The sequence below is a fragment of the Sus scrofa genome, chromosome 18, assembly GCF_000003025.6.
Source record: "Sus scrofa isolate TJ Tabasco breed Duroc chromosome 18, Sscrofa11.1, whole genome shotgun sequence".
NCBI lineage: Eukaryota > Metazoa > Chordata > Mammalia > Artiodactyla > Suidae > Sus > Sus scrofa.
The window spans coordinates 10352621-10462092 of NC_010460.4; the positions used below are offsets into that span (position 1 = coordinate 10352621).

Genomic DNA, 109472 nt, shown 5'->3' on the forward strand with positions numbered 1-109472 from the left:
GTTTTGGTAAGGGGCAATGAGATGTAATTCTGAATTCCTTTTTACTGAACTGCCAAAAGACTCCTCTTTTCTTTTAGCCTAAGCCATTTTTACATTAAAGCAAAGTAAATAGTAAAAAAAAAAATGTAAGCTCTGTGTGGCCACTAGTCACCGGAAATGGCCTTCTCATACACCTGTTGCTTTTTACATCAAGCAGTGAAGCTTATATCCCATCCTACCCACTCTTGAATCTGAGTGGCTTTGTGACTAGCTTTAACCAATAAATAGAATGTTCTGGGACGTCTCTGGAACCCCAGGCCTTTACAACTGACAGCTTTAACTCTCTGCTTCTCATCTAGAAACACTGCTCTGAAAAACCCAGCACATGGTAGAGGACTGAGATAAGCCCAGCTGAGCTCTCAGCACTGAGTATCAGTCACTGAGTGAGCCATCGTGAATGTCCCAATCCAGTGGCACCCCCAAATGACTACAGCCTCAGCCAGTGTGGCATGGAGCAGACAGCTGCCCAGCTGAACCCAGTCAACCCATAGAAACATTAAAGATAATAAAATGGTGGTTGTTTGGGAATAATTCCACTAAGTTTTAGAATCACTCTGTGTCAACAGAAAACCAAACTAGTCTAAAAAAGTTCTTAGAGACGGCTTAGCCAAAATTTTTAATTGTGTAGCTTTAGAAAGTGTTTGTTTCCTCGTGCAGGGCTACACACCCAAAGCCCTACAGTAGAGACCAGGCAGGTAACACAGAGTAAATCAGGCGGATGGGTTCCTTCCTCCTCCACAGGAGCTCGACTTTTCAGCTCAATCTACTTGCAACGTGGTAATGTGGTTCCAGTGTTGCCAGAGCTTCTGATTTTCCAAGAGAAGTTATAGATCTAGAATTTTTATGAAATGACCTTTTAAATGTTAGCAATCAGCTAGAAACAATACCATTTATCAAACCAAGCACTTCTGATGACCTTCTATAACCTCAGTTTGCAAGTGCAAGTTTGCAAACTATGTTCCAGGACACTTTACAGGTAATGCTTCATTTGACCTTCACACAATCCTATCAGGTAGGACTCTGATTTTACCTACTTCAAAATGTGGGGGAGGGAGTTCCCATCATGGCCCAGCGGAAACAAGACTGACTAGGAACCATGAGGTTGCGGGTTCCATTCCTGGCCTCACTCAGCAGGTTAAGGATCCAGAGTTGCCCTGAGCTGTGGTGTAGGTGGCAGACCCAGCTCGGATCTGGTGTGGCTGTGGCTGTGGTGTAGGCCGGCAGCTGTAGCCCCGATTGGACCCCTAGCCTTGGAACCTCCATATGCCATGGATAAGGCCCTAAAAAGCAAAAAAACAAAAAGTGGGGGAAATCTCAGAGCAGTTTCTTTTTTTTTCTTTTTAGGGCCACACCCATGGCATATGGAAGTTCCCAGGCTAGGGGTCCAATGGGAGCTACAGCTGCCAGCCCAAGTCACAACCACAGCACAGCTACAGCAACACTGGATCCAAGCCACATCTGAGACTTATGCTGCAACTTGAAGCAGCCCCGGATCCTTAACCCTCTGACCGAGGGTAGAGATTGAATCTGCATCCTCATAGCTATTAGTCGGGTTCTTAACCCGCTGAGCCACAATGGGCACTCCTCAGGGCAGTGTCATGGTTTAGCCAATTTTACTAACTGGTCAGCTGGTATTTGACCCCAGGCAATCAAACTCAGAAGGCTATTTTCTAACTTTAAAAAAGATGCTGGGTTATTGTCAGAATTTCTTGGTAAGGCTAGAGACCAGGCTTGGAAGCTACACCACTAAGAACCTCACTCCAAAGCCTGCCCCAGATCTAGTCCAGTGAAAACACTAGCAGACACCATCCCCACAGCTAGTGGTGCTGACACAGTGACCAGGGACGGGGACTGGACACTGGCCTCTAGGCTGTTGCTCCAGGATACTGGCAGTAGCAGACTTGGCTTCCACTTGTGCCACAGTGGATTAAGTTGTTACCTTAAAAGTCACGTTCTGGGGTGGGTACTTCTAATTAGCATGGCCTGGGTCAGGTCATGTTGGTCAGAGAAGGCTGGGAAAACAAATATTTTCTCACTCAGTGAATGTTTATTGAGCATCTTCTATAAGTCAGACACTCCTCTATTCTACATGCTGGGGAAACAGAAGCCCAAGTAGAAGAGGTAAAACTTGCCTATACTCATGAAGCTTCCATCTATAAACGGGCAGAGAGACAATAATCAAAACAAGCAAAACAGGGGTTCCCGCTGTGGCTCAGTGGTTAATGAATCCAACTAGGAATCATGAGGTTTTGGGTTCGATCCCTGGCCTCGCTCAGTGGGCTGAGGATCCAGTGTTGCTGTGAGCTGTGATGTGGGTCACAGACGAGCCTCGGCTCCCACGTGGCTGTGGCTGTGGCTGTGGCTGTGGTGTAGGCAGGTGGCTACAGCTCCAATTCGACCCCTTAGCCTCGGACCCGCCATATGCTGCGGGTGCGGCCCTAGAAAAGACAAAAATAAATAAATAAATAAACAAACAAAAAAACCAAGCAAAACATAAAATTTGTCAAATGGGGAGAGGTGCTGTGAAGAAAAATAAAGCTGGGGCAGGGGATTGGGACCTGCTGATGTGCTCAGGGGGGTCCTTAATGATAAGCAGAGACCCAAACGACATGTGGAATCTGCAGCTTCAGCTCGTTTGAGTGCGTGCCTGCTGAGGTGGGCAACTGCCATAGAGAGACCCTGCCTCCATTCCCCATCCATTGTGAGGCCACCATTATTCTGTCCTTCAGGCTCTGCGAGGCAGAGGAGCTGTGGGACAAGTTATCTCAGCCCAGTGAAACTGCAGGACCAGACCCTGAGGGTCCAATCTTAACTCTGCAACCTTAGCAAGTGGCCGTGCACGTGGGAACCTGGGGGAAATTTTGGTGGGAAGAAGCCAGGACGGAGATCTCCTGTTGAGGCTCAGCGCTAATAAAACCAACTAGTACCCATGAGGATGCGGGTTCCATTCCTGGTCTCGCTCAGTGGGTTAAGGATCCACTGTTGCTGGGAGCTGTGGTGTAGGGCACAAACACAGCTCAGATCCAACGTTGATGTGTCTGTGGTGTAGGCTGGCAGCTGCAGCTCCGATTTGATCCTTAGCCTGGAAATTTCCTATGCCGAGGGTGTGGTCCTAAAAAGGAAAGAAAAAGAAAGAAGAAAGAAAGGAAGAGAGAAAAAGAAGGAAAGAAGAGAAAGGAAGGAATGAAGGAAGGAAGAAAAAGAAGTAGTTCCCTTTGTGGCTCAGCACTTACCACACCCGACTAGGATCCATGAAGAGGCAGGTTTGATCCCTGGGCTTGCCCAGTGGGTTAAGGACCTGGCGTTGCCGTGAGCTGTGGTGTAGGTCACAGACGAGGCTCGGATCTGGTGTTGCTGTGGCTGTGGTGTAGGCCTGCATCTGTAGCTCCAATTCGACCCCTAGCCTGGGAACTTCCATGTGCTGTGGGTGTGGAAAAGAGTCAGGACAGATGAAAGAAGATGGATCTGAGAGATGTGTAAGCAGTCACTTCCATCAGTCGTGATTCTATAGATGGTGTCTTCTAAGGCAGTGGTTTTGAAACTTTATTTTTTTTATTTTTTGTCTTTTTGCCATTTCTTGGGCCGCTCCCGTGGCATATGGAGGTTCCCAGGCTAGGGGTCGAATCGGAGCTGTAGCCGCCCACCTACGCCAGAGTCACAGCAACGCGGGATCCGAGCCACGTCTGCAACCTACACCACAGCTCACAGCAACGCCGGATCCTTAACCCACTGAGCAAGGGCAGGGACCGAACCCACAACCTCATGGTTCCTAGTCCAATTCGTTAACCACTGCGCCACGATGGGAACTCCTAAACTTTTTTGATTATGCATCCACAGTGGTAAAAATCTTGTGCCTTCCCCACGTCTTTATATTTATTTAAAAATCAAATACATGGACTCTTGATTCAAGGTAGCATATACATTTAAAACGTGCACGAAATAGAAATTAAAAGTTTGTTTTAAAAAAAGAAACAATATTTTGAAAACAGTTTTATTTGACGGTAAAAAAAAAGTCCTTATTTCTCTCAATAAAGGAAGATTTTTATTGTTTATTGAAAATGCAGTGTAATTCAGGATGTTGTATTCTCTTGAAAATCTTGGTTTAACACATTTTTTGGGACAACAAAAATCACATCGTGATAAATATTTCCAAACATCCATTTTCAGATTTCTCTCTTCATAGCATGAGTTTCTTTTAAAAAGGCAGTTAATACCTCATAGCTTTAAAAAATACTTTTAACTTAAAGGGATCTATTCAGTATGTTCATTTCTTTCAAAATAGCAGCTGGACCACTGCATCCATCAGGGCTCGGTCAGAAAAAGAGAAACCACTGCAGACTTCTCAAGCAGAAAGGAATTGAGTGCAGGGCAGATGGTTTATGGCACTATAAGAAGAGCTGAAGGAGTTCCCGTGGTGGCACAGTGGTCACAACCTGACTAGTCTCCATGAGGACATGGGTTCAATTCGTGGCCTCGCTCAGTGGGTTAAGGATCCAGTGTTGCCATGAGCTGTGGTGTAGGTTGCAGATGCGGCTCGGATTCTGCGTTGCTGTGGCTGTGGTGTAGGCCAGCGGCTCCAGCTCCGATTCCACGCCTAGTCTGGGAACCTCCATATGCTGTGGGAGGGGCCCTAGAAACAGCAAAAAGCCCCCCCCCCAAAAAAAGGAAGAAAATAAATCACACCCAGAACCGGGACGGCAAAGGAATTTGGGAGATGTTTCCATAATTCTAGTCCCTGTAACACACAGGATATGGGATTGAATGTTGGCTGCCAAAAGGCCAGACCACACAGCGGCGTCCTCCCGATGGACCCGTGTCATCACAGGAAAGGTCAGCAAATGAGAAACACTCGCCTCTTTGTAAAAGAAAACTAGGTATTTTTTAAGTGTGGCAACTCTTGGTCTAACTACCATGCAGGAAGAAAAGCACTCCATCTGTGTAGTTTGCTTGCGGGAGTTGGGAGTTTGATGGCTACTTTCCATGACATAGTAGTGTCTGCTATTTAAAGTTCCTAAAAAAATAAAAAAATAAAGGTGTTATTTTACGCAACTTAATCTTCTTGATAACATCCTGTAGCGTGGCGACTGCAGTACCTCCCAACACTCAGGAGTAACTGGGACTGTTAGCCAGCAAGCTGGGCTTGCTGGACGCAAGCGGAGAACAATTTATTCCTCCCACTGCTGCTGCTGGTGAACTGCTTCCTCTCCAGCCAGAAGCTGGGTGGTTCACGTAGCTTTTCCAGGAAATAACAGGACAAGTAGCTTTCTTTTTCTTTCGGTTTTAAATAATTCCAGTCTAACATTAAAAAGTTCCACCTTCATTCCATAAGACGTCTCCCCATTGTCGGCTGAGGCTGCCTTGGGGTGAAAAAGGGCCAGTGAGGGCTGCGGGCCCGTCTCGTTCTCTCTTCCCTGCTCTTCCAATGCAACCTGTTCCTGGAACAAGCCACACTCGTATACACAGAAGACGGCTTTCTTTTCTCCTGAGTGCCTGTACAAACTTGCTCTCACGGTCTTTTCTTGTGCCAGGATGAAACTGAGAGTTTTTCTAGTCTCTTTGAGGGGACACACAGGTTAAAGAGGTCTCATCATCATCATTTTGATTTATTTCTTTGCTTTTAGGGCCACATGTGGGGAGGTTCCCAGGCCAGAGGTCCAACAGGAGCTGTAGCCGCTGGCCTACACCGCAGCCATAGCAGTGCGGATCCCAGTCATGTGTGCAACCTACACCACAGCTCACAACAACGCTGGATCCTTAACCCACCGAGCGAGGCCAGGGATCGAACCCTCAACCTCATGGTTCCTAGCTGGATTTGTTTCCGCTGTGGCGCAATGAGACCTCCCATCGTCCTTTTTAAAAGAGTTTCCTTTTCCTAGGTGTGAACCAGTCTCATCCGGGGCCATTACCAAAACTTCAAGCGTAATCTGAAACTTCTCTCCTCCAGGCTGCAAATGTGCAGGAGAACGGGGGTCAGGGTCAGAGTCATTTCTATTTCTCAGGTAACTCCTGCCCACTTGGCAGCTGCCGGGCTGGGCCTGCAGGCCCATGTAGCAAGCAAAGGAGGAAGAGCTAAGGTCTTACTGCTTGGGGAGAGAGAGAAACTGGTGTCGGTGTCCCCTGGGAGCCGCGGATTCCAATGCTGCATCCTTTTTCTTACAGGTTCTCAATAGTTTCTCCTTTTCTGGGGGCCTCTGACCTGTCGGTCCCTTGTAGGCAACCTTCTCTGGTGACTTAGGATTCCTGTCCACACCCCTTCGTTTTGAGGCGCCTCCTCTCCCCTGAGGTCCCTTCCTCCCTCTACGTGTCCCCCTGGGCTGGGTTCCTTTTTCAAATGACCCCATCTGGCTCCCTTTCATGAGAACCACATCAGGCCTACAGAATCTCAGGAACTCTGGGAGTGTAAGCCATTCCAAAAGCAGGGTTCCCTCTTCTCAGCCACCTGCTCCGAAGGTGTCTTTCGGCTTTTAGGAGTGAGTCAGACACAGTTCCGGTGTGCCCCCAACTCTCCAGGATGTGTCAGGCTCTCCCAGTCGTCCTCCTGAAGGGCCCCCTCATTCGACCTGTGAGGAGGAAGCACCCCCACCCTCTCCTGCCTGGGGAGAAGGGAAACGTCCAGGCTACTGACAACTGCTTCCGAAGGAATCCGCTCACGTTCTCTTACAGAGCCTGGAGGTGGTGCTGGGTTATCCTTCTCAGGATTGAGCTAGGGCTTCCCAGTATCCGCGTCACAAACTCTTAGCGTGGGATGCATCGGCGGATAGTTCCTTTTCCCTTTGGAATGTGGATGGACTTGGCACCTACTGTTTTGTTCTCGGCCTTTGGGGTTTCTGGTGAAACTGACACAGAAAGATTCCCACTTTAGTAAAGGACATTACTGTTGTCAAACCTTCCTTAGGGAACTCCTGTTCTTTCTTTTTTTATGGCCACACCCATGGCATATGGAGGTTCCCAGGCAAGGGATCGAATCAGAGCTAGAGCTGCTGGTCTACCCCACAGCCACAGCGATATGGGACCCAAGCTGCATCTGCGACCTACACCACAGCTCATAGCAATGCCGGATCATTAACCCACTAAGCGAGGCCAGGTATCGAACCTGTGTCCTCATGGATACTAGTCCAGTTCGTTACCGCTGAGCCACAATGAGAACTCCAGAACTCCTGTTCTCTCATCAGGACTCCTGATGCACTATAGGCAACATGGGACAGTCTCATTTGTGAGCTGGACTATGTGAATGCGCAGTTAACATAGAATCTGATATTAATTTGATTAAATATTAATATATACTATATGTTTATACAGAGATGTAACTATTTTTAATAGAAAACTATGCATAAGACTTTAGTTTTTTACCTTATGGAATATGCAGAGAAATCTCTCTCAATATAAAACCTTAAAGTGCTAGGTGAATTTTTTTGTGTGTGTCTTTTTAGAGCCGCACCCGTGGCATATGGAGATTCCCAGGCTAGGGGTCTAATCGGAGCTGTAGCTGCCAGCCTACACCACAGCCACAGCAATGCAGGATCTGAGGCACACCTGGGACTTACACCACAGCTCATGGCAATGCCGGATCCTTAACCCACCGAGCGAGGCCAGGGATCGAACCCACAACCTCATGGTTCCTAGTCAGATTCGTTTCCACTATGCCACGATGGGAACTCCGCTAAGTGAAATTTTAATGAACACACACAAATAGTTTTTTCAAAGTGTGACTGAGCTGATAGTAAAGCAAGCCAGAATAACTAGAAGTCAGTGAAGAGGAAATAAGTGAGCAATAAAACTAGCATTTGCCCTGAAGGATATCTGCTGATCCCTGGTGGCCTAGAGTCTGGATTTTAATTTGCTTCATGCAGTCCAAAGGAAAGAAAGACTCAAACTAGAATGGCGGGAGTTCAGACCAAAAACTCTTGCAAAATGATGGAACAGCACCCCCACCACCAATTCACCTTATTGCTGGGAATGAAAAAATATCCATGACCTCACCGAGGGGAGACTTTCTGTCTCGACCTCAGCTCAGGGTGGCAGGATAGGGAGCCTTCTACAAGAATTCTTGGAGTTCCCACTGTGGTGCAGTGGGTTAAGAACCTGTCTGCAGTGGCTCAGGTCGGTGTGGAGGCGTGGGCTTCAATCTTGGGCCTGGTGCAGTGGGTTAAAGGATCTGGCTTTGCCACAGCTGTGGGGTAGGTTGCAGCTGCAGCTTGGATTCGATCCCTGGCCTGGAAATTTCCATATGCCATGGCTACAGTCATAAAATTAAAAAAAATAACAATTAAAACAAAAGAATTCTTGGGAACCATGTCTGGTCACTTATGATGGAGCATGATAATGTGAGAAAAAAGAATGTATACATGTATGTGTAACTGGGTCAGCTTGCTGTACAGTGGAAAATTGACAGAACACTGTAAACCAGCTATAATGGAAAAAAATAAAAATCATTATATTAAATTGTACACTTGAAAGAGTAAATTCAATGGTATAAAAAATAAAAAAAAAGAATTCTTAACCCACCAACAATAACCACTCACATACATCTGTGGCTGGAAGCCATCCTATCTCTGTGGCCTTGAAATACTTAAGCTGAACATGTAGTTTGAAGTGGTCCTGGGTTGATAATGTTCCTAGGAGGGTGGACGAAGCAAACCCAAATACTCTTTAGAGGAACACACTTTAAATCCAGGACTCAGTGCCCAAAGCCAAAATGCAGGGATGTATAATAAAAAAAGGACCACACCCATGCAGGAAGAAGGCAGCATGAGCAAGTTAGTAGAAAAGCATATACTGTAGGATTGGACCCATACTTTGGCTCAAGGTCAGACTCCGATGCCTGGGACCGTATGGAAATGCCCTCCGATGCTCCCAACCCACTAAGCGCATGCTAGAGCCCTGACCTTGGCCTCTGCCCTTTGTACACATCACCAGCTAGGAAAGCTGACGAAGCCAGGATCAAACAAGCTCCCATGGGAAAATAACGTGATACCTGAGGAGCATAATCCCAACGAAGAGACAATACATGGAGCAAACGGTACTAGACCAGCCAAAATGAAAGGACACAGATCAAGAACTGAAAACAAACATGGTGAAGATCCTCCGAAAGAGGATAATGAGAAACAAGCAGCTATACAGAACCGAATGGAAATACACGTGAGAGAGGTAACAGCTGCACACAGCCAACAGATGGGAGGAAAGCAATGGCTACCTAGCTGAAAAAATAAATAATCCAAAGGAATTTTCCTAGAAGGTACCGGAAAGAAGTGAAAATATGAAAGAACATTTAGGAGATGTCCAATATGAATCCTATGGATGGAACTAGAGACTCTCATACTAAGTGAAGTAAGTCAGAAAGACAAATCCCATAGGATATCACATATCTGGAATCTACTATACGGCACAAATGAACCTTTACACAGAAAAGAAACTCATAGACTTGTGGTTGCCAAGGGAGAGGAGGAGGGAGAGGGGTGGACGGGGAGTTTGGGGTTCACAGATGCAAACGATTGCATTTGGAGTGGATACGCAATGAGATCCTGCTGTACAGCACGGGGAACTCTATCTAGTCACTTGTGATGGAGCATGATGGAGGGTAATATGAGAAAAAGAATGTCTATATATGTGAGTGACTGGGTCACCTTGCTGTACAGAAGGAAATTGACAGAACACTGTAAATCAACTATAATGGAAAAAATAAAAACCGTAAAATTTAAAAAATATGACTCCTAGACAAGAGAAAATGGATTTAAGGAAGAGATATTTAAAGAAATCAGGAGGAGTTCCTGTCGTGGTGCAGTGGTTAACGAATCCGACTAGGAACCATGAGGTTGCGGGTTCGGTCCCTGCCCTTGCTCAGTGGGTTAAGGATCCGGCGTTGCCGTGAGCTGTGGTGTAGGTTGCAGACGCGGCTCGGATCCCGTGTTGCTGTGGCTCTGGCGTAGGCTGGTGGCTACAGCTCCGATTCGACCCCTAGCCTGGGAACCTCCATATGCCGCGGGAGCGGCCCAAAGAAATGGCAAAAATACAAAATAAATAAATAAATAAATAAATAAAGTAAATCATACGCAAGAACTTTCAAAAAGGACCCCAATTCAAAGGTCTTATGGAACACCAAACAGAATAAACATGGAAAAACCAAAACCTTGACACATTACAGTGAAGTGTAAGAACATTAAAGACAAGGAGTTCCCTTCCGGCACAGAGGGTTAAGGATCTGATCTGGCATTGTCACTGCAGCGACTCAGGTCACTGCCTGGGAGGCCTGGGAACTTCCACATGTCTCAGGCATGGCTGAAAAAAAAAAGACAAAAACAAAATTCTAAAAGCCTCTAAAGAAAAGAAGCAGATAGTCCACAGAAGAATGAGAGTTAAATGGACATTTATCTTCATTCCAGACACTGAAAACCAAAAAAATGAAGTTGTATGTTTTCTGTGATGAAGGAAAATGCTTGAAATAAATCAGAGAGAGAAAGACCAATAATGTATGACCCCACTTATACGTGGAATCTAAAAAATATAACTAGTGAATATAACAAAAAAGAAACCGATTTGAAGATACAGAGAATAAACTAGTGGTTACCAGTGGGAGAGAGCAGGGCAGTGGGGTAATATTATGGGTAGGGGATTAAGAGGTGCAAACTATTAGTATAAAAGAAGCTACAAGGATGTATTGTACACCATGGAGAATATAGTCTGTATTTTATATTGATAATAAATGTAGCATAGGCGTTCCCGTCATGGCTCAGTGGTTAATGAATCCAACTAGGAACCATGAGGTTGCAGGTTCGATTCCCAGCCTTGCTCAGTGGGTTAAGGATCTGGCGTTGCTGTGAGCTGTGGTAGGTCGCAGAGGCGGTTCAGATCCCGCGCTGCTGTGGCTCTGGTGTAGGCTGGTGGCTACAGCTCCGATTAGACCCCTAGTCTGGGAATCTCCATATGCCGCAAGTGGGGCCCTAGAAAATACAAAAAAAAAAAAAAAGTAGTATAACCTTTAAACATTGTGACCCACTATACTGTACACTGTAACATAATATTGTACATCACTATAGCTCTAAAAGTTTCTAAGTTCTAAAAGCATCTAAAAGCCTCTATAGTTGATGTACAGTAAAAAAGTAACTTAAAAATAAAATGCAGGAAGTCTCATTGTGGCACAGGGGAAATGAATCCGACTAGGAAGCATGAGATTGTGTGTTCAGTCTCTGGCCTCACTCAGTGGGCTGAGGATCTGGCGTTGCTGTGGTCTGTGGTGTAGGTCGCAGATGCAGCTTAGATCCCACGTTGCTGTGGCTGTGAGGTAGCTCTGATTCAAACCCTAGCCTGAGAACCTCCCTATGCTCCGGGCGTGGCCCTTGAAAGCAAGAAGATAAAATAAAATAAAAAATAAAAATAAAATGTAAAGACATTCCTGCTATTGCATAGTGGGTTAAGGATCCAGCATTGTCTCTATGGCAGCATGGATTTGATCCTCAGTGTAGATTAAGTAGGCATCTGGCACTGCTACAGCTGTGGCATAGGTCGCAGCTGTGGCTCAGATTCGATTCCTTGCCCAGGAAATTCCATATGCCATGGATATGGCAAAAAAACCCATAATTTTATATATTATATATATAAAAGAAAACCCTTCTGGAAAAAGTACTCTTACATACTTAATATATATGAAAAGATGTCCAACACCATTAGTCATCAGGAAATGTAAATCAAAAGGACAAGATACCAGAGTTCCCGTCACAGCACAGTGGAAAGGAATCCAACTAGGAACCATGAGGTTTCAGGTTTGATCCCTGGCCTCGCTCAGTGGGTTAAGGATCCAGCGTTGCCGTGAACTGTGGTGTAGGTCACACACACAGCTTGGATCTAGCGTTGCTGTGGCTGTGGTGTAGGCCTGCAGCTGTAGCTCCAATTAGACCCCTAGCCTGGGAACCTCCATATGCCACGGGTTTGGCCCTAAAAAGACAAAAAAATAAAATAAAGTAAAAAATAAAAAAGAAAGAAAGAAAAATAACAAGTGCTGGTGAAGGTGTAGAGAATTTTTTTTTAATTAATATATTTACTTTTTGTCTTTTTGCCTTTTCTAGGGCCACTCCTGAGGCATATAGAGATTCCCAGGCTAGGGGTTGAATCAGAGCTACAGCTGCCGGCCTACACCACAGCCACAGCAACGCCGGATCCTTAACCCACTGAGCGAGGCCAGGGGTCGAACCTGAAACCTCATGGTTCCTAGTCAGACTCGTTAACCACTGAGACACGACAGGAACTCCCTTTTTTTTTTTTAATTTAATTTTTTTGTCTTTTGAGAAATTAAAAAATTTTTTTTTTTTTTTGTCTTTTTGCCATTTTCTTGGGCCGCTCCCACGGGATGTGGAGGTTGCCAGGCTGGGGGTGGAATCGGAGCTGTAGCTGCTGGCCTACACCAGAGCCACACAGCAATCTGTGGGATCTGAGCTGCGTCTGCAACCTACACCACAGCTCAGAGCAACACCAGATCCCTAACCCACTGAGCAAGGCCAGGGATTGAACCCGCAACCTCATGGTTCCTAGTTGGATTCGTTAACCACTGAGCCATGACGGGAACTCGGAGAAATTTAAATTCTTGTATATTGCTGGCAGGAGTGTAAAATGGTCCAGCTACTGTGGGAAATAGTTTGGTGGGTCCTCAAATAATTAAACACAGAGTTACCAAATGACATAGGAATTCTACTCCTATCTATATACCCAAAAGAATTGAAGACATACATCCCACAAAAATTTGTATACAGATGTTCACAGCAGCATTATTCATAGTATTCAAAGAGTGGAAATGGCCCGAGGGTCTATACTAATGAATGGGTAAATTAAAAAATGTCATATATTCATACAATGGAATTTTTTTTTCCCCTTTTTAGGGCCACACCTGCAGCACATGGAAGTTCCCAGGCTAGGGTTTGAATTGGAGCTGCAGCTGCTGGCCTATACCACAGTCACAGCAATGCCAGATCTGACCTGTGTCTGTGACCTACACCACAGCTCACAACAATGCTGGATCCTTAACCCACTGGGCCTGGCCAGGGATCGAACCCACATCCTTGTGGATGCTAGTCGGGTGTGGTAAGTGCTGAGCCACAGTAGAACTCACATCCAATGGAATATTATTCAGCATATAGACAGCTGGGATATTCAATTTAATATTAGGGCAAAAACACATCATAACAAAAAATGAGAGACATTATATATTGCTAAAAAGAACAACAGATCAAAAAGATAAGACAAAAACTGACACAACATTGTAAATCAACTATAGAGAAAAAGGATAAAACCACAATGAACATATAAGCACTCAATAAAACTATGGCTCCTCGAAAAGTGAGTAAGAACAAACCTCTGCCAAGACTGAGTAAGAAAAAGAGAGAAGATGCACATAAAGAAAAGAGAGAATGATAACAGGAAAACAAATACAGATATAACAGAGATTATAAGAATAAAAAATATTATAAATACATTTCTAAGAAATTTCCTACAAGTGAGTTGATCATATATAGGTGTTACGGGAAAAGCACTTAATATAATTCAACTTGTAGTACTTATGATCAACATTCTGAGAAAATTAGGAATAGAATTTTTTTACTTTAAAAAATTTTTTAATTAAAAAAAATTATTTTTTTCTTATTTCTGGCTACCCCGTAGCATATGGAGCTCCTGGGCCAGGTATCAGATCCGAGTTGCAGTCTTGGCCTAAGCAAAGCTGCAGTCCCTGTGCAGGGCCAGAGATCAAACCCTCGTCCCAGCACTCCCAAGATGCCACCAATCTTGCTGTGCCACAGTGGGAGCTCCTAGAATCTTCCTAACTTCATAAAAACTATGTACCAAAAATATAAACACTATCCTTAATGCTGAAGATTTAGATACCTTCCCATTCAGTGAAGAAACAAAGATGCTACTTTCAGCGCTACTGTCTAACAAGTACTTATTGGTTTTTTTTGTTTGTTTGTTTTTTGCCTTTTTAGGGCCTCACCAGCAGCACATGGAAGTTCCCAGGCTAGGGGTCAAATCAGAGGTGTAGCTGCCAGCCTATGCCACAGCCACAGCAAGGCCAGATCCTTATTGAACAAGGCCAGGGATTGAACCCACATCCTCATAGATACTAGTTGGGTTCGTTACCGCTGAGCCATGACAGAAACTCCACAAGTACTTATGAAAGGAGCTAATGCTTTAAGATAAGACATAAAAAGTGAAAGAACTGGAAGAGGAAATTAAATAATAACTATTTGCAGAATATGTGATCAACTCAGTTGAAAAGCTAATAAAATAATCAGACAAGTTCAAGAGAGTTTAGCAAAGTTGCTGGATATGGACTCAACTTTTGAAAGTCAATAGCGTTCCTGACACCAGTAAAAACCACAATAGAGAATACTACACTGTTCGTAAAAGCAACAACTATAAAGTCCCGAAAAATCAATACATGTATTATAACTTTACAGAGAACATTTAAAAACTTTATTGGAAGACATGAAAGAGGATTTGAATAAATGAAGATACACCATGAAAGATGTCATTAGATTCTGTTCTTTGTTTACAAAGAAAATTACTTTGTTAATTGAAAAATTAAATTCCATCCTAGTATCTCAGCTACAGTTTTAAAACACAACTCAAAGATTTTATTCCAAAATTTATGGAGGTAGAAAAAAAAATAAAATTATGGAGGAGAGTAACAACCCATGATTAGTTGAGTGAACATGGAAGAGCAGAAAGACTCTCCCTACAGGATATTAAGGCATATTATAAGTCTACAGTAATGAAAAACAGTATGATACTGGTACGGAAATAAAAAGAACAACGGAACGGAAGAGAGCTCAGAATAGACCTCTGCACATGAGCACTTTTTTTTCTTTTTTGTCTTTTGTCTTTTTAGGGCTGCACTTGCAGCATTTGGAGGTTCCCAGGCTAGGGGTCTAATCAGAGCTGTTGCTGCTGGCCTACCCCAGAGCCACAGCAACACCAGATCCAAGCTGCATCTGCGACCTACACCACAGCTCCTGGCAACGCCGGATCCCTAACCACTGAGCGAGGCCAGGGATGGAACCCACAACCTCATGGTTCTTGGTCAGATTTGTTTCCGCTGCGCCACGAGGGGAACTCCCATTGAGTACCTGACATATGACAAAAATGGTACCAAAAATGAATGGGCGAAACACTGATTTACTAGATGGTGCTGGGGAAACTGGCTCACTAAATGAAGAAAAATAAAGCTGGACCCTCACATTATACAACTAAGGTGGACGAGAGGTGGATGTTCTACATGAAAAACTGCCCAGTAAAACGATAGTGCTAAGCAAAGAGAGGGTAGGAGGATATCTTTGCAATCCAGGGGTAGGGAAATAGAACAAACCCCTCAAAACATAAGTGAGACCAAAAATTACTATTATAAAAGGTTTTCTGTTCAATAAAGGATGGCACAGACCAAGTTAAAAAGACCTGTGAAAAGAAGCAACACATAGGGCAACACGGATAAATCTGAGGAAGGAGAGAAAAGTAGAGAACAGCAAAATTGATAGCACAGCACCATTTACGTAACTTAAAATTGCATACACAAAATAACACTACAAGTTTTCGCAGGATGCATGCATAACAAGGGACACGTACGAAAAGGTAAGGGGGGGACCTATGGGACCGAGAGAGCGGGGACTAAGGAAGAAAGGAGAAACCTAATGTATAATAAAAGGAGGGAAGAGATCTTGTAGGAAGGGACGGAGACCATGAGGCACATGAGCAATGCGTCGCTTTGCATCTGAAGTACAATAAAGCAGAAATAAACTATACACAACCCACATTCACATATACTTTGAAAGTGAAGCAGCCGTCTGGCTCTGAAGGGAGAGCCAGTAGTTGTCAGAGGGCTCCTCCCTGTGACACCTGCCACGTGCCGGAGCTGAGACAGAGGGCCGGAGCTTCGTGACACTGAATCACAGATAAAGCTTTACCCAAACTATGTTTACCTCTAGACTACTCATTTATAGGAGCCAAAACATTTCCTTAATGGTTTCTGTTGAATACTCAACTTTTAGAGCAGTTTCCCTTTACTTTTTATGCCAGGGGTTTGACAGCTGCAGTCAAAGAATTTTAACTGATATTTATCTACTTCTATAATTTTCCATATATATATATAATTTTTAAAGATTTTTAAAAACACTGGTCCCATTTCTCTATTTTGGGAAACTAGGACAGCAAGAAGAGGCATGAATTTAAGAAGAAAAAAAGGCAGAAAAGAGTCAGAATAGTAGCCACCATTTATCAGCTCTATGTGCGAGGCACTGTGCTAGGTGCTTTCAAGACCTTGTCTGTAACTCAACAGCAAACCCCACCACTGGGTATCGCCCCCACTGAAAGGAGCAAACAGGCTGGCAGGAGATCCGCATCTTGTCTAAAGTGCCACAGTTCATAAAGGGGTCCTAAGAACCCAAGACTAATGTCAGCCTGTTCTTCGCGCTGTGCCACCCTACTAGAAAAAAGAGAGTGGGGCAATAGTGAAGGGACAGACACAGGGACAAAGAAGAGGGAAATATACACAAAGACAGAAAAAACAAGCCATGCCAAGGCACATATTGATGAGAAAGAGCCATCACACTAGATTATACCTGCATCCTAGGGGATTGCCGTTGGCCTTGGAAAAGCTCATCTCATTTGCAATGAAATTCAACCCTTCCCGCACCCAGAATCAGCTCTTCTGCTTTTACTTTCAATTTTCAAAACTTTTTTTTCTTTTCTGCTTTTTAGGGCTGCACCCATGGCACATGGAGGTTCCCAGGCTTAGGGGTCCAATCAGAGCTACAGATGCCGGCCACAGCCACAGCCACAGCCACATCAGATCGGAGCCTTGTCTTCAACCTACACCATGGCAACGCCGGATCCTTAACCCACTGAACGAGGCCAGGAATTGAACCCGCAACCTTACGGTTCCTAGTTGGATTCGTAGGTTTCCACTGCACCACGACAGGAACTCCCTCAAAACTCTTTTTTTTGTTTTTGTTTTTCTATGGCTGTGCCCCATGGCGTGTGGAAGTTCCCGGGCCAGGGATTGACCTTGTGCCGCAGCAGTGACAATGCTGGATCTTTAACATGCTGTGCCATGAGAAAACTCCTCAAAACCTTTTTTTAAAAAAGATTTTCTCCAGAATTTCTGAAAGTTTTACATGGATATGAAGCAATGTCACAGATTCCAGACACTGATTTTCAAATCTGGAACGTTAGTCATTATTACCCATTACAAAAACAAACTTTTAACTGTTGGTCTGATATGCATACACAGATAGCAAACACCCAAAAGATATTACAATTTGATCTGTAATAGCTATCTAACTGATCATCAATAAAGAATGGATACAATAAATAGCAGTGATAGGACTCTGTGTCCTGGCTCAGCGGAAACAAATCTGATTAGTAACCACGAGGACACAGATTCAATCCCTGGCCTCGCTCAGTGGGTTAAGGATCTGGCGTTGTCGTGACCTGTGGTGTAGGTTGCGCATGAGGCTTGGATCCCGAGTTGCTGTGGCTGTGGTGTAGGCCAGCGGCTACAGCTCCAATCCGACCCTAGCCTGGGAACTTCCACATGCCTTCAGTGCAGCCCTAAAAAAAAAAAAGCCAAAAAAAAAAAAAAATGTGGTGATATAACTATGGAATACTATGCGCTGTGAAAAGGTATAAGACAGACCTCTATGTACTGATATGGAATAACCTCCAAGACAATTGGAAAACAAATGCTAGGTACAGTAGAGCAAATACATATGCTAAATTTAGGTTAAAAGTCAAGATACACAGCAAATGGTAGCAGTGGTTGGTCTGGGAAGGAAAAGAGGGCCATGGGCAGGAAAGATGCTTTGCATCCACTGTACAGTCACATGCGATCACGTACTTGGCACTTTTTTTCTTTTTAACCAAGTGCAAGGACACGCTTTTCCAAAATATCATTTGTTTTTTTTTTTTTTGCTGTACCTGAAGGCTAAGGGTCGAATCTGAGCCTTAGCCACCAGCCTACACCAGATGTGAGCCGCGTCTGTGATATACAGCACAGCTCATGGCAACGCTGGATCCGTTTTTTTGTTTAGTGCGTGTGTATGTGTGTGTGTGTTTCAGGGTTGCACATGTGGCATGTGGAGGCTCCCAAGCTAGGGGTCGAATTGGTGCCGCAGCTGCTGGCCTACACCAGAGCCACAGCAACGTGGGATCCAAGCCGTGTCTGCGACCTATGCCACAGCTCACAGCAACGCTGGATCCCAACCCAGTGATTGAAACTGCATCCTCATGGTTACTAGTCGGGTTCATTACTGCTGAGCCAAAGCAGGAACTCCCCCCAAAATCTTTACTTTAAATCAAGTGGTTCAGTTGTATCTTCCCTCTAAGTACCCAGCACAGTGTGATACAGACAATAGATACTCAACCACCACAGAAAGAAATGAGATGTTAACATTCAAGTTATTAGCTCAATAACACAACAGACACAAGAATAATATGTACATTCCTCTTTATTTAATACAACAAACACATAACACATACAAAAAGAAAAAACACTCATGTAAAAGGCCCTGTCACAAAGGATAGACAGGAAAACATCTACACTGAATCAAATAAGGCTCCTGCTTTAAAACAGGGGTTTGCTTAGCTACACCTGGAATATGAGCAAGGCTGTTGCAAGAAAAAAAAAAAAAAAAATCCCTGCACTGAAGGAGTATATCGATGGGGTTAATTTATTAAATTCACAGATCCACATTTAGGAATGTTTAAGCCCTCTCACGTATCCACAATTCATCACGGTTTTATGAAATGTGATTGGTTTTTGTTTTTGGTTTTGGTTAAAAAAAAAATTTGCCTGTCCTTCTTTCTTCTTAGAGAACAGTGACAAGAGCTCTCTAAAAACTCGAGAGCCACAAACCACCCAAAGTTTGGAGAGCTTTTACCATTGAAATTCAGAAGGGGTGTAGAACCGAAAATGCAAAGGCAAGGTGGCAGCGGGAGGAGGAGAATTAACGTAATTATCCACTGGTCGCCTGTGTTTAATCGATCGCTAGGAAACACAATGGAAACACCGTGGCTCAGTGCAGGGTTCAGTAGCAGCAGTTTGTCCATATTCCTGCTCTGATTAGAGCCGGAAATTAAACAAGCACCAGTTCATCTCAAGAGAGCCTTATACAAACATACACACATACATACCCACACCCACTCATGTATCATCACCACCCCCTTTTATTTAAATTTATTATTATTTTTTTACTAAAATAATACAAAAAAGGGAGACAGGTATATTTACAAAAATCCATGGCTGGTACAGTACATAATTTTTAAGACACACTAAATGCTACAATCTTTCAGGTCCTGAGATTATTACAAATACCAACGCAAAGCTGTGTTCAGGTCCAGTTTTAAAGGAGGAAAAAAAAATCCAAAATATTAAGTTACACACTTATTTAAAATACAGTATATCCCTTCAAGTTAGCAAAAACGCACCTCCCTATAAACAAATGCAGTACGGTAATCAGGGCCTTTCACCCAGAGGAGCAGCAATGACTTGGGCTCCTTCCTTCAAGACGGGGTGGAAAACACGTTGGCATCAAGTGTGGAGGTGGCCAAAGTGAGAAAACATCTGTAACCGGAGGGCAGCTCCTCACAGAGGGAACATTCACTGTATAAATAAGTCCTGTTTTTCCTTCTGTTACCCAACAAAAGTCTTTCCTTTATCAAAATGCATTCTGCAGGGGTTGGAACTATGTGCTTACTTAGATAAAAAATCTGAATCCTTATTTCCAATAGTTATAGCAAATAGGTCTGCAGTCCCACCATAATTTGTACAACCGCAAATCAACTTTCTTGCTGGTAATGGGAGAGGAAACACTCACCACTTGGTTACCTTGGCAGACTTAGGGCACAAAGTTTTCACCAGCCAGAGATTACCCTTCCTCTTCTTTCAGGCTTGACAGTGTTTAGTGAGTGACAGACAAGGACAGGCTCCAGATTTACATACTCTTCTTAAGAACAATTAGCTATTTTTGATAACTTTCTATAATATAATTTTTCAATGACAGCCAACAAAAGAACAGTATGAAGCGTGAATCCTTTCTCTGGAGGTTGGCCACAGCTCAGAGGAAATTATTTGCAGGTTGAGAACCTACCTCTACTGGTGAAAGGGCCCCTTGCTTATCTGAAGGTCTCAGCAGGTCTATGTGATTAGTTATGTAAGCATAGCCAGGATTTTCAAAGTTGGCCAAACTTGGTCAACTTTCCAACCACCTATATAAAACAGTAATACCGTTCTTTGTCAGCTGAGAAACAACTTCTCTTTTAATGCCTCTGGCCAAAATTGGGGGTAATTCTTGGTAATTTTATAGGTACGGGAAAGAAAACATAGTATGCTGGCGCAGGGTCCACTACCCTTGCAAATAGAAAAGGGAAGCAAAAAAGGAGGGAAGTTTGTGGCCTCAAGGACAGAAAATATAAGAGATAGCTAAGATCTGACAAAGTAAAAGCAGGTTATCACATAGAAAGCACGCCAGCGGGCTGGTCTTGGTTACGGCTGACCCCTAAATGTGCTCGGCCGGTAGAGGGAGCTGTTGACTTAGAAGCACAAGGATGTTCAGGTTCTCTTGGGTAATCATCATCTTGTGTGCATTTCAGTTAGGTCTTGTTAGTGCTCTGTTACAAAATATTTTAAAACTAGCTTTAAGATAAAAGAGAATTCTTGTTGGCAAAGTAGGAGCAAATAACATAGAGAGAGTTTTCTGAAGAACATAAGAAAACTGAGGATTCATATGACCTATTTGACGCAGACCTTTGCAAAGTCGGTTTATTCCAGGGCAAGTATGAAAATAAGCAAAAGTATCACGAGAAACAGGAGCCCTAACAAAGGTCTGCACCTCTTCGGAAAAATCTTGAAAAGTATCAAGAGGAAGCCATGCAATGCCCCTAGCTACTACCACATTATATATAGCAGAGAAATCTATTTTTAACACGAATGAGAAGAGAAAAAAATTCGGGTCACCAGTGACGAGTCTAAGCCCCGGACATAGAGACCCCCTTAATTATACCACTGGGATCTCTCTAAGAGTGTTTTCGACCTGTTTGGGTAACAGTTTGGAAAGGTGTCCAAAATGTAAGTACTAACCTGCTCTAAAGTGGAAATTATGTAAGAAAGATGGAGAAGGAGACGTAGGAAGAAATTACAGTACGAAGACATTCAATCAAGATCACAAGTGGCTACTTTCACACAAAAGGTACTGTGGGAGCATCTGAGAAAAACGCAATTTAATCAGCTTATTCAAGGGCAGCTTCTGATGAAAGTGCTCCCAGTCCGCCCTCTCAGGCTGCGCTGGGTGTAAAGAGCCCCTGGGACACGCCTGCGGCTTTTCCGTTTGAGGTCCTTGGGGACAGAGGCCAATGTGCCTGCGATCAGGACGGCAACGACAGAGTAACCTTTCCTCCCCAGACGCCCAGCAACCTATATTCTGGTGCAGCAACTGGCCAATGAAATGGTTAACTTAACACCAGGGCAAAGAAGAGTGAAGTCTTAAGAAAACGAAGAAAGAGTAAGAACTGGACATTAATATTCAAAGCTACTTTTTAATCAGAGTCTGACCATCTGTTCAGCTCCACAGACCTGAACACTGTGCCAAAGAATCTAAAACTTTCTCAGAATTGAACACTGGGATGGTTTCATCTTAACGACACAAAGACATTCCATGATCCTCACCAGTAGAAGAATCTGCACTTAGTTTCTGAATATTATGCTCACATTTTAGGATAGATGAACACATAAAATATGTCTATTTTTATGTTTTCATTAATTTTCCCTAGAGGAACGAACACACATTCAACAAAACCCTTATGTCTTATTTCTTTGGGCAGAAGTCTTCATTCACATCTGTTCTTTAAAGAATGGAACACGAGGGAAAATGTGGAAAACTTGTATGTTTACCTGCATAGTTGATATTTAGAGGCTACTAACTAAGGCTTTCTCTGGAAAAAGCAACAAAAAACCAAAAAGTGATTTTTAAAACTTCCTATCACTAGAGATGAAATGAGCCTCGGCCAGTTCTGGGAATTAACCCAGAGGCTCTGTCTGCTTGGGCCCGCTGCTTTCTCCTGACTCACTTACACTGGACAGTCGGTTCCTCATCCGGCTACATTCTCTCTCCTAACCCTGAATATGTGCTACCCCCGCCCCCCGCCAAACAAATGGTGCTCAGCATTCAGCTCTAGCTACAAAGATGGCATCCATTTTTTCCCGTTGTTGTCTTAAATGTGAAAAGGGAAGTTCTATGTAGTACTGCTTAGTGTACCCAGTGGGGGTGGGATAAGATGACCTTCCTTTCCTCCTTGGAGCTGGGCGAGCATGTTTCCTTCGACCCCAACCCTCCCAACCCTGCCCCAGCTCAGAAGAGAGTCCTGCCTCCCCCTCTCATTTTCCTACAACCTGAGCAGTTGATGGCTCCAACTCTTACGTGCTGAAGAAGCATAAATTACAAAGGTAGCCTGGCTAAAAGTATACCCAGCTGACTGTGATGCTTGCGTCTTCAGTGCAAAGCCGGATAAGCCTATAATCAATCACAGGAATAGTACACCATCTCTGATCTACAGGAATGAGGAGACTCTCATTCATTCTCAACAAGTTAAAAGCTTACTATCCATCACTAAACAAGTAATATAAGGAAATTAGATTGAGACGATGGCAAAGTGAGGCAGATAAAACTTTTGGGATCCTTAATCGACTCTAATAACCAATCATCCAACGTTGATCTAGCTTCAGCTCCATAACCCTGGCAAAAATCACACACGTAATAATTCCATAAATGGCTAAAAGATCTACTTATAATTAAGAAACTTAGTGTTATTTACCCACTTCCCCCTTCTTAACCTGAAACTAACCACTTTATCCCACCACAAATATAATATGTTTAAATAACAAATATGCATCTAAATTAGAATTCCAGTGATTCTTTTTTTAACTTAAAAATTGTATGGTGCTTTTTATACCCATCATAAGGGAAATATTTTTCAGCCTCTGAAGGAAGATGATAATACTTTTTTTTTAATTATATAGGACATTTTAGAAAAACTCAAAATATTTTTGAAAAAGTCTCTGATATCCCTGGGAGGTAGGTGAATATTATTATACCCAATTTTCTAATGGGTAATCTGAGGCACAAAGGTTAAATGATATTCCTCCTAAACATAATAATCCGAGAGTTAACATGACTGAGTTGAGGCCACCTGCTAACAGTTGTGCTATCAGGTAACACTACCAGGAGCCTCTGCTTTCTCCTTTTTGGCCACCAGTCTCCTCTTCACAGTTAAAATGTATTTAAGGGAGGTGGGGGGTTATTAGATAGATTTGTGCTGGGTTTTGAGCATTGGTTCAGCTTGGTCTCCCCCCCAACATGTCACATCTGTTATCAACAAGAAACAGATGAATCTTAAGCTACCAAATATTATGTTATTTTGCTCAAGGGAGAAACCTAAAGAACTGTCAAACCATATTAAGCCAAATGCAATTATCTGGCAAAAAGAAAAAACTGAAGATCTCTCAAAAAGGCTGTAGGTTACAGGAGTGTTTTCCTCAGTATCTGAAATCTTTCTAGTTAAGTTTGTTAACTTTTTGACAAATATGCAGCTATAGGAATTCTTAAAAAAATCATTTCCCAGAAGAATATATGATTCATTTTTAATGTTGACAAACTCTCTAACTTCCTTCAAAACTCAGATCCAATACCACAGTTCTAAACTCGAGCTCTCCCTTGTCTTCAGTCCTGCCTGCCACAGTGTCATTATCAACTTGACCTGGAAAGACTCTTATTATTCCAACGCTTTCTCTAACGTTACTCATGCCAAGCCTGAAGGGCACAGAGTAGTGGGTTACATCCAGGAAGAGTCAGTGAGTCCACTAAATTTATTATATTTGTAATAACTATATATATATATATATATGGAAATATGTGTGTGTGTGTGTGTGTATATATATATATATATAGTTGCTGTTGCTATTAACTGCTACAAACAGATTATTTAAAGGGGGAAAGACAGCATCTTGTGGAAAGACAATTTCCCAACCCACCCATTTGAATCAACTAAAAGCAGTGGAATAAACAAGGCAAAGTTTTGCAAACATTAAAAGGGGAGTGCTTGGAAAAGATGCAATGGTACAGCAGCTACTAGTTTTTTTTATATACATATAACATATGTATACATATATATATACACACACACATATATGTATGCATGTATGTATGTATGTATCTTACACATATTATCCATATACATATAAGGAAAAGGAAGAATATCATAGCATGATGTGGTCTTGGCAAGTTTGAGATTCTTCCTCCTGAATCCCCTGACTTATTAGCCTGTACTTTAGGATATCTGAGACCAGTTTCAAAAGGGGGAAAAAGAAAGAAAAAAAGGCACTTAACAAAGACAAAGGCCTGAATGGAGCATGTTTTAGAGGAGTAATATATGCCATTTTACCAGAGCTAAGAAATGACTTACAGGGTTAAACTTTTTCCCTTACATTGTATAAAATAAAACTGTATAACAGGTTTTTAATCATTTACCTACTACTGCATTTTTCTTCTGCTTTATTATTACAAGAACAAAAGCCCCCTAAAAGCAAAAAACAAACAAAACAAAAAAAAACAATCATACATGCATAATGGAAGGTAAAAAGTGCCCTTCTGAGAACATAAGGACAGCAGAAAATATAGTGCTAAATAAAGCACAGGGAAAGTTCTCAAGTTTGGCCTGATTACAGATTCCTCTCACTCTTCTATAGCTAATATCAAGACAAAACAAACATCAATGAACAAAAAATGCAAACAAAAGTTCAAAATCTAAATGATGACAGAAAGAATACAGGGAGGGGCCAGTGTGCTTTTATGATACACCCCTAAAATAAAGTATCCTAACTCTATTATACATGGGTCAAATTCTAAAACCTCCTAGAAAAGGAAAAAAAAAAAAAAAAACAACAACAAAAAACAAACCTGCAAATTAGATTACAGTTGACCATTACAGGCAAAGTTCATTTTACAAATGTAGCAGCAAATATGATAGATAACTGGAGTCCTAGGAGATGATGCCAAGGACACAGCGTTCTCATAATCAATGGCAGTTTGAGTAACAGTAGAATTTCCATTTCAGAAAATGTCTTGACCCACGTAGAGGTGGAAAGGGATGTGGTAGAGGGCAATGAGAGGAGAAAGACTAGAGGTGTCTGCCCTTTCCAACCCTGGGTAGTAAACAATTTAGATCTGCTTTGGGAAAAAAAAAATCCTGGGTTAAAAATCTTTTCATATAAGTTGTTTTCAAACAGGTGTCAAACCCACAGCATTCAAACATGTACGTTGCCCGGTTCTTCCTCCTGTGTTGGTGACGCAATAAAGCCTATTCAGCTTCTATATATATATATGAAAGTAATTTGGGCTAACAACATCCATCAAAGGGGTGGCAGGCATGAAAGGATGTACTAACACAATCCTCTGATTCCCTCGATATTAAGATTTTGTGTCTTCAGATTAACCTCACTTCTTTGCCCTAATTTCTTCAAGGCTGTTTTAAAATCATGATTTCTTTTACCCTATGATCTCAGAAGCATATGAGAAAGGATTATAATCGACTTAATAATGAAATTATTGCTTGCATTAATTTTGGAGGCTCTGAATGAGCTTGACACTTTGCTCTCAGTCTCCAACCCAGGCTCAGCACTGCTATCTCTGAGGACAACTCTGCTGACCATACATTATTGCTTGTGAATACTGAGGATCAACTGGTATGTACAGTAACAGCTTATACATCAGGGAAGGCAATTTAAAATACAAGACAGTTGAAAACAGACAGCTTACTTTTCCTGAATCAAGAATCCCACTGAATGGGACATAACTACGTGTGCTGATTGCTTTTACACTGGGAGGCTGTTAATGCTCTCTGTTCAGAAACACACATTGCTCCACATCCTTTCCAAGTACGCACCATTTTAAAAAATAACAAAATTTGACTTTCAAGTGCAAAAATAGAGTATGAGTCACAAGTCTCTGTGCTAAAAAATAACCAATTTGTATGTTTGTTTTTAGTAAGAAAAACTGTAAAGATAGGTGACTGTACAGTAGGGACACCATTTTCAATGTCGTGACCTAGAAAAGAAATAGGTATTTACATGTAGTAACTCTTTGATCATACTTTTTAAGAAAGAGAGGGATGTCTGTTGCATTTGTGCAACATAAAAGGGTAGTCTTGACTGAAACAGAGTAAGGTCATGAAAATGAGGTGGGGGTGAGGCAGCGGTCCTCGAGGCATCAGAGCGAAGACAATCCGAATAGAATCTCCACACGTGAGGATTTCTCAGAGCCAAGGTCCTTCAGATATTTTTACTGGTTAGTTATAAAATCATATGGGGAGCGGGGGCAACTGAAATCCTGCTCTCCTCTAAGGAAGACAAAGAGTCATCAGGGATCGCCACATGGCGTGATTCAGAGTTTACGGATTTTAGAAATTAAGGTTGTCCTTGCTCAACTTAAACTACTGATGAACTTATATAGAGATAAACCTGTGTGCACAGATGTACACACAGAGTTGAATACATGCGGTTAGCAGCAGGGAGAGAGATTAATCATGCGCTCACTCTGACTTTTCTCCTGGTATGGGAAGGGAAACAAAGGCAGCTTCCCAAAGGAAAGACTTCTTTTTTCTAAATTAGATAAAAGCAAGAGGTATGCTACACTGGAACAACTCAAGAATCGGGTAAGCTTCCCTCATTAACCACATAAACGTTAATCACTCTCAATTCAAGTCAAATTGATCTGCAACAACATCCCAATATCCTTCCAAAACATCCACCCGGGATGATACAACATTCTCATTTGCTTTACTGGTAAACTAAACTCTTGGAGGCAAGTAATTATATCAACGAATCCCTTGAAGTAATCCTTTCCTCATACCATAACAAGTTCTTGGAACTAAAGTTTGCAGTTATTAAGGTTTTTGTTTTGTTTTGTTTTGCTATGAAGCAAGCCAATGTGACTTTGAAGTCAAAATATAGGCCTACAGATCTAGAGAGATCTGGGGTAATTTATTCACAGTCCTAAAGGCTACTTGGGACTTTCACTTATGTAAATGAAAAAGGGCCTGGTTAATACCCTTATCTGAATAAACTTAATTGCATAAGATGATTTGTAATGAAAACACATGCAAGAAATCTTGCTACTACCAATGCGATGCTGCTTTTTAGGTTAGTCTGTCATTATTAATGGACCAAGCTTATACCATTCTTGGGTACAGTTTGAAAACATTCAGAAACCTAAACAGGAAGAAAAAAGAGAGACTATAACAATGATGAGGTTAAAAAAAAAAAAAAAAAATCACACAAAATGTATCTAAACATAACCGTAAATTTCTCCCTTAACATCCTTTGTTGAATATGCTATTTGCACGAGGAAGCTCTAATAACAAAGGATTCTTATTAGCTGCAGGTTTAGTCCCATATTAATACTTTGAGTAAATATTAGTAAAGATTTTAAGATACCAAATGCTCCAAATCAATTTCACTGTAGTGGATTGAGGGAGTAAAAATACACCGTGACTGTTATAAAAATAATCCCCTGTACACATAATGATCCTAATTTAATTCCTCCCTTTAAAATACCTTCTTCAAAATTCCAAAAAAATATATATATATGCTATTTGAATGACCAATGAAGACGCACTGTAATACACACTTATACCTATTTATATCAATAGTTAATAATCATCTGAAATAGCAATAGCGAAAAGAACAGAAGGAGAAGTTGTGAGTTGAGGTGCTGTTGAGGGAAATTTACAGTTCCTACTGGCAGGCCTGCAAAGGCTAAGTGGACCAAAGCCGCAGCCCTACATCAAAGATCCCCATTTCTCGAGAGGAAAATGTGAGCCCAGTCACATTTTAACATCAGGAATGGAAATAAGAATTAACCAGTCAATACCAGATGCACAAATCACCTGAAGAAGAGAGTTAAGTATCTGCTTCTGAATGGAAGATGTAATTGACCCTTTTACAAAAAGGGGACATCTAAGTTTCGTCTGTTAAGAGCAACAGGCTCAATTTTTTGACTTTTAAAAATGTAATAATATATATCACTGTGCTAAAATAACTTTCCTGAAGCATATTTAGTCCACTAATTTATATGGGAGTTGCTACACTCTGGAGAAGATTCAAGTTTGTTCAGGATTTTTGAGGGTACATGATTTACACTCAGCTACTGTCTATATCAGACATAGGGTCATTAACTTTTTTTGTGGCGAATTTGCTGCATAGTCCATTCAAACAGACATGGTCATTATTCCTGACAAACTGGCCTAATTTGAGATATAGTGCCTTTTATTATGCAATTCTGTCTACACGTGTTCAAATCCAACCCCCAGGATGGATGGAGTTTACCCAAATCCTCAATTTTCCTTCCTTTTCCCCCCCGGGAAAAATCAAATTTGTACTTCTGTGGGTTTGACAACTGAGTCTCTTTCAAGTCAGTTAACATGGTAACGCTGTCTTTCCTTAGAAGAGACCGAAGGTCACTAACTTTGCACGAGAGCATTTCTTCCTCCCGCACCTGGCTTTACTCAAGTAATGTTTTCTCTTCTTTTTCCTCCTCACCACAGTGCTTGGGACGAGAGAATGTAAACATCGACAGAACAGCAGCCCTATGACCACGTGAGTACTTTCCCATCAGGTAGATTCCATCAGCCAGCCGAGTGTGTGTCATCTCCTTTGCTCGCTGGGAAGTCACTGAGATTTCCGTGGTAACTTAGTGTCCCCTTTGCTTTGGCCTCCATCTGAGAAAAGAGATGTTTAATTGGTATGGATCGGCACACAACCAAGCAAAAAGAACAATTAACTTTTAATATTCATGTGGTCAAGACACTGCTATTAATAGCTTACATGTTGTAACATTACAGAGGTTGGAGATAAAATTCAACCAGAAGGACCCTCTTATCTCAAAGGACTACATGGTTCAATTGGTTATCAGTGTCTTACAAATACTATTTCAACAAGCATTATCCACCTCAAAGTCATGTGAGCCCTATGTGAAGAATACAAAGAAACATAAAAGACATAATCTCCCTCCTTCAAGGGACCTTATCACATCTTCTGATTCCTTCAAGGATGCAAGGTCAGTTTCATTTTCTCGCAAGTGAAATTAAATTTCTTGCCATGCCATGGCATTTGATACCTCTCCACTATTTCTATAAATGAATGGCCACACTGGTAGGAGAAACCGCAGCTGAGTCCTCCCCCTGCAACCCCCAGCTCAGTCTTTTAAGCGGTAGGAAAAGTCTGCTACGGGAAACAATGTTTCTGGTTTTACGTGTGCCTAGTCAACTCTTCCGGGGAAAATGTCCATCACTCTACTTACACTGGACAAGAGCAGGGCCCAGTGACCTTAAGAGCCGACAAAATACAGAGAAAGCCTCTGATAGTTCATTTATGGCCTTCGCGAGGAAGACGAGAGAGAGAGAGTAAAAGACAGGGGAAGGCAAGCATGGTAGAAACGTACAGGTGACAAGGGACAAATGAGTGCACCACGACAACGATCTTAAGGCTCGAGGAGCCTACAGAAGTCCCAGTGTTGGTCATTCACGTGGACATCTCACTCGCTGTGCTAAAACATAAGCAAAACAAAACAACTGCCTCTACTGAAGAAATGATGTATCAATGAAACAAGACCTCAATTATTTCAAAACCTGGATGAACAGAGTATTATTAAAATGAACACTGGTGACAACATCTAAGGAGCTGGCCTTTCCATTTATAATGAGATATGTACTGGCATTTGTACAGAGAAATGGTGTGACTTGAGGTACAATTAAATTCCTAAAATGGCAGGGTGAGCTTCTGCTCAAAGCAGCTTTGGTTAATTAGTAAAACTCACATTAACCGGACTGCAAGGCTCGTTAGACCGGGGTTTGGCAACTACGGGCCCTGGGCTAAACATGGTCTGCCACCTCTTTTTATAATAGAGTTCTGCTGGAACCCAGCCACGCTCATGTTGCTTATGTCTGTTTTCATACTGCAGTGAGTAGGTGTGTGAGACTGTCGCCCGCAAAGCCTAAAACTTTTACTAATTGCACTTTCACAGACAAAGCTCACTGGCTCCAGTCTTTCGATTAGACAGGTCAGAGAATTAACATTTTAACTGAGCCCTTACCATGTACCAGGAACCAAACTAGAAGCTTTACATAAATTATGTTTATTAAAGTCTCATAAGAAGCCTATTAAAAACATTGTGTTGTTGCCAGTTTATCACCAGGAGAAATGATGGTCAAACAAGTTACACTTGCTCAGAGTAGCAGGCCTAGAATTCGAAACTCCCAGCGTGATTCTCAAATTTAGTGTCTCGTACTTTAAAATGTTTTTAAAATAAAACATTTTAAACTTTTAAATTTCAATTACTTGGAAAATATGGACAGTCATATTTCCTTTCTCCTTCTGGAAAAGCGCTGTAGGCCCGAATACAAGATGATGCACTTAAAGCTGGAATACTGACTGGGGTCATGTTGAACCACAAGAATCTTGTTTGTCTAATTCCTTGCAGGTTCCTACCATCTGCCCACCCCGAACATACAGCTCTAGGCTGGACTCATCATACCGAGCAGTTGAAAGCACCCAAGGTGGAACAGCTTTAGTCACAGGGCAATTTTCCTTATGTGTTTAAACAGAAACCAAAAAGCCCAGGACGATCAGGATTGTTGACATCTGTGCCTACTTTGTGTTCCCGCATCTGTACAACTGTGGGTTTTTTATATTCATTGTCTCAGGGGGTGAGTCTGAGGCTGCTTACCAGTCAGGTGTTTTAGAGGATTAATTATAATCTACTGCCTCGAGATTGCTCACAGCTCCCATTTCTGCATTATGGTCAACTGTAAATTTGTTCAAAGGTAATTTAATTTTTTCCCTTTTCGCGGCCACACCTGCAATATGTAGAAGTTCCCAGGCTAAGGGTGGAATTGGAGCTGCAGCTTCAGGCCTATGCCCCAGTCACAGCAACGTCACAACTGCGACCTATACCTCAGCCTGCAGCAATTCTGGATTCTTAACCTGCTGAGCAATGCCAGGGATTGACCCTGCATCCTCAGGGAGACTAGCTGGGTTCTTAACCTACTGAGCCACAATGGGAACTCCTGTTATATCCAATTTCAGATTTCAGAGTGATCTAGTTGGGCTGCCAGTATATAACGTGTAAAGTTTGAATCATATTAATTTAATCACAGCCAAAGGTAGAAAAGTTTAATAGTTAAGAATACAGGCCATGGGGAGATCCACTGTGACACACTGGGTTAAGGATCTGGCACTGTCACTGCTGCAGCTTGGGTCACTACTGTGACGAGGGTTCACCCCCTGCCCTGGGAACTTCCATATGCTGTGGTTGCAGCCAAAAAAAAAAAAAAAAGAGAGAGAGAGAGAGAGAGATTACAGGCCACGGAGTCAGACTTCCTGGCTTTGTACCTCAGATCAAACACTGACTATGTTAGCATCTTGAGCAAGTTGCTTACCTCTGATTCAGTTTCCTGATTTGTAAAATGAGGACTGTTCTCTCATTCACAGGTTTGTTGTAAGATTAAAGTAGCTAAGACATGTAAGTAGCCCACAAGATTACCTGGCACCTAGTAGGCCTTCAATAAAGGTGAATGACGATAAATTACCGGCCATGATTTTTTTTTCCCTTTTAGGGCCACACTTGCAGCATATGCAAGCTTCCAGGCTAGGGGTCAAATTGGAGCTGCAGCTGACAGCCACAGCCACAGCCACGCAAGATCCGAGCCACATCTGTGACCTACCCCCAGCCTGCAGCAACGCTGGATCCTTAACCCACTGAGTGAGGCCAGAGATCGAACCCACATCCTCACAGATACTAGTTGGGTTCTTAACCCGCTGAGCCACAACAGGAACTTCCTGGCCATGACTTGTGCACACTGTCTCATGAATCCTCTTCTTTGTTATCCTTTCCATAAACTGACACCTTCAAAAGGCTCTCTGCACGTCTAACAAAACATCTCCTTCACTCACCTCCTCTCTTGAAAAGCGTTTGTTGCGAATGGGGATTCAGTCATATGAGAATTGGTTTTCCCAACCTTTGTCATTTCATTCACACTGTTTCCAGGAAAGACATATAATATGCGTACATCTCTAATGAATGATAAGGTGGCTTTCTTACCATTGAATGTTTGCTGTGAATGAGCAGGCAGAGCTGAGTGGGAAAGTGCTGCTGCGCGCTGAGCTCCTGGCTGTAAACCCTTTAGTAAATCTGAGAGGAAAACAGATTCGTTAGTGATCTTCTGAAAACTAAGATTTGAGCCCTCTTAGATAAAAATGAAAATGGCTGAATTTATCTAATGCAAATTGCGGACCTTGACGTCAAAGTCTTTCTTAAACTAAAGCACATACGTTGAAAAATACGTACATGTAGAAACATATATGTATATGCAAATAACACAGCAAATCTGACTTCCTCTTATAAATTTCATTAAGATAGAAATGTGGAATAAATGGTTTACTTAGCAACTACAAAAAAACTTCAGAGTCCAGTAATCTGATGTATTAAATACATGGACAAAATAAACTGCATTTATTCCAACTGCACTAATTCCAACTGGACTGCTCTCCATCAGTATAAATTCATGTCAAACTAGGTAGCCAAGCAAATAAAAGAGCTCCACCTACTCTGAGTTAGGCTATGGTGGAAAGCGGCTGAGGTAGATCCCGAGGTGGTTGTCACTCCAGCTGTGTCCGTTCCAAAGCCAAGTAGCTCCAAGGGAAACTGGAAGGGCATGGTCACTGGAACAAGGCCACCCAGCATCCCAAAAGGAGTCACATTTTGATTTGTTACAGACAAAGGTGATGTCATGAGAGTCAGAGGTGAGGCATTAGCCAATAATGATGCTCCTGCTGTGGACTGCAGAAACCAGGGGTCAAAATATATAAGAAATCAAGTCTTTCACTTGAATTATTTTACTTACTATCCTCATGGACGCATGATTGTCCCATATCTGCTCTAACAGAACCTTTGGGAGACAGACATGAAGACTGAAGTGTAAAATACATTTCTAAGAGTGCCCCACACTGGCTTTGGAGATACTTCTACACTTAGCTCTTCATCACCCGTTTAGATGCCTTCTGAACGGTTCCTGCAATGCCTATATTAACTCTTGTTCAGCCTCGTAATCCATTCATTCATTTCTTTTTTTTTTTTGGTCTTTTTAGGGCCGCACCCACGGCATATGGAGGTTCCCAGGCTAGGGGTCTAGTTGGAGCTGTAGCTGCTGGCCTACACCACAGCCACAGCCACATCAGATCCTTAACCCACCGAGTGCGGCCAGGGATTGAACCTGCAACCTCATGGTTCCTAGTCGGATTCCTTTCTGCTGTGCCACGACGGGAACTCCTGTATTCCTTTTATTATTATCAAACTTACTGAATGACAGCCTCTCTTTTCCACGTTATCTAGTCTCTCCTTAATCCCTGAAAGCAGTTTCCAATTCTAACTTTTTGAACTTAGGCTCCTAAGGCAAAAGGTAAATTAGAAAGTGTTTTGACACTTCCCCCACCTATCATGTTTATGAAGAAAAAATCACTCACAAATGTCCTAGCACTGATGAGCTTTTACTGAGAAATTACTTAAATATACTTCCATTAAGCTATATCAATTTCCTATAAAACAACAATTAAATCATTTTCCCATGTTGACTTTTTTCTAAGTGTACTTATGAAAAAGATAATAAAAATTTCTCAGTATCAGATATTATCTACTATAGTTTCTGCAAATGTGAGTTTTCTTTTGTAGCCTTATTTTATTAACTCTAAATTTCTGTGGTCAAAAATTTTAGCAGTAGGGAGTCCCTTGCAGCACAAGTTAAGGATGCAGCATCGTTACTGCAGCAGGTCGGATTGCTGCTGTGATGTAGGTGTGATCCCTGGCCTGGGAATTTCCACATGCTGAGAATGTAGCTAAAAATGTAGATACAGATATAGACACACATACACTTTTTGTTCTAAATTTGGTCAAGAACCGTGAATTCTTTGAATATTTGTTAATCAGTTTAATCAGTAATAAGCATCAGCTATTTTGCATATTCTTTCTACCAGTAAACATTAAGAACTGACCATTTTATTTCTGAGTTAATGTATTGGAAAACTGGAGGTGATTTATTTTCTCATGCAAAAATGCCGCATTACATTGTATATTTATGTTCTCAATGGCCCACACCACTGCTAAACAAAAAAATGAGGAACATCCTCAAAAAAATTTTTTTTCTTTTGCCTTTTTTGGCATATGGAGTTCCCAGGCCAGGGATCAGATTCGAGTTGGAGTTGTGACCTAAGTCGCAGCTGCAGTAGTGCTGGATCCTTACACCAATGTGTATCCAAGTGTCCCTAAGATGCTGCTGATCCTGTTTCAGCACAGCGGCAGCTCCTCAAAAAATTTTCTATTCTGTTTTTTCCACTAGCCCTCCAATATCCTCCCCTTATCTCCTTTATTTATCTCTCAAATTTATACCCATAGTTCTGACTTCTCATTTCAGTTTCAATCCTGTTCAGCTATCAGTTTAGTGAAAAATTCCACTTGGTTATCAAATACTCCCCAACCTGGCATGTCCAAAATTGAGCTTATCATCTGTTACAATCATTTCCCTCCCATATATATTAGCTGATAACATCAAAAGTCTCACTCTTTCCCACCACTCAGGCTTGAAACCTTAGTTTCATCATAAACTGAAGGACAAGAGAAGCCTATAGTCAACATTTCCATCCATGCTCTTTTTTTTTAAATCACAGCTCCCTCCCACACTTAAGTACAAATCTTCATTACTTCATGCTTGGACTTGACGACTTTTCTTATTCGTCAGTCTCTTCCCTCTACAGTGCCAACTGTGACATACAAATGGGAGATTTAGGAAAAAATTACAAGTTAGAAACAACAATGCTTTGAAACAACGATCAATTTAAAAATTAACAAAGGTTCTCTTTTCCATCATAATTCTATTATAGTCTCAAGATAGTTTGGGGTCCAAAGCCATGCACCCCAAGGGAAGCCCCCCTCATAAGGAACATTAAAAACTGTGAATAAGGAGCACTCATCTATGCTTTTCTGGAGAGGATAATGGAAGCATTAAAACTGATGAAAACAAACAAAAAAAAAGTAACTTAGACAACTTCCAAAATTAAGTAACTGAGTATTAGCAATAAAAAATGGTTCAGTGTCATAATTGTCAAACATTTTCGACTTTCAAAAAGCTTCCCTAACTGCTTTTGTTTATAAAACTAAAATGAAACATCAGACTATCTAAACGTTATATCTATAAATTTCTCTCTCCTAGAAGATGGAGACCTTTCAAAAGTGGGGTATCCCACTGTGATATCATTCAGAAGCATACAGGAGAAGCTGTGAACATGAAGTAGGCAAATACCTCGGGATAACACCCCAAAACAAAAATATTTATCATGACCTTCACGTTTCATTGCAGGGAAAATATGAAGAAATACCTTGCTCTTCCTGTGATGCGCATCACATTTTTTTTTTTAAACCACCTGTTTCATTTTGGCAAGTATATCTGCTCCCCCCCTTCTCTACAACACCCAGAATGACCTTTTGAAACATAAATCAGACCATATCGCTCCTCCAACAAACAGCTTCCCATGGAATATGACGCAAAAACCCAGGTCCTTGTGGTGGCCCCCAAGGTCCTCCAGTACAAGGAGCGATCTCTGCCCTCCTCGCCTCCCTACCCTGCCCCACATCCAGCCGAGCAGCCCTTTCCTATTGCAACGCCTTCATGCCTCCGTCCCTTGGCCTGGACCGTCCACCCTGCTCATTCGAGGCTCAGCTCAAACGCTGCCTCCTCGAAAAGGCCTTCTCTGAATCCCTTACCTACATTAGTACAATCACACTTTATCATATGATTTTTCATAGCACTTAAAGTATGTGTTTTGCTTATCTTCCTACCTAGAATATATGCCCTATGAGATGAGGGATCTTGTTTCACCTTATCTCCCCAGCACCTAGAAGAGTGCCTGGCACATAATAAACAATAAACATTTGCTTAGTGAACTGATTAATTCTGAGAATTATAGAGTGGCAAAGATGGGATTCATAGAAAATAAACTGAAGGCAAGAAAGAAGAGGAAAGCCTTGAGTAGAAAGATGTTAAATAAAAAGCCCATAGAGGTAAGAATCTGAACCCAGAAAGACGTTAGCTTTTGTTAAACTCAGGCCCTGTCGTGTTCACTCTGCAAATGAGTAAGACAGTTGAAGATGTCTCTCAGACAGAAGAGGAATATTACAGGCGTAGATAGGAAATCTGTTTTTAGTGCTGGCAAGGTAGAGACACAGGCTCTAGAAGCCACAAGGCAGCTGATAAGATGCTATGTTAAAAAAACAAAAAAGCAAAACATTAGGTTGGCTAAAAGTTAGAAAGAGTCTTATTCAATGACTGATTTTTTCTTCAGTCAAACCAATGAGAACAAAAAGGATCAGATAAGAAGGCATTTAGAAGAGCAAGAAAACCAGAAGGAAGTAGTTATCATTTAGGAATATACATTTTGCCACGGAGGCTCATTGCTACCAAAGCAACTGGTAAACAACTCGTATAACAAGTTGTTCTTTGGAACAAATGATCAAATACAAAGGTTCCCAGGAAAAAAAAGAAGTGCTAAGATTCTGGAGATGACAAAAAATGGAGAAAGAACTAAATTTAAATTCAAAGAAAACAAAGCAAGTGGGGAAAATATAGCAATTTTTAACTCCAGATAAAAGCCAAAAAGAAATTGAAACCATAGTTTTTGATATTTGAAAGCTCAACAGGAGAAAATTTTACACAGTCACAGGTTTAACCAAAAGTTGTAATTTCAGAAAGTTCCTGCTGTGGCAAAGTAGGTTAAGAATTTAACTGCAGCTGCTCAGGTCACTGTGGAGGCACGGGTTTGATCCCCAGCAGGGCAAGTGGGTTAAAAGGATCTGGCCTTGCCACAGCTGCACTGGAACTTCCACATGCCTCAACTGCGGCCATGGGGAAAAAAAGTTGTAATTTTATTCTTTCAGGAAAATGGGAAAGATTTAAGAGAGTTAAAAGCCTTATTTATTATAAAGAGAAGAAGAAAGATAATACTAAAATAGTCTTCCATTCATTGTTATTTTTTAAAAACACAGAGAAAAAGCTGAGTGTTAAAAGTCATTGACACTAGAGGGAGTTCCTGCTGTGGCTCAGTGGGTTAAGATCTGGACTAGCATAAATGAGGTTGTGGGTCTGATTCCTGGCCTCGCTCAAGGGGTTAAAGGATCCAGTATTGCTGTGAGCTGTGATGGAGGTAGCAGACGAGGCTCAGATCTGCTGTTGCCGTTGCTGTGGTGCAGGCTGGCAGCTGCAGTTCTGATTTGACCCTTAGCCTGAGAACTACCAAAGGCCAAGGATGTGGCCCTAAAAAGACAAAAAAAAAAAAAGTAGCTGGCACTAGGAGGGAGAATATGGGGCATGGACTTGCCACTTCTGTTATAATCCTCTCACATATTCCTGTGATCAAATTAATTTCAAAAACAGTCAACATTTTAATAAATACAAAGTGAATGTGAACTCACTCCCAGTTATAACTTCAATTTTAACATATAATCTTTAATCAGTTTTTTGTTATTTTCTTATTTCTGATAAAAAATAAGATTACACAGATAAAACATCTATTAATCCTAGCTTTCCATTAATGAAGTATCAGCTGAGTTTTGTTCTATATTAGAATTGTAGAATTCATTCATTCATAAGCCTACAGTAAAGGCACAGTGATGATTTGGGTTTTTAAGTGTATATTGAATACCAACGCTTAGCTTGCACTAAATAGCAGAGAACCTCTACAAATACCAAGGGAAAATTATCTCATTAGATGTTACTACTCCGATAAGAGGCAATATAGTTAGGGCACTTTCTTAAAAAGCAGAATTTCGTAAGTCAGCAAAAGTCAAAGAATAATTGAGAACCTAAAAAATAACATATCATCAAATGCTATATTTTTTAAAAGGTTCCTATGAAACAGAATATTATGTAAAACCCACTTTCCTGAGTTTAAAAAAGGATGAGGAAAACATAAACAGTAGTGGGATGATGGGTGACTTCCATTTTCATTTTTCTGAATTTTGTTTACTATGAACATGGACTATGTTTCAGGGGAGGAAAAAAGTCTCAGAATACAAAGGAGTGGCAGATAGATGAAAACAGTAACAGAGAAGATGATAACGAAAGGTAGAGAGATGAGATATATGAGTAATAAAGAATACTAAAAAAGATCTAGGTAAATGGATCAGAAATAATAATCAGACTCATAATAGAATAAGATATTCTTGAGCTGAAAAAATAGGCAGCTGAGATTGAAAGATCTTAGCATTTTCTAGGTAAAAAAATTAACAAAAACTAGATAAACCTAGCCATTATTTGGGAACCCTTGATTTTCGAGAAAAAAGAGAAAACGTGATTGACAATCAGGCAGAGAAAACACATCACTTATATGAAACAAAAAAATCTGCGTGGCCTCAGACGTCTCTATACCCTTAAATACCAGGTAAGGTCAGTGACAGTGTTTACAAAACTGGGAGACACTGACCCAAGAAGTCTACATCGCCTCAACTGTGACAGCACAGAAATTATCACACAGGAGTTCCCGTCGTGGCTCAGTGGTTAATGAACCCGACTAGTATGCATGAGGACGTGGGTCCAATTCCTGGCTTCTCTCAGTGGGTTAAGGACCCAGCAGTGCCGTGAGCTGTGATGTAGGCCAACAGCTATAGCTCTGATTTGACCCCTAGCCTGGGAATCTCCCTGTGCCTCGGGTGTGGCCCTAAAAAGACAAAAGATTTAAAAAAAAAAAAAAAAAAAAAGCAAGAAATTATCAAACATGCAAGAACTAAAGTAAAACAGCTTTCACGTTCACCTTCTCAAAAAGATTCCTTGAGATTCCTACTGAGATAAAATTAAAAACTCATGAATGGCAAGACCATGTAGAATAAAGGCATTACTGACACTAAATTGACAGAGTTATACATGCAAGATAAAAATTTTACTGGAAAAAACAAATGGTTAAAGGAAAAAAGTATGAATGTATAAATTTGATGAAATAAAAACATAAGAAACTTAGCAAGAGAAAAGGGACTAGAAAGCAGAGAGGAAGAAACAGGTGAAGGTATATTAAAATCTTAAGTTACTGTTTTGTTCTGGACTTTGATAAGATACAGTTTTTTGTTTTTTGAGTTTTTTGGTTTTTTCTTTTTGGCTCCACCCATGGCATGTGGAAGTTCCCAGGCTAGGGATCAAACCCATACCACAGCAGTAACCTGGGCCACTGCAGTGACAACACCAGATCCTTAATCCACTGCACCACCAGGCAACTCCAAAATAGTTTTAAATATGCATTTTAGTCGTGTTTTCCAAAAATTCTGAAAATAGGCATGCTACTTCACTGAAAAAAGAAAAAAAACCCACATCCCAATAAAAACTCTATTCCCAAGTGTCTTGACATCAGGAACACTGTGTGGCCATAAGCTTTAAGTGATTATCGACAGTCTACGTATTACAATAAGGTGATCAAGCCGACTCACCAGAACAATTCCACAATCTTACACTTTATCACATGACTGTATCCACCATACATACCTGCACACTGGCTGTTACCACTGAAGACCCTGAGGCAGAGGATGGTCTGTGTGGAGTAGACAACGGTTTAGTAGCACCCTGTGTTCCACTTCCTGTTCCCCCAGACAGACTAGTCCTATGAGCGCCGCTTGAGTTAAGGTTGCTGCCTCTGCCGGCAGGTACATTCACTGCAATTCCACTCAAGCTGTTCTTCCCAACAGTTCCAGGGGATGAGGAGTTCGTTAGCTTTGAAGGGGTCTGAAGATTTTTTGTAGACGGAAGGCCGGAAGTGCGATTAGAGGGCAGTAAATTCAAGGTGGGAGACTGTCTGCTGATGTTTATTCCACTGGGCTGTTTGTGGACTGGGTTATTACCGCTGGAGTGGCTACTCTGGGCCACTAGTGCATTTGGACTGGAAGAACTTGGGGGTACAGTAGGCTTGGGAGTTGGGTTGGACTTAGAAATAAGTTTAGTTGATACTGAAGGCTTAGCTGACAGAGAGGGCTTGGGTGAGGCAGAAGGCTTAGGTGAGGGCAAGGGTTTAGGAGATGTGGCAGGTTTTGGAGATGCGGCAAGTTTGGGGGATGCAGCCATGGAGAAGGGAGATTTGAAACCCTGCGTGGAGATTTGTGACACCATAGCCTTGGCTAAATAGTTACTGGAGGTAGTGGTGCTAGGTACTGTCCTAGAAACCAGCGAGTGGGACCCTTGAGAACCATTTCCAGGTGAGGGAGTAGATAAGGGAAGGCGGTACATAAGCGGCTTATCTGAAGTCTTGATAAGTGGGGAAGAACAGGACAGCTGGGGATTATTACTTAACTTAACCACCGGATTGGTCTGTGATTTACTAATAGTTGCTTGCAGTGGAGACACATAGTTCTGTTGGACAGCTGAATGCTGGGGCACCTTTGTCACCTGTGTTAATGAAGAAGCATCTTGGGCCTCTGATGTCCCCAGAGCATGAGAGGAGGCAGCAACCTGGGCTGGGGAAGAGGAGGAGACATGGGTCTGCGAAGAGGGAGAAGCATGAATCTGGCTTGACCTCTGTAGTCCTTGCTGAAGAAGCCTGGCTGGCAAAGGTTCTAAGGAAACTTTAGGGTTCTGAATCGAAGAACCAGCAATAAGGCCTGAAGAGATGCCAGTATGAGCTAAATCCTGGGGTTTCTTTGGTACTGGCCCTGTGTGACCAGCAATAAGACTTGATGAATGTGCGGTCTGAGTAGAATCTAGCTTTTTGGGAGTAGCCAGTGGCAGTTTACTCATGATACTTGCTAATTTTTCTTCTCTCAGTCCTGGACGAGGCTTTGCAGTTGACATGCTTATCCTTGAGCCAGCTGGAGGGCCCTTGTTCCCGTTATTGATAACAGCTAAAGCTTCAGAAACAAGATCCAGTGCAGGTGGATGAAAAGAAAGTTCTTCATCTAGGGAGTCATCAAGGCAGATTGTCTCTTGGGCTGGTGTCGAGCCAGAACTGGTGGAGGCCACAGCAGATGTGCTAGAGCTTGTCGAAGGACCACCCGCTGAAGCCACCAAGGATGCAGGAGTCTTCTGGTCCTTCTTTGGACTACACTCCTAGCATAAACAGCATTATATTGGAGGAAAAATAAAACGATTAATAAAAATTTACACGTATGAGCTCTTCTAAGAAAACTAAGAAGTTTTCATAATTAAAATTCTGCTAGAAACCTTTAGACTGTAAAAGCCAAAATAATTTTTCAGAGGGTAGAGCTCCTAACTGAACTGTCCTCCAAAGCCAAAGTTATCTGACATATTGCACACAGTTGCCACATCTTAGTAAGCCGTTCTTTTTTTTTTTTTTTTTTTTTGTCTTTTTTAGGAATGCACCCGAGGCATATAGAGGTTCCCAGGGTTGGGGTCCAACTGAAGCCGACGGCCTATACCACAGCCACTGGAACTCGAGGTCTGAGCTGCGTCTGTGACCTACACCACAGCTCACGGCAAGGCCGGATCCTTAACCCACTGAGTGAGGCCAGGAATCGAACCCACGTCCTCATGGATGCTAGCCACGTTCGTTAACTGCTGAGCCATGATGGGAATGCCTTAGTAAGCCATTCTAAGCTGGCTTACACCTAAGCCACAGGAATATTCGTATAGTAGGTACGTATTATAGATGAGCTCTCCTCTCCCCTCACCCACCTATATCAGATCTTCAGATACTATTCCAAATCCACCTGTTCAGAGACTATCCTCTCTTATCCTCCTTACACCTGGGAGAAATTCTGCCTTCAACACACCTTCCCGCTTGTACAGCATGGTTTGTTAGGACACTGACCCTAACTCTCTGCTTCCTCACACTTCCGCTTTTGCATGCCCTGTCCTACAGCTACCAAGAGCCACTACAGAGAGAAACTTGTACATCAAACTGGCAGATGATACAATTCAAGCACTTAAATTATGCTTTCTATTCATTACAGTAGAAGTCATTTGTAATTTACTCAACATACATTCACTATGAGCCAGGCACTATGCTAAGAAAACATTAAGAGTATTAGGAATTAAAACTCTGAATATCTAAGAAAGTATCTTCTGTTCTATCCAAAACAAAAAACAAAAAAAAAACTTTCTTAAAATTCAAGGAAGAGATTAGAGAATTAGAGAACAGTTTAAAATACTCAAAGAGCAAAAGAATTAAAAAGTATCTTTCTCTTAAGAAAAACAAGTACTTGACTCAAACCCAAACCCCAAAGTCTTATTACTTATTTATTTTTGCTTTTTTTTTTTTAAGGGCCATACCTGCGACATATGCAAGTTCCCAGGCTAGGGGTTGAACTGGAGTTGCAGCTGCTGGCCTATACCACAGCCATGCAGGATCCAAGTCGGGTCTGCGACCTACACCACAGCTCACGGCAACACCAGATCCTTAACCCACTAAGCAAGGCCAGGGATTGAACCCGCAACCTCATGGTTCCTAGTTGGATTTGTTAACCACTGCGCCACAACGGGCACTCTGGCATTTTCTACAATAAGCATTTCCTTGTATTTCCTTTAGAACTGAAATAGGTATTTAAGGGGCAGCAGAGCAGAAAAAAAAATGCAGTTTTTCCATTTTGGAAAAGGAATAGGTAATTTAATCATAAAGAAATGAACAAAACAGGTAATTCCCCTGTATCATTCTAACACATCCATTATTAGAATTCTGGTAAATTATAATCATGTTGAATAGATGTATCAACCCTTTATGAGTTTTACGAGTTTAACAAGAGTATTTAATCTGTATTCAAAGAGCCCTAGGACCACAGGGTAGCAAACATGACCTTCTCGTCATAACCTCATAAGCAAAGAAACTATTCAAAGAGATGAAGTCTATGGGAAAAGTTTAAAATCTAAAAGGTGTGGGCTTTCATTACAATTTTATTTTATTTTATTTATTTTTGCTTTTCAGGGCTGTACCTGCAGTATATGGAAGTTCCTGGGCTAGGGGTTGAATCAGAGCTGCAGCTGATGACCTACACCACAGCCACAGCAATGTGGGATCCAAGCCATATCTTGACCTGCACCACAGCTTACAGCAATGCTGGATCCTTAACCCACTGAGCGAGGCCAGGGATTGAACCTGTGTCCTCATGGATACTAGTCAGTTTCGTTTCTACTGAGCCACAACAGTGACTCCTCATTACGATTTTAACCTCAAATGATTATAGTTTTCACTTATAGAGGTTATACTTTGTTTAACTTTGCTTTGTCTATTTTGATAGGATATTTTTTGTCCCCCTTTGTACTTCTTTAAATAATAAAAACTTTTAAGTTAAATTACTTTATGTTCTAAATCCAATAAATCCATCACTTGCCCTTCTTAGGGATCTAATTCTGTTGGTTGTTTCTGCTGACTCTCACTCACGGTAACTTATCTCCTCGTGTACTCTGTACTTGCAGATTGTAAACTCCTGTTCGACACAGGATATCTGCAGTGAGCCTTTGGGGCCTGGGATGGAGGTGCATTACTCCAGAGAGAATTGATTTCCCAGTGCTCTGGGTTAATGCTAATCTAACTACTTTATTTTCTTGGCTTGAGGTTTTCCCAAATCATTCAAGTAATGTAAATTAAACTCCTAAATCAGGGACTGTTTTCATGGAGGACTTCCTTCCCCTAATCCAGAACACAGGCCAAGACACACACATTTCTTAATCTTTCAGCTGGTGGGTAAATTTCTTTTCTAGGATTTTTACAATGTTTGAAAACACCCATCTTAAAAGTATGGTATCTATCAATCTGCTAAATACGACAGATTGCAAATCTATGTTAATCTTTTCACCCTAAAATACATTTTTTTGGAGGTGGCACCACCATGCAGAGGTTCCTGGGCCAAGGACTGAACCCAAGCCACAGCAGAGACCTGAGCCACTGCAGTAACAACGCACGATCCTTGACCAACTGAGCTACCACGGAACTTCTTAAGAATGTATTTAACAGTCACCAATTATGACTAATTAAAGATTTGGTTCAATACTTACCTTCACTTTGGGTTTCGGTGCAGGAATCACCTTTTTCTTTGCCCTAAGACAAAAGATTGAAAAGGAGGTCATTTCAGTAGTAGTTAAGTCACTCATTAGGAAATTATAACACATAATCTTGTAACTATATGGGTAAATAATTTCTTCTGCTATTTGGGAAGCTCTCTGAAGGAAGGAAGTATATATGTTATATAAGTGCTTAGTTGATATGTGAATTTACAGAAAAATTATCTAGAATGAAGGCTAAATCATTAGTAAAATGTGAAATGTAGATGATAAAGTTTGTTAAAAAATTAAATGTAAATATTCAAAATAAAATAATTCAAAACAGGCAACAAAGCTGCCTAAGGAGACTAATTTCAAAGAAATGGTAAGAATTTGTAATTATTTCAGAAAAAAGGAACTGCAAGCTTGAATTAAACCATGCTAAAAAGTACAGGGGGCATTGTTTAAAAAAAACCTTAAGTTTTTAAAGAAAATTATTTTAAATATAATAATTCAAATTGAAAATGTGAAAATGACAGAACAAAGGCAATAAAAAAAAAATACCATGGAACCTTGGAACTTTTGGGAACCAGTGTGAAAAACTTATTCCATAGCCAAGAGAAAGTACTCAACTGTTTGCTGAATAATTAAAGGGCTGAAAAACTAAAATACTTCACATTGTCTGAATATTTCTACTTCACTAAGTTAAAACGCCATCAATTAGGAGTTTCCATCGTAGCACATTGGAAATGAATATGACTAGGAACCATGAGATTTTGCGTTCGACCCTGGCTTCACTTGGTGGGTTAAGGATCTGGCATTGCCATGAGCTGTGGTGTAGGTCGCAGCTCGAATCTGATGTTACTGTGGCTGTGGCTTAGGCCGGCAGCTACAGCTCCGATTTGACTCCTAGCCTGGGAACCTCCATATGCCGCGGGTGTGGCCCTAAAAAGACAAAAAGACAAAAAAAGAGCCATCATTTAAATTAACAAATATGGTGGAGTTTTCCTGTGGCACAGTGGGTTAAGGCTCTGGCATTGTCACTGCAGTGGTTTGGGTTGCTGCTATGGCATGGGATTGATCCCTGGACCAGAAATTTCCACATACCATGAATGTGCCCCCCCCCCCAAAAAAAGTATCTTGATTAACATTTTATTGCCAATCTACAACTTCATTAAGGCAACAGTTAATATTCACGACTTCCAGGCCCATATTACCACACAGATTCCTACCTTTTTTTTTTTTGGGCCTCACCGTGGCCTGTGGAAGTTCCCAGGCTAGGGGTTGAATCAGAGCTGCAGGTGCTGGCCTACACCACAGCCACAGCAACACAGGATCCAAGCCTGTCTGCAACCTACAAGACAGCTCACAGCAATGACAGATCCTTAACCCACTGAGTGGGATCAGGGATTGAACCTGCATCCTCATGGATGCAAACTGGGTTCGTTACTGCTGAGCCACAAAGGGAACTCCATAGTCTTACTTTTTTTTTTTTTTTTTTTTGGTCTTTTTGCCATTTCTTGGGCCGCTCCCGTGGCATATGGAGGTTCCCAGGCTAGGGGTCCAATCGGAGCTGTAGCCACCGGCCTACGCCAGAGCCACAGCAATGTGGGATCCGAGCTGCGTCTGCAACCTACACCACAGCTCACAGCAACGCCGGATCGTTAACCCACTGAGCAAGGGCGAGGATCGAACCCGCAACCTCATGGTTCCTAGTCGGATTTGTTAACCACTGCGCCACGATGGGAACTCCAGTCTTACTTTTTTTTTTTTTTTTTTTTTTGTCTTTTTGCTATTTCTTTGGGCCGCTCCCGCGGCATATGGAGGTTCCCAGACTAGGGGTCAAATTGCAGCTGTAGCCACCGGTCTACGCCAGAGCCACAGCTACGTGGGATCCGAGCCACGTCTGCAACCTACACCACAGCTCACGGCAACGCCGGATCCTTAACCCACTGAGCAAGGGCAGGGACCGAACCCACAACCTCATGGTTCCTAGTCGGATCCGTTAACCACTGCGCCACGATGGGAACTCCTGGGTCTTACTTTTTGATACAAAACAAAATACACAGTTAGCCATAATAATGAAGATACTGAAAAAAAAGAGAACTGAGAGGATCTATGTAAACACTTGCTTTAGAATTAAAGGAATAAATTATTCATACTTGAATTGTAACATATGTGTTTTTAGAACTATAGGGAAAATTAAAGGCCAGAAATATTACTGACATACATATAAACTCATTATATATATATAGATATAATGCACATACACATACATGCATCCAATACCTCTACCCTGGGACATCCAAACCACCTGCAACAAACTCATCCTCTAAAATGTATAAAACCAAACTACTCCAAAAATTTTCTTTAATTAAAAAAAATGACTGATTTTTAAAAAAATTTTTTGTTAAAGTATAATGGATGATAGTGGATGTTCTATCAATTTCTGGTGTAAAACTACCCCAAATTTATACTTCCAAAACAAAAATAGATCTAAAAACTACTACCAATTCAATACATCTCTGATGATATACTCAAAACGTGTTCTTCCTGGAGTTCCCATTGTGGCTCAGTGGAAACAAATCTGATTAGCATCCATGAGGGCAAAGGTTTGATCCCTGGCCTTGGTCAGTAGGTTAAAGATCTGGCATTGCTGTGAGCTGTGGTGTAGGCCAGCGGCTACAGCTCCAATTCAACCCCTAGCCTGGGAATCTCCATATGCTGTGGGTGCGGCCCTAAAAAAAAAAAGTGTCCTTACTAAAAGCTGTAAAAAAAATTCCATCTACCATAATGGTAAACAAGGAGAAGGGGAATTTTGCAATGTAACCGGAAGATGTTAACCAGACCTCTTAGCAAGAGTACTGAACTAGACTGCTCAGTAAATGCTCAGTGACTTACTAATTTCATAGTTTATTAACCCTTAATACTACATTCTAGGCTACATATAATTAGCTTTAAGTTGTGGTAAAAATAAAATCCTTGTCAAGTTAACCAGTATTCATCCAAAAATTTAACTATGGAAAAACAATGCCTTTTGTACTACTATCTGTCAGGATAAGAGACTTTTCTTTAGCAATTACAACCCTAATGAAATATCCAGTTTTGAACAAAAGGAAGGACATGAAGGACTGCAGAATACTTTGCAAGGCAAGGCTGGGTAGGTATATATATATATGTGTGTGTGTGTGTGTATAGAACTGTAGGACTGTAGGGTGTGGGTGGGTGTGTGGGTGGGTGGTGTGTGTGTCTGTGTGTCTGTGTGCACAGAACTGCCTTGGAAAGCATGGGGCTAACAGATTACCTATGTACATGGTCATTAAGAGGGAACGAAAAAAGGACCCATGAAAAAGGACCCATAAGAACTTGAGGGCAGAAGGGCCCAGGAACAAAGAAAACTACCAGAGCCTTCCTGTTGACATGGCTTCTCGCTACCAGATCTCAAGCCAGTATGTGTTACATTATGGATCCAGGTTTTAGAGATTGGCCTGACAAATATTTACAGATAATGTGTCCTGAGGTCTACAAAATCAATAGTCAAAATGATGGGTTTTTTGGCCCACATCCACAGCACACGGAAGTTCCCAGGCCAGAGACTAAACCCACGCCACTCAGTGACAATGTCGGATCCTTAACCCATGGAACCATTGGACAACTCAGATTTTTTTTCAAAGGTGGTGATAAGAGAGAGATTGTCTAAATGTATGTTTAAGTCCGATTTTACCTAGCATTTAATAATAAAGTTTTTGTTTACTAAAGCACATACTGTGAATAAAAATAAAGGAAGAAATCTGGAGGTTGCATTTACTCACGGAGCAGAAGTAAGATGATTATGTACACTCCGACTTTCCTTAAAAAGCATTCTGGAAAAAGCAAGAGGACACCATTACCTTTCCACAGCAGACAGTAACATGATAATCACTGTGTCATTTTCACCATTTGAATATCAATAGGCTACTACTTGCTTATTTACCAGGTAGACTTATTATGATACAATCCATTCAATCATCTATTTTAAGGGCAGTCTGATATTACCTCTTCATTTAAATCTTTTAACAGATCAACAGGTGTTTTCGGTTGATTTGAGACGAACACTTTAGGATCACAGGCTGAGACGGCCAAGTCAACTGTCTTTAAACTGAGCCACTCTTGGTGCTGGAGACACCACTCTACACTGACTACTCTGAGTACAACGGAGACTGGGCCTCTTTTTCTATGCTTGAAATCTCACACTCAGTTACTCATCCTCATAATACCCAGATGAAGCGCCCCCTCTCAAGGTGCATAACCTTCTCCCCCACCCCCTTTTCTCTATTAGCAAATACAGGTGCAAAACAGAAAAAGTGGTCAGTTAAAAAAAAAAAAATCACCTTTATCTATCTCTATATCTCTATGACCGTGTGACTAACGGTTTTCTCTCTTAAGTGAGCAAAGATGTCAAAGCAGAGATCATCTGAGGTGACTGTACAGAATTTTAAACACACTAGGTTCTTAGGAAAATGAACGTCATACATGTGTGTATATGTGTGTCTTTAATAACAGCAAAAAGAAAGCAAAATAAAATCTAGGATGGCGTATTTCTTACCTTGCCTGCATCCAGCCCTTAGGCCACAATGGTTTCACCTCTGTCTCCATAAAGGATTTAAGATAATCCTCAGCAGACTGGCTTTTATTTGGCTCTAACTCATAGCATCCCAATTTGATCTCAACAAGGTTACATAACAAAGTTCTAAACAGATTAAAAATATATATTTATATATACATCTGACTGCAAAGTTGTAGAAAATTAAGCTTGAAACAGACTTTTTAAAAGCACACAAATCTGACAGCAATAATAAAGAATATTATCTGAAGAACTCAGACGACAACATGAAGATCATTCCTAACACACACCATTCAGTGCACTACAGCCAAACGCCCAGCATGAAATGACTTCCTTAGACACCTTTAATCTAGGCACCAAAGGGGTAGGCCTACAATTAAACTCTCTACTTGGAGGACAGAAGTGCTGGTAAGAAAGATGACTGATTACACAAACAGACGGACTACTTCACCTCTGCAACCAGTATGACTTACTCAGGAAGAAGATTAGCTTATAAAAAGTACTATATGAAAATAAAATTGCTACAACTCTAATAATATTAGAACCAAACTAATCTTCTCTTGAATAAATCTTTCCTACACACTAACTTTTGGTTGTTTCCAATCTAGGTTTCTATTTACTATAGATTCTTTTTAGGAAAAACCTTACTTTTGCATTATCTATTTGGTTAAAAGTGAGTTTTGGTTAAATCTTACCTGATGGTGTCATCCCAGTGGAATTTCTTCCTTGGTCCTATGACACGTTTCCCTGGTTTCTCATCATCATCTTCCTCGGATCCATTTTTTTCTCGTTCTTCATCTGTTTGAAACCTAAAAATAAAAAACATTTTAGGGGAGTTCCCATCGTGGCTCAGTGGTAATGAACCCAACTAGTGTCCACGAGAACGCAGGTTCAATTCTTGGCCCCACTCAGTGGGTTAAGGATCCAGCGTTGCTGTGACCTGTGGTGTAGGTTGCAGACTTGGCTCGGATCCCGAGTTGCAAAGAAAAACATTTTATGAAGCCAAATTTTAATCCAACATTGCCTATATGCTCCACAGATAGCTGCTGAATTGCTCAACTGAATGTTAACTCAAAAGACAGGGTAAGTAATACTTTAAATTCAAAGGGCATTATAAAGTGCTCTGGTAAATGAAGTCTTCAAATCTAAAATAAAGGCATGAACACTTATATTTAGTTCAGAAAATATTTGTATCCAACTTCAAGCAGTCAAGTAGGTCAACGTGAAATGTCTGAGCAGTGTCAGCTCTGGCTGTGATCACACCCATTCAATGAATCAACAGACTTTTTGACTTTCACACCAAAGAGACTGAGTGGGAAGTGACTTGTCACTTAGAAAATATTCAATTATACCACTTCAGTGGCATATGTGGATTTCTACTTGGCAATGACGTCCACTTAAGACCAATTCCTAAGTGCCACAAGTATTTCTCAAATGCAAAATCCAGTACAAATCGAAGAGGTACATACTTGGCACACTTAGCTTGATTACGAGCCTGGCAGTCCTCCTGGTATTTAAATAGCTGTTCAGGCATGACATTGCTAACAGCCAGTTTCAGTTTTTGCAGAGGTTCTCTTAAACGATCATCCTGAGGGAGAGAAAAATAATGAAAGTTTTTTCAAACAAATTTACAAACCTTATTTGCAAGAAGATCCTCAAAAGATGAAATCTGGGTTTTAGACACTGATCACAGTTGAAACGGTAGCATATTTAAATACGGACATTTCTCCCACAACACTGACTTCTCATAATGCACACTGGATATAAAGTTAGGATAACCACACATCCCAGGCAGCCAAGAGGAATCCTAGTTTTTACCTGCTGCCTCAGCATAATTATTAATAATGCTAAATTACATTCTTAAAAATGCTCCATATTTGGCCAGTAAATTATATGGACATTTTAACATAATAAAATGCTTAAATAGAGAACAAAATCTACATTGTGCAAAGTACTACTAGTTAATCCTGTTATAATGGGGAACTAGTACCACAAAAAGAGATTCTGCTTTGGAAGACTGCAATGCACGATGTGGCTTGCCAACTACCCACAGGATGCCAGTATTCTGCTTTCTTGTTTATTGTTAGTAATTGTGACTTATGTTGCAAGCAGAAATTCAAGGTCAAGGCGAAAGTGAAAGAGGAAACTGGGACTCTTACTCATGTGGGTTCAGGGCAAAAAGAAAAGCAAGCAGAAGTTTGCATCTGACAGCTTTAAGCAATCAATTTATTATTTTCATCTTGCAAGTAACAAAATATATATGTAACTATCAAGAACATACTTTTTATTACTGGTATAGGTACAGAAATATTATAAGACTTCACTTTTCTTCACTGACATAACTGTTTAAAATGTGATTTTTGGTAAGGAAAGGATTTTTAGGAATGCAATTATGTTATGGTAGGTGTTTTACAAATTAAATCATCTTATTTTATTATTAACATCAATTTATTAATAAAAACACAATATAAATATTACTAATAAGCATTTTACCTATTTCATGCATACCAATTAATAAAGACTGTACATGTGACAGTGTCTGCAGTAAAATCCCATTTAAAGAAAAGCAAAACATCCAGTATCATGGTTTCTGGGTGATCTCATTTTAAGAATGACCGAGCTGAGACTATCTGTCTGAAAACAACCCGAATAGCCAACAGTGAAATGAATAAATTAACTGAGAAATAGTCATACAATGAAACACTGTACACAGAGCAGTAAAAATGGAGTTCCGCCACATATAAAGACAGATAAATCTGAGATACATAATGTTGAGTGTAAAAAAGCAAGCTGCAAAAGAAAACAGACAGTATTACTCCATTTATATGAAGCTCAAAGATGCATTAAAAAAAAAACCCAATATAATGTTTGGGGATACAAATACACACGATTATACAATATAAAGAAGAGCAAGGGTTAGATAAATGTCTTTCTTCCAAGAGAAAGAGACACCGAGAGACAAGAGAGACAAGAGACACTGTCCAGGCAGAAGTGCAAAATCTGAGACCTCAAATAAATTTCACTTGTTCATTAAACTGCTTTACTGAGAAAGAACTATAGTTTCTCAATAAAAACAGAATTGTTTATTAACAAAAGTATTATAGTACCTATAATAAAGAATTCTATGCCTGTCAGATGACACCCACCACTGAGGTCCAGGGCATGACACTTAGGCCCCTATGTGTACCATGGTGGGCCTTAAAGAGGCAGCTGGGAAGTGTGACTCTCATCCCCTGACCAGAAAAGTTCAGACTGACTGAAAATAATAATCAGATTTTTCACCCCCAAAATATGGATTCACATAAGACAGCTTAGTTAATTGCAGGTGGTTCTTCTCTAATACAAAACCTTGGAAATAGTAATCTTATCTGCAGAGGCACATAAAAGGGTAAAAGCGAGACAAGAGGAGGTAGAGAGAAACATAATTAACCCAGATTATCACTTCCTATCCCTTCCTGGCTGCATTCTTGCCGTTAGGTCCACAAAATACCTTTATTCATAGAAAAAAAAAAGTCCTTTTTTGGTCTTAGACTGCATTCGTGGTGTTTTCTATAACTTGCAAGTTGTAAATACTTTAAAACTATACAGTCATACAGTCAAACAAATAATGAAAGGAAGGGTAATCAGGGTAGTGAAGGTACTGAAACCCATTCTATATAAAATAAAGAAAGGGACATAATAAATGCTTTCAAAAATATGAAAGCCACAGGAGTTCCCTGGGGCTCAGTGGGTTAAGGATCTGGCACTGTAACTGCTGTGGTTCTGGTTACTGGTTCGTGGCATGGGTTTGACCACTGACCTGGGAATCTCCCCATGCTGCTGGTGCAATTAAAAAGGTAGATAAATAATGAGACCTGTGAATAAACTCTAAAGCAGAATTAGGACCAATGAGATGGAAAGCAATTGGATTTGGCTCAATGGATGAAAGAACTTCATCATATTGTATTGAAATAAGTTTCTGATCACCGAAAGCATCCAAAGCTGGACAATCAGAGAGGCTGTGGTAGAGAAGAATCTAGCAAAACATGGATGATTACAGTAAATAATCTTTGCATTTACATGCAACCCCACTGGTCTTTATAATGTCAGTGTGAGCAGATATGTATAAGTCCATTTTAAGAAAAAAAAAATGGATTTCATACATATATCATAAAATATATATGTTGAGGGCAAAGTTGTGTCAGTTGTGCAACTGAGGTTAATTTACCTCATCCAAGAAACATTAGAAAATATTATTTCTTATATAAACCCATTAATTGATGACAAGTAATTGTTTTCCAGGGGATCCAACATGCCTTTAAGAACATTCTATGGTTACTGGAGTTCCCGTCGTGGCTCAGTGGTTGATGAAGTGGACTGTGAACCATGGGGTTGCAGGTTCGATTCCTGGCCTTGCTCAGTGGGTTAAGGATCCAGCGTTGCCGTGAGCTGTGGTGTAGGTTGCAGACGCGGCTTGGATCCCTCGTTGCTGTGGCTCTGGCATAGGCCGGCGACTACAGCTCTGATTTGGACCCCTAGCCTGGGAACCTCCATATGCCGCAGGAGCAGCCCAAGAAATGGCAAAAAAGACAAAAAACACACACACAAAAAAGAACATTCTATGGTTATTAAATACATACAATGTGACTATAAGGCAATTAATACACAAAAGCAACAAAGAGAAATCAGTCTCTTTACAGGCTATAAAACCCCAGATGCAGTTATTATTGCTCCTCCTCTTACCTGAACGTTGAGATGTAACTTCTTTAGACGTTTTACCAGTGTTTCTTTATTACATGGCACGAAAGCTTCAAGGTGGGAGTAGACACCGCTACGAATGACAGGGCCTAGTTCCTGGAGCTGTAACTCAATGCTAACCAAAAACAACAAGTAAGTACAGAATTTCTTTTACAGAGTAACACACACATAAGCAAGGAGGCAGAGGCAGTGATGCTTTTCTCCTTTTATCTTTCTGTGATTTCCTAGACAGTATTTTTCAAGGAAAAAAAAAACTTCACCAATAAATAGTAATGCTACAAAAAATTAAAATGAGTCTAGTTTAACAGCAGAACTTATAACCCCAAACAAACTGGCAGATAATTTTTTTCTTTTCTTTGGCTGTGCCTGCGTCATGTGGAAGTTCCTGGGTCAGGGACTGCACTGGAGCCACAGCAGTGACAACATCAAATCCTTTACCACTAGGCCACCAGGAAACTCCTTTTTTATTTTAAACCGAAGTACTGGTGATTTACAATATTGTGTTAGTTTCAGGTGTAAAGGAAAGTGATTCGGTTTTATATATATGTCTTCTTTCCAGATTCTTTTCTAGCACAGATTGAATATAGTTCCCTGTGCTATACAGTAGGTCCTTGCTATTTATCTATTTTATATTGAGTACTATGTGTCTGTTAATCCTAAATTCCTAATTTATACACCCCCACACATCTTCAGGCAAATAATTTTTTGTTGCCGGGGCAAAGTCAACATTTTTGGGTAGAGCACAGAAACTCCGTTATTTACCAAAAGCTCATTTCCTCAAAGAGCTATCACATTTCCCCTCACCACACTGCAACTGCTATGCTAGAGAGCCACGGTTTCAGTGAGTTCTTAGACTATTTTCCCCTTAAAGGTGTTTGAACAAATTATAGATTCAGAAGAGGCAATGCCCTTCGCGCTATACATAAGGAATCTTTTATCCATCTTTGTTTCCCTAATTATGCCTCCACTGCACACTAACTATTTAACAGTCAATTTACTTCAATTCTCTAGTATCTGTGAAAAGGGTATGTGGGGAGTTCCCATCGTGACTCAGTGGTTAACGAATCCAACTAGGAACCATGGGGTTGCAGGTTCAATCCCTGCCCTTGCTCAGTGGGTTGAGGATCTGGCATTGCCACGAGCTGTGGTGTAGGTCGCAGACGCAGCTGGGATCCCGCATTGCTGTGGCTCTGGCATAGGCTGGTGGCTACAGCTCCGATTCGACCCCTAGCCTGGGAACCTTCATATGCCACAGGAGCAGCCCAAGAAAACGGCAAAAAGACAAAAAAAAAAATTGAAAATTAAAAAAAAAAAAGGGTATATGGCCTAGTAGTTATTTTAAAAAATTAAAGAAAAAAAAAAGGAGGAAGAGTTTATAACAGCCACCAACTCTCAGCAAGACAAGCCTAATAAACAACTGAGGTTTCTAAAAGAATTAGTTAACAGTTTTTAGGGGGAAAAAAGAAACCCTGCCAGCTCAAATGTACCCAACACTTGTAAGATGTACTGCAATTTCAGAAACAATGAAATGCAGAAAACTATGCTCTTTAGAATTGACAGTGGAAAATTCTTGGTATTAGAGAAGCCAAACATAATAAAATAAATAAATAAAAACAAATTTTTTTTTTTTTGGAGCCAGAGGGTCAAATGCACAGGCTCATATGGAGGACAATCACTATGGTCACAAGCTCTGTGTAGAAATATTTGGTTATATGACATGGTTAAATCTTTATTAAAAGTTTAGACTCTGGGTAGCAATCTAGGTTTGCCCCATTATTAAAGGTTAGTTAAAGCTGAAAATAAATTATAAACTCCAAGCAGTAAGAGATTCCAAGAACGCTGACTGACTCAATGACCTACATATAAAAACCAGTGGTCTATGGCAAACAGTATGGAGGTTCCTCAGAAAACTAAGGATAGAGTTACCATAGGATCCAGCAATCCCATTCCTGGGCATATATCCAGACAAAACTATAATTCAAACAGATACATGCACCCCTATATAAATACAGCAGCACCATTCACAATCGCCAAGACATGGAAACAACCTAAGTGTCCACTGACAGATGAATGGATACAGAAGATGTGGTACATATATACAATAGACTACTACTCAGCCATAAAAAAGAACAAAATAATACCATTTGCAGCAACATGGATGGAATGAGAGATTATCACACCGAGTGAACTAAGTCAGAAAGAGGAAGACAAATACCATATCATACCATTTATAAGTGGAATCTAAAATATGGCACAAATGAACTTATCTACAAAATAGACTCACAGAGAACAAACTTGTGGTAGCCAAGAGGGACGGACTTGGGAGAAGGATGGAGTGGGAGGCTGTAGCAGATGTGAGCTATCTCACAGGTGGGATAAAAAACAACAAGGTCCTACTATACAGCCCAGCAGTTGAACTATATTCGACGTCCTGAGATAGTGCGTAATGGAAAACAATATATTCTCAGAACTGAATACAACTGTCCTATTCTGAATATAACTGAATCACGTTGCTGTATAGCAGAAATTAACACAACATTGTAAATCAACTATACTTCAATTAAAAAAAAAACAACAAGGGGTTCCTGTCGTGGTGCAGCAGAAACAAATCCAACTAGGAACCATGAGGTTCAATGCCTGGCTCACTCAGTGGGTTAAGGGTCCGGCGTTGCCGTGAGTTGTGGTGTAGGTCACAGATGCGGCTTGGATCTGGCATTGCTGTGGCTGTGGTGCAGGCCGACAACTGTAGCTCCGATTAGACCCCTAGCCTGGGGACCTCCATATGCCATGGGTACAGCCCTAAAAAGACAAGACAAAAACAAAATAAAACAAACAAAAAAACAGTGGTTTCAAAAGAGGGGGTAACTCAGAAACAGGAAGTGCTGACTTCCCTACTTCTAAGGCAATAATATTAGGTAAAAATTAGAGAAATGTATTTACCCTGTATTGCTCTATTCCAAATACATACAAATTCCTATCTGAGAGCTGTATATTTTAAAAACACATCCCTCACACATGCACTTTCAATTTTTTCCCCTAGGAGTTCCTATCTATTAGTATATGGGGATGACTAAAATACACCTGAATAAATTCATGGTAACGACCACTCCATATGATCAAGTACCATGTGCACTTTGAAGAGCAACTCAGTCTAGAGAAATAAAGGATGTCTGTTCAGGAGAGGGGAAGAAAAGACGGCGGGGGGCTTAAGAAAGTGACTAAAAGGGAAAAATTTCGGAGTTCCCGTTGTGGCTCAGTGGTTGATGAATCCAACTAGGAACCATGAGGTTGCAGGTTCGATTCCTGGCCTTGCTCAGTGGGTTAAGGATCCGGCGTTGCCGTGAGCTGTGGTGTAGGTCGCAGACAGTGCTCGGATCCTGTGTTGCTGTGGCTGTGGCATAAATTGCAGCTGTACCTTCGATTAGACCCTTAGCCTGGGAACCACCATATGCTGCGGGAGCGGCCCTAGAAATGGCAAAAACACACACACACACAAAATAAATAAAAAAATAAAAGGGAAAAATTTCAACTATGAACACTAGGGCTTATACAATTAGAGGCACATTCTCTGTGAAATAAAAAGTAGATGGGCTCCAAAAAACTAGAGGATTTGTTTTAGGACAGACATGGGCGGGATTAACAGAGACGCCTACTATATTTGAGATATTATGTCCCAAGGATGATTTTTTTTTTTGCCTTTTCTAGGGCCGCTCCCGAGGCACATGGAGGTTCCGAGGCTAGGGGTCCAATCGGAGCTGCAGCCGCCGGGCTACGCCAGAGCCACAGCAATGCAGGATCTGAGCTGCGTCTGCAACCTACACCACAGCTCATGGCAAAGCCGGATCCTTAACCCACTGAGCAAGGCCAGGGACTGAACCCGCACCCTCATGGTTCCCAGTCGGATTCGTTAACCACTGAGCCACAACGGGAACTCCCCAAGGATGATCTTTTGATTCTCTCTCAAGTGATAACAAGTTGTCTCCTTACAGAAGAGTAAAATAAAAAAGGACTGTCTCTGTCACAGGAAAAAGACCTGATCTGCTAAACTTAGGGCTCTTAAGTAAAAAGAAAATGAAGAGCTAGTCAGATGCTTGATTTTGGTATCTGGGACAGCTCTGATGAGTTAACAGCTACACAGTCAAATTCGGAGTACACAAGGGAGCCGGGTAAAAGGAGGTGGCACAGACTGCAAGCACTCCATGCATTTCCAGACTGATTGACAGAACCAATCTGAAAACTCCCAGCTAAAATAAAGAATAGGAACAAGAAACTCCTCTGTCTCCATACCAGCAGCATACTAGGTTATACGTTTCATGAGTCCACAGGAACGAAAAAGATTTTTTTTAACTGCTCCAGGAGAATGAGAGATTGTGTTAATTAAAATAGTTATCAAAACCAATAAGCCAATCCATCCTTTATACCTCGTGAGAAACTATCTCCACTATATATTTTAAAAACCGGCATCATAGTACTGGAAACATTTCCATGTCTCTTTGTTGGTGATGCTACTGAACCACCAAAAGTAGGCAGACGTTATTTTCATCAGAGAGGAATCTGCTGCTTTCCTGAGACCACTTCTTTTTTGCCCAGTTCTGCCTGCAGTCAATTACATACTCAATTTCTAGAACAAGGTCAAAATTTATAAGCTAACAGGTTTATAAGTACAGCTTATTTGACCACAATCTTAGAACCTACAACTTCATTAATAACCAACTCTGGCTAAGGGTAAAAATTATCACTAATTTAAATATGATTTATATCTTACATCAGCCTTCACCCTCTCCTTTCTAATCTAACATCCATCTTCTCCACTCTGCCTCCCTCCTACCCTGCAATGATGATTCTTCATTAAACCATTCTTTCCATTTGGCTATGAATGTTTATAATGTGACAAAAAAGAAATGCATTTTTTGGGGGGCTGTGTCCAAAACATGTGGAAGTTCCCAGCCGGAGATGGAACTCGTGTCACGGCAGCAACCCAAGTCACTGCAGTGACAACACTGGATCCTTAACGCACTGTGCCACAAGGGAACTTCCAAAAATGCAGTGAAGTCTAGGATAATATTCAAACTATACAGTGGTCATGTGCTCTGACAGTTTTAATACTGGAAGCTTTGATTATCGTAAGGGGTCTGGAGAACCAACGTATGCAGAGCATAATTTTGCTAAGAAACAAATGTTAAGAACACATGCTGCGAGGCCAGAAGGGAAGAGCTAATGCGTGAGACTAGCCAACCAGTTGGCCTCTGTATCTCAAAAGCCTACTATATTTTTTAATTTCTAAGGTTTACATAATTTTTAAGGTTTTTTTAATCAAAGAAGAAAATTACTTACTCCAGAAGAATATTATTCATATCCTGTGTAAAGAATTTTTTCCTTCCTTCTTCATCAAAAAGTTTGGCAGCCTAGAGAAACACAAGATTGTCAATATGACTCTCAGTACACACATTATTTGCATCCATATCTACTTATTACAGAATAAGCTCCTTGCGGGTGGGGCTATGGTTTACTTCACTTTGTATCCTAGCTTAGTACCTGGCACGAGTAAGCAATTAAAGAATGATAAAACAAAATTTAGCATACAAAACATTCCTTCCTGTTAGGTCTGTATTGAACCTTGTTGAATCTTCCTAAATTAAAAAAATTACACATATAAGAATTTTTAGTGCTACAGATGTCTTGTGTATTTTTGAGAATCTGTAAAGTTTGTTTAGTAATTTTTTTTTTTTTTTTTTTTTTTTTGCTTTTTAGGGGCGCACCCGCAGCACATCAAAGTTCCTGGGTTAGAGGTCGAATTGGAGCTGCAGCTGCCAGCCTAAGCCACAGCCATGCCAGGTCCTTAACCAATGAGGGGGTCCAGGAATCATAGCCACATCTTCACGGATACTAATCAAGTTCATAACTCACTGAGTCACAACAGGAACTCCTGTTTATTAATTCTTGCTGTGATCTCCAAGGTAATAGAAAGCGGATGTCTCACTTTCTATAAGATAGTATTGTCTAACCGTGAGTCTCACAGTCTATCTATTACATTTATTATCATGTTTAATCCTCATGCCAGCCAAAGATATTGGCATTATAGCTCCCATTTTACTAACAAATAAATCCTATAGCAGTTACATGATATGGCACCAAATTGCACAGCTAGAAAGTGGTGGATGCCGCCTGACCTCAGAGCAGAAGCTTTATAACTTCAACTGTGCCACCCTGTACAAAGATACTTGGCTTGCTGCAGCCAGCCTTGGTTCAGCCATACACTGACTCTCTCAATAGGTAGACTGACAATTTTACACTGTTTCACAACTTCCCATGACGTAAAAAGAAGAGGAAAATTTCCCATGACGTAAAAAGAAGATGTGACTCAGTGCTTTTTAGAAAGGATGAAGAGTGGTTATGTGGAGGAAGCAGAAACAGAGGAAGAAAGACAGAAAAACTAAACTTCACAAAAGAGAATCAAAAGAAGTCAAGAGGTTAAATAATGGAAGAAATTACAAAGTGAAAGAAGAGCAACAAGAAGAAAGTCCTGGAGTTCCCGTCGTGGCGCAGTGGTTAACAAATCCGACTAGGAACCATGAGGTTGCGGGTTCGATCCCTGCTCTTGCTCAGTGGGTTAAGGATCTGACGTTGCCGTGAGCTGTGGTGTAGGTTGCAGACTCAGCTCGGATCCCGTGTTGCTGTGGCTGTGGTGTAGGCCGGCAGCTACAGCTCTGATTAGACCCCTAGCCTGGGAACCTCCATATGCCGTGGGAGTGGCCCAAGAAATGGCAAAAAAAAAAAAAGAAAGTCCTTATCAGACAAACATGAGCATTTTAAGCCAAGGATGAATCCTCATTTCTTGATTTAAAAAAATACCATCTCACAGAATTCACAGATACATTAGCAAATGAAATGAATATTCTAATTGATAATTTCCTACTAAGAGGTTAGGAAATAGTTGGTTTAATCCTGGCACAGCTACTACAGAAAGAGATGAGTTTTTAGTATAAGAGCTATCACAGTGCCTTATAAGACTAAAACACTCACTACTAATCAATTTTGGTCATTAAGTGAGAATGAATGGCATATAACACAGTGGACAGAGTACAAGCTATAGAGCTTGATGGTCCTGCCTTTAAATCTTGACTTTGCATCAAAGCTCAGCCACTTAAAAATTATGTGGCCTTGGGCACTTCCCTTAACCTTTTGAATCTTAGTGTCCTCATCTATTAAATGGAAGAATACCACCTCACATGACTGTCGGAGGATTAGATTTCACAGTTAACACATCATTAGGGCACTATCTCCTGAATGCTAAGCGGTGTCTCGTGACGTTGCAGGTCCCAGTAGCACTGCACTCAATAAACAGTATAGGTTTTTGCTAAATAAATAACTATGAATTACATCCTGAAAAACCTGGATTTTATTCCTAACACTCTTTAATGTAAAACATAAAAGAATCTAAAGACTTTAGGGATGGGGCAACACGAGACAGCAAAAAGCATGTCCTTTGAAATCAGGGGAACCTCTAAGGTTAAATTTGGGCTCCCCCACTTAGTAGTTGTGTGGACAGACCAAGCTATTTAACCTACCTCAACTTAAGTTTCGTTTCTTTTCTTTTTTTTGTCTTTTTAAGGCCATACCTGCGGCATATGGAAGTTCCCAGGCTAGGGGTCTAATCTGAGCTGTAGCCACTAGCCTACACCACGGCCACAGCGATGCCAGATCTGAGCCGCGTCTGTGACCTGCACCACAGCTCGTGGCAATGCCAGATCCTTAACCCACTGAGTGAGGCCAGGGACCGAATCTTCATCCTCATGGTTACTAGCCAGATTCATTTCTGCTGAGCCATGAAGGGAATTCCAGTTTCTTAACCATAAAAGGAAATAAAACCTACACTTCATATATAGAGTGGTTAGGAAGATTAAATTAAAAACTATTTAATAAATAAGATGATTGTACACTTTTCAAAAAATAGCAAAGGAATGAAAAACAAAGGAGGAGGAGGGAGCAATAAAAGAGAATAAAAGAAAATGACAGAATAAAGATGAATTATATCATTACAACAACGGCAGGTAACCGAAAATCATTTGTTAAAAGAAAAAAGATGCAGATGAGGTCAATAAACGAATTTATACTTATATGTTGTCTATAAGAGAAAGAGCTAAAATAAAGGAACTCAGAAAGATTTAAGGTAAATGACGGGAAAAGCTATTCCATGCAAAAACAAAGAGAAAGGAGTCTACAGTTGAATTTGAGATGAAAAGTATTAACAGCACAGAAAGGGTCACTTTCAGATGATAAACATCACAACAGAAACTGAGCCATCAGGAATCTCATACGGGGCCAACAAACAACACAGCAGAGAAATAAACAAAGTGAAAACTAGGGTAAATACAAGTTATAACCTAAGAAACACTGGCAGTGAGATACTTGAACACAATTTTCTAAGTCCTGAACTAACAAAGCACCTTAAAATAAGTAAAAATATAAGAGAATTAATAAGCCACAACCCCAGAAGAAATGCTAAAGAACAAGAAATAGAAAAAAGAATAAAACTGATAAATAGAATCCATGAGTCAATTGTTGGAAAAATAAGATAAAGTTCTTACTCAGATATCTAAAATTTAGAAAGAGTTGAGAAAATACAACACTGGATGATTAATAAATTTAAAATGTGATTTAAATAGATTACTATATCCCTAGGAGAAAGACACAAGTTATAAAATAGTCCATACATTATACTTCTATTAATAATTATTTTTAATAATATATTTGCAAATGCATGGATTAAAACCCAGAAAAATAAGTAATTTAAGAGTGATTATTTCTCCTGGGGGTGGGGAATGTCTGATTATGTGAGATCTTTTGCTAAGAATAAAATACATTTTGTACTGAGTGTACAACTTCTGTAATCTGGACAAAAAAGAGGACTAAAATAAGACATGGATTCAGATAAATATGCCGAAATAATTTTTTTAAAGGGCCTTTTAGGGGTTCCCGCTGTGGTACAAGGGGATCAGTGGTGGCTTGAGAGTGCTGGGACGCAGGTTAGATCCCCAGTCGGGCAGAGTGGGTTAAGGATCCAGTGTTGCCACAGCTGCGTCTTAGGTCATGCCTTTGGCTTGGATCTGATCCCTGGCCCAGGAACTCCATATGCCTCGGAAAGGCCCCCCACCCCCAAAAAAAGGCATTTTAGGCTAGGTTTAGAACATTTTAAGTCAAAATAATATCTCCCTGAGATTAAAAGGAGAAATGTAATGACATACCCGGATCTGCAGCTAGTTAAACGAACTGCAGATTAGGAATCCAAGTCAATTGGGAGAGGAATCCACTGTGACATGCTAAAACTCAACTCTTAAAAGCTTGTCCCTGGAGCTCCCTTTGTGGCTCAGTGGTTAATGAATCTGACTAGGATCCACGAGGATATAGGTTCGATCCCTGGCTTCACTCAGTGGGTTAAGGATCTGGCTTTGCGGTGAGCTTGTGGTGTAGGTTGGCAGCTGTAGCTCCAACTGGACCCCTAGCCTGGGAACCTCCATATGCTATGGCTGTGGCCCTAAAAAGAAAAAAAGAAAAAAAAAAAGCTTGTCCTAGTGAGAACACAATGCATGCTTACTGCTGATTAACTGGAAAGGACTAGCTGGTAAAATCAACTGTAGAAAAACTAATTGTCAGCTGTGAACTTGGATCAAGTTCAAGTACACTTCTGCAATGTCACTATTTGCTCCTTCCCTCCATATGCCTTCCCTCCATATGCCTTTACATTACTATGTAAGCCAATAAAAAGTGTACTTACGAAATGCATGCAGAAAAAATATTTACAAGATGAAGTGAGATAATGAAGCAATCAACATAGCCATATTATAACTACAGTTACATAATATGTACATATTCTATACAAAAGACAAAGCCTATGCATATAGTCAATACTTAAAAGGAAATACAGAAGGTAATTTATAAGGGAGTTAGGATTATCAGTTATTTTGTTTAAAATGAGCATTTATTGCTACGTTTGTGCAGCAAATAAAAAAGCAAGAGAATTATCCAACTTACTACACGGAGGTCTTCAATACGTTTTTCAAGAAGGACAGGTAGACCCTCTGGGAGTGTAGGTACCACCTTGGGCATAACCTGAGAGGCATAGGTTGGCTGGGTGGTATTTCCATTCTCTCCCCCTGATTCAGAGAGGGGGCTACCGTTAGAAGCAGCATCCAGTAATCTGTCAAAGTCGAAATCATCTAGCATCTCGAGGGCATTCTGAGCTTCCTGAAATAGTTCATGTTCATTTGTGCTAACAAAAATGGGGAGGTCTGGACCAGCACTATTCAGACTGAGTTCCGAGACATCATTTCCCAGTGCTGCAGCAGCAGAGGGAGCTTTATTCAGAGAGGAAGTCGATAACGTCACTGGGACTTTAGGGTTAGACTCCTTCTTTAACGCATCCTTCTCCTTTTGAAATTTTCGTATCATGGCAGCTAGAGAAAGAGAATCTTTATAACGTTTCTTCTTTTTTTCTGATTTGTGTGAATTTAGAGCCACAACTCTGTGAAGAAAAGAGCGAGCAGTTAGGCTACGTATGATTTTAAAGATTAAAAACCCCACATAAATAGATGGGGCGCAGAATTAATCCTTTGACAGGTGAGAAAACAAATTTGTTACTAACTTACACTTGTACAATGCATCTTCATTGTCACTTATAACAGGTCAATAGAGTGAAGAAAATGAAAGGAATAAAGTCAAGAGAAATAAATAAAACTGAATAGAGCTCTGGTTTATTAAAGCATATGAAGTTAAAACTTACTACTCTTTTTGGAATGTTCATTCTTTAGCATATCTATAAAGCAGTCACCTGAAGAACTAACAAAGGGAAGAAATGCACTTTTGCTGAAAACAGAGTTGATATACAACCAGAGAGGCCTAAATAGTACACCTTCCTACTGGTACCCCAGGTAGCTCATGCTAACTGCCAAAGAAATGCAAAATCCTCTGTGTCGATCTAGAAGCCTTCATTCATCACCATGCCATCTAGCCAGACCCCATTCTTTTTTTTTTGGGGGGGGGGTCCTTTTTTAGGGCCGCACCCATGGCACATGGAGGTTCCCAGGCTAGGGGCTGAATTGGAGCTGTAGCTGCCAGCCTATGCCACAGCCACAGCAACGTGGGATCTGAGCCACCTCTGCGACCTACACCACTTACGGCAATGCTGGATCCTTAACCCACTGAGCAAGGCCAGGGATTGAACCCGCATCCTCATGGATACCAGTCAGATGCATTAACCACTAAGCCACGATGGGACCTCCTAGCCAGACTCTACTCCATCTCCTACCTTCTCATCATTTTTGACTTTCATTCTAGGAATAGCCTACTGAGGCTATCTGATAGATTCGTATAATTTTCAAAGACAACTTTCTGTCTATGGGGACTATGAGGAAAGGGTTGTCTCAGTTTAGCCATTGCTTTCTCTAAAAGTCTTTTCTAAATTCTACAGTTTATACGCTTCTATGTGTACTACAGAACCTACAAGATTTTTAGTGTCTTGAAGGTAGGCCTGTGTTTCATTTACTGTTATACATCCAAAATGCAGACAGTGTCTGATATACAGTAAGCACTCAGTAAGTATCCACTGAATGAATGTTATAAATTCGAGAAAATGATAAATTCTATAAAAGGCATTAATTACTTACAGTCTTTGTTTTTGAAGTGTACTGACAAAGAATGAACATTTTTAAAGCACCCATTAGGAGGAGTTCCCATTGTGGCTGAGCGGTAACAAACCCAACTAGTAGTATCCAGGAGGACACAAGTTTGATTACTGGCCTCGCTCACTGGGTTAAGGATCCGGTTTTGCCATGAGCTGTGGTACAGGTTGCAGACGTGGCTCAGAGCTGGCATTGCTGTGGCTGTAGCTCTGATTCAACCCCTAGCCTGGGAACTTCCACATGCCATAGGTGTGGTCCCCCCCAAAACAAAAACAAAAACAAAAACAAAAAACAAACAAAAACAAAACAAAACAAAACAAAACAAAACCATTAGTAGTATTTTCTTTTCTTTTTTTTTATGGCTGTGCCTCAGCATGTGAAAATTCCCGGGCCAGGGATCAAACCCATGCCATAGCAGTGACCCAAGCCACACCAGTGACAATACCAGATCTTTAAATCACTAGGGAACTCCATTCATATCTTTTTATCTTTGTAATTTCTGAATGACTCTTAAGTCATTAAGGGGTCACTATAATCTCATGTTTTTAGCACAAAATTCAGATGCACCTCTGCTGCTACGGAGGGGAGGAAAATACACACTTTTACAAGCTTCTGTCCCTTGGTTCTACCAAAAAAAGCCATAGAGAAATAGGGGAAATTGGTAGTTTTATAACTACAAAGAACAAACTCCTTATTCTTATGACTTTTGAGAAATTCTATTTGACATTTATTTATTCATTTATTTATTCTCTTTATGGCCACACCTGCAACATGCTGAAGTTCCCCGGCTGGGGGCTGAATCAGAGCTGCAGCAGCTGGCCTATGCTGCAGCTTGCAGATACGCCAGATCTTTAAACTGCTGGGCAAGGCCAAAGATCGACCCAACATCCTCATGGAGACAATACTGGATTCTTAACCCACTGAACCACAATGGGAACTCCTTCTACTTGACTTTTAGAGGCAGTGTTATTACCTAAATAAATAAGCATTAAGAATAGCTAAGGAGTTCCCATTGTGGCGCAGTGATTAATGAATCCGACTAGGAAACATGAGGTTGCGGGCTTGATCCCTGGCCTTGCTCAGTGGGTTAAGGATCCGGCGTTGCCGTGAGCTGTGGTGCAGGTTGCAGATGTAGCTCGGATCTGGCGTTGCTGTGGCTGTGGTGTAGGCCAGTGGCATAGGCCCGTGGCTACAGCTCCGATTGGACCCCTAGCCTGGGAACCTCCATATGCCACAGGAAGCGGTCCTGTAAAAGGCAAAAAGCCAAAAAAAAAAAAAAAAAAAAAAAAAAAAGAATAGCTAAATAGGCATTGCCACTGTGGTGCAGTGGGTAAAGAATCCTACTGCAGCCGCATAGGCAGCTGCAGAGGTGTAGGTCCGATCCCTGGCCCAGAGCAGTAGGTTAAAGGATTGGCATTGCATAGCTGTGGTGAAGGTCAGATGAATCTGTGCTCTGGGAACTTTCATATGCCACAGATGCAGCCATTAAAAAAAAAAAAAAGCTAAATAAAATCAATGATTTCCTTAAAAATACTGAAACAACCATAAATTGTTTATACAGAGACTACTACCAACTCTCTTCCCTAGGCATCTAAGCTTAGTTTTAGCACAAAATGATTAAGACAACTTGTTCAATGTTTATATGATCTTTCCAAATTGGCTGTTAGTAAAACATTGTAATGAGCAAAATACTTAACAAAGCAAATTTGTAAATCTGATGTAAAACACCTGGGGTCTCTAAGATGACTTCTACTTATTAATAAATACAATATTATTAAAATAAAAGTTAACAGGTCACTAAGGTTTAGAAATACTATATTAAATTAGACCCAGCTAAGCTAAATTAATTGATGCTAAATATAACTTTCTAAAAGGAGAGCCTGTCATGCTCTGACGCTAATTCCCTTATGATGTCTAATTTTACATACATACCCCAGTTGTTTGGGTACTTTTTTCCTTGGCTTCTTCTCCTTTTCCCCTTCCTCTTTCCGCTTGCGCTTCTTCATCTCAATATCATCTTCTTTTATTTTGGGAATCTACAAAGTGATAAAATGCAGCACTTACCTAAGTATTATTGCTTTACCCTCTGATGTTATCAATCCAGTATTCAGCACAAGTGTTTTTTCTCAAATTTCAGGGTGCGTTAGGATTGCTTCTTAAGAATGCAGATCCTTTGGGTCCATGAGAACTCCCACCCCTAGTTTTGTTTAGTTATCTGAGGTAAAGTCTTTCAATCTACTTTTTTCTTAATGGCTGAAGCCATGGTATATGGAGGGTCCCAGGCCAAGGACTAAATCTGAGCAGCAGAGGCCGGGTCTTTTAACCCACTGCACTAAGCCGGGGATTTAACCTGTGCCTCTGCAGCGACCTGAGCCACTGCAGTTAGATTCTTAACCCACTGTGGCATAGCAGGTACTCCTAATCCACTTTTTAAATAAACATTTTGGTGATTCTGGTACAAGTATGTCTTTGGCTCACACTTCGAGAAACAATTATCTGAAGACATTCTACTCAGTTCCGAAATACAGTACATAGATTCTATAAAATTTCTTTACATTTCAGTAAAAGTAATGGCTATCAACAGTCACTATATAACAGAAATTATAATTCTATTGCGATGTAAATATAAATTTCCCCATACCTACAAAATTTTATTTTAAAGCAGGAGATTAACTAGAAATCCATTAAACATGGTTAGCATCCTTACAGTCACAGCTGTAAAGCACAAGTAAAATTCACAATATATCCATTTAAATGAATCTTCTCATTGCCGCTGTGATGTCGGATAAACTCACTTTGGGTGGCTTGTGCTTCTGGCTGTCTGTGAGATCTTCTTCTTCAGTGTCTGAAGCTTGGCGAAACTGGAGAGTGCCGGTGTTGATGTAAAAGCCTCCGTATTTTGTTGTTAGAGACGCAGGAACTAATTCGTCATACTAGATTGAAAAAAAAAAAAAGCGTTTCAGGCATTTCCTCCTATCATTAAGTATGTAAATATGACAAAGGAATTTACCCATCATGTCAGCATTTGCCTTAAATCTTAACTATTTTAACTGCAATGAGAATCTTTGTGAAGAAATTTAGAAAAAGTTAATACCTGGAACAGAAATGACCTCTTATCATTCAGTATTCAGAAAGGAATATGGAAGCAAATTCTAAATATATCATCTGCTGAGAAAAATTTAAGGACCACTGCTATTCTTAATGACAAACGATTTTGATGAGAAACTGAAACATATTAAAACAAATAAGTGAATGTCCAGACAATGAATAAACTTCATTTCTTACCCTACTGGTATACAATTTTATTCATAAAGAGATTGTAAAAAATAAAGGTATTTCTTCTGCTCTAAGCTTTTATCTAATTTTTTTTTTTTTTTGTCTTTTTTTAGGGCCGCACCTGTGGCACATGGAAGTTCCCAGGCCTGTGGTACAATTGGAGCTGTAGCCACTGGCCTACACCACCACCACAGCAATGAGGGATCTGAAGAGCTGTGTCCACAACCTACACCACAGCTCACAGCAACGCTGGATCCTTAACCCACTGAGCAAGGACAGGGATCAAACCCACGTCCTCATGGATGCTAGTTGGGTGCATGAACTGTTGAGCCATGGCAGGAACAACTATGTAATTTTTTTTTTTTAATTTCTTAATGAGATCTTACTATGTAGGCTGTTTGGTAAATTGTTCAATAACATTAACAATGTATTTGGAAATTTTTCTATTACAGAATATACATCTACATCATTCATTTTAGTGGCTATATTGTATTCTATGGTATGGATGTTTCATTATGCATTAATCATTAACCTTATGTTGGCTATTTAGGTTACCACGTTTTTGCTATGATAAACAATACTGAAATGACCACCTTATAACCTTATCGATGTGCACAAGTGTGTTCAGTATTTTAAAAAAAATCCTAAAATTTGAACTTCTGGGTTTAAAAGGTTAAAGCTTTAAAATTTAAACTTCTGATTTTATTTTATTTTATTAATTAATTAATTTTTTAAAATTTTGTATTACTCAAATGAATTTATCACATCTGTAGTTGCATAATGATCATAACAATCTGATTTCACAGGATTTCCATCCCACAGCTCAGGCACATCCCCCCACCCCCAAACTGTCTCCTCCAGAGATCATAAGTTTTTCAATGTTTGTGAGTCAGCACCTGTTCTGCAAAGAAGTTCAGTCTGTCCTTTTTTCAGATTCCACATGTCAGTGAGAGCATTGGATGCTGGTGTCTCATTGTATGGCTGACTTCACTTAGCATGATAACTATGTAATATTTTTTAAACATATAAAAGAAAAATTGCACACGTATGTTTTAAAAGGAAGTAGAAAAAGAACTGCCTGGCTCAGTAAGCATACACTGAGGGAGGAACCTTAACGACCAGATACTTTGCCTGCACAAGAGACTCAAGCTGTCTAGATCAGACTGAAGATCTGGCCTAAAATAACACTGTAGGCTGATGTCCTCTAAGCCTTGATTTTAAGGTTTATCATTATCTCACCTAATGAAGATAAGCAAAAACAACCATCCAATGGAAGGCCAATCTTAACCAAATGAAGGTGTTCAGAGTGGGCGAGACAAAAGGAACCACTTATTTAATAGAAGCAAGCAAGACACCTGCTACCTGGAGTTCCCCAGAAGTGTACTTAAGGGTTCTCTATATATTCTATACTTAGTCTATAAGAAAGTCAGATTTGCAAGGAAAATTCTTTGCCACGAGCAAGGAATATACAGAACACACTAGTTACTCTAAGAATATTAAGGCTAAAGTACAAAAGTTGTGATTTTATTTACTTATTCACTTTATTTTATGGCTGCGCCTGTGGCATATGGAAGTTCCTGAACCAGGGATTGAATCCAAGCTACAGCTGCAATCTATGCCAGAGCTGCGGCAACACCAGATCCTTTAACCCACTGTGCCAGGCCAGGGATTGAATGAACATCTCTGCAGCGACCTGAGCTGCTGCAGTCAGATTGTGAAGCCACTGTGCCACAGTGGGAACTCCCGAAAGCTGTGATTTTTAACTTGTATGTTTTTAAATTACATGGAAAATGGAAAAGGAAAGAATGAACATTTTAATCACATTGAATCAAAAAGGAATGAAGTGAGAAAAAGAAAAAAGGAATGAACTCCTTTCTTGTTGCTCCACTTGATGGGCTACTACGGAGGCCTGGAGGTAGTAAGACCTTAAGAAAGGATCCAGTACTATCTGTAAGTAAAGGAGTGATGTGAATCAATGATTAAAAGTGAAAAGATTGGAGTAATTATCTTGAAAATATGTAACTGCACTAAGATAAACTTGTACTTTTTGCTTACATGGATGTGCACACTGCATTATAATTTGTAATGCTTCTTCATATAAATTGTTTCATTTGGTCCAGGAGGGCAATGTTTATCATTTTTATAAGTGAAAACCAAATTCAGAGAAGTTAAGAGCCTGGCCAGAGTAATGCTATTAGTTTATGGCAGTCACTGACTATCTCTCAGCCCTTTCACTATACTGAGCAGCACCTCGTGGGGGAAACACAGTCCTCGCCAGGTTACCAGGCAGTGTGGACGTGCTCACTGTCTCCCTTGTGCAGTGTCCTGCTGAGCTCGCCTGAGCAGAACGCTTTTCAGGAGGGCAAACTCCTTATGCATATTTAATTTTGCCCTTTAAGTACAATGTATTAAGAGGCAATAGAATATTGAACCTGATCATCAGATTTATTAGATCCTCTGCCAGCAAGACCTATTGTGACCAAAAGCAAATCAGTTTTTATCATCAATATCTTGGTGAAACTAAACAATAGTTTCCAGTTGTGAAACCAGAACAATACTACTTACTTCACAAAGTTCTAGTGCAATTTAAAAGATAACCGAAATATAAGTGTTGGAGTTCCCACTATGGCTCAGTGGAAACCAACCTGACTAGTATCCATGAGGATGAGGGCTCGACCCTTGGCCCCTCACTCAGTGGGTTAAGGATCCCGTGTTGCTGTGAGCTGTGGTACAGAAGGGCAGCTGCAGCTCTCCTTCAACCCCTAACCTGGGAACTTCCACAGTGTGGCCCTAAAAAGAAAAAATAAGTAAAATAAAATAAAATAAAAGTGTTACTCATGCTTGGTATCATCATTTCTTAATAATAAAGAAAAACATTTTCTTTCAGTGTTTAAAAACTTGGCAGCACAAGTGCTATAATAAAAATAATCTTCAAAAGCATTTACTTTCAGGTGTTTATAGTAATAAGTAGTACACAATTCTGAAAATTAATTAGAACCAGATTATTTTCACCCTCTGTCAAATAATACACAAACAATGAAAGCCTGCTGGCAATACGATCAATGAAAAAACAGAGAATTACTTTGTTGAGTCATTAATTGCTTTGTTTCTAAATTATTTTATAATAAGAACCAAATAATCTGTTAAGAATAATGATACAAAATTTTTATTATTATTTGTCTTTTTAGCGCCGCATCTGTGGCACATGGAAGTTCCCAGGCTAGCAGTGAATTGGAGCTGTAGCTGCCAGCCTACACCATAGCAATAGTAATGCCAAGCCGAGTCTGTGACCTACACTGCAGCTCATGGCAACGCCGGATCCTTAACCCACTGAGTGAGGCCAGGGACTGAACCCACGCTCTCCTGGATACTAGTTGGGTTGGTAACCGCTGAGTCACAAAGGGAACTCCCAAAATTATTTCACAAGTCAATAAACACTTGCGTTTTGGCTCAATTTCCTCTTATAAAACAGGGACCTAACTTATCCTATAAACATCAATAACTGTGTAACTTACATAGCTTATACCGACAAAACTCATCCTTATTTATTAAAGCAGTGGCCTTCAAATTTTCTTCACCACACCCTAAGTAGAAAATATACTACACATCAAAACCCAATGCACACGTACGTACACATAACAAAAACTGCATAACGCGCCAGGGGTTTACTGTAACAGCAGCTCCCATTCCAGTCTATTTCACTTTCTTTAAAACGCTGGCCGGTCTCTAAACTGATACACAATCCAATTATGGGTTGCAAAAATCAGTTCGAAAAGCACTTTATTCAGATATCCTGAATGCTACAAAGGAAAATATCAAAAATGCTGTTTATGAAAGGCTACACTGTATATGATGCCAACTATATGACATTCTGGAAAAGGCAAAACTATGGAGACAATCAAAAGATTAATGGTTGCCAGGTGATAGGGAGGGATGAAAAGGCAGATTTTTTTAGGGCAGTGAAAATATTCTATACGATAATATAATGGCAGATACAGATACACGGCATTATTACATATTTGTCAAAATATTACATATTTGTCAACACCAAGAGCAGACCCTAAGTAAACTGTGGACTTTGGGTGATGATGTGTCAATGGAGGTTCTTCAACTATTAACTAGCACACATTCTGGTTGGGGAATGCTGATAACGGGGGAGGCTGTGAGGGCAGGGAGCATATGGAAATCTCTGTACCTTCCACTCAGTTTTGCTGTAAACCTAAAACTGCTCTAAAATAATTAAACATTAATTTTTAAAACATATCTTTATGTAAGCCTGCAAACATGCAATGTCCATTTATATATGGCCGAGTCTTGGGTTATTTATTTATTTTTAGCAATTTTCAAATAGGCAACACGCTATTATGGGTGATAGTCACCATGCTGCACCGTACATTCCCAGGACTTGTTTTATTTTACAACCAGAAGTCTGTAGCTTTTGACCCCTTCACTTTTTTTTGTCTTTTATCTTTTTAGGGATGTACCCACAGCATATGGAGGTTCACAGGCCAGGGTCAAATAGGAGCTATAGCCACTGGCCTACCCTACAGCCCCAGCAATGCCAGATCCGAGCCGCATCTGTGACCTACACCACAGCTCATGGCAATGCCAGATCCTTAACTCTTGGGTTATTTAGAATTCGAAATCTACTTAACGCTAGTACTTAGGCTTTACAGTGTATCATTTTCTTGATTCTCAGAGTATGTAAATCTGCTCGGCAACCCAGTCATAACAGAGAAAATGGGGTGACGCTAAAACAAAAGACTTAAAAGACTTGCTCCTGGCCCACACCAAGTCAGAAATCAAGTGAGGTCTAGAATCTACGGCTTTTGATTTGAACTTCAAATCAAGGTCAAGGAGTTCCCGTCGTGGTGCAGTGGTTAACAAACCCGACTAGGAACCATGAGGTTGTGGGTTCGATCCCTGGCCTCGCTCAGTGGGTTAAGGATCCAGCGTTGTCGTAAGCTGTGGTGTAGGTTGCAGACGTGGCTCGGGTCCTGCTTTTGCTGTGGCTGTGACGTAGGCCGGTGGCTACAGCTCCGACTGGATCCCTAGCCTGGGAGCCTCCATATGCTGTGGGTGCAGCCCTAGAAAAGACAAAAAAAAAAAAAAGAAAAAAAAAATATATATAAATATCAAATCAACGTCAAGACTCTTGAAAACATTCCTACAAAAAGGCTGCCCACCTTTTTGGTAACAGGAAGTCCTCTCTACTCCAAAGGGCATTGCAAACATTGTACTCTACAGACTAGGCTGTCAGGTATGGTAAACCAGTTTATGTCCGGGCACCAAAATAACACAGGCATATGACAAGGTATCCCATACGCCTCACGCTGGAAGTCCTTATCACTCTCCTACCGCTGTATGCCTTGTCATCATCTACACAACCAAACACTGCAGTAATAGGAAAAAAGGCACTGACGTGTAGGTAGTACAACGGCCACCTCAGTGTCACTTTCTGTATATCCTAAGCAGTCACTGCACCACTCGAGAGGATATCGTGATCCCAGGGTTCAGTCTCTCTAGTGCACTGAGAAGAACCTAAGGACATATCCCTTACCAACCCTTAACAGGACATGCCCTTATTTACTTGCTGTGTGACCAATGCCCTGCTGTGATCAATGCCCTGCTGTACGTTTCAAATGCTCGCCTGAATTCCTCTTCCTTTTGTAAGAGAAAGAGCATTTCAAGGAAAAAGCTGTAGGGCTTAAAAGAGACTGTGATAAAGGCTGGCATTCAGTTACTGCCACTGTAGTAAGGCGTGGCAGCAATAAAAATATTAAATGCCTTTTAAAGATATCTGCCAGATTAATCCAGTAGCTCCTATGTTCAAGATCGAATGGTTCTTACGTGGAAGTCCTTTTAAAATACACCTGCCCAAGTTTGGTCATATAGACAAAAATTCAAGATATAAATTCTCTTTGATCAATAAATTCCACTGCTAGAAATGTTTCCTACACATACATTTGTATTCTATACTTATCTTACATACATATTTACTCAAGCACTCAAAGATAAATGTACACAGATGCTTAATTATTTGCAAGCACATAAAATTGGAAACAATTTGGTTGTACATCAATAGGGGATTAGTTAGTAAAGACATTTACTGAAATATGTTGTTACTTTATCCTTGAATTCTATCCCAAATAAAGAATTGTTGCTATATTAAAGATATATTACTCACAGCCTCTGAGTTATCAATAAATGGATCTGTTTCATCATAGCCAAAGCCTATATCAATTAAATCTTGTAGCCGATCCTTCCGGTGTTTACGGGGCTTCCCACCCTGCAAAGAACATACATGTTAGACTGATTCAGTACTCATGCTGTTTCCATTAAAAAAAAAAATCTGTTGGAAGAATTTCCAAATGATTTCTACAGCTAACGCCCCTCAGGAGGCTCAATTAAGTCCCTGCACATGTCAAACATAAACTGTGCTTAGGGACTTGCTCCCAAAGAGTACAGCGTAACAAGGAGGGGACAGAAGAACTTTGCCGTGAAAATCCTTGCCAGTGTAACCCGGCCAGGTGATCAAGGTCCACATGGACAGTGCTAAGTCATGTCGACAGCATGCACCCTTTTTTTTTCGGTCTTTTTAGGGCCATACCCAAGGCACATGGAAGTTCCAAGGCCAGGGGTCGAATCAGAGCTGCAGCTGGTGGTCTACACTACAGCCACAGCAACACAGGATCCCCAACCCACTGAGAGAGGCCATGGACTGAACCCACATCCTCATGGATCCTAGTCGGCTTGGTTACCGCCGAGCCATGTCAGGAACCCGGACAGCATGTACTCTCGACATAATGCGATACAGATGGCACTTTACTTTGTGGTCTTCCTCTCAAGAGCCTATAACCTCAGTTATACTTTAACTGAGAAACACAGCAGACAAACGAAACTAAGGGACATGTTACAAATAAGGAGTCATTTTTACACTCAGAGACACATAAAACTCAGTACCAAAACTCAAACCAGCGTTCCCACTGTCAACCATCTCCACCCTCTCTTGACATTTCCATTTTACTTATTCTATTTTTCTGCCTTAACACTTCATTATTAACTAAAATTTAAAAGGTTGGAGTTGCCAGGGTAGCACAACAGAATCAGCTGTGTCTTGGGAGCACTGGGACCAGTGGGTTAAGGATATGGCATTGCTGCAGTTGCAGCTGCAGCTTTGGTTGCAACTGCAGCTGTGATCTGATTCCAGATATGGAGCAATTCAGGAGTTCCCGTTGTGGCTCAGCAGTAATGAACCCGACTAGTATCCATGAGGATGTGGATTCGATTCCTGGCCTTGCTCAGTGGGTCAAGGATCTGGTGTTGCTGGGGCTCTGGTGTAGGCTGGCAGCTATAGTGGTGATTTGACCCCTGGCCTGGGAACCTCCATATGCCACAAGTGCAGCCCTATAAAGGAAAGGAAAAGAAAAAGCCAGACACAAAAGAAATACGAGATTCCATTTATAGGAAACTCTAGTAAAAAACATAAAAAAACAAAACCCTACAGAAACAGAAAATAGATCAGAGGGACCAGGGGCCAGGACTGGAGGGCAAAGGATTATCTGTAGAGAGGTAAAAAGGAATTTTACGGGGTGATAAAATTGTTCTATGTTATGAGTATGGTAGTGGCTACAGGATTCTGTACATTGGTCAAAATTCACCAAATTGTACACTTAAAATGAATGACTTGCATTTATTTAAATTATACTTAAATAACGCCGATTCATGTGTGTGTGTGTGTGTGTCTGTCTGTCTGTCTGTCTGTCTGTGTGTGTCTGTGTGTCTTTTTAGGGCCACACCCATGGCCTATGGAGGTTCCCCAGCTAGGGGTCCAATTGGAGCTGTAGCTGCTGGCCTACACCACAGCCACACTGTGCTGTATCCAAGCTGTGTCTGCGACCTACACCACAGCTCACGGCAACGCCGGATCCTTAACCCACTGAGCAAGGCCAGGGGTCGAACCCACAACCTCATGGTTCCTAGTCGGAATTCGTTAACCACTGAGCCACGATGGGAACTCCATATAATGCTGATTTTTAAAAACGCTTCATTATTTCTGCTTCAACTCTCTCTCCCCACGAGCCTTTGTTCATATGGTTACTCACATCTAAAGTTTCCTCTCCATTCTAAGCACCACTGCTTATAATTCTATTCATTGTTTCACACTTAAATGTAATGAATGCCTTAATTAGCTTTTCCATCCCCATACTGATCCTCAATTCATCCTGCATGATATCATCTAGTATTTTTAAAACATCATTTCATATCATTCCCTTGTTCAAAATGCTTCAGAAGCATCCTACCCATTAATACCTAAATCCGAAACTCTTAATATGGCATTAAGTAAATGTCTTCTATGTTGGCTCCAACTACCTTTCCAACTTTAACTTTTCCAACTTGACCACTCTGATTCACTCTGTTTATCCACCCGCTGTCCTCCGAAACACACTTGCTTATCTTTTCTCATGCTTTCCCCTTATTTGGAATCTTACTCATCTCTGGATTCTCCCACCCTTCAAAGCTCAGCCCAAAATTTAAACCTTTTCTCCTAGATGTTCTCGACTCAAAACCACAATGATCTTTTCTGTTCTCTTGTTTTTTTGTCTAGGCAAAACTAGCTGTCTAGAAAAGATTTACCTAGGGAAAACTAGAAAAACAAAAAGGTTCTATTTTTTAAAATGAGCACAATCAGACATATGGAGACACCCAAATAAGTTTTGCCTAATTAGAGATTTAGGAACATTTAAGACTAGCCAAGGCTACCAGTCGTTACCACAAGAAACGAGAGCTGTTGTGAACAATTCTGAGTCCGTAATCTAATATATTCAGTAAAATGGTTAAGTAAGTAAATGTGACTTTTATCAATGATAGTAAACAACATAGCTAATACTTTGCTTAAGTATAACAGTATTAATCTGATTAAAATGCCTCTCAAAAAAGATCTTATAAATATATTTATGAAACATATAAATTATAGCATCATAACAATGACAAAGGTATAAATTATATATACTATGATGTATCTATTCAACATTAACAACCATTTTAAAATGTGGTAGAATATTTAATAACACAGAAGGCAACAAAAGCAGTTTACCAAATGTTATGTATATCTAGGTCAGGCTATTCAGAGAAAAGGTGGTATTACTGTTCACTACGCATTTGAAAGTGTTCAGCCTACCTGGTAATCATGGAGACAACCTTAAAATAACGAGACACCGGGAATTCCCTTGTGGCCTGGCAGCTGGGGATCTGGTGTTGTCACTGCTGTGGCTCTGGTTCAATCCCTGGCCTGGGAACTTCCACACACCATGGGGGCAGCCAAAAAAACCCATGAAAACCAAAATGATATTGCTTTTTAAACTATCACACAAACAGAAGGATCCCATTTAAGAAAAACACAACAGTATATGTCTAAATACATATATAGAGAGAGAATGCTCAAAGAATTATAACAAGTGGATAACCATGGCTATTACTTATGTGGAAGGGATATAACTGGAGGCAATGTTGAAGGAAGACTTCGGCTTAATATGTATATTTGAATTTGTTTTTTATAACTGGAATGTATACATGTATTACTCAGGTGATTTAAAAAGTTCAAGAGGACATATGCAAGATCACACACATTTTTAAAAGCCCTAAAAGGATACACAGCAAGCTATTAATAGTGGCTCTGTGTGGCAGTGGGCTTGGAGATGATGTAGGTAACCTTTCTTTTCTTCTCTTTGTTGGTCTGTACTTATATATTCTTCTGCAGTGAATGAATCTTTGAAATATGTAAATGCTTACATACACACAGATCTCTGGGGTGAGAAACTCGGTGACTAGCTCTGAGAAGGGAACTGGGTTAGCAAGAGTCAGGGGCAGGAGATTTACTTTTCATCATGTTATCTTTTGTATCTTTCAAATTTTTATTAAGTACATGTATTATCCATTCAAGGAATTTTATTTTCTTAGGTTTGGACCACCAAATGTTCAATACCATTCAGTGTTTGACTCCTTATGTGGTTCTGCTTCTCGGGCCCACTATGGGGAAAGAGTTTTAGATAAACTGATGTGACAAATCCACGCCTGAGTGGTTCTTTCTCAAATCCCTCTCTAATAGCTAGGGCTAGTCTTCGCACTACCAATTACTGGCTTCCTGCCAAAGCATTACTGGCAGCACATCCAAGTTCTCTCCTTCATCGCAGAGGCCAACACTACCATTTTCTGGCCTCAGTTGGCTCTTCTTCACCTTCTGCCCTTACTGGAAAATCTCCCTCCAGACTACCTTCCGTCCTACCACCTTTTTTCTGTTCTCCACCTTACAATTCTCTAGCTCTCCAATGATGCTGAAATTCAGTATCATGAAAACGCCATAAACCAGAGTCAAACTTCTAACAGTTGCTTAAAAGGCACACACCAGTTAATTTACAAATATCAAAATTTCACCTAAAGGAACTCAAGATAGATTGGTGAAGGACTGTATTATTGTGTCTTCCCTACTAGGCCTCTTTTAAGTTGTTCTCTTTTCCAGCAGGTGTAGCAAGAACACACTCGGGGAGTTCCCCACTGCGGCGCAGTGTGTTAAGAATCCGACTGCTGCAGCTCAGGTTGCTACGGAGGTGCGGGTTCCATCCCTGGCCCAGCACAGTAGGTTAAAAGGATCTGGTGTTGCCACAGCTGTGGCAGAGGTCCCAGCTGTGGCTCACATTCAATCCCTGGCCCTGGGAACTTCCATATGCCATGGATGCAACCATAAAACAAAATTTAAAAAAAAGAAAAGAAAAAAGGAATACAATTTATAGTAGCATCAAAACCTTACTTGATAAATTATCTGACTTCTGCAGTTGATGTTACAGTTTACACAATAAATGCATCTTATAAAAATACAGAATAAAACCCCTGAATGTTGCTACCTATAACATGAAGATATCCCTTTACATCTATTCCCCTAGGGAGCTAGTTCACATACGATGACTCAGAAGAGATGGCTTACTGCATCATTAGTACCTGCTTAACCTGATAATCAGTGTTTCAAGCCAATGCAGTCCGATTACGCTCTAACATTAAAATGGAAAACAAATAGTGTTCTTAGTACAGGACCCCCTACTTCCTCCAGGTAATAAGAAACTTAACTAATAATCAACATTCACTGGTCACCCATGGAAGACAGAGAATGCATGACTGCTAAAAATTCAGTCTTACAAGTGAAAAGAAAGTATCCGCTGGTCCCAAAGCTGCCCCATTTGTTCCAGCCCTGCCACAACTTTATCTTCTACCACTACTGATTTCCTTAACCTACCAACAGTAAAGGGTAGATATTTCAGTCGGTGGAAGAAAGCCAAGAGGTGACTTAACAGCACAGAAATAGTATACGCAGATTGCTAAAATCACCACTTATGGATACAGAACCTTCCTCCCAAGTAACCTAAAACTGCTGATTCTCAATTGTTCCTAAGGGATTTAAGGAAGTTGAAGAGTTTTTATTTAGCTCAAAGAGGCCGAGGACTTAAAAGGGCATGTCATGGCAAGCAATTACAACTGGTAACTGCAATAAAGAAACTAGTATTTCCTTGCTCTTTAAAAACCACACCCCTCAGATTGCTTCAAAAGATTATCTTAATGTTTTTATTGTATATGTAGTACCACACTATTATTGGTCAGTAGAACTTCAATACACTGACATTTCTGATTTGTAAGTAGAATCTATTTTTGCAGGGTTTTTTTTTCTTTTTTTAGGGCCGCACTTGCGGCATATGGACGTTCCCAGGCCAGGGGTCCAGTCGGAGCTTCAGCTGCAAGCCTATGCCACAGCCACAGCAATGTAGGATCCAAGCCACGTCAGGGACCTACACCACAGCTCAGGGCAATGCCAGATCCTTAACCCACTGAGCAAAGCCAAGAATCAAACCTGCATCCTCATGGATACTAGTTGGGTTCTTAACCTGCTGACCCATCATGGGAACTCTATTTTGTAATTAATAAGTGTGCTCAAATTGCTTTAGCCAAATCCTTACCAAGTTGATCCTTAGGAACCAGACCCACGATAAGGCCAAAACAAATAGAGGAAAAATAGCCCAGTAAGTTCTCAAGGAAGCTCCACTGCCTCAGCAAGTGTGGATGATCATCCAATAACATGAATAACAGAATTCCTAAAACTCAGAGTGCAAAATGCTTTCCAACATCCACTTACATATATTTGAGAACACTTTTAAAACAATGCATAATTGGAGTTCCCGTTATGGCACAGTGGTTAACGAATCCGACTAGGAACCACGAGGTTGCAGGTTCGGTCTCTGGCCTTGCTCAGTGGGTTAAGGATCCAGCGTTGCCATGAGCTGTGATGTAGGTCACAGACGCGGCTCGGATCCTGCATTGCTGTAGCTCTGGCATAGGCTGGTGGCTACAGCTCCGACTAGACTTCTAGCCTGGGAACCTCCGCATGCCGCAGGAGCAGCCTAAGAAATGGCAAAAAGACCAAAAAAAAAATCATAATTATTTTAGGTATAAAAATATATTTCCTTTCCAGTCAATTGTGTAGTATTTACTGTGAAGAAGCCAATTTCATTAGAAAACTATACAGTTACTCCAAGATATTGCCATTCTTTAAAACGAAACTGAATAAAATCAGTTTTAAAGGCCATACTCAAACAAAGTCAAGACCTTTTATAATTTGTTTCTGCAACAAATTATAAACCGTGTTAACTCCATTTCATTAAGCGCCTTATTTATAAGATTGCTCAAAATGACTTTTCTACCATCAAGTCTACCCTTATTCTCCCTTTTAAAATAAACATGAAACTATTAGGGCTCTAAGAGTCCAACATCATATGGAACACTGAGCGTCAGCGGTGATATTCAGTCTACCTGGTACAGTAAGCAGAATTTAAAGTTATACTGTGATCTTATATTTTTTAATTTTTTAAATTTTTTAAATTTTTTATTTTTTAAACAATAAAATGCATACATTTACACACAATTACATTCGCACAGATTATTATAACATGGATCTTAAGAAACATATTAAGTGACTCCCACTGGAGAAGTGGAATGGAAAATATGCTGAGACAAATAGGAAATTTATTCTATACTTTATCCCAATTTTATGGCTTTCATCTTTACTACTTAGTTTTCTCTATTACATTTCAATTTTTCTTTAAAAATTAGCATTATATTGTTATATTATGCAACTAAAATTTATAAAGAAGAAAGCCTTATATACCATTAAATATTTTATATAGCATAGTAAAAAGAATAACTTAACTGGTAAGCATAACAAAAATAATACACCCTCTGAAAATAAGTAAAATATAAAATGCATAAGTTGGTTAAAAAAGTGTAACTATATAAATATGTCCTCACAATTTGTTCCATCTCATTGATTCTTCAATAAAGGCATTACACCATTCTAGGTGATGTGATAAACAAGACATTATAGACTTTACATTGTACCATGGAGAGAAATGGTTATTAATAATACAATTGTAGAGCTGTATTATTTAATTGTACAGTGGCATTATTTAATTATAATTATCATAAGTTCTTTGATGGAGAGGAAATCAGAATCAGATCTAAGAAGACTTTAGCATTCCAAGAATGATGTCAAATGACCCCCTTAATGTGGATTATGCACTTATTTACTATGAGATATATTTCTTCTCCAGAGATTCCTTGTTTGTGTATCAGTTGTAGATTTTTGGTTTGCAGTTATTCTGAAGTTTTGATGTAAGAGTCTGTATGTATATGAGATTGTTTTAAGTTGTTGTTCTCTTAATTGCAAGTTCATCTCTGGTGTCCCGCATTTGTACCCACCTCTTCTCATGATTTCTGATTTTGGTGGTATAATTGTGCATGGATGATTTCCTATCTTTACTGTATATATACCTTTACTGGTGAGCCTTGTCATTTGTGGAATTTTTGTTTCCTGTTGCTGATCTTTTCTTTCCTGCCTAGAGAAGTTCCTTTAGTATTTGTTGTAAGGCTGGTTTAGTGTTGCTGAATTCTCTCAACTTTTGCTTATCTGAGAAGGTTTTTATTTCTCCTTCAAATTGGAATGAGAGCCTTGCTGGGTAGAGTATTCTTGGTTGGAGGTTTTTTCCTTTCATCACCGTAAGTATATCATGCCACTCCCTTCTGGCCTGCAGAGTTTCTGCTGAAAAATCTGCCGATAACCTTATTGGGGTTCCCTTGAATGTTACTTGCTTCTTTTCCCTAGCTGCTTTCAAGATTTTCTCTTTGTTTTTAATTTTGGTTAGTTTGATTATTATGTGTCTCGGTGTGTTCCTCCTTGGGTTTATTTTATATGGTACTCGCTGTGCCTCCTGGATTTGAGTGAATGGTTCCTTTCCCATGTTAGGGAAATTTTCGGCTATTATCTCTTGGAATATTTTTTGTCCCCTTCTCTCTCTCTTCTCCTTCTGGCATCCCTATGATACGGATGTTGGTGCGTTTAACATTGTCCCAGAGTTCCCTGAGACTCTCTTCATTCATTTTTTTTTAATCTTTTTTCTCTTTTCTGTTCTGCATCCGTAATTTCTTCTAATCTGTCCTCCACCTCACTTATTTGTTCTTCTGCCACCTCACTTGTTTGTATTCTGCTGTTAGCTGCTTCTAGTGAGTTTTTAATTTCAGTTATTGTATTTTGCATCTCTTCTTGTTTAAGTTTTTTTTTTTTTTTGTCTTTTTGTCTTTTGTTGTTGTTGTTGTTGTTTTGCTATTTCTTGGGCCGCTCCCGCGGCATATGGAGGTTCCCAGGCTAGGGGTTGAATCGGAGCTGTAGCCACCGGCCTACGCCAGAGCCACAGCAACGTGGGATCCGAGCCGAGTCTGCAACCTACACCACAGCTCACAGCAACACCGGATCGTTAACCCACTGAGCAAGGGCAGGGACCGAACCCGCAACCTCATGGTTCCTAGTCGGATTCGTTAACCACTGCGCCACAATAGGAACTCCGTCTTCTTGTTTAAGTTTTATATCTTGTATCTCTTTGGTTAGTGTTTCCTGTAAGTTATCCATCTTTGCCTCCAGTTTATTTCCAATGTCTTGCATCATCTTCAGCATCGACAGTCTAAAGTCTTTTTCCTGGAGGCTGAGAATCTCCTCATTGCTTAGCTGATTTTCTGGGGGTTTTCCTTTCTCCCTCATCTGAGTTATATTTCTCTTTTAATTTTTATAGGTTTTTGGTGTGGTGACCTTTTTATAGATAATAGAGCTGTAGCTTCTCTTACTTCTGGTGTCTGTCCCCTTTGTATACTGCGATCTTATAAATGCTAATAAGTAGCCGGCAGAATAGCTATCCTCCTGTTTTTATAGAGAATGATTCAGATTTAAACAGCCTTAACTGTTAGATATCAAGTACTGTGCTAAGCACTTTCATTTAGGTTACTAAATTTATACCCAATTCTAAGATAAAACTGGATCTTTGAAAATGGCTGGGGTCACAGAATGAGAAAAACTACTAAAAGTGGAGTTCTCGTTGTGGCTCACTGGTAACGAAACCAACTAGTATCCATGTGGACTTGGGTTCGATCCCTGGCCCTGCTCAGTGGGTTAAGGATCCGGCGTTGCTGTGGCTGTGGTGTAGGTTGGGAGCTACAGCTCTGATTAGACTCCTCACCGATGGGAACTTCCACATGCCGCAGGCGTAGCCCCCCAAAAAAGAAAAAAGAAAAATTGCTAAAAGAAATCTTCCAATCACCATATGTCATCCTATGCCCCAGAAGACTTAGAGAACAACTCTACACGCCTCAAACCAAACTTCATTCCCTACACATACACAACCTGGAAACCATCTAAAAACTGAAATAGAAAGGAAGATATTTCACCTCCACATTTGGAGCCTTAAAACTGGGAATAAGGAAAGTCACAGGGACCTCTTTAAATTGTACCCTGCTTCCTTCCTACAGTAACCAACGAGACAAAGTTCCAAAGTCACAGCTTGGACTTACCTATTTACTAAGATTTATGTACAACAACCAATTTAGTATACTCCCTATGAAAGAAAGCACGGAATACTTACAATGCCCCCCACCCAAAAAAAAAAACATTGAACAAGTAATGTTGAATACACACTGTCACATAACCTGAAGTGTAAACAATAAAAATATGACAGAATGGGGGGGGGGACACATACCAACCATTTAATAGAGAGTTCTATACTCCCTTTAATTTGCTATCACTGCTTTTCAACTACCGAAAGCCATCTCAACTCTTCTCCTGGCACAATGAGGATAAGGCACATCTGACACTCCAGAGTTAGCGTTCCCTTTGCTCTCAGGTGGCCACCTGCTCCACTGCACTCAACTCCAGCACAAGCAACCACAAAAAGACCACAGAAAGGCCATAAACTTGCCCCTCGGGTCTTCCAACAAACCACAGAATTTATCACTAACATCCCTCTTGGACCCAGCCACTTCTCAATGCAGCTTATTTTTCTCCGTATCTGGAAACCCCCAATTGAGTTTAACTTGCTCAGTTTTCTGAAACTTCCTACAAAGGCATGCTCCTCCACAATGCAAACCGCATACGCTCCCACATGTACCACCAACCACTCTGCTCCCAAAAGAGAAAGGGCAGAGTGTAAAAGTGGATGAACTAATGAGTTAAATATATTGGGGGAAAAACAGTGAAGCAAATACACACAAGTCTCAAACCAAGGCTTGAGAGCCAAATCTGGCCCACAGATACAGTTTGTTTGGCCCAAGTATTCTAGTTAAAAGACAACATTTAACATTTAAAAGTAAGAGATCAAGATGGCCAACAAGCACATGAAAAAATGCTCAACATCCCTGATTATTAGAGAAATGCAAATCAAACTACCACAAGATACCACCTCACACCAGTCAGAATGGCCATCATTAATAAGTCCACAAATAACAAATGCTGGAGGGGGTGTGCACTGTTGGTGGGAATGTAAACTGGTACAACCACTATGGAGATCAGTATGGAGGTACCTTAGAAATCTATACATAGAACTACCACATGACGCAGCAATCCCACTCTTGGGCATATATCTGGACAAAACTTTCCTTAAAAAACACACATGCACCTGCATGTTCACTGCAGCTCTATCACAATAGCCAAGACATGGAAACAACCCAAATGTCCATTGACAGATGATTGGATTAGGAAGATGTGGTAGATATACACAGTGGAATACCACTCAGCCATAAAAAAGAATGAAACAATGCCATCTGCAGCAACATGAATGGACCTAGAGACTCTCATCCTGAGTGATGTAAGTCAGAAAGAGAAAGACAAATACCATATGATATCACTTATATCTGGAATCTAATATAAGGCATAAATGAACCTTTCCGCAGAAAAGAAAATCATGGACATGGAGAAGAGTTGTGGTTGCCAAGGGGGAGGGAGAGGGAGTGGGATGGACTGGGAATTTGGGGTTAACAAACGCTAACTATTGCCTTTGGAATGGATAAGCAATGAGATCCTACTGTATAGCACTGGGAACTATATCTAGTCACTTACGATGGAGCATGGTAGTGTAAGAAAAAATTTTAAAATAAATAAAATAAAAGAGATCATAGACGAAAATCCAGATTTCAGCCTTCTTTTGAGAAAATGGACAGATCTGGCAACGTTAAGCTTGAATTCCTACAAAGGCTGGAGGAGTTCCAGCTGTCAAGCAATGAGACTGGCTGCACATCTGCAGCGTCAGTGGGCTAACGGATCTGGTATGGCTCGCAATTTTGGCTCCCATCTGATCCCTGGCCTGGGAACTCCATAATATGCCTGAGAGGTGGCCAAAAGAAAAAGAGAAAAAACAAACAAACAGACCGGAACTGAGTCAGAGCATCCCCTTTAAATAGGGCATGTGCTGTCCCCTGTTGGGAACAAACCCCCACCTTGGCTGTCCATATGGCTTGCTTCACTGATTGGTCAGTGGGCAAGTGGGGGACATGTGAATTTGATACTCCTGAATTTGAGGTACTAAAAGTAACTACAGGACAGTAAACTACAGGTCAATAAATATCTTCATTTCTTGTTTAAGAGCAATCTTCTGTGAAAGCCTAGGATTGGACAAAATATCTTCTCCCAGGACACTGTGGGCTGCTGATTTCTTCAGGGCTCCAAACAGTCTGTTGTGGTCTTCAAGAAGACCATGTAAAAAAATGGTGGGAGGAGTAAAGATAAATGCCATCTGGAATAGAATGCTTGAACTAAAAGATCAAAATTAGTGGGGTCCTCAATTAAAAGAGGTTAAACGCACAGGGATGTTTATGTTAAAAAGACATGTACAGAAAAAGAGCAATCCTCTCAGAGAGTGATGTCTAAGTGACTAAAGAGCATCTCACATTCAGATAGAGCTTAAATTACTCCCTCTTATGTTGACAAAACCCCTGTGCGGACCTTATTTTCTTCTCACACATACCAAAAACATAAAAAAAGCCAAGAGCCTTCACTAAAGTCACCTTGCTAGTTAATAATGGCAAAGAGAGGTTCAGAATCCAGCTGCATTACCTGGTAATCCCATGCTCTTTCCACTGCAATACATTGCAGCTACTGCCTCATATCCACTGCTATCAGAGGATAGAGAGGAGACTGAAAATAGCCATTTAATGACTCTGCACAAAAGTCTCCAAAATTCCTTCCAATCTCAAGAATGGGACTAGCCCGTCTATTCATTTTCAGGTCCCCAAAGAAGAGTCATTCATTTCCATAGGTACTGCTTGGCACTGCATTTGTGTGTCATACATGTTCTGTCTTCCCAATTATCTTCAAAGTTTCTCCAGAAGGCAAATGCGATGTCCTTCTGCATGTCCAACATAAATGCGCAAATATTCTATCATTTACATACAAAATTTAACAAACAACTGCATCCTGAGAGCTTGTCTGGAGGTTCTAGCAGGGGAGCGCAGCTACTCGTACACCCTTGACCCAAGAACGGTCCTCCTGTATCGGGGATGGTCGTCCTCCGCTTCGGGAGGGAGGCACACGGAGCGGTGCGGGAGGAAGGGGACACGCGCCTAGCCAGCCAGATCAGTCAAATCACCCCTGGCGATCAATGGGGTGACATACGTCACAGCCAAAGCACCCTCACATCCAACAACTGCATCTTGAAACATAGCGGTAGGAGTTCCCATTATGGTTCAGTGGATTAAGAACCTGACACAGCGCCTGCGAGGATGCAGGTTTGATCCCTGGCTTGCTTAATGAGTAAAGGATCCAGCGTTGCCACAGGTATGGCGATAAAAAGGAAAAGAAAAAAAAAAAAAAAAAGGAGCAAAGGGCTAGAATAACCCTAAGTGATTTTTAGAAATAATGACAAGGATGTCTAAGTTCCATTATGAAGGAAGAAAAAGTAGAATGAGGTAGCTAGGAGTCCCAGCAGCTCTGGCGGCGGGAGGAGCGGCCACGGTCAGGCAGCCCAGCTTCAGGAAGGCTCTCGTCTCGCCCAGACACACGCCCGAGACACCCAGCACACGTGGCACACGTCCGCCGGCAGCCACGATGCCCACGCGGAAGGTCAGCTCCGGGGCGGGGGCGAAGGAGGAGCCCAAGAGGAGATGGGCGAGGCTGTCAGCTAAACCTGCTCCCGCAAAGTGGAAACGAAGCCAAAAAAGGCAGCAGGAGAGGATAACTCTTCAGACAAAAAAGGACACACAAAAGGGAAAAGGGGAGCAAAGGGAAACCAGGCCGAGGTGGCGAACCAAGAGACTAAAGATTTGCTTGCAGAAAACAAGAGAAACTAAAAACAAGGAGAGCCCAGCGTCTGTTGAAGCAGGAAAGAAGGAAGCCAAGTCTGATTAACAGCACACGCCTGGTCCTGTCCGTGTCCCTGTCTCCCTTCTTGTACAATCCAGAGGAATATTTTTATCAACTATTTTGTAAATCCAAGTTTTTTAGTAGCTCTAGAAACATTTTTAAGAAGGACGGAGTCCCACCTCATCCCATTTTTTAAGTACAAATGCTTTTTTTTAAGAGGTGAAATTTGCTGGTTGTTTTTTTGGTACAACCAGAAAATAGTGGAATATTGAATATGGGAGGCTTTGACTGTCTTGGGTGTCAGCTTAACATTCCAAAGATGGGGTAGCTTTTATATCCTACAATGCAAAGCATACTAAATGGCAATTTGGAGTCAGTTGTGCATTTACCCGAGGCATACAGAGGTTCCCAGGCTAGGGGTCAAATCGGAGCTACAGCTGCCAGCCTACACCACAGCCACAGCAACACAGGATCCAAGCCGTGTCTGCGACCTACACCACAGCTCATGGCAAGACCAGATCCTTAACCCACTGAGCGAAGCCAGGGATCAAACCCACATCCTCATGGATGCTAGTTGGATTCATTAACCACTGAGCCATGACTGGAACTCTCCACGATATTTTATTTAAAATATAAATATATGCAGTATATGTATAAAAAATATATATAAGTGTATATATATAGACATTAGCCTTTGCTATCTCTCAACATCAATAAAAAGCTCTATTGTTTAGGGTACTCTTTTGTGAAGCCTAGAGCTGGACAAGATTATTTTCTCCCAGGTCACTTTTAGCCTGCTGATTTTTTCTTTTCTGTCTTTTTGTCTTTTTAGGGCTGCACCCACGCATATGGAGGTTCCCAGGCTAGGGGTCTAATCGGACCTGTAGCCGCCGGCCTACACCACAGCCACAGCAACGCCAGATCTGTAACCCACTGAGTGAGACCAGGGATCGAACCGGCAACCTCATGATTCCTAGTCGGATTTGTTTCTGCTGCGCCATGAGAGGAACTCCAAGCCTGATGATTTTCTTAAAAGATTCCAAACAAATGTGTCATAATACATATACTTAATGCTCATAGATAGATGTAATGCATTCTTTTGGGCTTATGCACCTAAAGCCTTCATGAGGTGGGACATTTTAAATCTGTCCTTAGAATAGAAATAAGAGAGTAGACAAAATAAAAATCGAGAAGAAAGAGAGCCCATTAATTTGGATTAAAAGAAGAGTAACATTTTATTCCTGCACAATGACAGTACTTGGCTCTAACCCGGTTACTTGAAACAATTTTACATATCAACCAACCTCTTCAGAAAGGTGATTTAATGCTAACTCTGAGGTATATTACTTATAGGATATGCTAGGAATTTTCCATTTGCAAAAGGCAATTTTTTTTTGGCTGTTCCCATGGCATATGGATGTTGTCAGACCAGGGATTGAACCCATGCCACAGCAGTGACCCAAGCCACTGCAGTGACAATGCCAGATCCTCAACCCACTGTGCCACAAAGAAACTCCTACAAAGGGCAACTCTAATTTATAACCCATGGGGAAAAAAAGATACTCTAGGAGTTCTCTGGTGGCTTAGCGGGTTAAGGATCTGGTGTTGTCACTGCCATGGCTTGAGTTAGATCCCTGGCCTGGGAACTTTTGCATGGGGCAGGCATGGCCAAAAAAAAAGGAGCGGGGGGCATTCTAATATCATGTTGCAGGGGGTACTACAGTTTTGGTATACTGTATATACACAGCTTAAAAAAAAAAATCGGAACTTCTGAATTTAGAGATAAGAAAACTGTGGCCCAAAGAGGTAAAATAATCTCATCAAAAGATACAATTAGTAGGTGGCAAAGTATGGCCTTGAACCTGACCCACATTTCAGAAAAATTCTCATGTGTTTTCCCCACCCCCAAACTGTTTATTACCACAAGGAGCCAACAAGTATCAACCAAGACCCTAGCTGCAGTTTGAAGATAACATGAATGACAGACCTAGTGTGAGCTGACATCCTATCTCTGTGAGATACTTTTTTTTGGGGGGTCTTTTTGCCATTTCTTGGGCAGCCCCTGCGGCATATGGAGGTTCCCAGGCTAGGGGTCTAATCGGGGCTGTAGCTGCCAGCCTACATCAGAGCCACAGCAACTCAGGATCCAAGCCGCGTCTGCGACCTACACCACAGCTCATGTCAACACCAGATCGTTAACCCACTGAGCAAGGGCAGGGATCGAACCCGCAACCTCATGGTTCCTAGTCGGATTCGTTAACCACTGAGCCACGATGGGAATTCCTCTGTGAGATACTTTTAATGCTCACAGAGGAACACAAGGGAAGAAAGGTCTTGCTTCTCATGGGTTATGTTTTAGCAAAGAGCTAAGGGGTAGTTAAAGCCATAGGATGAACATGTGATGAGCATAGAGAGGAATCTTCCAACAAAGCCAATTTTACAAGAAAAATTGAGAAAAACATTAAGCAATTACAGTCACGTAATTTAAATTTATTTATTTAATTTTTGTCTTTTTGCCTTTTCTAGGGCTGCTTCCCACGGCATATGGAGGCTCCCGGGCTAGGGGTCTAATGGGAGCTGTAGCCACCGGCCTACGCCAGAGCCACAGCAACACAGGATCCGAGCCACGTCTGCAACCTACACCACAGCTCACGGCAACGCCGGGTCCTTAACCCACTGAGGAAGGTCAGGGACCGAACCCACAACCTCATGGTTCCTAGTCGGATTTATTAACCACTGTGCCACGACAGGAACTCCCTTAAATTTATTTTTATAATATTATAATAAACACTAAGTTATTGTGGCACAGACTATAAAATGCACATGAATTTTTTTTTCTTAGGGCTATACAGGTGGCATATGGAGGTTCCCAGACAAGGGGCCGAATCAAAGCTACAGCTGCCGGCCTACACCACAGCCACAGCAACGTGGGATCCAAGCCGCATCTTCGACCTACACCACAGTTCATGGCAATGCCGGATCATTTACCCACTGAGCGAGGCCAGGGATCAAACCCGCATTCTCACGGATTCTAGTCATGAGGAGCCACATGGGACCTCCCTGCACATGAATTTTTAAGGTAAGCAAGGCACAAAGAAACTTCATGCTACTTCTGATCAATTCTGACTCCAGTGGTCTAGAAGTATGCATATCAATTCTCTTAAATTCTTCTTTTTTGCTTTTTAGGGCCATACCCGTGGCATATGGAGGTTCCCAAGCTAGGGGCTGAATCGGAGCTACAGCGCCAGCCTATACCACAGCCATAGTAGTGCAGGATCCGAGCCATGTCTGCAACCTACACCACAGGTCATGGCAATGCCAAATCCTTAACCTACTGGATGAGGCCAGGGATCAAACCCACAATCTCATGGTTTCTAGTTGAATTAATTTCCGCTGTGCCATGACAGGAACCCCTAATTCTCTTAAATTCTTAAAGGCAAGAATACTTACACCAAAGGAATTAAAGTAGAATTCTCAAAGCATGGCAGCACAAAGGGCAAAGGGTGAGAGAAGATAGATCTGGATATGCAGCCTCATTTTTGCCGCTGTGTGACCTTAGATCAGTTACTTAACCTTAGGCTCAGAGCCTCATTTTCTTCATGTGTAAAACACAATCAGTATTATTTACCTTGTAGTGCTGTTATAAGGATTGGATATTATTATGATAAGCAAATTGCCTGAACTCTAGGAGTACAATAAATGGTGGCTACTATTATATCCACCACAAACCTATCAGAATCTTTATCTGACCATCTAACCATTTATTTGGATTCAATCTATTAAAACAAGATAATGCAGGCAATAGATACGACCAGCCCTCCCAACCAGTCACAGGAAAAAAAAAAAAAAAAAAAAATAGGCCAAAAGGATAAAATTAGGTAAGTGAAGAGTTTTTATACTCACATATTTCATTTCAAACTTCTTAGCCAGCATTTCCACTTCTTGCCTCTCTTGATGATCATCATTAAACGGGTCTTCCGTGTAAACAGGTTTCTTCTGATTTAAAGTGAATGAGGAAAGAAATAGAAGTATTAGTATTACTTCAACCACAGATGAATGTATCTTTATTTATTTTGGGGGCGGGGGGTGGGGTGGGTGGGTCATGGCTGTAGCTGTGGCATGTGGACGTTCTGGGGCCAGGGATCAAACCCACACCACAGCAATGACCTGAGCCACAGCAGCAACAAGCCAGATCCTTAACCTGCTGAGCTACCAAGGAACTCTGAATTTAGGTTTAAATTTAATAAATGAGTCAATCATTCCAAATATTAACAAACAGGTTAGAAACATTAAAACTAGAAAGGAAACTAATATGACATTGTAAATCAACTACATTTTAATTTTTTTTTAATTTTAAAAATTAAAAAACAAAAAATTTAAGGGAGTTCACTTCATGGCTCAGTGGTTAATGAACCTGGCTAGAATCCATGAGGATGCAGGTTCGATCCATGGCATCGCTCAGTGGGTTAAAGATCCTGTGTTGCTGTGGCTGTGGCAGTGGCTGGCAGCTGTAGCTCCAATTCGACCCCTAACCTGGGAACTTCCATATATGCTGCAGGTGCAGACCTAAAAAGCAGAAAAAAAAAAAAAAAATCCCAAAGTTAAAAAAAAGTAACTAGAAAGAAATGTTGCTTTGTAGCAAAAAATATTTGCAGTTTTAATGAATTCTCACACATTCTTAAGTTTTCTGGCGGTTACGAATTCAACAATTCAAATTGTCTTCACTCACAAAGTGATCTATGGTCACCCCATCCAAAAAAAAAGTCCAAAGAAACACAAGAAAATTAAGCAAAAATGAAAATCCCACTTATAATTCTAGTTTGAAATCTTCCCAACAAAGATTAACCCCTTCAGTCAGAAAATGCTTCTAAAAGGATATCTTGGTTATCAGAGTTCAACATATAATCATGTGCCCTGAGTTATCACTGGAGGATCTAGAGCTGCTACAGCTTTCTGTTGAGATCCAGTATCAACGGCCTCTATATACCTACATCCCATCAATGAGCATCCTCCATTCAGGGAACACATATGACTTTTAAACCAGGCAGAAAAGTTAAATAGGTGAAAAGAGATTACATTATCATGGCTTCCTTCTAGCAGGGAGAATGAAAATCTATTATAATACATTGTTTTAAAAAACCACACAAGCTAAGATCTCACACTTACCATCTATTTGACTAAAACAAACAAAATAATGACAATCTTCACTTGAGTTTACTATTTTCGCAGACACACTTCATATATATTTTTCCAATACACAATAAAGCCAAAGCAAGGTGCTACATATGGATAAAAATGCTATTTTTATCTAATTATGAACTGACTAGAAAGTTTTAAAAAAGACTATATGTTTTCCAGCTTCAAGCAGGAAATAAAAATGTTGCAGTGGAAATATTTGATAGAGATTTGCCCTGAAGGGCAAGAAAAAAGTGCAGAAGGGACAAAGACTTCCACACTTTGGAACTGAGATACTTCTTCCTGGCTGTAAAGATTGAGCTACGATTAATCTAAAAATAAGACAAAAAATATAAACAGAATGAATACAAAACAATTCATCATACCAAGAGCATGAGAATTAAAGGGATATGGAGTTCTCATTGTGGCTCAGTGGTAATGAATCTGACTAGTATCCACGAGGATGAAGGTGCGATCCCTGGCCTCGCTTAGTGGGTTAAGGATCTGGTGTTGCCATGAGCTGTGGTGTAGGTCGCAGACACGGCTTGGATCCTGCATTGCTGTGGTTGTGGTGTAGGCCGGGAGCTACAGCTCTGACTTGACCCCTAGCCTGGGAACTTCCATATGCCATATGCCTCAGGTGAGGCCCTAAAAAGACGGGAAAAAAAAAAAAAAAAAAAAGAAAGGAAAGAATAAAGGGATAGATCTTAAAGCTTAAAGGAACTAATTTTTGAATCAATTGTTGAAATTGATGAGTCCTTTATCCCAACAGAAGTTATTAATGGAAAATATAAATATGATCTGAAAGGAAACAAACTAGCAGAAACAGACAGATAATGAAATAAATACTAGGCATGTTCTGGGTACAGACTTAACTTGAGATTTGCTAAGGACAGTAATCACCACACGCCTTGCTTGCCTTTATAAACTGTTCCTTCGTACTAGGTCTTATTACTGATCTGAATACTAGGTCTTACTACTGGCCTGACCCATTTTATATTTGCAAATATAAACACATAAATATATATATTTTACTAAGAGTAATCTCATATGCCACTCTAAAATATTTTGCGTAGACTTTATATAGGCATCAAAATTAAATCTTACTCTTGAGAGTCTATAAAAATAAATTTAAGAAAACTGACTCACTTTTCTTTCACAGTTAAGAAATAACACCTACTGACAATCAAGGCTCTAAGTAAGCTTTACATTTTCTAGGTGAAAAAGAGATCTGGTAATTAGCAAATATCAAAATTATGAACCACCGACAGGCAAAAATGACACAATAATTTTGTCCTTTGACATTAACGTATTAACACCATTTTCTGATCTTTCACATATGTTATCTGAAATATGCAACATGACAAGCAATAAAATACCACAGAATTCTGTGGTAACAGTATGATTACATTAACACTACTTTTCCTTTCATACTAAATGTTAAATTAATCATGTTCATATCTTCTGGTTTACCAAGAGTTTAAAAAGAATATGTGTATCAATTCCCCTGAACAAATTAATCTTTCAGAATAGAGATGAGTGCAATGCCTCAACCTCAATCAGAGACCAATATTTTACAGAGACAGCCAGGTTAAGGGTTTAGCTAACCAGTGTCCTGACAACCTGGGGGGGGGGGTTGTTTTCCATGTTTTGCCAACATACACTCGTGTTTCCCCTTATTAATAAAGTTTGGGAAAATGTGATTGCCTTCTTCTGTTAACTGGAGTTTTATTGTTCATTTTGTATTTATGAAGAGGGATGATTTAAATTAACCCCAGTATAGATAGTATGCATGTGTAACAGATTTTTTATACTTATACCTATCAAACAAAAAAATCTTATTGGATGCTAGACAGCTATTTCAAAATTTCAGAATCTTTTTTTTTTTTTTTTTTTCGTCTTTTTGCTTTTTCTTGGGCCGCTCCTGCAGCATATGGAGGTTCCCAGGCTAGGGGTCAAATCGGAGCTGTAGCTGCTGCCTAAGCCAGAGCCACAGCAACGCAGGACCGAGCCATGTCTGCTCGGACCTACACCAGAGCTCACAGCAATGCCGGATCCTTAACCCACTGAGCAAGGGCAGGGATCGAACCCGCAACCTCATGGTTCCTAGTCGGATTCGTTAACCACTGCGCCACGACGGGAACTCCAAGAATCTTTTTTTCTTTTAATTTTACAGGATTTCTTTTCCTCCCCTTTCTACTCTTACCCTGCTATACAGTATGCTGTTCAATTACAATAGTTCAAAATTAAAACTATTTTGAAAATATTACATCATCACTAAAAATATAATGGACTCCTCCTGAGGGGAAGAAAAACCAAATTTGGGAAACACCAACTTTGCAGATTCATTTTATTGGTTACATTTTGCTTTTCTTGACCATGCTCATGGCCCATGGAAGTTCCCGGGACAGGGATGGAACCGCACCACAGCAGTGACAATACAGGATCCTTAACTGCTGGGCCACCAAGGAACTCCCTACATTTTGCTTTCTGATGGTTTCTCCTCCTAAAATTTCCTTTCATGGAAATGTGACACTTTCATTTAGAAAACTGTTTTCTACACTTTCTTACATAACAAATATGCTCATAAGAGTAATCATAGGAAAATGTGGCAAATCTTTGTTGCAAAGGTACACTGTATGGATCTTTTTGCTTCAAATAATAACAAATAATATATGGCTGAAATATACAAGAAAACTGGACTAATATAACCTAAATTGATAGCATAAACTGAATTATTCATCCTTCTCCTACATGAAATTATTAGTTCTTACACTATCAAGTTAATAAGGTAGGTGTCAAAATTAATTTTATAACTAAAAGATATATATCTATTAGTTTATCATGGCATGAATATTACAGCATAAAGAGGATCATAACAGAAGTCTTTGTATTCCTACTAAAAATCTCATTTCAGTTCATTTTAGCAGGACTTTCTAAATGTAAACTATATAAGTTAATCACAAGAAATTTTGTTTTATTAAGAATTGGTACTAATACAGGAAAAAAATCCTAATAAAATGACATATGACCAGCCTCCTCATTGTAAAGTGGAGATAATGGTTCCTGTCTTACGGAGCTCTGATGGACTTAACTCCACAAGCCTTGTACCATACTAAGAACTCTGCAAATGTTAGCCATTAGTATGTATTTTTTTCCCAAATATAATCACCCGTAATTTATGAAGCAGATTAGGGAGTAAAACTGCAAACCTACTTAGATTAGAAGATCAGCTATGGTACAATTTATTGGAAAAATGCTCCCATCCAATATTCTCGAAATTATTTGGGGGAAAAACGGCATTGCTTTATAAATAACAAAGGCACTACAGTGAGTCTAAGGGGCAAAACATTATGTGGAAATGACCAAAACGATCTGTGTACCCTTAACAATTCATTCTGGTTGCAAACCCTGAGTAGTGATTTGACCACACAACAATAATGTGTAAAAAAAAATGATCAAAAGATTAGTTTGCCTTAAAATAAAATCTAGCAACACTGTTTAAGATGATATTTTAAAAACTAAGTCATTCGTATCAATGATAACTGAAAATGAAAACAAAACAGGTGACTTCTAGAATCCATTAGACCTGTGCAAAACGTAATAAAGACCACAGTCTCTAAACAGCAGAGGAAATTGTCCTCTTATTGCTGTTACTCTATCATTTTCTTTTCTAGTTTACTTCTGAAGATCATCAACCAACAACAATAAAAATTACAGTTACCAACAAACCTTCCTCCTACCTCCATTGTTTACCAGTTCCACCAAAGGCATAGCTATATATTTTCAGCAAAGTTTTTTTTAAACATTCAAAGCTAAGATTTTTTCCCCCATCATTTCTCCAAAAATTACAACGGCGAAGCGCAATATCCTCCAAGGTCCTATACACTAATGATACGCACTCAAATGAGAATATGATGGTAAGCACCAAATAAAACAAGACTGACATCCTTCTAATATGAACAAATTGCAGAGAAAGCAAAGCTTAAAAGGTGTATCAATATCAACACAGGGCTGAAAAACAAGGTACCAGATAACTAACCCACTTATCCTTCATTCCTAAAGTGGAATCTTTAATCTGAAAAATTTTTAGATTACTTTTAAATCTCCTTCAATTGAGAAAAATACCCCAGGCTCCGAAGCACATCTCAACGCTGAGCACAACAAATAACGACGAAGGTGAGGATGATATTGGAGGGGTTACACAATCTCTCTGCTTCAGACTGGGGGGCGTGTCCCCCAAGGTTTTCTCTTCCTTTCTACTGAAAGCACTGCTAGAGCTCCCCCAGCATAACCCAACAACGCAACTTGCAGGGCCCCCAGATTTTGTGGGGAAAGCAAAAAGAAAAAGCTGGCTAGGAACGGCGTTTGGAGCGGGCTCACGAGGGGGGCTCGATGGAGCCCGGTGGGAACCACGGCCAACCCTAGGGAGCAGAGGAAAGCAGCACCAACCACCCACCCACCCGCTCGGCCCCTGCCCCCTCCAGCCACCCTCCGGGGCGACCCGAGATGCTCCAGGTGGGCGTCGGAAGGCGAAAACCACTGGGGAAGGAGGACGGGTCCTGAGGCTCCCGGGGTCTGGGGGATGAGGGAGGAATCTCCTGTACCCGTTGTTCTCCGCACAGTAGCAGCTCCGGGTAACTGAACTCCACGCAGCTCTCGTCGGTGGGATCCTTGAGCACCAGCTCCAGGCGTACGGTCTCCCTCGGCGGCCTCTGCTGCGGCTCGGCCCGGGAAACCGACTCCCGCGGCGGGGGCGGCTGCAAGTGCAACTGCGGGAGCGGAGGCGGCGGCGGCGGCGGCGGCTCGGGCCGCGGGGGCTCGCGCTGCAGCGACATGGGCGGCTCGGCGCGGCTGACCTCGCGCTGGGGGAGCGGCTTCTCCCGCGGCGGGGGCTGCGCGTCCGACCGGGGGGCAGCCTCCCGCGGGGCTAGCTGCTCCGGCCGGACGGGCTCGCGGTACGGCTGCGGCTCCAGCCGGGGGGGCTCGCGAGGGTATTCGGGCTCGCGTTCGGCCCCCGGGTACTCGGCCTCGCGCCGCCTCACCGGTGACAGGCTAATAAACGCTACTCTGCGTGGCTCCGCCATCCCCACTGTTCTGGCCCTCTGCCTTCGCTCGAGCCGGCGCTCGTTTCTTCGCCGAGTTGTTTGCCTGCCTGCCCTTCCTTTTGCTCTCCGTCGCTTTTCTTCCCTCCACCACCCTCAGCTGTCTCCGCCGACGCCACCGTGAGTGCGGACCGTGCCCCCTTCCCCGCCACTACGTTCTGATGGGCTGCACCGCCATCGCCAGGGTCGCCGCAGCCGCCATGTTGGATCCCCCACATAAATAGAAGCAGGCCGCTGAGCGGGCGCATGCGCAGACGGCAGACGCTCGCATCCACTGTCGTGGCTGTGGCTCAGTTTTCCTCTTTTTCTCCCAACAGTCTGGAGTCCAGACAGGTCAGCGGAAGTGACGTCATGGCAGGCCTAGTTTCCTTGGAAACGGGGACGCCGTCTGCGCCCTTCCTCAAGAGGAGGGGTCTGGGGTTTCCTAAGAAGCTTTCCATTCGCTCGGGAAACTGGAAGCGCGCGTGGGGCTCGACCGAGGGCAGAAGTCCGGATGTGCCTACGACCGACCTAACCATGGCGCCCGGTAGCGCCCAGCACATGCCTCCCGCCCTCGCTTCCAGAGTTGGGGATGCGGGGAAAAGGCAGAGGAACGAACGCTTGGACCTGCTCCGTGTCGGCCCACATAGTCCGCCCGCAGTCCGAAGTATCAGGGAAGAAAGGAAATGGCTAACTCCAGCCGGACTCGCTCTGCGACTTCTCTGCGCCAAGCGCGACACTAACTGCCACAGGCCTCCCTTTCCTACACCGGCTTCTGTTTTTCTCGCCCGGCTATGGCAGAAATTGTGTGACACGGTCGTAAAATGCTCAGTAACGTTGTGCAGTTTGGAAACTGAAGAGACAAATGAACACTTCTGGGTTTGTTCATAAAGTCTAAGCTGTTTATAAATTAAAAAAAAAAAAACCCTTCCCAACAGTTTGTTTTGTTGGCATTTTAGGGATGTACTCTCTTGAAAGCAGAATACTAAATGACCCATTTCGGATAAGGGAGGAGACTTATTTGGGAATGCCTTGTAGGCACGCCTGTAATAAACTAATTGGAATTCATATTTAAAAGAATGGGAACTAGGAGTTCCCGTCGTGGGGCAGTGGTTAACGAATCCGACCAGGAACCATGAGGTTGCGGGTTTGGTCCCTGACCTTGCTCAGTGGGTTAACGATCCGGCGTAGCCGTGAGCTGTGGTGTAGGTTGCAGACGCGGCTCGGATCCAGCGTTGCTGTGGCTCTGGCGTAGGCCGGTGGCTGCAGCTCCAATTCAACCCCTAGCCTGGCAACCTCCATATGCCGCGGGAGCGGCCCAAGAAATAGCAAAAAGACCAAAAAATAATAATAATAAAATAAAAATAAAAGAATGGGAACTATACTCAATATTTTGTAATAACCGGTAAGAGAAAGGAATTTGAAAAAACACATATATGAAACTAACATCAAATTGTAAATCAGTTATTTAAATTTTTTTCAAAAAATAGTGTAAAGTCCAAAATAATGAGTAGTATTGCCCATTTAAAATCTGCAGCTGTTAATTTCATCAACCAGATTAACAATGTTAACACCAATTAATGACTCTGAGTCAGTGTGATGTCATAGACAAATTCCTACTAGATGGTTTTTTTAATCCCTCCTATTACTTTCCCCATTTGTATAAAGATGGTGTTGGAATGGGATGGTTCCAGTGGTCCCTCCCAGCTCTCAACTGCTAATACAAAATCCTATGTAATTTTTTGGAGTACTGAGGGCCTTTGAAGGGGCTAGGAAAAAGCCGAAGTCAATTCTTGTTCAATGCAAAGTCAGAATCTTTGTCTAAAATGTTAGATTATCGGAGTTCCTGTCGTGGCTCAGCGGACAACCTGACTAGTATCCATGAAGGTGTGGGTTCCATCCCCGGCCTCGTTAAGTGGGATAAGGATCCAGCGTTGCCATGAGCTGTGGTGTAGGTTGAAGACAAGGCTCAGATCCTGCGTTGCTGTGACCGTGGTGTAGGCAGGCAGCTGTAGCTCGGATTCCACCCCTAGCCTGGGAACCTCCATAGGCTACAGGTGCAGCCCTAAAAAGACAAAAGACAAAAAGTATACAAATAAATAAAAATAAAATGTTAGCTTATTTAAGATATGTAAGATATTGGTGTTATCCAGCTGTAATGCTATAAAATCAAGCATTCTGGGAGTTCCCTGCTGGCCTAGTGGTTAAGGATCTGTTGTTGCTACTGCCCTGGCACCTTTAGATCCATGGCCCGGGGGAACTTCCTGCATGCTGTGGACATGGCCAATAAAAATTCTAGCTACTCATACTTTTTCATAAGGAATTACGATCTAAAACATCTTTACAGTAATTTTGATAATTTACAAACTCTCAGATCTCATTTTGAGGGCTAATGCGCAATCCAGAGTGTGATAATCTTGCACTTATTGAGAAGCATACTTACAGAAAAGGGGCAAGTCAATCCAACTCTTTAATAGCTTTCCATTAGTGTTATATTCTAGAGGCAGAGCAGCAGAATTGTCCTCCAAATCCTCTCTGTCATCTTCCAAAGAGACCTTAGCAATAAGCTTAAAATGGCTGCCTCATGGAGTTAAAAAATAGAAAAAACCTAATTGGCAATAGCAGAGACAAACAGAATCAACATAATTAGGTAGTATCATGAAGGTTCAACGTCATGTTAGTCCTTTTTATGTTAGTCCTCTCTAAGGAAGACACATTTAAGATGAGAATGTCTTGGAGTTCCCTGGTGGCTCAGTGGGTTAAGGACCAGGTGTTGTCACTGCTGTGGCTTGGGTCACTAATGTGGCTTGAGTATGATCCCTGGCCTGAGAACTTCCACATGCCACAGGTGCAGGTGCAGCCAAAGGGTGGGGGGGGGGGAAGACTAGAATGTCTTGGGTAGATCCAAAGGAAGAGTATCACAGAGAAAGAAAACAAAGTGCAAAGTCTGTGTAGAAAGTGAGCTTGGTGAATTGGGAGGAAGGTCAGAGTGGCTGGGGTGCACTGAGCAAGAGGTGGAAGGATGCAGGAGACAAATCTGAGAGGGAGCTAGGGGCCAGCTCACAGAATGGCATAAGGAGTTTTTAACTTTTACTATAAGTAAAACCCAGAGCCAGTGGACAATTCTAAGTAGAGGTGTAACATGATCTTAAAAGCATTTCAAAAAGTAAGAGTAGTCAACTGTATTGAATGCCACCAAGTCCAGAAAGATGCAGACAGGGAGCTGATTCCTGTATTTGACAAAAAGATGATTGGTGACTTGAGCTGCCCTTTTTTTCCCCCCAAATTCTCAATTCAAAGATGGCAGAATAGAAGGACTAGAGCTCAACTCTCTCATAAAAACAACAAAATTACAACCAAATGCTGAAAAACCTTCAACAAAATGGAAGGAAAACTTTCAAAAAGATATCCTACTCCAGAAAACAAAGATGAGGCCACATCAATAGGTAGGAGGGGTGATTACTCAATATAAGCAACTCCGTACCTTCTGGGTGGGAAGCACAGGCTGGAAAGTAACTGTATCACAGAGACTCGCCTACAGGAATGAGAGTTCGGAGCCCCACATCAAGTGCCCACACCTGGGGATCTGGCACTGGGAGAAAGAGTCCCCGGGGCACCTGGCATTGAAGGCCAGAGGGGCTTGTGAGCAGGAGCTCCACAGGACTGGGGGAAACGGAGACCCCATTCTTGAGGGGCACACAGAGACTTTCATTTGCCCTGGGTCCCAGGGCAAAGCAGAGGCTCCATAGGATTCTGGGTCAGACCTGACTGCAGTTTTTGGAGAATCTCCTGGGAAAACAGGGGGTGACTGTGGCTTGTTGTGGGGGAAGGACATTGGAGGCAAAGGTCTCAGGAATATAATATTCAATAGCAAGTGTTTCTCTGGAGGTGAGCATTTTGGGAAAATCTGGCCCCACCCATCAGCACTGAGAAGCCCCAGGGCAAACAACAATCCAGGTGGGATCGCAGCCCCACCCCTCAGTAAACAGGCTGCCTAAAGACCCCCCAGGCACACACCTGCCTCTAATCTCACCCAGAGACAAAGCCTCACCCACCAGAAATAGAAATCACCCCACCTACCAGGGGGCAGGCACCAGTCCCTCCCATCAGGAAGCCTACAGCAAGCCCCCTGTACCAACTTCAGCCACAAGGGAGGCAGCCATCAGAAGTAAGAGAAGCTACAACTCTATTGTCTGCAAAAAGGTCACCACACCAAAAACCTATGAAAATAAAAATAAAAGACAGAGAACTATAACTCAGATAAGGGAGAAAGAAAAAAACCCAGAAAAACAGCTAAGTGATCGGGAGATTCTCAGCCTCCAGGAAAAAGACTGTTGATGCTGAAGATGATGCAAGACATTGGAAATAAACTGCAGGCAAAGATTGATAATTAGAGCAAACGCTGAGCAAAGAAACCAAGATTTAAAACTTAAGCAAGCAGAGATGCAAAATACAATAACTGAAATAAAAAATTAATTAGAAACAAGCAACAGCAGAATATAGGAGGCAGAAAAACGAATAAGTGAGGTGGAGGACAGACTAGTGGAAATCACTGATGTGGAACAGAAAAGAGAAAAAAGATTGAAAAGAAATGAAGAGAGTCTCAGAGAATTCTAGGACAATGTTAACGGCACCAGCATCCGTATTATAGGGGTGCCAGAAAGAAGAGAGAGAGAAAGGAACAGAAGAAATATTCAAAGAGATAATAGCTGAAAACCTCCCTAACATGGGAAAGGAACCACTCATTCAAGTCCAGGAAGCACAGTGAGTATCATATAAAATAAACCCGAGGAGGAACACCCCAAGACACATATTAATCAAACTGACCAAAATTAAAAACAAAGAGAAAATATTGAAAGCAGCTAAGGAAAAGAAACAAATAACATCCACGGGAACCCCAATAAGGTTACTGGCAGATTTTTCAGCAGAAACTCTGCAGGCTAGAAGGGAGTGGCATGATAGAAGTGGCAGGATAGAAGGCACACAGCAAATCTTGGTTGACCAAACCTTTGCTTTCTTTTTGGCTTTTTAGGCCTGCACCTGTGGCATATGGAGGTTCCCAGGCTAGGGGTCGAATCAGAGCTACAGCTGCCAGCCTACACCACAGCTACAGCAATGCAGGATCTGAGCCAGATGAGTGACCTGTACCACAGCTCAGAGCAATGCTGGTTCCCCAACCCACTGAGCGAGGACAGGGATTGAACCTATGTTCTCATGGATACTGGTTGAGTTCATTACCACCAAGCCACAACGGGAACTCCTCTTTTGCCTTTTGAATATTGATGGTATTTTCAATACACATAGTCCACACATGGACACTTTGTACCCCTCTCCACCAATACTATTGGATCAATTTTTGGTTGAATCAGTTTAGTGCTGACAGTTTTATGACCATACCAACATTTTTATAGCTGAGCCATGAAGTATATTATTATTTTTCCTTCCTGCATACCTTAATAACTGTATTCTCATTTTCTTTTTTTTGCTGAACCCATGGCATGCAGAGGTTTCTGGGCCAGGGACTGAACCAGTGGCACAGCAGTGATAACGCCAGGCCCTTAACCCACTAGGCCACCAGGGACCTCCCTGTTTACTTCATTTTCAATACAGCTTTTCCCAAACTCTCTTCTCAATATGTTAACAAATAAGGTATTTTTTTTCTACCTTTTTTTTTTTGTCTTTTTAGGGCCGCACTTGCAGTATATGGAGGTTCCCAGGCTAGGGGCTGAATCAGAGCGATAGCTGCGGATCTACACCACAGCAACCTACAACACAGGTTACAGCAATGCCAGATCTTTAACCCACTGAGCGAGGCCGGAGATTGATCCTGCGTCCTCATGGATGCTAGTCAGCTTTGTTTCTGCTGAGCCACAATAGGAACTCCCAAATAAGGTATTGAATTTATAGTCACAAATGAGTCTATCCTGATGCCTTCTGATCTGCTCCTGTCTGTATTGGTTGATCTCTGGGACTATTGCACAGCTGTCTTGAAATGTTCCTACCCTTATTACAGGCATTCCCTTTACCCCCTCTTAATTCAGAACCCCCTTGTCTTTTCTTCAGTTCCCATATTTTTGGTGGAGCACAAAATTCAGGAGCTGATTTTATGTTATATACATGCCTGAACAGATATTTGTTCTACTACATACTTGAATGACAGTTTCAAGTTGGAAATAATTTTTCCTCAGAATTCTGGTTGGTTTTTTTTTTTTGTCTTTTTTTTTTAGGGCCACACCTGCGGCATATGGAGGCTCCCAGGCTAGGGGTCCAATCGGAGCTCCAGCTGCCAGCCTACAGCACAGCCACAGCAACACAGGATCTGAGCCGTGTCTGCGACCTACACAACAGCTCATGGCAACGCTGGATCCTTAACCCACTGAGTGAGGTCAGGGGTCGAACCCACGTCCTCATGGATCCTATTTGGGTTCTTTAACCTCGGAGCCGTTCCCTGGACAGGAACTCCATTCCTCAGAATTCTTAAGGCAAGGCAACATTGCTTAAAAGCTTCCAGAGTTGCTATTGGGAAGTCCAAGGCCATTCATCAATCTGATTTTTGAATGTTTGTGTGCAACCTGTGCCTCCCTCCCCCACCAGCAGCTTTAGTTCTCTTTGTCACCAATGTTCTTATAATTTTCTTTTTCAGTTCTGCTGACATGCTGGACAAATGCCCAGGTCTATTCCCAGTCTCCAAATAGCGGTTTGTGACCATAGAGAGTGAACATGAATTTAAAACTGGGATTCTTTTTTAAAATTAGCTTTTTTAGGGAGTTCCCATTGTGGCTCAGCAGTAATGAATCCAACTAGTATCCATGAGGACTCTGTTGGATCCCTGGCCTCGCTCAGTGGGTTAAGGATCTGGCATTGCCATGAGCTGCAGTATAGATCGCAGATGCAGCTCGGATCCCAAGTTGCTATGACTATGGTGTAGGCAGGCAGCTGCAGCTCTGATTGGACCCCTAACTTGGGAATTTTCATATGCAGCGGGTGTGGCCCTAAAAAGACCAAAAAAAAAAAAAAAAAGCTTTTTTACTAAGAAATATATATATATAATATGTATATATATATATATTTAACGGATCTATATACAATAATATATGTTACATACACATTTGCCAAAACTCATACAACTGTAAAAAACATAAATAGACATTTCATGACCTCTCCAGTCGTTGCCCAGAAGGCCATTTGGCCATTTACTTGGTTGACAGTACACTAAGGAATACTCAGCTCTTGTGAGAACTGGGAGATGCGGGGTCCTAGTTGACACTGATACACAGAGACCCAGAATGCATCACGGTCCCGCTACTGGACTAGGGGGGCCAGGTAGTAAGTGCAGCCCTGTCTGGTCAGTGGGCCCACTTGGGGGTCATTTCTCCTTCAATATATTATCTGCATTTGCACACTTGTTAGTTAGAGGAACCCCAACAATGGGTCCTCACTCTGTGATAAGACAGCCTTTAAGGTACAGTGGAGTGTGAATTACTTTGTACCAAATTAAATGTCAAAGCATCATGCTTATTATGTAATGACAGTGTGAGAGTGCCAAAAGAACACAATATATGCCACATTACCACAATAGCAATCATCATAGTATTTCCAACTCAGAGGAAAGCAAAATTTTTTTATTATAGTTGACTTACAATGTTCTGTCAATTTCTGCTGTACAGCAAAGTATATATATATATACACACACACATCCATTTTATCGCATTATCCTCCATCATGTTCTATCACAAGCAACTGCATATAGTTCCCTGTGCTATATGGCAGGATCTCATTGCTTATCCACTCCAAATGCAATAGTTTGCACCTACTAACTCCAGACTCCCAGTCCATCCCACTTCCTCCTCTTCCCCCTTGACAACCACAATTCTGTTCTCCATGTCCTTGAGGGTTTTTTTTTTTCCTGTTGGTAGGTTCATTTATTCCATATATTATATTCCAGATATGTGATATCATATGGTATTTGTCTTTCTCTTTCTGACTTACTTACTTCACTTACTATTAGAGTCTCTAGTTCCATCCATGTTGTGGCATTATTTTGTTCTTTTTTATAGCTGAGTAGTATTCCACTGTGGCTATGTACCACATCTTCTGAATCTATTCGTCCATCAGTGGACATTTAGGTTGTTTCCACGTTTTGGCTATTGTGAATAGTGCTGCTATGAACATAGGGATGCATGTATCTTTTTTTTTTTATTACTCAATGAATTTTATTACATATATCTTTGTTTTGTTTTGCAGACTTTTTATTCTTGGGCTTCTTTTTTTTCATTTAGTCAATGAATTTATTACATTTGTAGTTGTACAATGATCATCACAATCCAATTTTATAGGATTTCCATCCCACAACCACAGCACATCCCCCCACCCCCCATATTACATATATCTTTTTCAGTGAAAGTTTTGTCCAGATATATGCCCAGGAGTGGGATTGCTGGGTCATATGGTAGTCCTATATTTAGTTTTCTGAGGTACCTCCATACCGTTTTCCATAGTGGTTGTACCAATTTCCATTCCCACTAACAGTGCAGGAGGGTTCCCTTTTCTCCACACCCTCTTCAGCATTTATTCGTTGACTTGTTAATGATGGCTATTCTGACCAGTGTGGGTGTGAAGTGGTACCTTATAGTAGTTTTCATTTGCATTTCTCTAATAATTAGTGATGTTGAGCATTTTTTTCATGTGCCTGTTGGACATCTGTATATCTTCTTTGGAGAAATGTCTATTTGGGTCTTCTGCCCATTTTTCAATTGGGTTGTTGGATTTTTTGCTGTTGAGTTGTGTAAGTTTGTATATTTTAGAGGTTCAGCCCTTGTCAGTTGCATCGTTTGAAATTATTTTCTCAACTATTTTGAAGGTTGTCTTTTTTTTTTCTTTATGGTTTCCTTTGCTGTGGAAAAGCTTGCAAGTTTGATTCAGTTCCATTGTTTTTTGTTTTTATTTCTGTTTCCTTGGGAACTGACCTAAGATAACATTGGTAAGGTTGATGTTAGAGAATGTTTGGCCTCTGTTCTCTTCTAGGAGTTTGATGGTGTCTTGTCTTACATTTAAGTCTTTAAGCCATTTTTAGTTTATTTTTGGTATGAAGGTGTGTTCTAGTTTCATTGATTGACATGCAGCTGTCCAGTTTTTCCAGCACCACTTGCTGAAGACTGTCTTTTTCCCATTTTATATTCTTGCCTCCTTTGTCGAAGATTAATTAACCATAGGTGTCTGGGTTTATTTCTGGGTTCTCTATTCTGTTCCATTGGGCTGTATGTCTGTTTTTGTAACAGTATCACACTGTCTTGATGACTGTAGCTTTGCAATATTGTCTGAAGTCTGGGAGAGTTATGCCTCCTGCTTGCTCCCCCACCCCCCAGGACTGCTTTGGCAATTTTGGGTTGTTTATGGTTCCCTATAAATTTTTGGATTGTTTGTTCTAGTTCTGTGAAAAATGTCATGGGTACTTTGATAGGGATTGCATTGAATCTCTAGATTGCTTTGGGTAGTATGGCCATTTTAACAATATTAATTCTTCCAATTCTTCTTTGAATCCTCTTTAATTTCTTTGATTAATGTTTTATACTTCTCAGCATATGTCTTTAGGAAAGCAAATTTTTTAAAAATTTGAAAATTTAAAATTACATTTGAAAATGTAAAATTTCACCACAGCAGAATTTCTTCACAAAAACAGAAAAATGAAAATGAGACTGCAACCAAAGTAAGTTTCTGAGCAGTTCATTTGTTAGCCGAGCAAGAAAAGCCATTTACCAATGGTGCGTTAATTAAATTTTGCTTGCAGCAGTCAATGAAAAATGTATCCAAAGAAAATAAATTAGACTTTTGGCAAGAACAGTTGTTCAAAGAGTTGGGGACATTGGGAGAAACGTCAATAGTCAGTTCAAAAACAAGGCCAATGATTTGAGTGGTACCCCTGGGCTTTTTGCTCTTAAGTCTACTTTGTCTGATTATTAATACAGCCACTCCAAATTTCTTGCTTTTGTTTTTGTTTTTGGCCACACCCCTAGCATGCTGAAGTTCCCAGGCCCAGGGATCAAACCCGTGCCACAGCTGTAACTAGAGCCACAGCAGTGACAATACTGGATCCTTAACCCTCTGAGCCACCAGGGAACACCATTCCAGCTTTCTTTTGACTAGTAGTTGTGTGGCATAATTTTGTACATCCTTTTCCTTTTCTTTTTTTTTTTTCTTTTTTTCTTTTTTTGTCTTTTTAGGGCTGCCATGACATATGGAAGTTCCCAGGCTAGGGTTGAATCGGGGCTACAGTTGCTGGCCTACACCACAACCACAGCAATGCCAGATCCAAGTTGCATCTGCAACCTACACCACAGCTTGTAGCAATGCTGGATCCTTTAACCCACTGAGTGAGACCACAGATAGAACCCACATCCTCATGGATACTAGTCGGGTTTATTATTGCTGTGCCACCACGGGAACTCTGGTAGAATACTGTTTGAAAGTTATCCTAAAATAATATAAACCTGGAGTTCCTATCATGGTGCAGCAGAAATGAATCTGACTAGGTTGCAAGTTCAATCCCTGGCCTCCCTCAGGGGGTTAAGGATCCATGAGCTGTGGTGTAGGTCACAGATGTGGCTTGGATCTGGCGTTGCTGTGGCTGTGGTGTAGGCCAGTGGCTACAGCTCCAATTTGACCCCTAGCCTGGGAACCTCCATATGCCGCAGGTGTAGCCCTGAAAAAAAAAAAAAACAACAAAAACCAAAACCAAAACCAAAACCAAAAACCATATAAACCTTAGAAGTACTTTGTAAGGTGAAGAAGAGAGATGACTTCATCCACCATATTAAAGGAGTTACAAGCATAGAAATTAGGAAATCATGAATTCATCTTTGCCATTGGGAGGTAAAAGTAACTAGTGCAGTTTAAGCTCACTTGTAATTTTTTAAGTGTACTGAGCCAAAAAGGAGGACAGCGGTCCTTCAGCTTCTGTGTCCGTGGATATATGCTGCATGAACACACACTACACAGGTGCTAGAAGCCTGTGCGTTTTGCTAGCTGCGGAGTTTCAGGATTCATTCTGATGGCTTCTCCCAAATGAGGTAGGAGGTATCCTGTTT

At 41.1% G+C, this 109472-nt stretch overlaps 1 protein-coding gene and 1 pseudogene across 3 annotated transcripts; one reads left to right on the forward strand and one right to left on the reverse strand.

Moving 5' to 3' along the window:
* On the reverse strand, positions 18501-98623 carry UBN2 (ubinuclein 2). 3 transcript variants are annotated; one of them, XM_003360116.5, is made up of 17 exons: positions 97912-98623; positions 92033-92125; positions 74606-74707; positions 67938-68075; positions 67075-67178; positions 63497-63986; positions 58799-58869; positions 53450-53579; positions 50197-50315; positions 49423-49536; positions 48710-48853; positions 47937-47987; positions 44140-44182; positions 39688-41238; positions 32723-32954; positions 32217-32306; positions 18501-28836 (listed from the first exon to the last, which is right to left on the reverse strand). In XM_003360116.5, the coding sequence occupies exons 1-17, from the start codon at positions 98389-98391 to the stop codon at positions 28787-28789; spliced, it is 4002 nt and encodes a 1333-aa protein (XP_003360164.3). In that variant the 5' UTR covers positions 98392-98623; the 3' UTR covers positions 18501-28786. The 3 variants fall into 3 exon arrangements, with proteins under 3 accessions (XP_003360164.3, XP_020934751.1, XP_013846240.2); XM_021079092.1 differs by lacking the exon at positions 74606-74707; XM_013990786.2 differs by lacking the exon at positions 48710-48853.
* LOC100517066 lies at positions 87470-88643 on the forward strand (annotated as a pseudogene).

Coding starts and splice junctions, on each gene's coding strand:
- UBN2 (XM_003360116.5), bottom strand. CDS start 98,391: ATGGCGGAGCCACGCAGAGTAGCGTTTATTAGCCTGTCACCGGTGAGG. Junction 68,076..74,605: donor TTATTGATAACTCAGAGGCT/GTGAGTAATATA, acceptor TTTTCAATCTAG/TATGACGAATTAGTTCCTGC. Junction 41,239..44,139: donor CACCGAAACCCAAAGTGAAG/GTAAGTATTGAA, acceptor TGTTTATGCTAG/GAGTGTAGTCCAAAGAAGGA.